Raw genomic sequence first — 108126 nt, 5'->3', positions numbered from 1 at the left:
ATAGTCTTGAGCCGTGTCCTAGGTGTAACCAGGAGATGCCGTTCGCCTGCTCTGGTCCGGGTGGAGGTGTGTGGGGAAAGGAGATCAGTGAGGTATGTGGGGGCCGCACCGTGCAGACAGTGGTGGGTGTGCAAGAGGATCTTGTATTCTATACGTAGGTGAACAGGGAGCCAGTGAAGGGATTTTAGAATAGGGGTAATGTGCTCATGTTTCCGCACCCTCATTAGGACCCTGGCAGCACTATTCTGCACAAACTGGAGCCTTTGGAGGCTCCTGCCAGGGATTCCCAACAGCAGTGCGTTACAATAGTCCAGTCTGGAGGAGACAAAGGTGTGGACGAGATTCTCTGCAGCTGAAAGGGAAAGAGAGGAACGCAGTTTGGAAATATTACGAAGGTGAAAAAACGAGGTTTTACAAATTGAGGTGACATGATTCTCAAAAGAAAGGTAGGGGTCAAACTTGACCCCAAGGTTAGTAACGGAGGGAGAGAGGGAAATAGTATTGCCAAAAAATGAAACAAATGTAATGGGAGAGGAACGTAGTTGGTGAGGCGTTCCAATTTGGATGGCTTCTGTTTTAGAGTCATTCAGCTGCAGAAAATTTTTATTCATCCACGCCCCGATCTCCTCCAGGCAGGAGTCAAGGCGGGAAATGGTGGCAGAGGGAGAGCCGGAGGGAGTGATATGAAGATAGAGTTGTGTGTCGTCAGCATAGCAGTGTCAATGAATTCCATGCCTGCTGACGACAGGACCAAGGGGAAGCGTGTAAATTGTGAAAAGGGTCGGACCGAGTACGGAGCCCTGGGGGACCCCACAGGTAACAATGTGAGGCTACACACTCGTTCCTATCTGTGAGGTAGGAGTGAAACCATTTTAGGGAAGTGTCGGAGACACCAATATAGTGTTGCAGTCTGTGAAGGAGGATGCCATGATCAACTGTAAGATCAACCAAAATCATGATCAACCCAAAATCAACCATGATCAACCAAAGCGACCAATTGTAAGTCGCTTTGGATAAAAGCGTCTGCTAAATGAATAAATGTAAATGTAAATGCATGAACTGCATTGTGGCCAGCATATGGCACACCTGTGCAATAATCATGCTTTCTAATCAGCTTCCTAATATGCCACACCTGTGAGGTAGATGGATTGTCTCAGCAAAGGAGAAGTGCTCACTAACACAGATTAATACAGATTTGTAAACAATAGTCGACAGAAATAGGCTTTTTGTGTATGTAAAAAAAGGTCTTAGATCTTTGAGTTCAACTCATAAAAAGTGGGGGCAAAACCAAAGTGTGCATTTATAATTTTGGTCAGTGTATGTAACCTCGGTTCTCTGAATAGGAAACGAGACGCTGCATCACAACAGGAATATGTCATGCCTCAAAAATTAATTACATGTTTCAATTCAAGTTTATTTGTGTAGCGCTTTTCACAATACATCCGTTGCAAAGCAGCTGTACAGAAATGTAGGCTCATTAGCCAATGATGTACCATTACAAAAGAAAAAAAGAAAGCACTGTCGAAAAGTAGAAAAATGGGCAACAATGCCACGTTGTGTTCCTTATTCAGGCAACCAAGGTTACATACGTAACCAAGACATGAGTAGTAAGTCTGAGGTCGGATGTTGCAAGCACACCCCTATGAGGCATACATGATGGCTAGGCGCCATCGGCTTGGTGTGATTGTGCAAGGGCTTCAGACAATAGTCACGCAGGGTTTTTCATAGCTACAGCGACGTAGTGTGGAAATGAACCAAAAAAGGGAACCATTTGAAAGGAAAGGAAACGTGAGGCCAAGTATGGTGATGTGTTGATATTTACAAGATAAATACAAAGCAACACCTCTTAATTCTGCACTGGCACACTCAGTTGGCCAGATTAAAATAGGTGAACAACCACAGGAAGAGCTGATACTATTTAAAGACAGAGTTTTGAGAATATAATGAAGAGGAAAACTGACAGAAATAGAAATAGGGCTGATAAGTGTCTCTTCCCATACAGAAATGTAATATATGTGCTTATATGAAATACCCATGTATTAAATACATGTCTTGTATATGCCATATCCATATATGATTCCTATTAGAAAATGGAACAATTTCATATATTGACATATAAGTCTACCCCATACAAAAATATATGTTTATGTATGTATAATACATGTATTGCCATATATGGAATATATATAATTATTAATATATGTGAGATATATGCATTTTTTTATTATGTTATATACAAATTGGACATATATGAAACCATATATTTCATGCATATTTAATATTTTAATATGTGATCTTTGATCTTTCAATACAGGACACATGTGAGACACTACACTCTACAAAGTTGCAGTGCATTGCACATTTCACACCTTGAGCCTTAAATGTTAAATGGTACACAAAGAAACATCTTTATTTAAACAGAATTTATTTAAATAGGAAAAAAAATGTTACTGACATGCACAATCAAACAGAAAAAAAGAAACAATTACATATATAACTGATCAAAACACTGAACAGGCATAAGAAACAAAACATCAATTGTAGTGGTCCAGCTAAAGTTCTGCAGGTTTGTATTCCCACAGCTTGGTTAGTTTTTGGTTTATTGCCATCCCCAGAAGGCCCCAGGTGAAGAAATGTCTTGATTCCAGCATCTGTATAAAAAAAGAAAAGATAAAAGTTAGATTTTGATAAGATAATTACAAAACATTTTCTGAACCATATACTTAAGACTTGCAATCCAACATTGTACCAAAGTGATAAACTACTATAAGATGACAAATATACTGAATATTAAACAGTTGGTAAAGTTAAAGATTCTTTTAAAACTGCAGAATCCTAATTATGTATATATGTTTGTAAGTTGTAGTTGTAAAATATTCCCAGATACCACAAGGACATGGCAGAACAACAGAGCACAGCCTGCATGGCCCCTCAAATAATATGTCTCTATATACATGAAGAACTAAAATATAGTAGCCCAAATGCTCAATGACAGAGTTCACAGCTAAGGGTACAATTTAATTTGCTATTTAACATCAATTAAAGGTTGTATCAGCGATTTCTAGCCTAAAACATAAAGTGTCAAATTGAGCTGACCTTTATTCACGATCCACTTTTTTCACAGACAATTTATGGGGCAGGCAGCAAGCGGATCGTGAATAAAGATCAGCTGAATTTTACAGTTTATGTTTCAGGCTAGAAATCGCTGATACAACCTTTAAATAAAGTGTTGACATTCATAATACCTAATATGTGCATTGTTTTGGCCTGGAGAAAACAGGGTGGAACTATTACATGGATTTTTGAATGACAATTTTGATTAAATCCCCTAAAATAAGGTCCGCCGTTCACACAAACTCATAATCCTTTCACATTTTATTCTATGACATAAAAAAACACCAGTTAAACCCCACTTTTGATTCGTATTTTAATTTTTAAACTCTTATGTTTCTTAAAAAAGATGGTTGCTAACATGCTGCTAAATGGGACTACAGGGCCTGTTGGAGGCATTAAACATCATCACGCCGAACAGTTTATCAATTTACTGTGTTTTGCATTGTAGTTTAATTTATAGTGCAATTAATTGTAGAATTATCAATTAATAGTTTCCCGGACCACATTTACTGCCTTTGTCACAGTGAAAGTGAAACTTTAATAATCTATAGTGCTTAAAGCCACGTTTAAGATAAATGGTTACGGCCATAGGAAGCTGTTAGAAAGCATATAGATTGAGGATTTTCTTGAAGCAAGGATAAAATAATATTTTGTGTACCCACCCTAACAACATGATAGCTAAAATGTGGTACTTCATTCACTAAAATAAGTTTAATCTTACCATATCCAAAACCTCTACAGTTATTTATAGATTAAATGCACTAGAATTTTATTAAATAGTACATGGAGACACATATTTTGTTGATTTGATTTGTCTACATATTTAACCTTTTCTGTGTAGACGCTCCATCATTCACATCACTGCCATCCACATCTGCAGGTTCGGCCTCCATTTCTGTTTTCTGAGAATTTCGGGACTCATTACCTATTCATGGGACACAAACGAGAATAGCACAATTATCAGCAAAGATATGAACAAAATTTACTACTATAGATTAACCATATTTTTAAAACCCCATAATCACATAGTGTACTGTTACCTTTATGCAATGTACACAACATGCATGTTCTTATGCACCCACTCTAGGCATGTCACTGACATGCCAATGCACTTGGTGCAATATAACCAAGTACTGCAATTTACTATATGAATTCAAGGTGCTTTTATTTAAATAATTCCATTTTTTTGCAGTTTTATAGTTCTAGTCTAGACTACATCTCAGAGATAAACGTTATGGTTTTCATCCGTTATTTTTGTCAGACAGCTTAAAATAATTTCCAGATGTGGCATTGCTTATCCAGTGAAGACAATGAGCTTACAGTATCTCCATACAGATCGTTCATTAACCTACCCAGTAGCTAAAATTAACTTTAATGCAAGCAAATTGCAAAACACATCAATGCAGCAGTAAACATAACATCATATATAAAACAATGCAAGGGAATATTTAAAAAAAACTTATCTGCTCTATATAGAGACAGAGGCTCTTGCAGACCAAAACAATCATATAACACTTAGTTTCTATGAAATATAAGCGTAGGAATAAAGCGTTGAGTAACGTTAAATTAGCATACATTACCTGCACCGCTGCCACATTCAAAGGCGTTTCATCGTTTCCTCTCATTGATGTCGGTCTGTCTTCGTGCCCGTCTATAAAATCATTGTCGTTTATTATGTGAATGTATTGGCCCATTTGTTATCCTTCCACTTACTAAGAAAAACATCTTACCGCAGATGACTTGTTTAGCCCCAGCCATTGCTCAGACTCTGCCGTTGGCGCGAGTGAGTTTGAATTTTGGCGCATGCGCAGTAGCGGTGATGTGACATACGCACTCGATCGCTCATGTATTTTAATGAAATGCGTTTTAGTTCATTGATGATGACAGCACATATGGACAAACAGTTACATGTAGTGTTTTCCCCCTCAATAACTCTATATTACATTCGTTTTACTACAAGTAGCTAGTACATTGGTATTTTTTGAACAGGTTATATATTCATCTGTATTTTTTCCCCAGAAAACTGAATTGAAACAATAAAGTTAAGCAAAAAAATATTTTGTTATGTGATTTACAATAAGCAGTATCTTTTAGGCATAAATGGTTAATAAACTTGCATAAATTCAATATATACATTGGTAATTTTGATATATATTGTTAACATATATGGTCTTATCATATAATACAATATACAATTTTAATATATATTGTAAACATATATGGTCATAACATGCAATACCATATAAAAGTTGACCATATATATACTTTCAATATATGTTTATATACAAATTGTACTATGGGAAATTCATATATGTTATAAACATATATCTACATATATCCAGAAGATGTATATATGTGATAATAATATATTGCCCTATATTTAACATATATGAGAGTAGCACTTCTGATATAGGGACATATATGTCATATATTACATTTCGGTATGGGTTGTAATGATTTGATTAATTCTGGGGGAATTCAGCTGTTCTGGTTGAATCAAACTGATGTTAAACTGACAATATCAGACTCCAGATATCAGATATTATTCTCATCAGCACACTGTATCAATACTCTGAATATAACTCTCCTGAATGAAGATGACAACAGAGAGTGGGGATGTCAGCTTACTCAGAGAAATCAAGTCAAGGCCACAGCTACATATACTGTCAAGAAACCAGGTGAGACAACAATCTCATCAATCAGATGAGGAAGAGTCTCTGTTAGATGTACTAATGTAATTATAATGCTAAAGAGTTATCTTGTGTACTAACTATTTAAAATATGATTGCCATATTCAACAGCAGAGGTCTCCAACTCAATTCCCGCAGGGCCGCAGCTCTGCAGAGTTTAGCTCCAACAAGCTCCAGCTCACTCCTGCTTGGAGTTTCTAGTATTCCTGAAGACCTTGATTATCTGGATCGGGTGTGTTTGATTAGGGTTGAAGTGAAAATGTGCAGAGCTGTGGCCTTTCAGGAATTGAGTTTGAGACCAGTGTTCTACAGTATGATTGACCTTAGTTAACATTTGTCCTTTACAGCTCAAAGTACAACGACGACAGCAGTCCAGTCCACATCACAAACTCTCAGGACGTTTAAAACATTTAAAAAAAAAAAGTAGAAAACCGAAGAAAATCTATTTATTGTCCAGACCAGCTGGCATTAGAAACCAGTAAACCAAAATTAACAAAGCTCTCAGTGCACGTAAACTTGACTGTCATCGCACATTTGTCTTTTAGCCCTCAATATTGTTATGTGTATAAACAGGTTAAAAAGCACATGTTATTTGTATTATTATAACGATACGAACCTTATTCATCCAAATATTACGGAGTGTGTGTGGCCTCCACCTCCACCTCGAATTCAGTCAGCCGGTACGTGAGCCTCCGCCTGAGTTGATTTGACCCAAGGAGCTGGTTTGATGCGTCCGGGTCGGGGAGGGGGTGCATTGATTCAACTGAAAATTAACCAGAAAAATAACCCAGTGGTTGGGTTACGTAGAACTACTCAAAAACTACCCAAAACTGAGAAAATAACCCAAATCTATTACCCAAATGGCTTTACCCAACATTTAGGTAGAAGAAAAAACTCAGGATTTTTTTAGAGTGTGAAGACTCTAGTCAAATTCCTGACCTGAATCCTGTTGAGATGCTGTGGCATGACCTAAAAAAAGCTATTCATGCTGGAAAACTCTACCCTGGAAATCCAGAGATCCCGTGAGAGCTCAATTTGAATTGTCTCTGCAAGACACTCTGGCCTCGAGCAATGATGCTATACTGCAATACGTAAGCAATTCTGGGAACCAATCAAATCGGTTTATCTGATGTAGGCGGGCAGAGGCGAGCTAAACTGATGACGACCGCGCTGCGACGTACGGAATCATTTAGTAAACATTGAAAGGAGATCTCTTCTATAGATGAAAATCAGTTGTTTGAAACGGCTTTGGCCGCTACAAAAGAGGAACAGAAAGCTGCGCTCGAATCGTTCCTTTGCAAGAAGGACGTTTTTGCTGTTTTGCCGACTGGATACGGCAAGAGTATAATCTATCAGTTAGCTCCGCTGGTAGTTAAGCGTATAAGGGGAACAGATCAGAACGGTGGTTGAGGTCCATCTCATTTACAAATGGTAAGAGTCACTTGGTCGCTTTTTTTGTAACGAAAAATGGAACTATTCAATAGTAATACAGTAGCCTAACTTGAATAGGACGATATGTCTCGCTGCTGAATGAAACGCTAGCGTCCATCCACATATTAGTTGATAGTTAATGAATAGTTTGATCGGACCTAATTGTTTTAATGAGATTGATTCAGCTGTTGTAATTAATAGTTATTAATCTTGTCACATTGTTTATGTAATAACATTGAAATCCACTCTCATATGTTCACCATCACTCTGGGTACGTCACACCATGTATTGTTGTGATTGGTCTGGAGTTATCCAATTCGTGCAGTGAGAATTTCAAATGCATGCATGGTGCCGCCCCTCGAGTTAGGTCCTTTTGATTGCTTGAGGCCAGACCCATAATCTTAATAGATTAGGGTCTGGATTTTTCCAGGCTAGGAAAACTCTTCAATGTGGCTGAATTGCAACAACTTTGCCAAGATAAGGGGGCCAAAACAGACTCATTGCAAGTTATCGCAAACGCTTGATTGCCGTTGTTGCTGCTAAGGTTGGCCCACACAGTTATTAAGTTAACTTTTTCAGACAACTGTATACATAGCCCTTTTATTTCTAATTTACTCATCTGAACATTAAACTCTTTCTATAAAAAAAATAAATAAAAAAATCTCACTATTTGACCCACCACTTCATTTCCTTCTATTCCTATATGTGCAGGCATCCATACAAAAGAGATAATGGTTTTTGTTTGCATTCTGAACTAACTTTGTAAGATGTCTGATAAAATGTCTAGCCGAAGATTAACCAATCTTTAAACTCGATAATGATGAAAAACAATCTGAACATATGATGACTTCATGTATAGTAATCACTTCAACCCACTGACGAGCTAATAATAATAGTGCAATCATTTCTGTAGCATACACTGATAGATGATCTTTGGATTCGTGTCTGTTTTAATCGTTTATACCCACTAGAAGCTGAATATCAACTACAGACATTGGGAATAACCACAGCACATTTACTTAATCCAGTTTGAAGAGCCTCATTATTTGCTTTCATCCGAAACTATTCAGATTTACACTCATGATCCCAGCAGTTTTCTAATACTCTTTTAACTGGGTGTATTTCTGAATGCCTTCTTACAGGAGCCCAATACACCAGTTTCAACTTCAACCTAAGAAATCTACATACCTAATAATACAATGTCAAAACCCATTTTTGCAAATTAATTTCGTTCCATAAGATTAGATGGAGAGGGTGGGGTTTATGACCTATACTGATTTCATCCTCCTGGGAGCGATCGAGATGCTCTTTCTTCACTCTTCAGAGCTCTTGAGGATCACTCAATGTGCGCATGCGCGAGTTAGAGAGCGGAGCAGGTGTGTGTGAGAGAGATGTCCGGTGAGTCCTCTTTTCTTCTCTATTTCTTGCTTTTTTCCTTCCTGCCTAACTTCATTTGCGTAAATAGGTTTGAGTGTAGCAGGAATTTGAGCTATGCATGAATTTGAACGTCAGCTTCACGTGTGAATATCTGTGTAATTTAATTTAAAATGTATATTCAGTGCAGAAAGGAGACTTTTACTTGAAAAAAGGTCCATTCAACCGGCAAAAACAATCGTTGTGTCTAATGATTAGTTGATTACGGAGTTGTTTAGGAGCAATAGTTTCACAAATGAAGTCTTTCTGTGAACTGGGTACTTTTTTCTTTAAACAAAATGTATGTCGAGTCACCTTCATTTATAGAGGGCTATTAACAATACAGATTGTCAATCCTGCTAAAAAAAAAAAAAACAGGACATGTTGGTTAGGTATGTTTTGATGCTGGTTTATGCCAGTGCTTTGCTGGTTTATGCCGGTGGTTTGCTGGTTTATGCTGGTGTTTTGCTGGTTTATGTTGGTCATTTGCTGGTTTATGCAGCTTTGCGGTAATAAATGGGAAAATGGTGAGCCAATAATGCAGAAAGTGTGTAAGAAAATATTGTAGTTGATTAAACATATTTAAGAGTCCAATTTGAAGATCAAACTTTTGAATGACAAGTGTCTACTTTCTGCTGTTACATCAAGTTCACGGTTCTCTCATTTCTTTCTTTAACAAGTTTCTGAAAATGAACTGTTTTTACTTTTATTTCAGAGTTTACTGAAGAAAATGAGGAGAATGAAGAATTGAGTGAAGCTGATGATAGAAATCATGTCAAAATGAGTCGCTCTCAAACCAAACAGAACGATTTTAAAAAATGCAGATCCAAGAAATCTGTCACCTGCACTCAGTGTGGAAAGAGTTTGGCAAACAAATATAGTCTTGAGCTTCATATGAGAGTTCACACTGGAGAAAAACCATACACATGTGATCAGTGCGGGAAGAGTTTCTCACTATAGTCAACTCTTAAGGACCACATGAACATCCACACTAGAGAGAAACTGTAAGCATGTGATCAATGTGATAAAACATTTTTGTGTGCTTCAAACCTGACAAAGCACCTGAGAGTTCATACAAAGGAGAAGCCATATTCATGCCATTTGTGTGGAAAGAGTTTCTCACGTCTACAACATTTGAAAGTACATCAGAAAATACACACTGGTGTGCAAGACTACATGTGCTTTGAGTGTGAAAAGACTTTTATGAGAGCAAGCCACTTCAGAAAGCACCAGATGATTCACACTGGAGAAAAACCTTATGTGTGTTCACACTGCGATCAGAGATTCAGCCGGCCAGAAAAACCTGAAAAGACATGAGAGGATCCACGTTGGCGAGAAACCATATTACTGTCATACAAGATCATCAGTAGATCATCTTCAGATCCAGCACTTTCAGATCTGATGCTGCACACAGTAATGAATCAAGCAATAAAATATCATCTGGATCAATCAAGGGCCATGGCAAAGAAACATCATCTAAAGTTTTCACAGTCAATAGAGTTCATCTTCATCTTCAAAACCAGCAGATTTAATTTATAACCACTTGAAAATAAAGTTCCTCTCTAAAGAACAGTTTTAAAAATGGTATGATGTTGTCGCATGATATCATTTTGTGTTTTCATATTATGTTCAATTGTCTTATAATACGTGTCACTTGTAGTTTTCTTTCTCTTTCTCGAAGTTAAGTAGGATTTTACAAACTGTTCTTGTTCAGAAAGATGAAGAAGAGGCTGTGGCACTTTAACGATTTCCTTCACAGTTTTTTTTTTTTAAACAACTAGTTATGATACATTTAAGAAAAGCAGATGCAAGATGTTTAGAACTGATATTTATTTGCTACTCAACCATTTATATTTGTTACCTTTTTAGTAAAACAATCATTTTTAATATAGCATCAACGACTTCTATTGTCTGCTGCTTGTATTTGCATTAGGGGAAAAAGTCATTTTATAGTTTTAATTATAATATTAGAAAGCCATGTATTGTTATGTTTTCTTTTTGGGCTTTCTGTTTTAAATTTCTCAATAAAGCTATTGAATTGATTTGAATTGAAAGCCTTTATTGTCATTGTCTTTTTCTGAAAACTGAAATTAGTCGTTGAATAGCCCTCACCACAATCCATTTTCCCTGCCATAGAAATGACATACTTAATCTATATTGGTGAATTTTGAACATGCTCTGTAGGATATCTCATAATATGTCTTTATAGACTTGCCACTTATTAAACTTACTAAGAAAGATAGAGTAAGAGTCTGAGCAAATAGCTGTTCTTAATTGCTAAATTTCCTCGACCCAATTAAGATGCTTCTTCTTCTTTGACATTTTATGGCGTCTGGCAAGGAACAGCTTTAGGTGCATATACTATATGAATGAGATATCATACCATTTGGATTTTATTGCAATATGCTCTACTGTTTCAGGAAGATCATATTTAACACAAAGTCCAGACTCATGTTTTCCTGTTGTAAATAATTATTGACAAAGTGCAGTGTGTCCAATTCAAAGACCAGATATAATGCTGTCTTCCTTTCTATTCCCCCAAATTTTCCTTTTCATTACCAACATTTTTTTTTGAATATTATATAAATGTTGTCCTTTTTCTCATCATCCAATTTACATTGCCACACATACATAGCCCTTCTATTTATAATTTACTCATTGGGACATTAAACTCTCTGGATGTTTTAATGTTTTGTTTGTTTTTCTCACAAATGCCAAATGCCAATACACTAGTTTCAGCTTCATCCTAAGAAAACTACATACCTAATAAAAACGTCATACACTGTCAAAACATATCTTTGAAAAAAAAAAAGGAAAAAAAAAAGAAGTGTTAATAAATTAGTTTTGTCTTTCGTTTATTAGAAATAGATGGAGAGGTTGGTGTTTATTACCTATACTGATTCCAGCCTCCTGGGGGCGGTCGAGACGCTCTTTCTTCACTCTTCAGCGCTCTTGAGGATCACTCGATGTGCGCATGCGCGAGTTAGAGAGCGGCGCACTTGTGTGTGAGAGAGATGTCCGGTGAGTCCTCTTTTTCTTCTCTATTATTTGCTTTTTGCTGTACTGCATATATTCATTTGCGTAAATGGTTTGAGTGTAGCAGGAATTTGAGGTAGCCTAAATGTCAGCTTCACGTATGAATACTGTGTAATTATTTATAACGTGTATTCAGTGTTGAAAGGAGACTTTTACTTGAACAAATGTCCTCCATTCAACCGGCAAAAACAATCGTTGGCTGCGTTCGAAACCGCATACTTCCATACTATATAGTATAGGCAAAAAGCAGTAGTCCAGTGCACTAATTCTCGTGAGGTTCGGACGAATGTGTACTTAATTTGCGTTCGAATATGCCTACTTACATACTAGTAGGAAAAATGAGAAAGAAGTAACGTTACGTTCGAAACCTCAGTATTCATAAAAGAGTAGGCGAGAAATCCCCGGATGTTCTACTGCTTCAGCCCAGATTCTGAAGTGTTCATCTGATGGACACTCTTCAATCCCAAGAGGCCAATACGTCATCATCGAACGTGATTGAGAACAGCGACGAGAGCGTTTACAAATGTGAGTATTACAAACCAAAACGCGGTTCCCTGTCTTAAAGTCGTATTTGTTGAGCTACTGTATCGTAAACTGCTGATCTGAATAAGGTGTAAACACATAAGTATATTTGTGATTTCGCTGTAAAACACGTTTTATTAGGTATAGCGAACAGGTAGCACACGTCTTCAAAAGCGGATTTACATAAAACATCTTAAAGATGATTATTAAATGTCTATTTAACAACTGATAGGAAAATGTTCTAAGATAATTATTTGTTAATTAAATAAATTATTATTTATTACAATGCTATTTCAGTTAACTCAATTGTTCCAAATTACCATATGTTGTATATGTTCTCTATTCTTATGTATGCTTTGGCAATGCAAAATGTGCTTTTGTCATGCCAATAAAGCTGTTTGAATTGAATTGAATTGAATTGAATTAGATGAGCACATCACAACACCAAACAGACATCTGAGCGTGTGCTTATGTAGAATTCACTGTGGTCAACATTGCTTTAGATGAATGCTATGTAAATAAACACATGTACATATAGTAACTAAACATGAGTTATCTGTTTCGCTTGTCTTTTAGTACTGTTGATAAATTCAGGAGCATTTGTATTGGATAAAAAGCCAATCAACACAACAGCTACCTGGTAAATGTAGCCTAGTATTGAGCACATGAATCAGAGATAACTGAATCTTGTCTGGATGACATCAATTTAAACCTTAAGTTGCAGTTTATTAATAATATTTAATAATAAAAAAAAAATATTTCAAATGGAGCTATTACAGCACTTTTCTGATTCTTGATGTCTGTGCCTTTGTTGCAGATCTTTTGTGGTGGAGCAGGATCTGAAAGGAAAGGTGACAGCAGCATTTATGGGGAAAAAAAACTTAATATAAAGTAAGATAATTTTGTAACTTCTCATGCAGAGATCCATTTACATTGTATCGTTAAAATGACAGCTTTTGTATTGTATTTGTGCATCTTTGTATGATCTGAAATGTCTGATCACACTGGTGTGTGCAGTAAGAAAAGAGAAATCCTCAGCAGCATCCTGGAAATGGTCTAGTGCCATGGATGAGACGCTCCATCACTCCACCTGCCGTTTGTCTCATCTGGACCAGATGTTGCTGCAGTCTCTTCATCCTCAAACACCAAAGAGCCAGCGAGAGCATCTAGAGAAAGACTAAAATACCAATATGTCTGAATAAAGCTTTTATCCATCTGTCTTTATTTATGTTCATGTTTACTTTAATTTATTATTTTACTCATTTATCCATGTTGTTGTCAGTGAATAAAATATAAGTTTCATTAACATATGCATTAATTATTTACACGATTGGAAAAAAAAATATGCTTGTTTAACTAAAAAATATAATTAATTGTATGTCAGCATTTATCATTTTTATTGATCAGTGCATTCTGAAGTAATCTTAATTTCTAAGTAGTAAAATCAACAGTCCTCTCCAAACACAAGATCTTCGAGAAGCGGATCCACGTCTCCTTTGTGCAGATATTGCAACCATGGAGGAAGATGTACTAGGTAGGGTTGTTGTGTTACTGATGCTATGAGGTGTTTGAGCACCTGTTGTGCTTTTTTTCTTATAATTACTGCATAACTAATTATTACAGGCTCAGGGAAATATGGTATTTATCTTTAACAACGAACAATCATAATGAGAAAAGTTAAAAACAGAATTATTAGGCTTGCTTACATCATAGTATGTAATTATATACACAGGAAAATGATTAAATATCTTTGAATATTCATAGCATTCATATAATCATAGTTCATCAAAAAATTGCATTTGTTGTTTTTTCTTATTTATAAGCCTCAGGGGTGAAACGAGAGAAATTCAACAAGAAAAAGGAAAACAAGGGATTTAATCCAGTTTTGTGTGTGGATAAACAATTTTTTAACACGAAACAAAGAAATAACTTCTTCAAGAAATAAATCATTTGGGTTTTCGTAACAAAAATATTTCTTCAAGAATTAAAAAATACAAAAACTTAAATGAACCCAAAAATGTATTTGTATTTTTAACGATACAGATTGTGTCAAAGCCGCTTTACAGTATTAAATAGGAAAATAGTCAATAATAATAAGAGTCAATAATACAAAAAGTATGTTAGTAATCGTGTCCAATTTGTAGATCAAACTTTGTATGGCAATTGCCTACTTTCTGCTGTTAACATCAAGTTCATGGTTCTCTTTTAAAAAAAATGTAACGAGTTTCTGAAAATGAACTGTTTTTACTTTTATTTCAGAGTTGATTGAAGAAAAGTAGGAGAATGGTGAATTGAGTGAAGCTGATGAGAGAAATCATGTCAAAATGAGTCGCTCTCAAACCGAACAGAAAGATTTAAAGAAATGCAGAGCCAAGAAATCTGTCACCTGCACTCTGTGTGGAAAGAGTTTGGCAAACAAACAAAGCCTTGCGCTTCACATGACAATTCACACTGGAGAGAAACTGTTCACTTGTGATCAGTGTGGGAAGAGTTTCTCACAATCGTCAACTCTTAAGCAACACATGAACATCCACACTAGAGAGAAACTGCATTCATGTGATCAATGTGATAAAACATTTTTGTGGGCTTCAAGCCTGACGAAGCACCTGAGAGTTCATACAAAGGAGAAGCCATATTCATGCCATTTGTGTGGAAAGAGTTTCTCACGTCTACATCATTTGAAAGTACATCAGAAAATACACACTGGTGTGAGAGAGTACATGTGCTTTGAGTGTGAAAAGACTTTTACTAGAGAAAGCCACTTAAGAAAGCACCAGATGATTCACACTGGAGAAAAACCGTATGTGTGTTCACATTGTGACAAGAGATTCAGCCGGTCAGAAAACCTGAGAAGACATGAGAGGATCCACACTGGAGAGAAACCGTATCACTGCACTGAATGTGGGATCTGTTTCAGACAATTATCTTCTCTACGCAGTCATACAAAAAATAATCACAGTGAGATCATCTTCAGATCCAGCACTTTCAGGTCTGATGCTGCACACAATAATGAATCAAGCAATAAAATATCATCTGGATCAATCAAGAGCCATGACAAAGAAACATCATCTAAAGTTTTCACAGTCAATAAAGTTAATCTTCATCTTCAAAACCAGCAGATTTAATTTAGAACAACTTGAAAATAAAGTTCCTCTCTAAAGAACAATTTCAAAAAGTTTTATTATTATATATGATTTTTCTTCATGATATAAATCATATTGTGTTTTCAAATTATGTTCTCTAACAGTACAAACTGTTCTTGTTCAGGAAGCTGAATGTCAGGATTGTGCTCTGTTCTGATCTTTTTTTCCTAATGTTTCCCCCCCCTGTGTTTCTATTGTAATTGGTTTGTTCCTTTGTCTCCCCCTTTTGGTTAGCGTTTTTGGCTTCTCCTATGCCCATATTTGTTCTTCCCCTTATTAGCTTGTTTGTTTACCACTCCCCTGTCTCAATATATTTATAGTCCTTAGTTCCACACTCCCCTTGTCCGTGATTAATGTTACTTGTGTCATTTCATTCTGGTTTATGTTTCATGTTTTCTTCATTAAATATCCGTTTTATAATTATTACAGTTTCCTGTCAGTTTCCTCCTTTCTCCAATTTACGACAGAGTGACAGAATCACGGACCTACAAAGATGATCTGGGCTGAGGACCAACTCATGAACCTGCAGCAAGGTGAGCGTTCGCTGGAGGAGTATGTGGAGGAGTTCCTGAGTGTTTACCCTCTGGTGAGATGGAGCAATCAGATGATTAACACATGCCTCCAGATGGGACTCTAAGGTGATTGTTTATTCCAATTGATTACTCCACATGATTGCTACCGTCCCGTAGCAGATTTTGTCAATTTTGTTCTCGACCTGTGTTATTCCCATTCCAAAGTTGAGGTGGAGGATGGTAATCCTCCTCCCACCTGGGAGCATGCAGTCACCCCATCTCACCAAAAGCCAGTATCCTCCACATATCACTCCAGCCAGCTCGATCCCCCCATGGCCCCACGTGTTCCCAAGTCCTCCATAGCTCCACGATGGTCCTCAGCCCAGTACCTCAGGCTGCCATGTCAGAGTCAGCTCACAAGATGGCCGCCCTTCCAGAGTCTGCACCCAAGATGGCTGCCATGCCTCGGCCAAGTTCCCGGCCAAGATGGCTGCTGTTCCTGAATCCCCAGTCAAGATGGCCATCAATCCTGAGTCCCCAGCCAAGATGGTGGCCAAGCCTGAGCCCCCGGCCTAGAAGGCCGCCAAGCTTGAGTCCCCGGACAAGATGGCGGTCTCTCCCGAGCCCCCAGAAAAAAGATGACGGTCTCTCCTGAGTCCCCGGACAAGATGGCCACCACACCAAAGTCTCCGCTTGTTCTGCCCAGCCCTCCAGAGTCTCCGCTGGTTCCGCACAGCCTTCAAGAGTCTCTGCTGGTTCCGCCCAGCCCTCTGTCTCGTCTCCCGAGCACCCTCAAGTGTCTGTTGTTCCACCCAGCCCTCTGTCTCGTCTCCCGAGCCCCCTCAAGTGTCCGCGCTTCCCGAGCACCCTCAAGTATCTGCACCTCCCGAGCACCCTCAAGTGTCTGTGGTTCCACCCAGCCCTCTGTCTCATCTCCCGAGCACCCTCAAGTGTCCGCGCGTCCCGAGCACCCTCAAGTGTTTGTGGCCCCCTGAATGGTCTGCTCCGCCCATGGCCTCCTGAGCTCTCTGACCCGCCATGGCCTCCTGAACTATCTGCCCCCCCAAGGCCTCCTGAGCTCTCTGACCCGCCATGGCCTCCTGAACTATCTGCCCCGCCATGGCCTCCTGAGCTCTCTGACCCGCCATGGCCTCCTGAACTGTCTGCCCCGCCATGGCCTCCTGAGCTCTCAAAATCGGAATGGCCCTTTGAACTGTTTGCTCCGCCATGGCCTTCTGAGCTCTTTAAAAATCCGCCATGTCCTCCTGAACTGTGTGCTCCGCCATGGCCTCCTGAGCTCTCTGACCCGCCATGGCCTCCCGAGCTCTCCAAATCGGAATAGCCCGTTGAACTGTCTGACCCGCCATGGTTTTACTAAATACAATTTAATCCTCATTATTTGCTTTCAATCCAAAAATATTCAGATTTACATTCATGTTCCCAGCAGTTTTCTAATTCTCTTTTAACTGGTAGTTTTTCTGAATGCCTTATTACAGTATAACCCAATACTTATAAACACTATAAACAGTAAACTACATACCCAATAAAACGACATACAATGTCAAAACACATATTTGAAAATAAAATAAAATAATTAAGTGTGAATAAATTAGTTTTGTCTTTCGTTCCATTAGATTAGATGGAGAGGGTGAGGTTTACGACCTATAATGATTCCAGGCTCCTGGAGGCGATCGAGACGCTCTTTCTTCATCTTCAGCGCTCTTGACGATCACTCGATTTAACAGTAATTTCACATAATATGGCGCGAAATAGTAGATGGGACATTGATAACAGTAATTTGATGGGAAGTGATCATTTTCCAATCGAAATTAGAATTGGATTTGAGCTAGAAGAATCTAACATTGAAATGAATCCTAGATGGAAATTTAAAACAGCAGATTGGAATAAATTTAAAGAACGTTGTGAGCAAAGCTTTATGAAATTAAACTGTTCAACAGAGGATATAGATTTTTATAATGACAGCGTATGTGAAATCTTATGTGACGTATCTGAAAAAATCACAGGGAAATAGTTGGAAGAACACAAAAGGAAAAGGAAAGCTCAATTGAATAAAGAAATGTCCATAGGAGTGTTTCCGATATTGAAGAAAGCCTACGACACGAAGGCTCACATTTGGAGAACACATACAAAAGGTTGTGGAGATGTTTAGCAGGAGGGGAATGGAGAGCTTCAAATCAATCTCTTAAGAGAATATACTTTGCAGTAGATCTACAATAGACTATGGTAGAATAATATATCAGCAGCAAAAAGTCTAATATCCAAAATAGATGCTATTCAAAATCAAGCACTCAGAATTTGCTGTGGAGCTGTCAGATAATCTCCTGTGGCGGCAATACAAGTGGAGGTGGGAGAAATGCCTCTTGATATTCGTGAACTCCAGCTTAAACTGGTATACTGGACGAGTCTTAGGGGGCATTCTCCAAATCATCCAGTCAAAAATGTGTTGAGAACCTGTTGGGAATATGAGAGAGCCCAAATGAAAAGTTTTGGATGGGAGATAGGGAAGCTTACCCAGACTATAGGGATAGATAAGCAGGCGGCAGATCATTTTCTTATCTAGCGCCTAGACTCAGGAACAATCTCCCTAACACTGTTCTCTTTGACCTGGCTTACACATAAAAACATTAACACATTCCTATAACTCAAATCCGTTAACCCTCATGTGGTGTTCAAAATCCTATTACACCTATGGTGTTCCCGGTCAAAAATGACAGGCCTATAAAAAAATAGCTTATAAATCACTCATTTAACCACATTTTCACCCAATCTTGGATTCAATTTCTATTTGCATCTAATTAATTGTGGGCCTCATTTATCTGAGAGTAGGCATCTCATTTTTTAAGTAAAAAAAATCATTATTTTTGAATAATTTTGGAAATATAAAAAAAAAAAATATGAACAAATATTGGTTCTGTTGATCACACTAGTCTACTTTAATGGTTCACCAGGAAGTTTGTTTTGAAAAACTTTTATTTTGTAAAAAATGGCACATAGTCACACTTGTGGTGTTCCCGGTCAAAAATGACAGGCCTATAAAAAATAGCTTATAAATCACTCATTTAACCACATTTTCACCCAATCTTGGATTCAATCTTTGTATCAACTTGTTTTCTTTCATTAGCCGCTTTTCCACTGTCGGGCCAGTGCGAGCCAGTGCTAAGAGCGTGCCGGGCGGGGCCAATGGCCTCGAGTCGCAAGCACCAAGACCAAAAGTAAGCTGCGTTTCCACTATCGAGCCAGTAGCCTCGCTGCGCAAACTTAAAGCCCGCCCTGTACACGCCTCTTTGAATCAAACATCACGAAACCTCTTCCCTTTCAGCGGGGAGATTGAAAGTAAGTCACCGTAGTTTGATTATCGAAGGAAGAGAGCCGAAGCGGCTGTGTGCTCCTTTCGGTGTTTTCTTGGTGGAAGATGAGGCAGCGAAAACAAGATGCGAAGACGGAGGCTCAGCAGCGTTTAAGGCGAAAGCTTATATTAGCTGCAAGGCGAAAAAGAACAATAAAGCGACGTGAAAGCCGGATACAGCGAATGCAGAAAGGTCTAATGTTGGTGAAGTCTGTTCTGATGCAAGTAGTGCTCTGCAACAGTTGTTTATGCAGCAGCAATATTTGTAATATATTACATTAATAAATCACTTGAAAAGAAGCTTTGTTTTTATGATCGACACACAAGTCTTTCGTCTAACTTGTATTACATTCAACTAAATGTTGCATATTATCTACACACTGCAAAAAATAACTACACAGTTGTACTTCTAGTATAATTTTGTATGCTTTTATTTAGGTACAGATACAGGTACAGTGTATGTTAACAATTTATCAAGGTGTGTTGGTGAGTTTCTGTGGGGTTTTTTGGACGATGTAAATAAACTTATTCATCAGATCTCATTTTTATAGGATCTTATTTGCATTTTTCCAAATTATATACGAGTAGATACTAATCAGACATGCATTTAAATGTTTTCATCACATAGTTGTCTGTAACAACAGTTAATAGTGTAACGATTACTGAATAGGACCTGATTTACACAGGACACAAAAGGTGCCCCATCAGATAACCATTTAAGTAATGTACCCATCAAAACGGCATTTCCATATAATATCTGCGTAATGTAAATTTCTTCTCTGGGCACCGCTTTGTCCATTGTGCGTTTTTATGGCTTTGTACTGCGCCGTGCGCCTGCAATTTCTTCAACTTGTCTCGAACTTGCACTGTGGTGCGCTGGATATTTAGCTTTGCGAGTCCAGCAACGATGTATTTTATCACGTCTTTGTTTCTGCAGACGCCGTCGAACTGGCGTTGTATATTGTCATCGGCCCAAATACACGAGCCCTGTATTAGTAATACAGCGAAATGCGCATACCGCAGACACGCTCCGCCTTTCACTTTGACCACGCCTCAAGCCCCGGCTGGCCCGCTTTGGCCCAAGGTTTTCGTCGGGCCGAAAAACCCGGGCCATTGGCCCTGAGGAAGCACCGACGAGGCACGATCAGGCCCCGGAAGTGACAGTGGAAACGCGACTGGCTCTGGCACGCACTAGCACGCCCGCTTTTGGCCCGACAGTGGAAACACGGCTATTTAGGACTGGTCTTATATTTAATTTGTGTTCCTGCTAAAAAATGACCAGCCATTAAAAAGTTAATGTAGAAGATCACAAAACACAGCACTTATATTTTGCAATGCTTTTATTTTGAGGAAAGGGGTGCACAGTAACACTTGTGCTGTTCCTTGACAAATCTAACCATTGTGACATACACGAAAGAACACATTAACACTGTCATATAGAGAACACAAATCAAACACTTCTTTCAGTTTTCCAAATTATGAACTAACCAAAATGACAAACACCATGTCTCTGTGTAAACTCATGCAAATGACTAACAAAAGCATTTAAAAAAAAAAAAAAAATTATCACTGTGAAAAAGAATGTTTCTTTCAGAAAGTAGTTTGTGTGTGTGTGTGGCATACATGTATCCATGCATGCACATGTCCAATGGCTCTATGTCTGCAAGCACACATATACATATGTGAACATGATAAACATGCTCCTGACAACTACATTTTTCTCTAATTTTCAGTCTCCCCCATTCACTTTCAATGACCAGGAGCTCGGATAAATGACTCCTACAATTAAACCGTTTGAAAATGAAATACAAAACCAGTCCTAATTGAAAGAAAACAAGTTGATAAAAAGATTGAATCCAATTTTTGGTGATAATATAGCATAACAAGTGATTTATAAGCTATTTTGTGTAGGCTGGTCATTTTTTACCGGGAACACCACAAGTGTGACTCTGTGTCATTTTGTACAAAATAAAAGCATTTCAAAATTTAACCATTTCATGGTTAAATATTAAAGTAGACTAGTGTGATCAACAGTGCAATTTATTTTCATATTTTTCTCAATATTGCCAAAATTATTAACAAATAATGCTTTTTTCACTCAAAAACTGAGGTGCATTAAGCTCAGATAAATGACTCCTACAATTAAACTGTTTGAAAATTGAATACAAAACCAGTCCTAATTGAAAGAAAACATGTTGATAAAAAGATTGAATCCAATTTTTGGGGATAATATAGCATAACGAGGGATTTATAAGCTATTTTGTGTAGGCCTGTCATTTTTGACCGGGAACACCATAGGTGTAACAAGGTGAAAAAAACAACACAAAAAAAGTAAAAAAAAAAGTTGTTATAGTCTCTGTGAAGTCACTACGTTTCAGTTCAATGCGATAACACTAACTAGTATTTTCAGGAAAAAGAAAATCTTCTCCAGTCAAAAATGACATGAACACCACATGAGGGTTAAAGGATCGTTAGGCTTCATTAATTAGGTCACTCGGAACCGAAAACACCTCCCATAACACCTGATGCACTTGTTGCATCATAAAAAGAATGGCATCTACGCTAATATTAGTCCGTTTCATTCATTCCGAGGTCACCATAGCCACCAGACCCAGCCTGTATCCAGATCAGATGGTCACTGCAGAGAGATGACTTCTATAGCCCTGAATGTCAACCAGATAGGCTCCAGAGACGGATCATCAATAAAGACCTCGCCAACCTAGACGGCCATCGGTGCTACACCACAGGAACCTGATGAGTTCTCTACAATCGGACATTGGTACAAACTGCTGGTTTGGTCTGGCCAGAGGAGAACTGGTCCCTCGACTGAGCCTGGTTTCTCCCAAGGTTTTTTTCTCCATCTCTGTCGCCTGTGGAGTTTTGGTTCCTTGCTGCTGTTCCTTGCTGCTGTCTGGCTTGCTTGGTTGGGGACACTTGCCAGCGATATTGTATACTATTTGAACTGAACTGACGATGATATCACTGAATTCATTGAACTACCTTTAACTGAAAATTGATTATTTACAATAATGCGTAACTTACACACTATGGTGCTGTTTAAATACTGTGCAGTTTCTTTGACACAATATGTATTGTTAAAAGCGCTATATAAATAAAGGTGACTTGACTTGACTTGACTAAGTGTAATGTATTAAAAAGGGTTAAATGAAGCGCTAGAGCGCCCCCCGGGGGAATGCTTTGTTTTTGCTGTGAGCTAATTGAAGACGAGAAGTGTTGGTGGTTCAGTCTGTTAATAAATGTCGTCTTCTGGATATTACAATGTTTCTGCAAGTCCTTAAAATTGTTTCTTCCTCCTTCCATGGTGATGCTGCAGCCGCTCGCACACAACAATTTGGCGACGAGGATGGGATATGAGAGAGGAAGTAGCTCAAAGTGAGTCGGACTAGAGGCTGGTGTAATACAAGAAGATGGCGGTGTTTAGCTCAGATGCAGGCCTGTGTTTCATAGAAGATAACGAGAGCTTCACAGACTATGAGGAGCATTTTGCACAATTTGTGGAAGCCAACGGAATTGATGAAAGCAATGTCTGTAGTAGGTGCAAAAACCTTTTCATTGCTTACGGATTTACTGGCACCGAAAAGACCATCTCAGACACCACTAACCGACATTTTGAAAGCGCTCAGAGACTTCTATGTGCCCAAGAAAAACGTCTTGAGCAAAAGATACAGTTTCCGAGCACGGAAGCAGCTGAATGGGGAATCCTTAGCCGAATATGTGGCCTCGTTAAAGGGATTAGCCTCCACCTGTGAGTTCGGCACTTCGTTGGAGGAACAGTTACGGGATCAGTTCGTGTACGGAATATGCAGTAAGGATTTACGAGCCCGGCTTCTGAGTGCAGCTAACAGTGAACAGTTGACCTGGTCTAAAGTATTGGACATTGTGAATAATTTTGAATGTACTATTTCAAGTTTAAAAGCCTTTCAGCATGCACCAATGAGAACCGACAGCGTAATTTACACTAAGCCAGAGAGAGAGCCCCCGGGAGCGGAGGAGAGAACGCCAGGGAAGAGCAGACGCGATAAGAGCGAATTAACCCCCTGTTACCGTTGTCTGGGAAAGGGACATGCTGCGTCGAACTGCAAGTATAAGGATTTTCAATGTAGAGCCTGCCACAAAAAGGGACATTTAGAACGTGCCTGCCGAAATGCCACGTCTAAAAAAAACAACAGAAAAAAAAGCGGCTTCACTAAATCACGAGCCGCAAATAAGCCAGCTTGGGAACGCGAGACGAAATACATCTCCACTGAAGGGGGCAGCGAGGGAGAGATTGCGCCACGGACAACAAAGGGAGTGCTGTTCCGTTCTTGAAAGGCAAATTGGAGTGCCGATCAGCTATCTCGACCACCAGACTCAGATGCAAAGGATGATCTGAACCAGCCCACTGTGGAAGCTGAGCTGCAACAATCAGAGACTAATAAGGACTATGGACTGTTTGCGTTAAAGGGGAACAGTGAGTATGTAAAACCCTACATGGTGATGATCAGATGTAATGGTGTTAAGGTAAAGATGGAGGTTGATACAGGTGCAGCCATGTCCATCATTTCAGAGACATTGTACAGAAAGAGGTTCAAAAGATGTAAACTTCAGCCATGTGAAGTAACTTTGAGGACATACTCTTCAGAGCAAATTCCACTGTTGGGTCAGTTTCAGGTAACTGTGAAATGCAAAGAACAGACAAAAACCCTGTTTTTAATGGTGTCTAAGGGTAAGGGGCCTAGCCTCATGGGTAGAAACTTGATTCAGCACTTACATCTAGACTGGTCTAGAGTGAACCATGTAGCTAACCCAGTAAGTGAGCTTACAGAGAAATACTCCAACGTGTTTAATTCAGAAAAAGGGGTAATTTCAGGTGTACGGGCCAAATTGCAAGTCGCTGAAAATGCCGTTCCAAAGTTTTGCAAGAGTAGAACGGTGCCATATGCCAAGAGAGAAGCTGTTGATAAACAGTTACAACTGTTAGAGAAGCAGGGTGTAATTACACCTGTGGAGTGCAGTGAATGGGCGGCACCAATCGTGTGTATACCAAAAAAAATGGAGAGGTGCGCATTTGTGGCGATTACAAGGTCATGGTCAACCCGTGGTTAGCTGCTGACAAATATCCCTTGCCAAAACCTCAAGATCTGTTTGCATCGTTGGCTGGAGGTAAACACTTTACCAAGCTAGACTTAACTCAGGCTTACCAGCAGGTAGAGTTAGACCCAGAATCTAAGCCTTATCTGACTATTAACACTCAAAAAGGATTATATCACATGAATCGGTTGCCCTATGGTGTGTCTAGCGCACCTGCAATCTTTCAACGTATAATGGATCAGACGTTACAAGGTCTGTTATTTGGATGACATTCTGATCACTGTAAAAAACGAAAGTGAACATTGGGACAATGATGGACAGGTATTTCGAAGGTTACAAGAAAGAGGGATTAGAGTGAACAGGGACAAATTTGTGTTCTGTCAGCCTCATGTAACCTATTTGTGGCACCGAATTGATCAGGAAGGTGTGCACCCAGCCCCGGAAAAGGTTGAGGCTGTTGAAAACGCCCCCGCACCCAAAAACGTGACGGAGCTTAGAGCTTTTTAAGCTTTACTCTCGTATTATGGAAAATTCTTGGAAAAACTTGTCGACTGTATTTAAACCGATGAGGGAACTATTACACAAGGATCGGTCTTGGCAGTGGTCGGAGGCATGTCAAGCATCGTTTGAAGAAGCTAAAAAGCTTTTGTCTTCTTCAAAGGTGCTGACACATTTTGACCCTCAGTTACCCATATTGCTAGCGTGCGATGCATCTGCATATGGAGTAGGGGCAGTGATTTCTCATCAAATGTCTGATGGTTCGGAAAAACCCATTGCTTATGCTTCTCACACTTTAAGCAAGTCGGAAATTGAACTATTCCCAAATTGAAAAAGAAGCCTTGGGCATCATTTTTGGAGTGCAAAAGTTTAGAGACTATTTATACGGCTGAAAATTTTTGCTCATTACGGATCATCAGCCTTTGGTTACGATTTTGGGACCAAAAACGGGAGTGCCAGCTTTAGCAGCTGCGCGGTTACAAAGATGGGCATTGCTTTTGGCGGCATACCAATATGACATTAGATATAAATCTTCTGCATTACACGCAAATGCTGACGGGCTTTCGCGATTGCCCGTACGAAAGACTGGACAAAAGTGTAATACAGAATTTAAAGTCTCATTTATCGAGGCAATTCCTAAAGCTGAAAAAGACATTAAAATTGAAACTGAAAAAGATGAAGTTCTGAGAAAAGTGACACTGTTCACATTGAATGGTTGGCCAAAATTAATGGCAGATGATAAACTGAAACCATATTGGTATAGACGTCAAGAGCTCACAATTGAGAATGATTGTCTACTGTGGGGTTTAAGAGTAATTGTACCAGACTCACTATGACCACAACTCTTGAAAGAACTACATGAGTCACATCTAGGGATGGTCAAGAGTAAGGCAGTAGCCCGTAGTCATTTTTGGTGGCCTAAATTAGACGAAGACATCGAAAACATGATTAACCAATGCAGAGTATGTGCATTAAACCAAAAACAGCCTAATGTTGTGTCTGTACATCCCTGGAAATGGCCGGAACATCCATGGGAGAGAGTTCATGTTGATTTTTGTGAAAAGGGAAAGAACCAATTTCTCTTAGCTATGGATGCCTATTCTCGTTGGCCAGAAATCAAGCTGATGACCACTACCACTGCTAAAGCAACTGTTGAGGTTATGCGCAGTATGTTTTCTAGCTATGGATTACCTAAAGTAATCGTTTCTGATAATGGACCTCAATTTGTGTCCAGGGAGTTTGAAACCTTTTTGGAAAATAATGGAGTAAAACATGTCAAATCGGCATTGGACAAACAGAAGGATTTGGACATTACACTTCAGTGTTGCATTGACAGATTTTTGTTCAGTTACAGAAATGCTCTTTTGACAGTGACAGAAAAAACTCTTTCTGAATTGTTTCTCAAAAGAAAGATTAGAACGAGGCTATCTCAGATACAGCCACGGTTCTCTTCTCAAATGCAAGAAAAGCAGCAAGTGCAGACAACAAGTTCTGCTCGTGTGAGGGCATTTTACCCACAGCAGAAGGTACTTGTGAAGCAATTCAGGGGAGAGGAAGAAAAGTGGAAGTTAGGAGAAATTGAGAGACCGTTAGGTCCGGTTACGTACCTGGTCTGGGTAGAAGGCAAGGCCTACAAAAAGCATGTAGATCAGATGAGAGCAACACAATTAAAGGTGGCCGAGCAGGAGGTGGAAGCACTTTCGGCTAAAAACTTGTGTGACACTTCTGAAAAGGGGTTAAGTGTGAATGAAAATTCAGCAGAGGTACCGGAAGTATCTCAAGGTTCTGATTATACTCGGCCTTTCAGGGTAAGAAGGGCTCCACAGAGATTAAATCTGTAAAACACTGTTCGATAAAGTGTAAAGGTGTTGCGATTGTGATTTTTGGTTTTTGGTTGAATAATTGAACAAAGTGTATTTTCTAAATGGTTGGATTTTGAGTGATTTGGAGGAAGCGTTAATTTTCAGGGGAGGAAAATGTAATGTATTAAAAAGGGTTAAATGAAGCGCTAGAGCGCCCCCCGGGGGAATGCTTTGGTTTTGCTGTGAGCTAATTAAAGGTGAGAACTGATGGTGGTTCAGTCTGTTAATAAATGTCGTCTTCTGGATATTACAATGTTTCTGCGAGTCCTTAAAATTGTTTCTTCCTCATTCCATGATGATGCTGCAGCCGCTCGCACACAACACTAAGCTCAATATTAGTCCATTGCAATGGATTGAAGAGACAAAACAAACATGCACAATAATTTGTTCAGATTCTCTATCAGCCCTTAATAGTCTAATGAAGGGAAAATCAGATACTAGACAAGACATTTTAACAGAAATATTACAGACCTGTACAGAATCAATCAAATGAACATAATAGTAGCATTTATGTGGGTTCCGGCACATGTAGGAATATAAAGTAATGGAGAAGTGGATAAACTGGCAAAGAGGGCTCTGAGGCATGATAACATAGAAATAGATTTCCCTCTGGGGAAATCTGAAGTCAAGAGAATAATAAAAACAGCTGTAAATCAAATTTGGCAAGGAAAGTGGGATAAAGGACATAAAGGGCGACATATGCACAACATACAAAATTAAGTAGGTTTAATTAGAACAAGCTTTGGCCATAGAAAGGAAGATACAATAATTTCTCGCCTGAGAATTGGACATACAGGACTAAATAAATCACTACAGTTGATAGGGAAACACGACAATGGACAATGTAGCAAATGTGGTCAGCCGGAGACTATAGAACATGTTATATTTCATTGTGGAGCATACAAAAGAGAAAAATTACAATTTAAAAATGACTTGATGCAAATAGGAATCAACACAATATATATGGAAAATGTTCCAAGTTGTAAATATAAAGGATATGAAGTATTGATACACTTTTTAAAATCAATAGATCCCTTTAAGAGAATTTAGTTTTTTTTTCAGTTCTTTTTTCTCTCCTCATCTCCCCCCATTCTGTCCATTCATAAACATCCAATCCCCACTTCCTGCGTTACCTCGTGAAAACAGAGCTCATACTCCAAACCCCCAGTAGATGGCGACATGTACCAAAGTTGGATGCCAGCCGCCATGACTGAAGAAGACGATCACTCGATGTGCGCATGCGCGAGTTATAGAGCGGAGCTGCCTGAGAGAGAGAGAGAGAGAGATGTCCGGTGAGTCCTATTTTTCTTCTCTATAATTAGATTTTTGGCGTCCTGCATATCTTCATTTGCATGATTAGGATTGAGTGTAGCATGAATGTGAGGTAAATGTCAGCTTCAGTTATGAATAAATGTGTAATTTTATTTATAACAGTGAAGAGAGGAGACTTTTACTTGAACAAATGACCTCCATTCATCCAGCAAAAACAATCGTTGTGTCTAATGATTATTTGATTACGGAGTGGTTTAGGACCACAATGAATGACTTCACAAATGAAGTCTTTTTATGAACTGGGTAGCCTACTTTTTTCTTAAACTTCTTTTGTAATAATGAACCAGCAAATAATAAGAGACTTTCTATGAACTGGGCACTTTTTTCTTTTTACAAAATGTATGTCAAGTCAAGTCAACTTTATTTATAGCGCTTTTAACAACACAGATTGTGTCAAAGCAGAATTACAGTATTAAATAGGAAAATAGTTTGTCAATAATACAAAAAGTATGTTAGATAATTGTGTAGTTGGTTAAACGTATTTAATAGTCTCATTTTAAGATCAATCTTTTGTATGGCAATTGCCTACTTTCTGCTGTAACATCAAGTTCACAGTTCTCTCTTTTATTTATTAACAAGTTTCTGAAAATGAAATGTTTTTCTTTTAATTTCAGAGTTTATTGATGAAAATGTGGAGAATGAAGAATTGAGTGACGCTTATTGGAAAAATCATGTCAAAATGAGTCGCTCTCGAAAAAAAAAAAAAGATTTAAAGAAAAGGAGAGCCAAGAATTCTTTCACCTGCACTCAGTGTGGAAAGAGTTTGTCAACCAAACAAAATCTGGAGTTTCACATGAGAGTTCACACTGGAGAGAAACCGTTCACTTGTGATCAATGCGGGAAGAGTTTCTCACAATCGTCAAGCCTTAAGGTCCACATGAACATCCACACCAGAGAGAAACTGTACGCATGTGATCAATGTGATAAAACATTTTTGTGTGCTTCAAACCTAAAGACACACATGAGAGTTCATACAAAGGAGAAGCCATATTCATGTCATTTGTGTGGAAAGAGTTTTTCATTTCTACAATATTTGAAAGTACATCAGAAAAGACATACCGGTGTGAGAGATTACATGTGCTTTGAGTGTGAAAAGACTTTTATAACAGCTGAACAATTAAAACTGCATGAGAGGATTCACACTGGAGAAAAACCTTATATGTGTTCACACTGCGACCAGAGATTCATAAATTCTGGAGTCCTGAAAAGACATGAGAGAATCCACACTGGAGAGAAACCTTATACGTGTGATCAATGCGGAAAGAGCTTTGCACAAAAAGTACACCTTAACGCACACATGATCATCCACACTGAAGAGAATCCGCACGCATGTGATCAATGTGGCAAAGCATTTTTGTGGGCTTCAAGCCTGAAGACACACCTGATAGTTCATACAAAGGAGAAGCCACATTCATGCCATTTGTGTGGAAAGAGTTTTACACATCTACGCAGTTTGAAAGTACATCAGAAAATACATACTGGTGTGAGAGACTACATGTGCTTTGAGTGTGGAAAGACTTTTACTACAGCTAAACAATTAAAACAGCACCAGTGGATTCACACTGGAGAAAAACCCTACAAGTGTTCACACTGCGACCAGAGATTCATACAGTCAGGAAGCCTGAAAAGTCATGAGAGAATCCACACTGGAGAGAAACCTTATACATGTGATCAATGCGGAAAGAGTTTTGCACAAAAAGGACAACTTAAGAGACACATGAGCATCCACACTGGAGAGAAACCTCATGTGTGTTCACACTGCGTCAAGAGATTCAGACTTTTACAAATGCTAAAAAGACATGAGAGGATCCACACTGAAGAGAAATCGTGAGGCCAGCAGAGGGTGCTCACCCTGTGGTCTGTGTGGGTCCTAGCACCCCATTATAGTGACGGGGACAATATACTGCCAAAAAGCACCGTCCTTTAGATGAGACGTTAAACCGAGGTCCTGACTCTCTGTGGTCATTAAAAATCCCAGGATGTCCTTCGAAAAGTGTGGAGGTGTGACCTCAGCATCCTGGTAAATTTGCCCATTGGCCTCTGACCATCATGGCCTCCGAATCATCCCCATATTCTGATTGGCTTCATCTGATTGGCTGTCTCCTCTCCACCAGTAAGCTGATGTGTGATGGGCGTTCTGGGGCACTCTGGCTGCCGTCGCATCATCTAACGTTAGATTGATGTGCGCATCCAGTAGCCAGAGCTGTATCCCTTCTAGCATAAACCGCAGGCGACGTCGCTCCCGCAAGCTCCACTCGCTGAATTATCTAGATTCTAGAAGACGGCTACAAACAAAGTTAAGTCTGACACGGATAAAGGGACCAATGGCCGGCCAGATAGGGTTCATCTTTGGGGGAAAAAAAGAAGGAAGAAAACATACATTTTTTTTCTACTTTTTAGTAGTGATGGAAAAATGAAGCTTTTCGACGCACCAAAGGGTTCCCCTCAACTGTTAATAAAAGGTTCATTACTCGAAGCTTTCCAACACGTTGTACACTAATGACATCTTGTGGTCAAAGGTGGAAAACGTTTAATTCGCATCCCAGATGTCCAAGCGATTTTTGGACAATTTCATAAATTAAATAAATTTGTGCTACGAAAACCATAAGAAATATTTTACTTACACGAGGTTTACATAATTTAATCTGTAAATAAACTTAAAAAACAAAAGTACAAGCATGATTCGTGTATGCATAGATGATCAAGTTAATTAGGAATATTGTTGCGTTGATTAATATTAATATTCAAAGCTTCTGTGTCGAACCTCACATTATTATTTTTTAGTAAATTGTAGCTTGACCATTCAAACCTTGTTTCTCTGTTTGTTTGTTTTTCTGGCATGTGATGCTATTTTATTTATTGTTTTTATTTAATTATTTTCATTGTATGTGTGTGTGCTTCTAACATGTTTGGTGGGTAAAATAAATGTTGCAAATTCAAATTAGAGCATTTTTCCGCAATGGATGCATTTTCAGCCTATAAGGTAACAATAATATAATAAGATAACCTTGTTTGAAATGGGTTTGGCTAAAAGAAAACGTTGGTTTTGTCTATAGTACTAGGTACTTCAATATTGACTGGGTTAAATTAAATTGCATTACTAAAAATAGAGTAAATGTAATCAGTTTTCGTCGACTAAAACTAGACTAAAATAGTCGTGGGTAATTCTAACTAAAATAAGACTAAAATACTCAGACTTTTAGTCGACTAAAACTTGACTAGACTAAAAGGAGTATGAACTTGACTAAAACTAATAAAAACTAAAATGTCAGGTTCACACAAAGACTAGATTAAAACTGAAATTAAAATCGGCCGCCAAAAACAACACTAGTGTCTAGAAAAGCGGTACATAAATGTAATGAATTATTATTATTATTATGACAAAGAAACATCATCTAAAGTTTTCACAGTCTGTAAAGTTCATCTTCATCTTCAAAACCTGCAGATTTAACTTGGATCCACTCAAAAATAAAGGTCCTCTCTAAAGAACAATTTCAAAAAGTTTTATTCTTGTATGATTTTGCTTCATGATATTGTGTTTTCTTATTATGTTCAATTGTCTTTTGATATTTTTGATATTTTATCAACGACTTTTATTGTCTGCTGGTTGTATTTGCTTTAGGGGAAAAAGTCATTTTATAGTTTTAGTTATAATATTAGAAAGCCATGTAGTGTTTGCTTTTTGGGCTTTCTGTTTTAAATTTCTCAATAAAGCTCTTTAATTTATTTGAATTGAAAGTCTTTATTGTCTTTGTCTTTTTTTCTGAATACAGTGAAATTATTCGTTGAATAGCCCTCACCACAATCTGTTGTCCATGTCATAAAACTGATATATTAATCTATATTGGTGAAGTTTGAATATGCTTTGTAGGATATCATATAATATGTCTTGTCTAGATGTAGACTTGCCACTTAATAAGACAAAGCACAAATAACTGTTCTCAATAGCTGTATTTCCTCGACCCAATTAAGCTTCTTCTTAGACATTTTATAGCGGTTGGCAAACCAGTTTTAGGTGCATAAACTATATGAAGTATACAATTTAATACTGTGAAGTTGCTTTAACACAATCTGTATTGTATAAATCGCTATATAAATAAAGGTGACTTGACTTGAAGTTCTTCTGTAAGTTGTAATCTTTCGATTTCATTTAGATTTTATTGCAACCTGTTCAACTGTTTCAGGAAGATCATATTTAACACAAAGTCCAGACTCATGTTTTCCTGTTGTATATAATGATTGATTAAGTGCAGTGTGTCCAATTCTAAGACCAGATATAATGCTGTCTTCCTTTTTATTCCCAAAAATTCTCCTTTCATTTCCAACTATTTTTGAATATTATATAAAGGTTGTCTTTTTTTCTTATCATCCAATTTACATTGCCACACATACATAGCCCTTTTATTTCTAATTTACTCATTGGGACATTAAACTGTCTGGATGTTTTAGTGTTTTGTTTGATTTTTTGATCCACCACTTCATTTCCTTCTATTCCAATATACACAGGTATCCATACAAAAGAGATAATGGCTTTTGTTTGCATACTGAACAAACTTTGTAAGATGTCTGATAAAATGTCTCGTCTAGTTAAAGATGTAAAACACTTTCTGAACATATGAGGACTACAGTTATATTATTCAACCCACTGACGAGCCAATAATAGTGCAGTCGTTTCTGTAGCATACACTGATAGATGATCTTTAGATTCTTGTCTGTTTTTATCATTTATACTCACTAGAAGCTGAAAATCAGCGACAGACATCAGGAATAACCACAGCACATTTACTTAATACAATTTGATGAGCCTCATTATTTGCTTTCCATCCAAAACTATTCAGATTTACATTCATGTTCCCAGCAGTTTTCTAATACTCTTTTAACTGGGTGTATTTCTGAGTGCCTTTAACAGTAGCCCAATACAACAATTTCAGCTTCAACCTAAGAAAACTAGGGAACACTAGAGTTGTCCGGTGAGTCCTCTTTTTCTTCTCTATTATTTTCTTTTTGCTGTCTAGCATATCTTCATTTGCTTAATTAGGTTTGAGTGTAGCAGGAATTTGAGGTAAATGTCTGCGTCACATAAATATAAATAAATAAATAACTGTAATTTTATTGATAACGTGTATTCAGTGAAGAGAGGAGACTTTTACTTGAACAAATGTCCTCCATTCATCCGGCAAAAACAATTGTTGTGTCTAATGGTTATTTGATTAAGGAGTTGTTTAGGACCAATAATTTCACAAATGAAGTCCTTCTATGAACTGGGTAGCCTACTTTTTTCTTTAAATTTCTTTTGTAATAGGAAACATCTTGAGAGTTGTTGAATAATCTCAATGAAGCGGCAAATAATAAGAGACTTTCTATGAACTGGGTACTTTTTTCTTTAAACAAAATGTATGTCAAGTCACCTTTATTTATATAGCGCTTTTAACAATACAGATTGTCTCAAAGCAGCTTTACAGTATTAAATAAGAAAATAGTGAGTTAATAATACAAAAAAAGGATTCTCTCATTTATTTTTATTTTCATTGTTTTTTTCTGAATACAGTGAAATTAGTGGTTGAATAGCCTTCACCACAATCCGCTGTCCATTATCTATATTGGTGAATTTTGAACATGCTCTGTAGCATATCACATAATATGTCTTGTCTATATGTAGACTTGCCACTTAATAAATTTACTAAGACTTTTCTCAATTCTTGTCCGTTTTTATCATTTATACTCACTAGAAGCTGAAAATCAGCGACAGACATCAGGAATAACCACAGCACATTTACTTAATCAACTTTGATGAGCCTCATTATTTGCTTTCCATCCAAAACTATACAGATTTACATTCATGTTCCCAGCAGTTTTCTGATACTCTTTTAACTGGGTGTATTTCTGAATGCCTTTAACAGTAGCCCAATACACCAGTTTCAGCTTCAACCTGAGAAAACTACATACCTAATAAAACATATATACAATGTCAAAACCCATCTTCTGAAACCCTTTTTCAAATGTTGAAATGTAAATAAATTAGTTTTGTCTTTCGTTCCATTAGATTAGATGGAGAGGGTGGGGTTTATGACCTATACTGATTCCAGCCTCCTGGGGGCGATCGAGACTCTTTCTTCATCTTCAGCGCTCTTGAGGATCACTGATGTGCGCATGCGCGAGTTAGAGAGCGGAGCTGCGTGAGAGAGAGAGTTGTCCTGTGAGTCCTCTTTTTCTTCTCTATTATTTGCTTTTTGCTGTCCTGCGCATGTTATTTTGCGTGATTAGGTTTAGTGTAGCAGGAATTTGAGGTAAATGTCAGCCTCACGCATGAATAACTGTGTCATTTTATTTATTGCATGTGTATTCAGTTCAGAAAGTGGACTTTAGCTTCGTTCATCTGGCAAAAACGACCATTGTGTCTAACTTTCCTTCGTTTATGAAATATGAGTTGAATACGGAGTTGTTTAGGACAAATAATTTCACAAATGAGGAAAGTCCCGTTATGCTGTAAATCTTAGTTAGACACTGCCTTGTTTTCAACCGAGGGTTTGCTGAATAACTGTTACTGAATGCGGGAAAGAACCCAAATCAAGTTTAGCTGCACATTTTTATACCATTATTTCTCTAATGAAGTTTATTTTTGGCTGATCAAATGTGTTACAGTCACTGTTATAACGTGAAAAATTGAGTTTTTATTTTGATATTCATGATAGACAATCATTTATTCAAATTATTTTTACATTGTTGTAGCTAATTCTTACGCAGATTTTACCTTTAATGCAATTGGTGGACCTGTCAGACGGTCCCTTAAGCATGATGTTGCTACATAGTAATATAATATATGAATGTAATGGTTCACAAAGAGACAACACTTACTGCATCTTTGATTTGTTGCTGATTTTGGAAAAATCGTCTTTTCCATACAGAAGTTCATGGTCAGTGAAGCTCCTTCCTCAATAATCACATATTCAGCAATTCTCCAATAAATGCTTGAATACTTTATCAAATCATCAGGAAAAGCTGAAATCTGCGAATCTGAGTTTATTAAAGAGGACAGAGAGAAGATGAGAGATTCAAAACCCTGCAGAATCAAACACATTGAAGAACAAACAGGTTGGTGTTTACTAGTGAAACTATGAGAGACAGCATTGATGGAGGGTATAATTCACTGGTGAGAAAACATTACAGTACAAAGAGCAAATTAATCTATACAAAAATTACCAAAATAACAAAATACGAACAAGAGGTAGAATATAAATGATAAATAAAAGCGGGCCAAGGACTGACCCCTGTGGAACACCATGAGTAACTGAGACAGGATCTGATCTGTTTTCTTAATCTGCACAAACAGTTTATTAATCGAGTTACCCACCATATTTATTTTAATTCCCACTTGAATGGTGGCATGATGAGGATTAATATAAGAAGCATAAACCAATAAATCATGAATATATAAATATCAAAATCAAGGAAGATATAGCAGCATTGATTATTTGGATACACCACTGATGGTTATGCATCTTTAAAGCTGTTGAATAATCAGTGAAGCAGCAAATAATAAGAGACTTATTTTGAACTGGGTATTTTTTTCTTTTAACAAAATGTATGTCAAGTCACCTTTATTTATATAGGGCTATTATCCATGCAGATTGCCTACTTTCTGCTGTTATATCAAGGTCTTTTTTTAGCTTTTTTTTTAAATGGGTTTCTGAAAATGAACTGTTTTTCCTTTTATTTCAGAGCTGACTAAAGATAATGAGGAAAATGAGGAATTGAGTTAAGCTGATAAGAGAAATCATGTCAAAATGAGTCGCTCTCAAACCAAACAGAAAGATTCAAAGAAAAAAAGAGCCAATAAATCTGTCACCTGCACTCAGTGTGGAAAGACTTTGATAAACAAACAAAGCCTTGAGCGTCACATGAGCATTCACACTGGAGAGAAATCGTTCACTTGTGATCAGTGCGGGAAGAGTTTCTCACAATCGTCAAGCCTGAAGGACCACATGAACTTCCACACTAGAGAGAAACTGTATGCATGTGATCAATGTGCTAAAACATTTTTGTGGGCTTCAAGCTTGAATATACACCTGAGAGTTCATTCAAAGGAGAAGCCATATTCATGTCATTTGTGTGGAAAGAGTTTTTCATTTCTACAAAGTTTGAAGGTACATCAGAAAATACACACTGGTGTCAGAGATTACATGTGTTTTGAGTGTGAAAAGACTTTTATTACAGCTGAACATTTGAAACGGCACCAGAGGACTCACACTGGAGAAACATCGTACAAGTGTTCACACTGCGACCAGAGATTCATACAGTCAGGAGTCCTGAAAAGACATGAGAGAATCCACACTGGAGAGAAACCTTACACATGTGATCAATGCAGGAAGAGTTTTGCACAAAAAGGACAACTTAAGAGTCACATGAGCATCCACACTGGACAGAAACCTTATATATGTTCACACTGTGACAAGGGCTTCAGCCGGTCAGAAACCCTGAAAAGACATGAGAGAATCCACACTGGAGAGAAACCTTATACATGTGATCAATGCAGGAAGAGTTTTGCACAAAAAGGACAACTTAAGAGTCACATGAGCATCCACACTGGACAGAAACCTTATATATGTTCACACTGTGACAAGGGCTTCAGCCGGTCAGAAACCCTGAAAAGACATGAGAGGATCCACACTGGAGAGAAACCTTATACATGTGATCAATGCGGGAATAATTTTGCACAAAAAGGAAACCTTAAGAGTCACATGAGCATCCACACTGGAGATCTGATGCTGCATCCAAATTTGACACAATAATGAATCAAGCAATAAAATATCATCTGTAGGGCTGTAACGTCCCAGTCGATTAGTCGATTAATTGGTCGATATGGTCTGGTTCGACAAATTCTGATTGGTCGATTTTTTGCCGCGCTCATTTCATCAGTTTGGCCGCGCTCATTTCATCAGGTGGAAAGAAACTAATTGCTAATGGGGGTGTTTTCAGTGCACCCCTGTTTCACAGGTAACAGTCTGTTTTCAGAACACCCCCATTGTTTTCACTTTTTTTGGATTAGCCCAACCCAATGCAGAAGCAGTTTTAAACACTCAGCGGTTTTAAACACATCATCATTATACAGTCCCAACATGTCAACAAAAAAATCGACAGTGTGGCAACATTTTGTCAAAATTCACAACGGGAAAAAGGTTGAATGCAAAATTTGTAAGCAACAGTTTGCCTTTCACAGCTCGACGACAAACATGACTTATCATCTGAAAGCGGTAAGCTAACTTGTCTGCGTTAGGTTGCCCTGTCTGTTTTTGAGTAGGCTACATGAACATATCAGAATAGGCATATTTCAATATTTTAGTGTAATAATAGTTTTATAACTGCAGGCGCACACATCCGTAATGACGACAGAATCCCCGAGACAAACCCAGACCACGCTGGATTTTAAGCCTCCTTTATCATCCAAACGGAAAAATAATATCACGGAAGGAATTGTTAACTTTATTGCTCAGGATATGAGGCCCATTGCTGTTGTGGAGGGACAAGGTTTTAAGAACTTGTTAAAAGTTTTAGAACCTGGATAAACAGTGCCAGCACGCCACACAATCATGCATGCAGTAACCGCGAAATATGAGGGACTCAAAGAGAAAGTCTCCGAGTTAATACAACACAGCGAGGCACTGAGCTTGACCACAGATATGTGGACATCTCTTAGAATGGAGTCCTATATGACAGTGACTGCCCATTTCATTGATGGAGACTGGAAAGCACAAAGTCTTGTGCTTGAGACAAAACAAATAGAAGAGGCGCACACGGGAATAAACATTGCTGCGCGACTATCTGAAGTCGCTGATACCTTTAGAATTCAAGAACAAAAGAGAGTTGCTGTTGTATGTGACAATGCGGCTAATATGGCACTCTGTGTGGAAACACTAAAGGAATCACATAAATGGCCAGAGATGCAGGGTGTCAGGTGTGCCGGGCACACTTTGCAGCTCTGCATTAACTCTGCACTCAAACAAGATCCAATTTGTCGTGCCGTGGCTGCATCACGTCATCTGGTGGGACATTTCAAAAAGGGGCACAAAGCAAAAACTGGGCTAAAACAGAAGCAGGAACAGCAAAATGTACCTCAGCATGAACTAATTCAGGATGTGTCTACACGTTGGAACTCAACATTTTCGATGTTGGAGCGACTGCTGGAGCAACGCTGGCCCATTACCGCAGTGCTGTCTGACCCAAACTTTACTAAGAAGAGCGACAGCAGTACACTGGACCTTACCACAGCACACTGGAATGCGATAGAGGACATTAAAAATGTGCTGAAACCGATGACAACCCTGACTGAGCTGCTGTCTGAAGAGGACAACGCGTCCCTGTCTGCAACAGTACCCATGCTGGCAAACTTGAAGAAACATCACCTGGCCATCGCGGATGATGATAGCCCCATTGCCAAAAAAATGAAAAGCAAGCTGGTCGAAGAAATTGACAGTAGGTAGGGCTGGGCGGTATATCGAGTTCTGGGGATATATCGATATGATTCCCCAACGCGATACGGGATTATCCAATATCGTTCATATCGATATGGCACATGCGCGTGCGCGTTCTGCGTGAAAACGAGGGTTTTAAATCGCCGCTAAAAAGCATTGACCCATGATACGAGCTACCCAATCACAAGTACTTTGCATCAGAACCTCTGCCGCAAATGTACAGTGAGGTCAGAGGAAAGCTTTCCTAACGGCTCGCAAAAGTGGCTCAGTTCGTACTAACAGCCGATTTATGGTCTAGCCCCGGGGTCGTAAACTGTGAGAGAAAAACGTTGATGGAAAACGCATTATGTTGGGGTTACGTCGCAAAATATTGTAAATATATCTCTTTATACTGTATTTTTATACATATTTATGTTTTAAACCATGAAGGTGAGCCAATGGATATCACACAAGCAACGTGAAAACTGCACAATGTTAAAGCGAAAGTAAAAACAGCGCTTCCAGCATCTGATGTGCACATACTCTCAGAGACCATGATAGACGAATATACTTCATATGCTGATATTACACAATAATTTACTTCCCTAATATTTCTCTTGTGCGCCGAACACAGTGGGGAAAATATTAAAAGAAACGTATTTTGTGTAGGCTAAGGTGGGTTGTTTTTGAAAGTCGATGTTTAAATTAAAGCTCTCAATTTCATTGATGACTGCAGTATTATAAGGGTTAAGAAAGTCTTAATTATGATTTCAGGTCGTCTTAAATTGGGGACTAAAAGGCAAGAATTGCGATGAAACTTTATAAGGCTATGCATTATATAAATATGAGCGTTGCACGTTTCAAAGTCAGCTGCGGAGCTGCTCAGTGAACCAGACCAGTCTGATAGCGCCTCCTGCTGGAAGAGAATCATCTGACATTTTTAATCAGCTCATAAGTCGGCTGTTGTCAAAAAGATTAATGTAAAAAAAAAAAAATCAATCCATGGTTTTAAGCTGCAAACACGTAGAGTTGTAAATGTGATGGATCGTCAAGATAATGTGTAATTTAAACAACTAAGGCAGTAAAATATATGTATATGTTAATTAATATAATACTTGATTGACAATATTTGTTTAAATTTATATAAGAATTGATACTTTTGACTCTTGAAGGCTGGAATGTGAATTTTATCATTTAAGAATTTTTTTTTTGTTTTGTGAAACCTGCATCTGAATTGTAAATCATGCTTTTTACAGTCATTTTATTTATTTATTTATTTATTTATTCTTGTTCAGGTCTTTAAAAAGCTATTCAAATGTCTAGAATTTAAGATTTAATATGCTGCAGATAACCTGGTCTCGTAAAAAACATAAATTTTTAAAATTTTAGTTTTTTAATTTATAATTGTCCGGACCTCGGCTGGTGAGCAGGGTTCATTACTGGACCACGAGCCATTTTAGTTGAAGACCCCTGGTCTATTTTTTTTTTTCATGTAAATTTTTTTCATAATTTGAAATATGTTGTGCAGCTTGTAGTGTTAAGCAGGAGAAACAACCTGTACTGTATTTTATTTATCAAAGATTTTGTGCAGCTGTTTATTTGTAAACAGGGAGGGAAACCCCTGTGTTTTAATTATATTTTGCTCATAAACTGTTTAATAAAGTTTTAATAAAGGCTTTGACTCTTAAGTAACCATTTATGGAAAAATACCGGATATATATCGTATACCGTCATTCCTCCTAAAAATACCGAGATATGAATTTTTGCCCATATCGCCCAGCCCTAACAGTAGGTGGGAGTTTAAAAACCGAATGATGATGACTAACAGTGTATACATCACAGCTGCAGTGGTAGACCCTCGTTTTAAGCTGCTGTCTTTTCTGGATGATGCCAAACGAGACGAGGCCTATACAGTAGTTGCACAGCTGGCAGAACGACTGAGCGCACTCAGCACAGGTGAACCTGGAAGTGAGGAGCAACATGTGTCAAAAAAGCAGAAAAACGACAAAGAGAAGGAGATTGCTATGCTGTTGTGCGAAGATGAGGGCGATCTGATTTCTAGAGAATCAAGTGGGAGAAGCGCAGTGACAGAAGAAATGAAAAACTATCTTCAGGACAGAACCAAAATCGACTCCGGACCATTGGGGTGGTGGAAAAAAAACCAAGACAGATACCCGAACCTGGCCCGAGTTGCAAAGCGACTGCTCTGTATCCCTGCAACATCCACGCCTTCTGAACGCATTTTCTCCAAGGCAGGATTTATTGTCAATAAAGCAAGAAGCTGTCTCCTTCCAAAGAACGTGGATATGCTTGTGTTTCTCGCACACAACACAAAAAAGTGTGGAATAGAGACTGATTGTACTCCCTGTGAGTGAGTAGCCATTTGTTTATTTAATTGTTTTTACATTATTTCGTTTTGGACATTAATCAAATGTTATAATTTTTCACATTTATTTAAAGTATTATTGGATTTGGGCACTTTATTTTTATTTGTTGTAGCCTAACACGCAATTGCGCTGTGCACACTGTTTTAGTTTTGAGCCTATGCTTTATTTATTTTTTGCACTTTATTTCATTTTGGACATTAATAACATTTTATAATTTTGCACATTTATTAATTTTAAATACTTGTGGATTTGGGCAGTTGATTTATTTATTTTTGTATTTGTTCTTAGTGCAGCTGCCTTGTTGTTGTATTCACTTCGTTTAAAATTTGGATGATTAACATGTTGTAGTAGCCTACTTTACTTTTATGGTTCCCTTTTATTATTGTGCAAACTGCAAATTTATTTCTAGTATTATTTATTGGATTTGGGCACTTTTTTATTTTTTTTTTTTGGAATGCGCAATCGCGCTGTGCCCACTGTTTGAGTTAGTTTTGAGCCTAAGATGCTTTATTTTTCAGTTATGCACTTTATTTGGTTTCTGCTCTTGTTTGTTTAATAAATATTCCTTTTTTATTAAAGTGGACGGGCCTTTTGTGTTTATTAAGAGTAAAAGCTTTAAGTCTATTCGTGTCTCAGCCGTTAAGCTGAGCTCTATATTCAGCCTCGCTCTGTGCGAGCTGCGCAGAGCGGCTGAAATGATAGTGTCTGACAGTTATACTTATAATATATGACAAAAATAATTTTCTAAATTATGTTGCACATTCCTCAAAAGTTCTTATGATATCACTAGTTGACAACATAGTACTGTTTTCAGAAATCACAGGCTATATTGCGCAGGTGCACGTGATGCACCGCTGTCAGAGACGACAGACTCGTGTGTCAGACTCACTTCTGTGCAAAATAATTAGGTCAAAAACGATTTAATATACTGCAAATAGCCTATTAGTTTTTTATGTTTATTTATAATTAATTTAGGCAGACAACAAGGCTACAAAGTACTGAGCATAGTGCGTATCTAATTAATGTAACGTACGTTTTTTTTTTTTTCTCCACAACGTCATTTTTAGTCGATTTTTAGTCGAAAGTTTCAGGACTTCAGTCAACCAGGATTTTCTTTGGTTGATTACAGCCCTAATCATCTGGATAAATCTATCATTACAAGTGACATGACAAAAATCGTTATCAAAATTTTTCACAGTGAATAAAGTGAGATTCAGATCGATTTAGATGTGATTTTGCTTCATGATATAAATTATATCATTGTGTTTTCTCATGAGTGTCATATTGTGCTCAATTGTTTTATAATGAAGAATAAAGAAACTGAAGAAACACACTGAGTAAAATATTCAAAATATTTTGTTTATTTATAACACGATGTAGTCAGAGCCGGATTAAATAAATGGACTACACTAGGCAGGCTGCATTTTTTGGGCCCCCCTCCGTCGATGTTATTTATGAATTGAAATCTGAAACTTACCAAAGTAACTAATAAAAGTTAATTCACATTTTACATAGCCTAGTCTTTGGTTAAAAATTGGTTGTTGTATGCCAAAATAAGTCATGTGTTGTATATAAAACAGTCTATCAGACTATTTTTTGATATTCATTATTTATACATTACACGGCTCTATTAAATGCTATTAAATTATCCTCATCTTATCCATTGGGAGTGTCATTGTTAAGGCAGTAGTACCAGTAAATAACCAATAGGTGTCAGTAAACTATGTAAACAGAGCAAATAAGTTTATAAAACGGAGCCCCTTACGTCACCTGTAGAAGAAAAATAATTAATCCGTGGGAGTGGGACGCTTTTGCAATTCGTTCCCTCAGTTTAAACTGTACTCACGAGTTCTTAAACTGTTCCCTCGGTTAAATAAATAAATATAAATCGTGCCCATGGATTATCAAACCGTACCCACGAATTTCCAATCCGTGAGCTCAGATTTTGTAAACCGTACCCTCAGATTTTGAATCCTTACCGACAAATTTATAATCTGTGCGCACGCTTTAGCAATCCGTTCCCACGGGTTTGTAAACTGTACTCACGGATTTGTGATGCATTGTATTGCATTTATTAAACTTTATTTCTCATAGTAGGCTATGAGACCATGGAACACTGACAAAACAGAGTTTTAGCTTTATTTTATTTATATTAATCACCAATAGATTAGCTGCCAAAACACCACACCTATCCTATTGGTTATTATTGTAAAATAAACGCTAAAAAGAAGACTGTTTTGTAAGTGCGGGTCATGGTACCAAAATAAAATAATAAGTGAAGAGCGCTGTTCAAACGGCTTTGCTTTATTTAATTTTTTTAAAATATAAAATTGCCTGAATTTAAAAAAAAAAACGAGTTTTGGAGGGAAGGTAAAAAGCAATACAAATCAAATAATGTACAGGTTATGTTGTCATTCCTTTGCTCTCAAACTAAATGCAATGTAATAATAGGCCTTATTTAATAATAACATTAAATGTGCAGCATGCATCTAATGCTACGCGTTCCAGGCAGGTTTTTGAGCTGGTAGAACACGACTTAAAATCACAACTCACGACTTTGTAGCGTTCCAGGCAAGTCACGCCAAACTGCCAGGGCACATTTATGAATTATTATTATTTTTATATTATTATTAATTTGATTGCAACGTTATATTGTCCTATGCTCTATTTTTCCACCGTGTACCACTTGCATAAACACTGCACGCATTAGGGCTGATATTGTATGTTACGTCAGAACTCGTAACTGGGAGTCCAGTACGAGTTCACGAGTGGGAAGTCACGGGTTTGACTGCCGTTCCAGTGCACTTTCACGGGTAGAAGGTTGGAAAAACACGGGTTACGGGTTGCCTGGAACACGGCATAACTCTGGGTGAAAAGCTTATCGCAAATCGCTCTGTATGGCTCTGACTGGCTGGCGCCGCTCTATACAGTCATGGGCTGGCGTTAATATGACAATGTAACAGTCTATGGTTAAGATAAACATTGTCACTATTTTTAGTTAATTAATAAATATTGAAATAGATTGTAGATAGGACATTTGTACATTTAAAAAAAAAAAAAAAAAAGTGTCCCTCTGTCTGGGCCCCCTCCCGCCAATCGGGCCCTAGGCACGTGCCTAGTTTGCCTTTGCGTTAATCCGGCTCTGGATGTAGTCCAGTAACATACAAGGGGAGCTATTTTGCTGAATAGCACTGTTACACTAGGTGCGTTTCCATTACAGATTTGCACAAAACTTTGGCGATGTTATGCGACTAAAACATAATTTTTCCTCTGCCGATAAGTCATGCCAACACATTTTTGTGGGATTTTGTCTATATTTAATCGAACATTTTCGAAAACGTTTCCATTGCTGTTTTTCAAAATGTTCAGATTTCGAATTGCCTGAAAAACTATCCCATGCGAGTGTAAAACATTTCCCTTTCGAGGAAACTCCCACTGCGTCCTCTAGACACTATGGGGAACGCCGCAGTGTGACTCGTGTCTGAAGAATACATATAAAAACTACATGAAATGGCCGGCGACAGCATATGACGTCACGCAGCGCGACCGTCGCTGCCGCTGAGTCACTACCGGGCGACCAACGCATAAAAGGGGCGCCACTGCAACCTAACGCATCTTTTTCGTCTTCAGCTCTCTTTGTCTCGGAATGCATACTCTCACACCGGAGGCACATGTGACGTGTGTGGTATTCTGAGGAATACCTGCACTTTCACACTGCCGCGAGTTGTGAGGGAATAACATGGTTGTAACGAGAGGCACGCTCTCATACCTACTTGCACGAATCTCTGCTACGTGGGTATGGTAAATTACAGCACGTCCGGCTCCCGAGGGAACTAATGTGCTCATCGCGAGAACGTATTCGCAAAGGAGTGAGGTGAGTTTCTCTGTTCCTCATTTTGCATGAGTGTGTTTGCCTCTCGCGGCATTAACAAACGCATTCGCGGCGTCGCCAACGGCTCCTTGCTTGCTTTTTTCCTGAGGGAATTTGGCGCCTGGGCCGAGTATATTTAGCTCCCGCGGGAGCCGGATATGTGCTGCGCGTCGCGATTGTGGAGTTAATTAACCGCTATAAGAAGGGGATTTCCTAAGACTAATTCAGCCATGATTATGGTAGAAACAGTCTTATTAAACTGCAGCTGTCCGAGGCTAGCTGTGTGTTAATTCTTCCCCCTTTAGGGTCTGGAGGCTTTTGGTCAGTTTTTACCTCGGTTGGTCCTTCCTACACACAGATATCTGAGGATGTCTGTGTATTGTTTTTTAAGCATTTCTCTTGTAGCTCTTGCCTAGATGGTGCTGTCTCCCCTGCTAGGGTTTAAGTAGACAGCCCACTCTGTTGGTTTGGGCTGCATTTTAAAGGACTAACCAGAGGTCTTTTACTGATCTGTTAGTTTTCCCAGGCTCAATGGCCTTTCTGGATTTATGTGGCTATGGTCTAGGTAGACCACTGCATTTAAGTCCTTCATCCATGAAGGCCCAGGTCTGAGCCCCAACAACATGAGCTCCCTGCATGCTACCTGCTGGATTTTAACTGTTTAAGTTAGAGTTAAATGCAGATCACTTATGGGTGAGTACGATTCATTTTTCTTTTAATAAAAGAAAAAGGAACTTCATACGGTCTCAGGCCTGTGTTTTGTGTTTACTTCTCAGAGAAGAAAAATTATGAACGAGACCTATGGCGGATACTCCACCTCTGATCCTATGGACTACGGTTATGGCAGTGTTCGTCTTCTCCACATCACAGGTCGGATGGTTAACCACCCTTACAGCATATGTTAGACTTGGGACTTTTTTGTCCTCTTTTAAGGTAAGCTCCCTAAGTTTCTTTCTTAGGATCACCCTTAACATGTCTAACGCTGTCTTTTGCAGGCCTGTTCCGAGAATCCCTAAGTCCACCCGGGCTGCTAAGCAATACTTCCCCTTTTTTTGGAAGAAGTATTGCCATAGGTAAAAGGTATGTCCCTCGTGTCTAGGTTGATTCTCACCTCTACAGGCCTCGTGGCGAGCTGGGCTCTCCCCTTTTGGAGGAAAGGGTCCCTAAGGGTCTCTAGGCCCTAATCGTCTCTAGGCCGGAGAACGAAAAATGCTCCCTTTTTCTGAGGAAAAGGTTTATTTGAGCACACTTTAGTGCATAAACATTGGGTTTGGACTCCAAAGGTCTCTTATGTGAATGCTCCCCTTTCTGAGGTAAGGGTGCTTTATAAATTGAGCATCACTTTGTGACTCCTCCATTCTTACCCTAGTCTGAGGGCTGGGGTAGGGCCTGAATGTTCTCCTTTTTTTTTGAGAAAAGGATTTGAGCACTCCCTTTTGGAGATGTTAAAGTCTTATCCTAGTCTGAGGGCTGGGGTAAGGCTTGATGCAGAGTCTGCACCCAGGTTAAGGATGCTCTCCTTTCTGTTTCTGAGGAAAGGATTTGAGCCTTTTTTGACACCAAAAAATTATTGCTCCTCATTATTTCACTTCCCTTTCTGAGGAAAGGTTTTATGAAGTGTCAAACCAATAGGACGGGTTTTCCTCCCTAATCAGGGCTTGGAAGCCAGCCTCATAATGGTAATTCTGGAGAATCTAATAAGGCACCTACCGCTCCCCTTTCCGAGGAAAGGTTTCCTAGAGCAATAGAGATGTGTTTCTCCCTGTGCGCAGGGGTTTGGGACCGATTGAACTGACTTCTATGAAGTTTCCGCTCTCAGAAAGCTCTGCATCTCTCCAAAGCGTGAAGGTAGCAGATCTCCCCTCATTAGAGGGTTAATTCTCGAGACCTCTACTCCTAAGAGCCTTCAGCCTTAACTCCCATTATCTAAGGTTCCAAACCTTAGACCTGAGAGTAACTAACCTTTTATAAGGACTTTGGTTGCCCCCTTTTTCAAGGGTCACTAATAAGAGCACCACTCCTTGGTGGCCGAGTTTCCTCCCTGTCCTTCAGGGCAGGAGCTTGATTGTCATACCCAGGTTTTTACTCTCCAGCCTTGTATTTTGGATAAATGCAATATATAACCCCTCTACGAAGGTAACAGTAGAGCTTTCGCTCCTGTCAGGTTACATCTAGGCTCCCCTTCCGCGGAAGGGTCCTCCAAGAAGCCAACCCACCTTCGTGGGATTGCCATGATCCTTTACAGGCTGTATGGACATGGGTCGTGCAAGCTCCTCCCTTCTCATAGGGTCCCTGAGAGCAGTGCCCCCCTTATGAAGAAGACTATCCTCCCTGTGGACCAGGGTTAAGGATTTGTCCTCTATTATCGTCCACTATTACAGGGTGGATTCAGCCAACCATGCTTATCTCTGTTGACAGATGGTTTGCGAGCCTCTGTCCGGATTTTTTCGATATTGAAAAAAGCCTATGACATGCTATGGAAAGAAGGATTGCTAATTAAATTAAATCAGATGGGCATAGACGGAAGAATGTTTAACTGGATAATGGATTTCCTAAAAGAACAGAGAATTCAAGTGAGAGTGGAAAATGAATACTCAGACATATACAAGATAGATAAAGGAACCCCGCAAGGTAGTGTATGCAGCCCAATATTATTTAGTATCATGATTAATGGCATCTTTGAGAAAATAGGTCCAGTAATAGGCAGGTCACTTTATGCAGATGATGGAGCTTTATTGGATAAGAGGGAAGAACCTAAAATTTTTGCAAGGAAAAATGCAGAAAGCAATTGAGGCTGTGGAAAAGTGGACCAAACAATGGGGATTCCGGTTGTCGGTGGAAAAAAACCCAGCTTAAACTGGTATACTGGACGAGTCTTAGGGGGCATTCTCCGAATCATCCAGTCAAAAATGTGTTGAGAAACTGTTGGGAATATGAGAAAGCCCAAATTAAAAATGTTTTGGATGGGGGATAGGGAAGCTTACCCAGACTATAGGGATAGATAAGCTCAACATTAGTTCAACAGTAGTATTTCCTGCTTCCAGAATTACAGAACCTGTACAGTATCAATCAAATGAACATTATAGTAGCGTTTATGTGGGTTCCGGCACATGTAGGAGTAGAAACTTATGAAGTGGATAAACTGGCAAAGACATGATGACATAGAAATAGATCTCCCTCTGGGGAAATCTGAAGTCAAGAGAATAATAAAAACAGCTCTGAATCAAATTTGGCAAGAAAAGTGGGATAAAGGACATAAAGGACGACATATGCACAACGTACAAAATAAAGTAGGATTAATTAGAACAAGCTTTGGCCATAGAAAGGAAGATACAATAATTTCTCGCCTGAGAATTGGACATACAGCACTAAATAAATCACTACAGTTGATAGGGAAACACGACAATGGACAATGTAGCAAATGTGGTCAGCCGGAGACTATAGAACATGTTATATTTCATTGTGGAGCATACAAAAGAGAAAAAATACTATTTAAAAATGACTTGATGCAAATAGGAATCAACACAATATGGAAAATGTTCCAAGTTGTTAATATAAAGGATATGAAGTATTGATACACTTTTTAAAATCAATAGATCCCTTTAAGAGAATTTAGTTCTTTTTCCTCATCTCCCCCCATTCTGTCCATTCATAAACATCCAATCCCCACTTCCTGCGTTACCTCGTGAAAACAGAGCTCATACTCCAAACCCCCAATAGATGGCGATATGCACCAAAGTTGGATGCCAGCCGCCATGACTGAAGAAGACGATCACTCGATGTGCGCATGTGCGATTTTGAGAGCGGAGCTGCCTGAGAGAGAGAGAGATGTCCGGTAAGGCCGGTGACACACTGGATGCGTGGCGTGAGCGTGGCGTTTCTGATGCGTGTCAGCTGCGTGGCGGCTGCATCGCTTTTTCTGTGTCTTTACACACCAGAACCGTGCCTGACGCGGCGCTGGCGCGCTGCGGCTGCTGTAGGTGACATAGGGAGGCCTCCGACAGACCAGGCTCTTGTCTTCACGACAACATTTTCAACTTCAATATAAAGCCTACTGATAAAGGACACCGTCAACAGTATTTACGGCAAAATAGACTGTTTGACAGGTGCAATATTTGAAAATCGATAATTATTTGTATTTTTTTTATTTTTAAATTACATATATATCTGAATTTATGTCTACCTATAAACTTTCCAACATCAAAATATAATTAATTAATATGTATTTGTGTACAAAATTACTTATAAACATATTTTCCTATTCTATTTTGCCTGGAAACGCTTCCAACACGCTTGCGTGTCGCGTGAAAAATAGGCGTCGGTTCTATTTCTAGCAAGCACGCGTTTTCCGCGCGTCTCACGCAGGCAGTGTGCAAGCTCTAACCTGTTAACATGGGAGCCGAAATAAAAACGGACACGCCACGCAGCTGAGACGCTTACGCCACGCATCCAGTGTGTCATAGGCCTATGTCCTATTTTTCTTCTCTATTATTTGCTTTTTGGCTTCCTGCATATCTTCATTTTGCATAATAAGGATTGAGTGTAGCATGAATTTGAGGTAAATGTCAGCTTCATGTATGAATAAATGTGTAATTTTATTTATAACAGTGAAGAGAGGAGACTTTTACTTGAACAAATGACCTCCATTCATCCAGCAAAAACAATCGTTGTGTTTAATGATTATTTGATTACGGAGTGGTTTAGGACCAATAGTTTCACAAATGAAGTCTTTTTAAAATGAGGTTTTTCTTTTGTAATAATGAACCATCAAATAATAAGAGACTTTCTATGAACTGGGCACTTTTTTCTTTTTACAAAATGTATATCAAGTGAAGTCACCTTTATTTATTTATAGCGCTTTTAACAATACAGATTGTGTCAAAGCAGAATTACAGTATTAAATAGGAAAATAGTGAGTCAATAATACAAAAAGTATGTTAGCTAATTGTGTAGTTGATTAAACGTATTTAATAGTCTAATTTGAAGATCAATCTTTTGTATGGCAATTGGCTACTTTCTGCTGTTACATCAAGTTCACGGTTCTCTCTCTTTTTTTTAACGGGTTACTGAAAATAAAATGTTTTTCTTTTTATTTCAGAGTTTATTGATGAAAATGTGGAAAATGAAGAATTGAGTGAAGCTTTTTGGAGAAATCATGTCAAAATGAGTCGCTCTCGAAAAAAAAAAAAGATTTAAAGGAACCGTATGTAAGAAATTTATGTCAGTTAATCATAAAATGGCCCTGACATGTCACTAGACATTAAGAAATCATGTTCATTTCAAATACTTATATCACTGACAACAGTGGTCCGGCCAGGATATTGTCATTTAAAAGTGAGAGTTGCAGCCCTCAACTGATGTTATTGTTGTCATTTTGTGTTTTGGTCTGAGGCGCCACCCTCCAGCTATCTACCAATCACGAAGTCAGTAGAGTTTTGTGAGACGGGTTGCCAGCTCTGTCTGCTCTAGTTACAGCTACGAACGGTGTCGGATAAAACATGTATAACGTTACAAACCTAAAAGACCTCGTTATGAATCCAAAATACGTTGTGACAAAGTCCGAAATAAAACAAGGATTGGTACAGGAGATGCCTTTGAAAGATGGAGACGGCTGAAAACGGAGAAGAATTTGAAGATTGACGCCAACGTTGCTGATTTTCTCCTGGACAAGTAAGATTCATCTATGTTTGGCTAACTTTGCTTCCGTACACAGGGGATTTTCCACGGTCGGCAGTACTAAATGCGTTCATAAAAAGCTTTATATCGCACCACTAGCAGGGTATGAAAACAATCTATGTTCCGACTGAAATGTGGTATTACAGTACATCTTAGCGAAATATTTGGCTAATCGCCAACTGTAAATTTTTGCGATACATAATTACTTCGCAAAACATCTCTTGTGAAGCATAAACATAATTAACAGAAGAAAAACAAATTACTGTGTAGGACTCGTCACTTGAAGGTCCTTGTTGCAGCCTACTCCTGCAGCTTAGCTGGCAACCTCGAGTCAGGGGGGAGCGGGAGGGGATACACCGTTCTACAGTATTTTGAAAGTGATTGCAGTACCAGTTTTGGCCACAATCCTACATACGGTTCCTTTAAAGAAAAGGAGAGCCAAGAAATTTGTCACCTGCACTTAGTGTGGAAAGAGTTTGACAAACAAACAAAATCTGGAGTTTCACATGAGAGTTCACACTGGAGAGAAACCGTTCACTTGTGATCAATGCGGGAAGAGTTTCTCACAATCGTCAAGCCTTAAGGGCCACATGAACATCCACACCAGAGAGAAACTGTACGCATGTGATCAATGTGGCAAAGCATTTTTGTGGGCTTCAAGCCTGAAGACACACCTGAGAGTTCATACTAAGGAGAAGCCACATTTATGCCATTTGTGTGGAAAGAGTTTTACACATCTACGCAGTTTGAAAGTACATCAGAAAATACATACTGGTGTGAGAGACTACATGTGCTTTGAGTGTGGAAAGAGTTTTACTACAGCTAAACAATTAAAACAGCACCAGAGGATCCACACTGGAGAAAAACCCTACAAGTGTTCACACTGCGACCAGAGATTCATACAGTCAGGAAGCCTGAAAAGTCATGAGAGAATCCACACTGGAGAGAAACCTTATACATGTGATCAATGCGGGAAGAGTTTTGCACAAAAAGGACAACTTAAGAGACACATGAGCATCCACACTGGAGAGAAACCTCATGTGTGTTCACACTGCATCAAGAGATTCAGACTTTTAGAAATGCTAAAAAGACATGAGAGGATCCACACTGGAGAGAAATCATGAGGCCAGCAGAGGGTGCTCACCCTGTGGTCTGTGTGGGTCCTAGCACCCCATTATAGTGACGGGGACAATATACTGCCAAAAAGCACCGTCCTTCGGATGAGACGTTAAACCGAGGTCCTGACTCTCTGTGGTCATTAAAAATCCCAGGATGTCCTTCGAAAAGTGTAGAGGTGTGACCTCAGCATCCTGGTAAATTTGCCCATTGGCCTCTGACCATCATGGCCTCCGAATCATCCCCATATTCTGATTGGCTTCATCTGATTGGCTGTCTCCTCTCCACCAGTAAGCTGATGTGTGATGGGCGTTCTGGGGCACTCTGGCTGCCGTCGCATCATCTAACGTTAGATTGATGTGCGCATCCAGTAGCCAGAGCTGTATCCCTTCTAGCATAAACCGCAGTCGCTCCCTCAAGCTCCACTCGCTGAATTATCTTGATTCTAGAAGACGGCTACAAACAAAGTTAAGTCTGACACGGATAAAGGGACCAATGGCCGGCCAGATAGGGTTCATCTTTGGGGAAAAAAAGAAGGAAGAACACATATTTTTTTTCTACTTTTTAGTAGTGATGGAAAAATGAAGCTTTTCGACGCACCAAAGGGTTCCCCTCAACTGTTAATAAAAGGTTCATTACTCGAAGCTTTCCAACACGTTGTACACTAATGACATCTTGTGGTCAAAGGTGGAAAATGTTTAATTCGCATCCCAGATGTCCAAGCGATTTTTGGACAATTTCATGAAATAAATAAATTTGTGCTACGAAAACCATAGAAATATTTTACTTACACGAGGTATACATAATTTTATCTGTAAATAAACTTAAAAAACAAAAGTACAAGCATGATTCGTCTGTGCATAGATGATCAAGTTAATTAGGAATATTGTTGCGTTGATTAATATTAATATTCAAAGCTTCTGTGTCGAACCTCACATCATAATTTTTTTGTAAATTGTAGCTTGACCATTCAAACCTTGTTTCTCTGTTTGTTTGTTTTTCTGGCATGTGATGCTATTTTATTTATTGTTTTTATTTAATTATTTTCAATGTATGTGTGTGTACTTCTAACATGTTTGGTGGGTAAAATAAATGTTGTAAATTCAAATTAGAGCATTTTCCGCAATGGATGCATTTTCAGCCTATAAGGTAACAATAATATAATAAGATAACCTTGTTTGAAAGGGGTTTGGCTAAAAGAAAACTTTGGTTTTGTCTATACTACTAGGTACTTATACTATATTGACTGGGTTAAATTAAATTGCATTACTAAAAATAGAGTAAATGTAATCAGTTTACGTCGACTAAAACTAGACTAAAATAGTCGTGGGTAATTCTAACTAAAATAAGACTAAAATGCTCAGACTTTTAGTCGACTAAAACTTGACTAGACTAAAAGGAGTATGAACTTGACTAAAACTATTAAAAACTAAAATGTCAGGTTCACACAAAGACTAGATTAAAACTAAAATTAAAATCGACCTCCAAAAACAAAACTAGTGTCTAGAAAAGCGCTATATAAATTTAACGAATTATTATTATTAATATGACAAAGAAACATCTAAAGTTTTCACAGTCAGTAAAGTTCATCTTCATCTTCAAAACCTGCAGATTTAACTTGGATCCACTCAAAAAAAAAAGGTCCTCTCTAAAGAACAGTTTCAATAAGTTTTATTCTTGTATATGATTTTGCTTCATGATATTGTGTTTTCTTATTATGTTCAATTGTTTTCTAATGCACATCTGTCACTTGTAGTTTAATTTGTCTTTCATGAAGTAGCTGTTTACAAACTGTTCTTGTTCAGGAAGCTCAAGAAGAGTCTGGGACACTTTAATAATATTCTTCACTGTTTTTCTTTTTTAAAGAACTAGTTATGATATATTTATAAAAAGCAGATGCAAGACATACTGTTGTGTAGCTTTGAAACTGATCTTTATTTGCTACTCCTCCATTTAATTTTGCTTTGAGGAATTATTGATTGAATGTTTTTTAGTACTTATTAGTTTTAATATTGTATAAATGACTTTGTCTGCTGGTTGTATTTGCTTTAGGGGAAAAAGTCAGTGTATAGTTTTAATTATAATATTAGAAAGCCACATAGTGTTATGTTTGATTTTTGGGGCTTTCTGTTTTAAATTTTCTCAATACAGCTTTTGAATTGATTTGAATTGAAAGCCTTTATTGTCATTGTCTTTTTCTGAATACAGTGAAATTAGTCGTTGAATAGCCCTCACCACAATCTGCTTTCCATGCCATAAACATGATATATTTAATATATACAAGTGAATTTTGAACATGCTTTGTTGGATATCATATAATATGTCTTGTGTTTGAATATATAGATGTTGTCCTTTATTCTCACCATCCCTTTTACTTTGCCACATATCTTTAGTCGAAGATTAACCAAACTTTAAACCTGATAATGCTGAAAAACAGTCTGAACATATGAGGATTTCAGGTATATTAATCTCTTCAACCCACTGACGAGCCAATAATAGTGCAGTCATTTCTGTAGCATACACTGATAGATGATCTTTACATTCTTGTCTGTTTTTATCATTTATACTCACTAGAAGCTGAAAATCAGCTACAGACATTGGGAATAACCACAGCACATTTACTTAATACAATTTAATACTCATTATTTGCTTTCAGTCCAAAACTATTCAGATTTACATTCATGTTCCCAGCAGTTTTCTAATTCTCTTTTAACTGGGTGTTTTTCTGAATGCCTTATTACAGTATTACCCAATACTTATAAACACTATAAACAGTAAACTACATACCCAATAAAACGACATACAATGTCACACATATTTGAAGAAAAAAAAGTGTAAATAAATTAGTTTAGTCTTTCGTTCCATTAGATTAGATGGAGAGGGTGGGGGTTGTGACCTATACTGATTTCAGCCTCCTGGGGGGCGATCGAGACGCTCTTTCTTCATCTTCAGTGCTCTTGACAATCACTCGATTTAAGAGTAATGTCAGACAATATGGCACGAAATAGCAGATGGGAAATTGATAACAGTAATTTGATGGGAAGTGATAATTTTCCAACCAAAATTATAATTGGATTTGAATTACCGCTCGAGGGCTACACATTAATGTTCCAACTAGTAGCTCACACCACCAGCTATATAACTTCCGACCAGGTGCGAGAGCCGGCCACTACATCTGCGACGGTGGAGTGCTTCGTGGAGCAAGAGAGGGCTGTAGAGAGCCCTGCACTGTTAGACATTTCTGTAATTTCTACAGTTTTTTACTGTATATCACCCAGTATAAAACAGCAAATTCCCTTTAAAGTAAATAACTGTAATTCCCATTGCATCATGGGAATTTTCTGTGACGTCAAACACCACATACAGAGACTAACTGTATTTTTAAAAATTGAGGTATACTACTGTATTTGTGGTAACGACCTCTTTGGCGCCACTCCATTGAGATAATTCTTTTCCTCATTTCTTACATTTGGACTGACAGGATTTTACGCCACGGGAGTTTATCCTTCGTTTTAGAAACAGTGCGAGTGGAACAGCGTATTTAGAGTACTACAGAACTTCAGAAATATACTGGGGCATCAGTTTACTGTCCTGCATCTATTGTGGATCGTTTCACGGATTATAATGGTTTCTATACTGTCTTTTGTCGCGTTGCGCCGCTCGCGTCTGAGGACACGGAACCAGCGAGGCAGCGCCAGGGGTTTTCCCCGGGGATGGAACCCGCGAGCGGGAGAGTTCCGGAGAGCATCTGCGCTGTGAATTGACGCACCTTACAAGTAAGCAAGGTAGAATATATATATATATATATATATATATATATATATATATATATATATATTTGTTATTTGTAAGTCTGTTTGTGTGTGGTTTGTCAGATTTTTGCCCAACAGTTTAACCTAGTAACATTTACCCGTCAACATTATGGTACATAAACTTAACCACGGTAAACTGCGCTGTACTTTCACTTAACAAACGACGCTGTCAGCTTATTAAATTACCAAATTAAATTTTAACGCGCAAAGCATAATCTTATTTTAACAGTAAGTTAGCTAATGTGAAATTTTGTTCAGGTGTTATGTAATGTTCAGCAGTAGCCTATAGTTGAGAATACAAAATCGTATGTTAACTATAACGTTATGTTAAACAAATGTTTTATGACTAGCTGTCTTTTTAAATTGAATTTAATATTTAATGCATTTTGTGTGTGTTGAAAGGCAACTCAAATGAAGCATCACAGAGGACAAGAGCAGGTCAGCCACGCTGGGACTAATAATTCATGGTAAGATAACTTCTGTCACGTATCTGGTCTTCCCTGTCATCATAAACTCTTGCACCACACTTCATGGACTTCATTCCCCATAAGCCACTGCACTAATCACTGCATTCACCTGGCCCTTGTTTCTCACTGCTCTTATTAGTTCTCACAGCTGCACCTCATCACTCTGACTGCATTTAAGCCACTCACACACACAGCCACCTTGCGAAGTCTTATTGTTCCTATGGTCGTAATTCTAAGCATTTATCTCTGTGTTGGATTCTCTGTGTATGACTCTGGACTGTGTACCCCGTTGACGATTCCTGCTACCTGCCATTGCGACCATTGCCTGTCTATTGAACTGTTTCCCGGATTACCTACGTTGTTCCTGTTTTCTGGTGATTATTCCTGCATGTTGACACTTCTCAATAAAGCCTTGCAAATGGATCCGAACGTCTCTGACTCCTCCTTGTGACAACTTCACTATGATTTTGAGAGGTTTGTGTATTCCATATGGGGGTTTGTCTTTTACAAATGTGTAATTTCTTTTTTTCCTTTTTTTTTTCAGGGAACAAATTTCTCTGTGTAACAAAGTGGACGGTGAGCAAAGGTGACCTATGTTTTGGAGCATCACCTGGAGTGCCATTTGATGGGAGAAAGAGTGAAGATGCAGTGTTCCAGCATTGGAATATTTTTTTTCTGTGTTTCAGAACACCTGATGCACTCGTTGCTGCCTAAAACGAATGGCATCTACGCTAATATTAGTCTGTTTCATTCTTATTCCGAGTTCATCGTAGCCACCAGACCCAGCCTGTATCCCGATCAGATGGTCACTGCAGTCCCCCGGATCCAGTCCGTACCCAGTTTAGATCATGGATCACCACCTGGAGATGACTTCAAAAGCCGGATGAGCTCAAGAGACGGATCTTCGGCCACAATCTAGTTCTCTACAATCAGACATTGGTACAAACTGCTGGTTTGGTCTGGCCAGAGGAGAACTGGTCCCTCGACTGAGCCTGGTTTCTCCCAAGGTCTTTTTCTCCATTTCTGTCACCTCTGCCTTGCTTGGTTGGGGACACTTGCCAGCGATATCGTATACTATTTGAACTGAACTGAACTGGATGATGATATCACTGAATTCATTGAACTGCCTTTAACTGAAAATTGACTATGTACAATAATGCGTTACTTACACACTATGGTGCTGTTTAAATACTGTACAGTTGCTTTGACACAATATGTATTGTTAAAAGCGCTATATAAATAAAGCTGACTTGACTTGACTTGACTAAGCTCAATATTAGTCCATTGCAATGGATTGAAGAAACAAAATAAACATGCGCAATAATTTGTTCAGATTCTCTATCAGCCCTTAATAGTCTAATGAAGGGAAAATCAGATACTAGAGAAGACATTTTAACAGAAATATTACAGAACCTGTACAGAATCAATCAAATGCATGGCTGGACTGGCCATCGGGCATACCGGGCATTTTCCCGGTGGGCCGATGGTGATTTTGTGGGCCGATGTTTTTTTTTTTTTTAAACGGTATAAACCAGGGCTATTCAATTGGCGGCCCGCCGATCATCTTCGTCCGGCCCGAGGGAGAAGAACGCGCAGGTGGCTTGAATTGTTTTTGGATTAATTAGTTTGTCCACTAGGCGGCAACACTGGCCCGGGCCAGCCAAAAAAGAAAAGCAAGAGAGCTAAAAACATCAACAATCTACCGGAGACAGCAACATCAATAGACGGGAGATTTGACAAGCGCTTGTAATGGTGCGTTCACACCGGACGCGACTTGCGCGGAAAAAACGCGCTATTCGCGCGTAGTTGAACGCTTGAACATTTGAGTTTACTCGCGCCATTCGCGCGGTAAAATTCGCGTCATTCGCGCGTGACATTTTCTTCACAACAGACGCGAATTTGCGTCAAGGGAGGGGCTTCTGCCACTCGTCAGCGGGAAAGTAGTTGTAAAATAGGTGAATGAGCTCAATTTGCCAGCTTTAGCTTGCTTGTAGTCTCAATATGTATGTATATGTAGGTTAAATTGAGTAAAGAGCGTTTTTTAAAACTAACCAGATTGTCCGACCTCTTCACTCACTTTATTCCTAGCAAGATCCCTTTTATTCCTGTTTCTACAAAAGTCCAAAGATGTATCGTACAGCTCCGAGGAACCACAGACAGCAACGGTGATTTTGTCCGCCATTGTTGTTTCGGATTTCTGCCTCCGTCACTACTAGAGCAAGCTCCTGATTGGTTACCGCGGCGCGGAATTCCGCCGAAGTTCAGATTTTTGAACTCGCGCGAATGGCGCGGCAATCGCTTGAACGCTCAATGCGCGCCGCGCCATTCGCGCTATTCGCGCGTTTCGCGCCGCCTCATTCGCGCGTTTCGCGCCGCAGGATGGCTATTCGCGTCTTTGCATTGACTTAACATGTAAATCACTCGCGCTTGCCGCTTCATTCGCGTCCGGTGTGAACGCACCTTAAGGCTCCAGACTGTGACCAAATGGTCGCATTTTTTCTGCCGGTGCGACTAAATTTTGTGAGCGGTTGCACTGGCGCGACCACTGAGTTACTCAACTCATAAGCGCTGTTATTTCTATTTCATATGAGAAAAATAAAACAGCAAACAAAACGAAAGAGAAACCAAACGTTTATCAGCTCGGAGCGCAATGCAAACACACTTGTCCGAGCTCAGAACAGCCATTACTCGGGAACCAAAGTTAATTTCGTGACACTATTACTGCACAGTGCTTCGAGATCCAGTGAGAAGTGTTTAAATTCGCACAGAATGAATTAAGGTTGCTGCGAGATCCAGTGAGAATCATTCACCTCAATTCTGCTCAGAAGTCTGTTATAAACCGCATTGAGATAGGCTATGTCAGACGCCAACGCCAACTTAATACAGTATTCATTTCAGGGTTTGTACAACCTTTTGAGAGAGAAATTCAAGCACTTTTCAATGATATTCAAGCATTTTGCACAAACATTTCTAGCACTTTAAAGCTCTTATAATCCAATTTGAATGTTATTTTGATGGCCAAAATATACTTTGTGGTAAACAAAGACTTGTGTAAAATTAAAAATACATCAAATCACAATTATAATCAGTGTATGGCAATCATAATCTATATAGTTTATGCATATACAATTTGTAGTTTATGTGAAGATTGTTTTAAAATCACCTAAATCAAAAGTTGTTATATATTTCAGAGCCTATTAAAATGGTGAAAATATTGGCTTTCAATAGTACTATAATGTTGAATTGACATAATATGTCAAACTGAGAAAATTCATTTAATAGAGACACTAGTATCAGTATTGATATCAATATTTTATTAATAATAGGTTACTTGGTAAAAAAAAAAAAAAAGGTGACATATTTAAAATATACTTTGTTGTTATTACCTTAATTTGGAGGTTCAGTGTGAAATTATGACAATCTGTATATGTAAATATGCGTTTAATCATGATTAATTACGGAAAAATGTGTGATTTTTTTTCAAAAAAAATTTTTTAATTGATTGACAGACAGCACCAATGTTAACCTTTTCTAGATGTTGGTGTTGGTAATATTAGTTCATTTTAGTGAATATGCATTTCAATTTAATTGTATAGGCTCCCCCAGAAAGAGATCGGGACGGCCCCCACCCCCTTGGCCCCCTTCAAATTTTCAGTTCGATCCGGCCGTCAAATGAATCTAATTGAATAGCCCTGGTATAAAATATTAAAAGGTGGTGGATTGGCCAATTGGTCATGATCGACTCTGGGCTGGACCAATTACAGCCGAGGAGGTCGGATGACCCCGCCCCCTTGCTTGGGCAACAATACCTAGTGGGCCGGTCTCTAGTCAAAATGCCCGGCCCGATTTTTTGTCCCAGTCCAGCCCTGATCAAATGAACATAATAGTAGCATTTATGTGGGTTCTGAAGAAGTTGATAAACTGGCAAAGAGGGCTCTGAGGCGTGATAACAGAAATAGATCTCCCTCTGGGGAAATCTGAAGTCAAGAGAATAATAAAAACAGCTGTAAATCAAATTTGGCAAGAAAAGTGGGATAAAGGACATAAACGACGACATATGCACAACACACAAAATTAAGTGGGTTTAATTAGAACAAGCTTTGGCCATAGAAAGGAAGATACAATAATTTCTCACCTGAGAATTGGACATACAGCACTAAACAAATCACTACAGTTGATAGGGAAACACGACAATGGACAATGTAGCAAATGTGGTCAGCCAGAGACTATAGAACATGTTATATTTCATTGTGGAGCATACAAAAGAGAAAAATTACAATTTAAAAATGACTAGATGCAAATAGGAATCAACACAATATATATGGAAAATGTTCCAAGTTGTTAATATAAAGGATATGAAGTATTGATACACTTTTTAAAATCAATAGATCCCTTTAAGAGAATTTAGTTTTTTTTCCGTTCTTTTTTTCTTTTCATCATCTCCCCCATTCTGTCCATTCATAAACATCCAATCCCCACTTCCTGCGTTACCTCGTGAAATTAGAGCTCATACTCCAAACCCCCAGTAGATGGCGATATGCACCAAAGTTGGATGCCAGCCTCCATGACTGAAGAAGACGATCACTCGATGTGCGCATGCGCGAGTTATAGAGCAGAGCTGCCTGAGAGAGAGAGAGAGAGAGAGAGAGAGAGCGATGTCCGGTGAGTCCTCTTTTTCTTCTCTATTATTTGCTTCTTGGTGTCCTGCATATCTTCATTTGCATGATTAGGATTGAGTGTAGCATGAATTTGAGGTAAATGTCAGCTTCAGTTATGAATAAATGTGTATTTTTATTAATAACAGTGAAGAGAGGAGACTTTTACTTGAACAAATGTCCTCCATTCATTCGGCAAAAACAATCGTTGTGTTTAATGATTATTTGATTACGGAGTTGTTTAGGACCAATAGTTTCACAAATGAAGTCTTTCTATGAACTGGGTAGCCTTAAACGTCTTTGGTAATAATGAACCAGCAAATAATAAGAGACTTTCTATGAACTGGGTACTTTTTTCTTTTAACAAAATGTATGTCAAGTCAAGTCACCTTTATTTATATATAGCGCTTTTAACAACACAGATTGTGTCAAAGCAGAATTACAGTATTAAATAGGAAAATAGTGAGTCAATAATACAAAAAGTATGTTAGATAATTGTGTAGTTGATTAAACGTATTTAATAGTCTCATTTGAAGATCAATCTTTTGTATGGCAATTGGCTACTTTCTGCTGTAACATCATGTTCATGGTTGTCTCTTTTATTTATTAACGAGTTTCTGAAAATGAAATGTTTTTCTTTTAATTTCAGAGTTTATTGATGAAAAAGTGGAGAATGAAGAAATGAGTGAAGCTTATTGGAGAAATCATGTCAAAATGAGTCGCTCTCGAAAAAAAAAAAAAGATTTAAAGAAAAGGAGAGCCAAGAATTCTTTCACCTGCACTCAGTGTGGAAAGAGTTTGTCAACCAAACAAAATCTGGAGTTTCACATGAGAGTTCACACTGGAGAGAAACCCTTCACTTGTGATCAATGCGGGAAGAGTTTCTCACAACCATCAAGCCTTAAGGTCCACATGAACATCCACACCAGAGAGAAACTGTACGCATGTGATCAATGTGATAAAACATTTTTGTGGGCTTCAAACCTAAAGACACACCTGAGAGTTCATACAAAGGAGAAGCCATATTCATGCCATTTGTGTGGAAGGAGTTTTTCAATTCTACAACATTTGAAAATACATCAGAAAAGACATACCGGTGTGAAAGATTACATGTGCTTTAAGTGTGAAAAGACTTTTATAACAGCTGAACAATTAAAACTGCATGAGAGGATTCACACTGGAGAAAAACCCTACAAGTGTTCACACTGCGACAAGAGATTCGCAAATTCTGGAGACCTGAAGACACATGAGAGGATTCACACTGGAGAAAAACCCTACAAGTGTTCACACTGCGACCAGAGATTCATAAATTCTGGAGTCCTGAAGACACACCTGACAGTTCATACAAAGGAGAAGCCACATTCATGTCATTTGTGTGGAAAGAGTTTTAGACATCCACGCAGTTTGAAAGTTCATCAGAAAATACATACTGGTGTGAGAGACTACATGTGCTTTGAGTGTGAAAAGACTTTTGCTACAGCTAAACAATTAAAACAGCACCAGAGGATTCACACTGGAGAGAAACCCTACAAGTGTTCACACTGCGACCAGAGATTCGTACAGTTAGGAAACCAGAAGACACATGAGAGAATCCACACTGGAGAGAAACCTTATACATGTGATCAATGCGGAATCAGTTTTGCACAAAAAGGACAACTTAAGTGTCACATGAGCATCCACACTGGAGAGAAACCTCATGTGTGTTCACACTGCGTCAAGAGATTCAGACTTTTACAAATGCTAAAAAGACATGAGAGGATCCACACTGAAGAGAAATCGTGAGGCCAGCAGAGGGTGCTCACCCTGTGGTCTGTGTGGGTCCTAGCACCCCATTATAGTGACGGGGACAATATACTGCCAAAAAGCACCGTCCTTTAGATGAGACGTTAAACCGAGGTCCTGACTCTCTGTGGTCATTAAAAATCCCAGGATGTCCTTCGAAAAGTGTAGAGGTGTGACCTCAGCATCCTGGTAAATTTGCCCATTGGCCTCTGACCATCATGGCCTCCGAATCATCCCCATATTCTGATTGGCTTCATCTGATTGGCTGTCTCCTCTCCACCAGTAAGCTCATGTGTGATGGGCGTTCTGGGGCACTCTGGCTGCCGTCGCATCATCTAACGTTAGATTGATGTGCGCATCCAGTAGCCAGAGCTGTATCCCTTCTAGCATAAACCGCAGGCGACGTCGCTCCCTCAAGCTCCACTCGCTGCATTATCTAGATTCTAGAAGACGGCTACAAACAAAGTTAAGTCTGACACGGATAAAGGGACCAATGGCCGGCCAGATAGGGTTTATCTTTGGGGGGAATAAAGAAGGAAGAACACATACATTTTTTTCCTACTCTTTAGTAGTGATGGAAAAATGAAGCTTTTCGAAGCACCAAAGGGTTCCCCTCAACTCTATCTAATAGGGCTCATTACTCGAAGCTTTCCAACACGTTGTACACTAATGACATCTTGTGGTCAAAGGTGGAAAACGTTTCTTTCGCATCCCAGATGTCCAAGCGATTTTTGGACAATTTCATGAAATAAATAAATTTGTGCTACGAAAGCCATAAGAAATATTTTACTTACACAAGGTATAAATAATTGAATCTGTAAATAAACTTAAAAAACAAAAGTACAAGCATGATTCGTGTATGCATAGATGATCAAGTTAATTAGGAATATTGTTGCGTTGATTAATATTAATATTCGAAGCTTCTGTGTCAAACGTCACATCATTATTTTTTAGTAAATTGTAGCTTGACCATTCAAACCTTGTTTCTCAGTTTGTTTGTTTTCTGGCATTGTCATGTGATGTGATGCTATTTTATTTGTTGTTTTTATTTAATTATTTTCAATGTATGTGTGTGTATTTCTAACATGTTTGGTGGGTAAAATAAATGTTGTAAATTCAAATTAGAGCATTTTCCGCAATGGATGCATTTTCAGCCTATAAGGTAACAATAATATAATAAGATAACCTTGTTTGACATGGGTTTGGCTAAAAGAAAACTTTGGTTTTGTCTATACTACTAGGTACTTCAATATTGACTGGGTTAAATTAAATTGCATTACTAAAAATAGAGTAAATGTAATCAGTTTTCGTCGACTAAAACTAGACTAGACTAAAAGGAGTATGAACTTGACTAAAACTAATAAAAACTAAAATGTCAGGTTCACACAAAGACTAGATTTAAACAAAAATTTAAATTGACCTCCAAAAACAAAACTATAGTGTCTAGAAAAGCGCTATATAAATGTAACTAATTATTATCATTAATATGACAAATAAACATCATCTAGTCAAGTTTTCACAGTCAGTAAAGTTCATCTTCATCTTCAAAACCTGCAGATTTAACTTGGATCCACTCAAAAAAAAAAAAGAACAGTTTCAAAAAGTTTTATTTTTCTATATGATTTTGCTTCATGATATTGTGTAGCTGTTTACAAACTGTTCTTGTTCAGGAAACTAAAGAAGAGTCTGTGACACTTTAATAATATTCTTCACTGTTTTTCTTTTTTTAAGAACTAGTTATGATTTATTTATAAAAAGCAGATGCAAGACATACTGTTGTGTAGCTTTGAAACTGATCTTTATTTGCTACTCATCCATTTACTTTTGCTTTGAGGAATTATTGATTGAATGTTTTTTTAGCACTTATTAGTTTTAATATTGTATCAATGACTTTGTCTGCTGGTTGTATTTGCTTTAGGGGGAAAAGTCAGTGTATAGTTTTAGTTATAATAAAGCCACATAGTGTTATGTTTGATTTTTGGGGCTTTCTGTTTTTAATTTTCTCAGTACAGCTTTTGAATTGATTTGAATTGAAAGCCTTTATTGTCATTGTCTTTTTCTGAATACAGTGTTGAATAGCCCTCACCACAATCTGCTTTCCATGCCATAAACATGATTATTTAATATATACAAGTGAATTTTGAACATGCTTTGTTGGATATCATACAATATGTCTTGTGTTTGAATATATAGATGCTGTCCTTTTTCTCACCATCCTTTTTACTTTGCCACATATCTTTAGTCAAAGATTAACCAAACTTTAAACCTGATAATGCTGAAAAACAGTCTGAACATATGAGGATTTCAGGTATATTAATCTCTTCAACCCACTGACGAGCCAATAATAGTGCAATCATTTCTGTAGCATACACTGATAGATGATCTTTACATTGTTGTCTATACTACTATACTCACTAGAAGCTAAAAATCATCTACAGACATTGGGAATAATCACAGCACATTTACTTAATTTGAATTACCGCTCGAGGGCTACACATTAATGTTCCAACACTCTTAAAAAGGACGTGTTAAAAACAACACAGCCTGTGTTGTTTCTTAACACACCTTTGTGTCTAGTTAAGGACAACACATTTTGTGTTAGTTTTAACTCAACTAGTGTGTTACTACACAATTTGTGTCAATTATGTGTTATTTTTTTACAAAGTTTTTGTATGCAATAAAGACATTGCAAACTAATGTATAGTTTAAACACAATTTATTAAACCTGCTACTAACAATTACAAACAATCAATTCAGTCATTTCAACATATAATTGTTCCTTGAGTGAAAAGTTGTTAATGGTTTATAAAGTTTGTACTTTAAAAAAAAAGTGGTATTGACAACCTCTTAAGCATTAATCGTTTTATTTACATATTTTTATCAGCATACAAGTGATGGTGAGGGTTGTGAGATGAAGTCTCTCGTTTGTCTCTGTCATGTCAGTAACTGCCACAAGCGCTTCAGGAGTGTCTTCCAGTCATAGCTGCAAGAGTAAAATTAAGATACTTTTGTTATTTATAGGCTACACATAGCGGATATTGTGAAATAGCGATAGCTAAAAAGGCAAGAAAAGCTTTAGCATTAGAGATTATGTTAGCGTCTTAGGGCAATTTGCACAATACATGTCACAACGAAGCTATTCATTTTCAAAGAGAAAGACGCGACGAACGAATGTATTTTCTCATTAGCACTACAATGTGTCAATGATGAATTAAAAGTGATTCTGTCCACAATTAATCCGACAAAAGAAACTATAAAGCTTGTTAAAATAAGCTCCACCATCGTGATGTGCCGCAGGCGCAGCTCGCATCGGCATTCGTGAGGCAATTTTACCATATGTGCCAAATGCCCCTCGACTGTCTCCAAACGATCACTAAATAATAATAATAATAATAATAATAATAATAATTCATTACATTTATATAGCGCTTTTCAAGACACTCAAAGCGCTTTACAGTGTCAGGGGTATCTCCTCATCCACCACCAGTGTGCAGCATCCACCTGGATGATGCGACGGCAGCCATAGTGCGCCAGAACGCCCATCACACACCAGCTTACTGGTGGAGAGGAGACAGAGTGATGAAGCCAATCGGAATATAGGGATGATTCGGAGGCCATGATGGTCAGAGGGCAATGGGCAAATTTGGCCAGGATGCCGAGGTTACACCTCTACTCTTTTCGAAAGACATCCTGGGATTTTTAATGACCACAGAGAGTCAGGACCTCGGTTTAACGTCTCATCCGAAAGACGGTGCTTTTTTTTTTTGGCAGTATAGTGTCCCCGTCACTATACTGGGGTGCTAGGACCCACACAGACCACAGGGTGAGCACCCCCTGCTGGCCTCACTAGCACCTCTTCCGGCAGCAACCTAGTTTTCCCAGGAGGTCTCCCATCCAGGTACTGACCAGGCTCAACCCTGCTTAGCTTCAGTGGGCGACCAAGCTTGGGCTACAGGGTGATATGGCTGCCAATAAAGACATTTTAAAAACGTTTAATGGCAAATACAAACATTTCTTACCTTCACACATCGAAGTTAAGTCCTGACGATGAAAACTTGCAGCACGAGGAAATTAGCTTGTCTCAGTAGAATAACGGCTCATGAAGTGAGGCAAGCAGCAATGTGATTGGCTGATATTTAACACATATCGTGTTGGACACACTGTGTTGGACATTTTCTTTTTTCTTTTTCGTTTTTAACACACATTTAACACAAAGTAACACAAAATGTGCTAAAATAGACATAACACAAACAATGTGTAAAAAATTAACACATCCTTTTTGAGAGTAGCTCACACCACCAGCTTTATAACTTCCGACCAGGTGCGAGAGCCGGCCACTACATCTGCGACGGTGGAGTGCTTCGTGGAGCACGAGAGGGCGGTTCCGGTTGACGGTGGAAAAAACCAAGGTCATCTGCTTCTCTAAAAAAATTTAATCAAAACTATATGGAGAAACACTAGAACAAGAGTCTACTATCAGATACCTGGGAATGTGGATGGATGCAAGGCTCACATTTGGAGAACACATAGTCTAATACTAGATGGCTGCTCTGTAAATTTGTCGTCATCAGTTAGGAACCTAGGCGTCCTATTCGATAGCAATCTCTCCTTTGAAAGCCACATTTCTAGCATTTGCAAAACGGCATTTTTCCATCTTAAAAATATATCGAAATTACGACCTATGCTATCAATGTCAAATGCTGAAACATTAATTCATGCGTTCATGACCTCAAGGGTAGATTATTGTAATGCTTTATTGGGTGGTTGTTCTGCACGCTTAATAAACAAACTCCAGCTGGTCCAAAATACAGCAGCTAGAGTTCTTACTAGAACTAGAAAGTATGAGCATATTAGCCCGGTTCTGTCAGCACTGCATTGGCTCCCTATAAAACATCGTATAGATTTTAAAATCTTGCTAATTACTTATAAAGCCCTCAATGGTTTAGCTCCTCAGTACTTGAGTGAGCTTCTATCGCATTATAGTCCTTCACGTCCGCTGCGTTCTCAAAATTCTGGCAATTTGTTAATACCTAGAATATCAAAATCAACTGCCGGCGGCAGATCATTTTCTTATCTAGCGCCTAAACTCTGGAACAATCTACCAAACACTGTTCGGGAGGCAGACACACTCTGTCAGTTTAAATCTAGATTAAAGACACATCTCTTTAACCTGGCTTACACATAAAACATTAACACATTCCTATAATTCAAATCCGTTAAAGGATTGTTAGGCTGCATTAATTACAGTAGGTTAACCGGAACCGAAAACACCTCCCATAACACCTGATGCACTCGTTGCATCGTGAAAAGAATGGCATATACGCTAATTTTAGTCTGTTTCATTCTTATTCCGAGTTCACCGTAGCCACCAGACCCAGCCTGTATCCAGATCAGATGGTCACTGCAGTCCCCCCGATCCAGTCTGTACCCAGTTTAGATCATGGATCACCACCTGGAGATGACTTCAATAGCCGGATGAGCTCAAGAGAGGGATCTTCGGCCATAGGTACTACACCACAGGATCCTGATGAGTTCTCTACAATCAGACATTGGTACAAACTGCTGGTTTGGTCTGGCCAGAGGAGAACTGGTCCCTCGACTGAGCCTGGTTTCTCCCAAGGTCTTTTTCTCCATTTCTGTCACCTCTGGCTTGCTTAGTTGGGGACACTTTCCAGCGATATCGTATACTATTTGAACTGAACTGGATGATGATATCACTGAATTCATTGATGAACTGCCTTTAACTGAAAATTGATTATTTACAGTAATGCGTAACTTACACGCAGTGTTGGGCAGTAGCGTCGCTACAAGTAGTGACGCTACTAGCTTAACTACATTTCTCAGTAGCGTGGTGGTAGCGTCGCTGTTTTCTGAATCAAATAGCTTTTCAGTAGCTAAGCTATTATTTTGATCAAGTAACGCGGTAGCGTCAACAAAAGCTACAAGCTATATATTGTTCTATACTTTAAGCTCAAATCGGAAATATAACTGCTACGGATCACTGATCCTGGGTCAGTAAGCGACGCCACCGCCACTAAACCTCGTGACGCCATTGGCTCATTAAACTGTCAGTCAAACCGTATTATTCCTCCCGCCTCTCTCGTGAATGAAGTGCGGCGCGCAGTTTGAAGCATCTCAGCGTGTTTGCAGACTTGAGGTAAATAAAGAAGTGTTGATTGAAAGTACATGTTTTCTGTATTTATAATACAGCACTGTATTTATAAAGGGTAATGTTTTTTTTGCATTCGAGGAGATGAGAAAAGTGTGTCTTAGTCTAACACTTGTTGTCGAGACTGTTGTTGTCGATATTTTAGCTAAATGTCAGAAAAAAACTGAGCGCCCACATAGCAACAGAAAACTGTATAATCTGCAATGCAAAACGTAGTATTATAACTAGTGATGGGCGCCTTGATTTTAGTCTTTGAAGCAGGCTAGTGCTCTGGGAAGATCTCAAACTCAGAAGTACGAGATGGGCAGAGGGTGGGTGTCAAATTCGTGGCGAAAGGCAAAATGTTTCGGTTCGTTAGTAAAAACAAACAAACATAAAACGACCAGGTTCCATAGCAAAAGAATGAAACCGTGTTCTAGTCTAAACGAATTATAATAATCTTTGCTAATATTCTTAATACTTCAAACTGATTTGGACTTTGCAGTAGTGAATTATGCCTTTACTATGACCAACATGACAGAATATGATATTCAGCTGTTTGATCGCGCTGGTGTCTTACGCGCACACATTTGAAAAATAAAACAGTCACCCAAAAGTTACATTAGTCAATTTAAATAGTGTGTATTACGTGCAGTTCAACATGACCACCGGTCCCGTGGCACATTTTTGCTCATCATGATATTTTCCATCGACGTGCATGAAGTACAAAGCTTACCCAATGCATAATAATTTTGCTTCAAATACATTGCAGATATGGAAACATTTGTATTTGTGGCAAGAGAGGTAGTCTACATAAGCCCAACTACTTTCAGTTTCACATTTAATTTAGTTTGGATTGTTTAGGCAAATTTATTTATTTATTTATTTCATCATTGTTCTGTTCTGAATAAGATTAAAGTTAAAGGATTTGTTGTGGAGTGAGGGAAATAATGTCATAACATTACGCTGTAGGCCTGTTTATTTCAGAATATAATAAAATGTGACTTATAGGCCTAGCCGCTGTGACCTGTCGGTTTAATTTTTTCTCTCAAAGACTTACAATTTACGTTAATGTGTTTTACCTTCTGCAAACGAAAATAGCCGCTTGACTCGGTTATATATTCTTACTGTCAGTTTACAAATTTACAATAGAATTTAGCTTTGCTTCCCAGATAGTAACAGAGTCTGGGCCAAATCTGGCTTACATTCCACACTTCTAGACTTCAAGACTTTTATTCACAGTCTTGACTGCAAAAGTTTGTGATTTGTTTTTATTTTTGTATTTGTTATGTACTATAGATTCTGACAATTAAAACAGGCTCCTGTATTCATGAAATCAGTCACTAACTTTGTTCAAACACGGCAGTAAATTAAAGTGCTGTTTTTGTGCGGTCTGTCATATTTTAGTAGCTATATACAACAAATCTACATCGCTTCCATTAGGCTATTTTTTACGAAGCTGTCAACACTGTAAACTCTGACGACATGCAATCAGTTGACGAACACCCATTCATATATAGACTATGTTATTCAATAATATGTATACAATTATTTTATTTACAAATTTTGTGTTTTCCTTGTTTTATTCGTTTAATATTGTGAAACTGGTGCCATTGCTTTTTTTGTTTTTATTTTTTTCAAGAAAGAATTCAACCCCCCAAAATATGAGATAAATCCAGGCGTGTACATGATACAGATTTTTTTTGCCAAATTGGTTTGGAAGAGTGGTTAAATAAACAATTAAACTGAACGTGTATGCCTGTATGACTGACAATTTAATTGATCACTGAGAGAGCATTGACTTGGTATGATGTTGGTTCAATAGAAAAATGAAATTTTAAAAAATAGCTTAGATGTAGTGAACTACTTTTGCCATGATGCTGTAGCTTAGCTTGCTACATTACCCAAGGCTGTAGCTTTAGTGTAGTTAAGCTTCATTTAATGAAGAGTAACTGTTAGCTTAGCTCACTACATTTTCCAAGTAGCTTGCCCATCACTGCTTACACGCTATGGTGCTGTTTAAATACTGTGCAGTTGCTTTGACACAATCTGTATTGTTAAAAGCGCTATATAAATAAAGCTGACTTGACTTGACTTGACTAAGCTCAACATTAGTCCAACATTAGCATTACCTGCAATGCAATGCATTGCAATGGATTGAAGAAACAAAACAAACATGCACAATAATTTGTTTAGATTCTCTATCAGCCCTTAATAGTCTAATGAAGGGAAAATCAGAGACTAGAGAAGACATTTTAACAGAAATATTACAGAACCTGTACAGAATCAATCATATAAACATAATAGAAGCATTTATGTGGGTTCCGGCACATGTAGGAATAGAAAGTAATGGAGAAGTGGATAAACTGGCAAAGAGGGCTCTGAGGCATGATAACCAGAGCCGGATTAACGCAAAGGCAAACTAGGCACGTGCCTAGGGCCAGATTGGCGGGATGGGGCCCAGACAGAGGGGACACAAATAAAAAAATAAATAAAAAATAAAAATAAAATAAAATGTACAAATGTCCTATCTACAATTTATTTCAATATTTATTAATTAACTAAAAATAGTGACAATGTTTATCTTAACCATAGACTGTTACATTACCTCACATTAACGCCAGCCCATGACTGTATAGGATATATCAGTGATGCGCGGGTTGATCCAAAATGAGCAGGTGCCTGCGGTCACGCGCGGTTACGAATAAAAAAATATTTTTAATGATATTCGGGTCGCTGTCGGTCGGGTCGTTTGAAATAAAGATGCCAATTAAACCTTTGTAATTTATATAGTACTAGACACGATTTTCTATGAAATACATATACTTATTGGCTGAATAATATTTACCTTTTGAATGTTAAGCGTTATTAACTGTAGAATAAATGCTGAGGTGGGACAAAATGCCCGATTTCCCAACACGTTGAACTGAGCATGCCATTGTACCATTTTTATAGGCTACTATATATATAGAATTATTAGACACATTTCACTATGTCTTTTCAAATGACTAGGTCTGTTTAATTTCCTTAATATTAAAATTTCTAGCACAATTTTTAAAAGTTTATTCAAGCAATAATATATAAATTATCTCATATATGCTTGTTTAAGGGGATTAATAACGAAATCCTTGTAAAAACAATACGTTTTCTTTACATTTCCAGAGAGCGAAACGAACGAAATGAAACATTACTTAATAATTTCAAAGCACTATAAGTTCCTTATTAATATATATAAAATAATATTATTTTGTCATTTGTGATTCCTGAATTTCTATATGAAAACTTTTTTGAAGTGCATTCGTTATGTTGGTATAAGAAAATTCGTTAAGCTAGCCTATTAAGTTGATTTAAATATTATTGATCATTTTTAGAAAAAGTTAAAAGTTAAGAAAAAAGGAATTAGATTGTAGTCTATATATATTTAGGGCTACAGGCTAATATTTTTCTTAACTTTTATTACACTGTAGATCGAAATAAAATTATTATCTATCATATTTAACATCGCAGAATCACTGACATAATTTAAAATATTTCGAAAACGAAACTAATCTGTATAAAGGAAAGACAAAATAAATCACAACAAGTACAATCTGTATTTTTCTTCTAATCATGAACATTTCTTTTGACAAAATTACCTAATAAATGCAGAATGATGTTTGACAGGGAACGCATCTCCACCGCATAGCCGCATATAATCGCTGGTGTCAGTCGCAAATATTAAACATGCGGGTCATGAAGTGGGAATTTAATCCGGCTCTGATGATAACACAGAAATGGATCTCCCTCTGGGGAAATCTGAAGTCAAGAGAATAATAAAAACAGCTCTAAATCAAATCTGGCAAGAAAGGTGGGATAAAGGACATAAAGGACGACATATGCACACCATACACCATAAATAAAGGTGACTTGACCATACAAAATAAAGTAGGTTTAATTAGAACAAGCTTTGGCCATAGAAAGGAAGATACAATCATTTCTCTCCTGAGAATTGGACATACAGGACTAAATAAATCACTACAGTTGATAGGGAAACACGACAATGGACAATGTAGCAAATGTGGTCAGCCGGAGACTATAGAACATGTTATATTTCATTGTGGAGCATACAAAAGAGAAAGATTACTATTTAAAAATGACTTGATGAAAATAGGAATCAACACAATATATATGGAAAATGGTCCAAGTAGTTAATATAAAGGATATGAAATATTGATACACTTTATATACAATTTAGCTTTTTTTCTGTTCTTTTTATCTCTCCTCATCTCCCCCCATTCTGTCCATTCATAAACATCCAATCCCCACTTCCTGCGTTACCTCGTGAAATTAGAGCTCATACTCCAAACCCCCAGTAGATGGCGATATGCACCAAAGTTGGATACCAGCCTCCATGCCTGAAGAAGACGATCACTCGATGTGCGCATGCGCGAGTTAGAGAGCGGAGCAGCGTGAGAGAGAGAGAGAGAGAGAGAGAGAGATGTCCGGTGAGTCCTCTTTTTCTGCTCTATTATTTGCTTTTTGCTGTCCAGCATATATTTATTTGCATAATAATGTTTGAGTGTAGCATGAATTTGAGGTAAATGTCAGCTTCATGTATGAATAAATGTGTAATTTTATGAATAACTTGTATTCAGTGAGAGAGGAGACTTTTACTTAAACAAATCTCCTCCATTCATTCGGCAAAAACAATTGTTGTGTTTAATGATTATTTGATTACGGAGTGGTTTAGGACCAATAGTTTCACAAATGAAGTCTTTCTATGAACTGGGTAGCCTACTGTTTTCTTTATATTTCGTTTGTAATAATTAACCAGCAAATAATAAGAGAACTGGGTACTTTTTTTCTTTTAACAAAATGTATGTCAAGTCAAGTCACCTTTATTTATAGCGCTTTTAACAACACAGATTGTGTCAAAGCAGCTTTACAGTATTAAATAGGAAAATAGTGAGTCAATAATACAAAAAGTATGTTAGATAGTTGTGTAGTTGATTAAACATATTTAATAGTCTAATTTGAAGATCAATCTTTTGTATGGCAATTGGCTACTTTCTGCTGTTACATCAAGTTCACGGTTCTCTCTTTTATTTTTTTTTTAACGAGTTTCTGAAAATGAAATGTTTTTACTTTCATTTCAGAGTTGATTGAAGAAAAAGTGGAGAATGAAGAATTGAGTGAAGCTGATGAGAGAAATCATGTCAAAATGAGTCGCTCTCAAACCAAGCAGAAAGATTTAAAGAAAAGGAGAGCCAAGAAATTTGTCACCTGCACTCAGTGTGGAAAGAGTTTGGCAAACAAACAAAGTCTGGAGTATCACATGAGGATTCACACTGGAGAGAAACCGTTCACTTGTGATCAGTGCGGGAAGAGTTTCTCACAATCAGCAACTCTTAAGCATCACATGAACATCCACACCAGAGAGAAACTGTACGCATGTGATCAATGTGATAAAACATTTTTGTGGGCTTCAACCCTGAAGACACACCTGACAGTTCATAGAAAGGAGAAGCCATATTCATGCCATTTGTGTGGAAAGAGCTTTTTACATCTACAAAGTTTGAAAGTACATCAGAAAATACATACTGGTGTGAAAGATTACATGTGTTTTAAGTGTGAAAAGACTTTTATAACAGCTGAACAATTAAAACTGCATGAGAGGATTCACACTGGAGAAAAACCGTACAAGTGTTCACACTGCGACCAGAGATTTATTAGTTCAGGAGTCCTGAAAAGACATGAGAGAATCCACACTGGAGAGAAACCTTACACATGTGATCAATGCGGGAATCATTTTGCACGAAAAGGACAACTTAACGCACACATGATCATCCACACTGAAGAGAATCCGCACACATGTGATCAATGTGGCAAAGCATTTTTGTGGGCTTCAAGACTGAAGACACACCTGACAGTTCATACAAAGGAGAAGCCACATTCATGCCATTTGTGTGAAAAGAGTTTTTCACATCTACACAGTTTGAAATTACATCAGAAAAGACATACTGGTGTGAGAGACTACATGTGCACTGAGTGTAAAAATGCTTTTACTACAGCTGAACAATTAAAACAGCACCAGTGGATTCACACTGGAGAAAAACCCTACAAGTGTTCACACTGCGACCAGAGATTCAGACAGTCAGGAAGCCTGAAGAGACATGAGAGAATCCACACTGGAGAGAAACCTTATACATGTGATCAATGCGGAAATCATTTTGCACAAAAAGGACAACTTAAGAGTCACATGAGCATCCACACAGGAGAGAAACCCTATACGTGTTCACACTGCGACAAGAGATTCAGACTCTCAGAAATGCTAAAAAAACATGAGAGGATCCACACTGAAGAGAAATCGTTCACATGTGATCAGTGCGGCAAGAGTTTCTCACGATCATCATATCTTAAGGTCCACATGAACATCCACACCAGAGAGAAACTGTACGCATGTGATCAATGTGATAAAACATTTTTGTGGGCTTCAACCCTGAAGACACACTTGACAGTTCATACAAACGAGAAGCCATATTCATGTCATTTGTGTGGAAAGAGCTTTTTACATCTACAAAGTTTTAAATTACATCAGAAAATACATACCGGTGTGAAAGAGTACATGTGTTTTAAGCGTGAAAAGACTTTCACTACAGCTGAACAATTAAAACTGCATGAGAGGATTCACACTGGAGAGAAACCTTACACGTGTGATCAATGCGGAAAGAGCTTTGCACAAAAAGTACACCTTAACGCACACATGATCATCCACACTGGAGAGAATCTGCACACATGTGATCAATGTGGCAAAGCATTTTTGTGGGCTTCAAGCCTGAAGACACACCTGAGAGTTCATACAAAGGAGAAGCCATATTCATGCCATTTATGTGGAAAGAGTTTTTCACATCTACACCATTTGAAAGTACATCAGAAAATACATACTGGTGTGAGAGACTACATGTGCGCTGAGTGTAAAAAAACTTTTACTACAGCTGAACAATTAAAACTGCACCAGAGGATCCACACTGGAGAAAAACCCTACAAGTGTTCACACTGCGACCAGAGATTCAGACTGACAGGAGCCCTGAAGAGACATGAGAGAATCCACACTGGAGAGAAACCTTATACATGTGATCAATGCGGAATCAGTTTTGCACAAAAAGGACCACTTAAGTGCCACATGAGCATCCACACTGGAGAGAAACCTTATGTGTGTTCACACTGCGACAAGAGATTCAGACTATCAAAAATCCTAAAAAGACATGAGAGGATCCACACTGGAGAGAAATCGTGAGGCCAGCAGAGGGTGCTCACCCTGTGGTCTGTGTGGGTCCTAGCACCCCATTATAGTGACGGGGACACTATACTGCCAAAAAGCACCGTCCTTTAGATGATACGTTAAACTGAGGTCCTGACTCTCTGTGTTCATTTAAAATCACAGGATGTCTTTGAAAAAGTGTAGAGCTGTGTCGCCGGCATCCTGGCCAAATTTGCCCATTGGCCTCTGACCATCATGGCCTCCGAATCATCCCCATATTCTGATTGGCTTCATCACACTGTCTCCTCTCCATCAGTAAGCTGATGTGTGATGGGTGTTCTGGGGCACTCTGGCTGCCGTCACATCATCCAGGTGGATGCTGCACACTGGTGGTGGATGAGGAGATACCCCTGACACTGTAAAACGCTTTGAGTGTCTAGTGGTGTTGCTTTCGTCAACAAAAATTCTGACTAAATATTGTCGTCAACGAACCTTTTTCATGTGATGAAAATGAGACGAGACGAAAATGCTGGTCATGTGACAATGACTATATAAAATGTATTGTGAAATATCGTTGATGAATAAAAAAACAAGACTAAACGGTGTCTACAAAATAAAAACTATGCTTAAATGTCTCTTTATTTTTCATTGACGAAAACGAGACGAAATGAAATGTCATAGGCCTAATGTTAGATTGATGTGCGCATCCAGTAGCCAGAGCTGTATCCCTTCTAGCATAAACCGCAGTCGCTCCCTCAAGCTCCACTCGCTGCAATATCTAGATTCTAGACTACAACAAAGTTAAGTCTACAAACAAGTTAAGTCTGACACGGATAAAGGGACCAATGGCCGGCCAGATAGGGTTCATCTTTGGGGGAAAAAAGAAGGAAGAACACATAATTTTTTGTTTTCTACTTTTTAGTAGTAATGGGAAAATGAAGCTTTTCGAAGCACCAAAGGGTTCCCCTCAACTGTATCTAATAGGGCTCATTGCTCAAAGCTTTCCAACACGTTGTACACTAATGACATCTTGTGGTCAAAGGTGGAAAACGTTTCTTTCGCATCCCAGATGTCCAAGCGATTTTCGGACAATTTCATAAAATAAATTAATTTGTGCTACGAAAACTTAAAAAACAAAAGTACAAGCATGATTCATGTATGCATAGATGATCAAGTTAGTTAAGAATATTGTTAAGTTGATTAATATTATTATTCGAAGCTTCTGTGTCAAACGTCACATCACCATTTTTAGTAAATTGTAGCTTGACCATTCAAACCTTGTTTCTCTGTTTTTCTGGCATCGTCATGTGATGCTATTTTATTTAGTGTTTTTATTTATTTTATTTCAATTTATGTGTGTGTGCTTCTAACATGTTTGGTGGGTAAAATAAATGTTGTAAATGTAAATTAGAGCATCTTCTGCAATGGATGCATTATTCTACGGAAGAGGATTAGGGCAACGCAATAAAAAAAATGTAAAACCATCTCGAGATTAAAGTGGTTAAATTGTGAGAAAAAAAGTCGAGATTAAATGTTGAGATTAAAGTCGTTAAATTGCGAGAAAAAAAGTTGTTAATTTGCGAGAAAAATAGTTAATTTGCCAGAAAAAAGTCCTTAAATTGCGATTTTAAAGTCATTAATTTGCGAGAAAAAAGTTGTTAAATTGGGAGAAAAAAGTCGTTAATTTGTGCGAAAAAAGTCGTTAATTTGTAAGCAAAAAATTGTTAATTTGCAAGAAAAAAAAAGTTAATTTGCGAGAAAAAAGTCGTTAATTTGCCAGAAAAAAATCCTTAAATTGCGAGATTAAAGTCATTATAATACGAGATTAAAGTCATTAATTTGCGAGAAAAAAGTTGTTAAATTGCGAGAAAAAAGTCGTTAATTTGTGAGAAAAAAGTCGTTAATTTGCAAGAAAAAAGTTGTTAATTAGCGAGAAAAAAAGTCGTTAATTTGCTAGAAAAAAAATTTTAATTTGCGAGAAAAAAGTCGTTAATTTGTGAGAAAAAAGTCGTTAATTTGCAAGAAAAAAATTGTTAATTTGTGAGAAAAAGGTCGTTAATTTGCATGAAAAAAAGTTGTTAATTTGCGAGAAAAAAGTCGTTAATTTGCGAGAAAAAAGGTTGTTAAATTGGCAGAAAAAAAAGTAGTTAAATTGTGAGAATGAACACACTTGTGTCATGTTTATTTCATCTGGTCGGACAGAGTCAAGCAGTGTCTGCAGTGGCGTAGTTTGTAGAGAATTGCACACAGTTGTAGCACATGATACGATCAACTGGGGTTCAAACCTGACTTTAGCAGAACTCTCTTCCTTTTCTCATCACATCACGTCAGAAAAGTGGGAATCAACTGCTTAACCAGCGTTTATTAATAATGTAGGCATCAGGTATACGGCGTAGGCTTGTACACACTTCTTTATCAGTCAGCTTTGTCTATAGCCACTTCTAAGTCCCCTCTGATGCGCATCATTCAGTAGTAGGCTACCCTGCATTAGCCAAAATCATGAGAGTCCACGACATCCAGTGGGATAAAGGACATAAAGGACGACATATGCACACCATACACCATAAATAAAGGTGACTTGACCATACAACATAAAGTAAGTTTAATTAGAACAAGCTTTGACCATAGAAAGGAAGATACAATCATTTCTCTCCTGAGAATTGGACATACAGGACTAAATAAATCACTACAGTTTATAGGGAAACACGACAATGGACAATGTAGCAAATGTGGTCAGCCGGAGACTATAGAACATGTTATATTTCATTGTGGAGCATACAAAAGAGAAAGTTTACAATTTAAAAATGACTTGATGAAAATAGGAATCAACACAATATATATGGAAAATGTTCCAAGTTGTTAATATAAAGGATATGAAGTATTGATACACTTTACATACAATTTAGCTTTTTTTCAGTTCTTTTTTCTTTCTCCTCATCTCCCCCCATTCTGTCCATTCCTAAACATCCAATCCCCACTTCCTGCGTTACCTCGTGAAAACAGAGCTCATACTCCAAACCCCCAGTAGATGGCGATATGCACCAAAGTTGGATGCCAGCCTCCATGACTGAAGAAGACGATCACTCGATGTGCGCATGCGCGAGTTATAGAGCGGAGCAGCGTGAGAGAGAGAGAGATGTCCGGTGAGTCCTCTTTTTCTGCTCTATTATTTGCTTTTTGCTGTCCAGCATATATTTATTTGCATAATAATGTTTGAGTGTAGCATGAATTTGAGGTAAATGTCAGCTTCAGTTATGAATAAATGTGTAATTTTACGAATAACTTGTATTCAGTGAGAGAGGAGACTTTTACTTGAACAAATCTCCTCCATTCATCCGGCAAAAACAATTGTTGTGTTTAATGATTATTTGATTACGTTTAGTTGTTTAGGACCATTAGTTTCACAAATGAAGTTATTCTATGAACTGGGTAGCCTACTTTTTTCTTTATATTTCTTTTGTAATAATGAACCAGCAAATAATAAGAGACTTTCTATGAACTGGGTACTTTTTTCTTTTTACAAAATGTATGTCAAGTCAAGTCACCTTTATTTATATATAGCGCTTTTAACAACACAGATTGTGTCAAAGCAGCTTTACAGTATTAAATAGGAAAATAGTGAGTCAATAATACAAAAAGTATGTTAGATAGTTGTGTAGTTGATTAAACGTATTTAATAGTCTAATTTAAAGATCAATCTTTTGTATGGCAATTGCCTACTTTCTGCTGTTACATCAAGTTCACGGTTCTCTTTTATTTATTTTTTTAACGAGTTTCTGAAAATGAAATGTTTTTACTTTCATTTCAGAGTTGATTGAAGAAAAAGTGGAGAATGAAGAATTGAGTGAAGCTGATGAGAGAAATCATGTCAAAATGAGTCGCTCTCAAACCAAGCAGAAAGATTTAAAGAAAAGGAGAGCCAAGAAATTTGTCACCTGCACTCAGTGTGGAAAGAGTTTGGCAAACAAACAAAGTCTGGAGTATCACATGAGGATTCACACTGGAGAGAAACCATTCACTTGTGATAAATGCGGGAAGAGTTTCTCACAATCAGCAACTCTTAAGCATCACATGAACATCCACACCAGAGAGAAACTGTACGCTTGTGATCAATGTGATAAAACATTTTTGTGGGCTTCAACCCTGACAAAGCACCTGACAGTTCATAGAAAGGAGAAGCCATATTCATGCCATTTGTGTGGAAAGAGCTTTTTACATCTACAAAGTTGGAAAGTACATCAGAAAATACATACCGGTGTGAGAGATTACATGTGCTTTAAGTGTGAAAAGACTTTTATAACAGCTGAACAATTAAAACTGCATGAGAGGATTCACACTGGAGAAAAACCCTACAAGTGTTCACACTGCGACCAGAGATTTATTAGTTCAGGAGTCCTGAAAAGACATGAGAGAATCCACACTGGAGAGAAACCTTACACATGTGATCAATGCGGGAATCATTTTGCACGAAAAGGACAACTTAACGCACACATGATCATCCACACTGGAGAGAATCCGCACACATGTGATCAATGTGGCAAAGCATTTTTGTGGGCTTCAAGACTGAAGACACACCTGATAGTTCATACAAAGGAGAAGCCATATTCATGTCATTTGTGTGGAAAGAGTTTTTCACGTATACACCATTTGAAAGTACACGAGAAAATACATACTGGTGTGAGAGACTACATGTGCTTTGAGTGTGGAAAGACTTTTACTACAGCTAAACAATTAAAACAGCACCAGTGGATTCACACTGGAGAGAAACCCTACAAGTGTTCACACTGCGACCAGAGATTCAGACAGTCAGGAAGCCTGAAGAGACATGAGAGAATCCACACTGGAGAGAAACCTCATACATGTGATCAATGCGGGAATCATTTTGCACGAAAAGGACAACTTAAGTGTCACATGCGCATCCACACTGGAGAGAAACCCTATACGTGTTCACACTGCGACAAGAGATTCAGACTCTCAGAAATGCTAAAACAACATGAGAGGATCCACACTGAAGAGAAATCGTTCACATGTGATCAGTGCGGCAAGAGTTTCTCACGATCATCATATCTTAAGGTCCACATGAACATCCACACCAGAGAGAAACTGTACGCATGCGATCAATGTGATAAAACATTTTTGTCGGCTTCAACCCTGAAGACACACCTGACAGTTCATACAAAGGAGAAGCCATATTCATGTCATTTGTGTGGAAAGAGCTTTTTACATCTACAAAGTTTTAAATTACATCAAAAAATACATACCGGTGTGAAAGATTACATGTGTTTTAAGTGTGAAAAGACTTTGACTACAGCTGAACAATTAAAACTGCATGAGAGGATTCACACTGGAGAGAAACCTTATACGTGTGATCAATGCGGAAAGAGCTTTGCACAAAAAGTACACCTTAACGCACACATGATCATCCACACTGAAGAGAATCTGCACACATGTGATCAATGTGGCAAAGCATTTTTGTGGGCTTCAACCCTGAAGACACACCTGAGAGTTCATACTAAGGAGAACCCATATTCATGCCATTTATGTGGAAAGAGTTTTTCACATCTACACCATTTGAAAGTACATCAGAAAATACATACTGGTGTGAGAGACTACATGTGCGCTGAGTGTAAAAAAACTTTTACTACAGCTGAACAATTAAAACTGCACCAGAGGATCCACACTGGAGAAAAACCCTACAAGTGTTCACACTGCGACAAGAGATTCAGACTGACAGGAGCCCTGAAGAGACATGAGAGAATCCACACTGGAGAGAAACCTTATACATGTGATCAATGCGGAATCAGTTTTGTACAAAAAGGACCACTTAAGTGCCACATGAGCATCCACACTGGAGAGAAACCTTATGTGTGTTCACACTGCGACAAGAGATTCAGACTCTCAAAAATCCTAAAAAGACATGAGAGGATCCACACTGGAGAGAAATCGTGAGGCCAGCAGAGGGTGCTCACCCTGTGGTCTGTGTGGGTCCTAGCACCCCATTATAATGACGGGGACACTATACTGCCAAAAAGCACCGTCCTTTAGATGATACGTTAAACTGAGGTCCTGACTCTCTGTGTTCATTTAAAATCACAGGATGTCTTTGAAAAAGTGTAGAGCTGTGTCGCCGGCATCCTGGCCAAATTTGCCCATTGGCCTCTGACCATCATGGCCTCCTAATCATCCCCATATTCTGATTGGCTTCATCACACTGTCTCCTCTCCATCAGTAAGCTGATGTGTGATGGGCGTTCTGGGGCACTCTGGCTGCCGTCACATCATCCAGGTGGATGCTGCACACTGGTGGTGGATGAGGAGATACCCCTGACACTGTAAAGCGCTTTGAGTGTCTAGTAGTGTTGCTTTCGTCAACAAAAATTCTGACTAAATATTGTCGTCAACGAACCTTTATCATGTGATGAAAACGAGGCGAGACAAAAATGCTGGTCATGTGGCAATGACTATATAAAATGTATTGTGAAATATCGTTGATGAATAAAAAACAAGACTAAACGGTGTCTACAAAATAAAAACTATGCTTAAATGTCTCTTTATTTTTCATTGACGAAAACGAGACGAAATGTAATGTCATAGGCCTAATGTTAGATTGATGTGCGCATCCAGTAGCCAGAGCTGTATCCCTTCTAGCATAAACCGCAATCGCTCCCTCAAGCTCCACTCGCTGCAATATCTAGATTCTAGACTACAACAAAGTTAAGTCTACAAACAAAGTTAAGTCTGACACGGATAAAGGGACCAATGGCCGGCCAGATAGGGTTCATCTTTGGGGAAAAAAAGAAGGAAGAACACATACATTTTTTTTCTTCTTTTTAGTAGTGATGGGAAAATGAAGCTTTTTTAAAGCACCAAAGGGTTCCCCTCAACTGTATCTAATAGGGCTCATTACTCAAAGCTTTTCAACATGTTGTGCACTTATGACATCTTGTTGTCAAAGGTGGAAAACGTTTCTTTCGCATCCCAGATTTCCAAGCGATTTTTGGACAATTTCATAAAATAAATTAATTTGTGCTACGAAAACTTAAAAAACAAAAGTACAAGCATGATTCGTGTATGCATAGATGATAGGGGTGGAACGGTTCACAGAAGTCACGGTTCGGTTCGTACCTCGGTTCAGACGTCACGGTTCGGTATGATTTCGGTACAGTGGAGGGAAAAGCAAAACAAAAATGCAGAAGGCAATTAGATGTATTTCCACTCACATACCCAACAACCGCTGAACAACGGCAACACACAGTCCTCGTCTTTTCCACCACTCTCTCGCCTGTACTACTGTAACTGACTGGAAAAGCGAAGTTTTCCCAAACTTGCGATCTAAGGGGCCGTTCACATGTCGCGCCTAAAAACGCGTGAAAACGCGCCGCTTTCTTCCTGATCAACAAAGCGCTCGGGAGCTTGCGCTCCGGAAGCGTCTGCCGTTTCTAAGCAACCATCAGCTGCGCTCTAGCTCCAAGTCTATGCGTCTCCATGCATTGTTTCTTCTATTAGCGTCAAAATAATGGGGGCTTGACAAATCATAAAGTTCAGGAAATCCCTGGACCACAATGATGGACCGTCGAGCTGACAAAAAATTGCAGAGTGCCAGAGAATGTAGACGGGCTCTGATAGACCGCATACATAGGCGGAGCTCGGCTGCTAAAGCGGGGCTAAATATTAGCTGTCCCTAAAGAACCCGCGTATCTAACAGTAGTTCCGCATTACATTAATTATTTTGCAGGCAAGTTTTTTTTTTTTTTTTTTCATACCGTGTATTCTCCGTTTAAATTCGTGCACCGAACTGTGACCCCCGTACCGATTCGGTTCGAAACAAATACATGTACCGTTCCACCCCTAATAGATGATCAAGTTAATTAAGAATATTGTTAATTTGATTAATATTATTATTCGAAGCTTCTGTGTCAAACGTCACATCACCATTTTTAGTAAATTGTAGCTTGACCATTCAAACCTTGTTTCTCTGTTTGTTTTTCTGGCATCGTCATGTGATGCTATTTTATTTAGTGTTTTTATTTATTTTATTTCAATTTATGTGTGTGCTTCTAACATGTTTGGTGGGTAAAATAAATGTTGTAAATGCAAATTAGAGCATCTTCTGCAATGGATGCATTATTCTACGGAAGAGGATTAGGGCAACGCAATAAAAAAAATGTAAAACCATCTCGAGATTAAAGTGGTTAAATTGTGAGAAAAAAAGTCGAGATTAAATGTTGAGATTAAAGTCGTTAAATTGCGAGAAAAAAAGTTGTTAATTTGCGAGAAAAATAGTTAATTTGCCAGAAAAAAGTCCTTAAATTGCGAGATTAAAGTCATTAATTTGCGAGAAAAAAGTTGTTAAATTGGGAGAAAAAAGTCGTTAATTTGTGAGAAAAAAGTCGTTAATTTGTAAGCAAAAAATTGTTAATTTGCAAGAAAAAAAAAAAGTTAATTTGCGAGAAAAAAGTCGTTAATTTGCCAGAAAAAAGTCCTTAAATTGCGAGATTAAAGTCATTATAATACGAGATTAAAGTCATTAATTTGCGAGAAAAAAGTCGTTAATTTGTGAGAAAAAAGTCGTTAATTTGCAAGAAAAAAGTTGTTAATTAGCGAGAAAAATTTTTTTAATTTGCGAGAAAAAAGTCGTTAATTTGTGAGAAAAAAGTCGTTAATTTGCAATAAAAAAATTGTTAATTTGTGAGAAAAAGGTCGTTAATTTGCATGAAAAAAAGTTGTTAATTTGCGAGAAAAAAGTCGTTAATTTGCGAGAAAAAAGGTTGTTAAATTGGCAGAAAAAAAAAGTCGTTAAATTGTGAGAATGAACACACTTGTGTCATGTTCATTTCATCTGGTCGGACAGAGTCAAGCAGTGTCTGCAGTGGCGTAGTTTGTAGAGAATTGCACACAGTTGTAGCACATGATACGATCAACTGGGGTTCAAACCTGACTTTAGCAGAACTCTCTTCCTTTTCTCATCACATCACGTCAGAAAAGTGGGAATCAACTGCTTAACCAGCGTTTATTAATAATGTAGGCATCAGGTATACGGCGTAGGCTTGTACACACTTCTTTATCAGTCAGCTTTGTCTATAGCCACTTCTAAGTCCCCTCTGATGCGCATCATTCAGTAGTAGGCTACCCTGCATTAGCCAAAATCATGAGAGTCCACCACATCCAGTCATATGTGAATAAATAAAACCCAGTAAAGACAGCGATGATGCGGTCAGGACCGTGGCGCCGGCTTCTTTTGAAATATGTTTGCCTGATGTGCCGCAGTCCAGATATTAATAAAATAATAATTATTATTGATTAGCCTACTGATTTGAATCAGTAAATATTAACGAAAACAATACCGTACAAATACAACTTTGGTTGGCGAACATGACGAAGGAGCACGCACAGTATTTTTCTGCAGCAGAGCAAGAACTCTTGATTGAGGGATTTCAGGAGTTTCAGAGTTTAATTAAAACGCAAGGGAACACTGCAAAGACTGGAAAAGCAAGGAGAGAGGGCTGGCAAAAAGTAGTGAACAAATTAAATGCGTTAATGCTGCCCATGTTACATGTTTTTTCTTGATATGTTATTTTATTATACACTACCGTTCAAAAGTTTGGGGTCAGTAAGACTTGTAATAGTTGTGCTGCCAAATATTTTTTGGAACCTATGATTCCATATATATTCCCCACCTTATATATATATAAAACAATGTAAATTATTTATATAAAGGGTGACCCTGAGGTGACGTAGGCACTGGAAACGTGCTTTCAACAGACCTATAGTCATTTCCACCCTGCCTCTAGTTTTACTGTGTGCCACATTATATCGCTGCTGTGGACCTTGTTCAGGTTCTGGGTAAGGGGTTAGCAGTGTAGGCTGGCATGGGTAACCCCTATCCCCCAGCAAAAAGTTGTCAATCCCTCCTGTAAAAAAAAAATAATAATAATAAGAAAGTTCACATTGGTTTAGTGTGGAATTGAAGTGCTCAACTGAGTAGTGACTAAGGCTAAGGCAAGAAATACCGCTTCATCTTTAAAAAAGGGGAGGAGACAGGCAGAAACTCAGAGTTTAGAGAATAAAACCTGCTCCTGACCAGGTTAGGTTCACAGAGTAAGTTACCACGGTAACTGACTCTGAGTAAAAGTTACCTCTCTTTCAGAAACAGGCTTGACTTACCCTGCTTTCTCAGGTTTGATAAACCTTCCATTCTGAAACGGAAAACCCAGTTTCCCTCATTCCAGGGTTCACATACTCAGAGTTTTCACTTAACCTCCTTTCTGAAACGGGCCCCAGATGTCAGTTTTATGGCACATTTCTAAACATCCTGTTGTCGTCAATTAGTGTAGCCTATACATATCACTATTTTCACTGTAAATAGCATCTGTGGCGGGTGCAAATCTGGACGTGAACCAAATAGGCTACGGCTCGTTGCTGAATGTCAAACGGACCGCATCTTGTCTTGGAATGTAGCAATTATAAGTGACCACGGTCATAATATACAAATCATGAAGTTTCAGGATGTCAACACAAGGTGACAGCCAGTAAAACCCGAGTGACAACAATTTACTAACTCACGAGCTACTGTCAGGACTTAAGCGCACAGCAGAAAAGCGCTACTTGTGTGAAGCGCTGCACGGACCGTTATATTCTTAGCTCTGCCTAAAGACTCGATCAGACGACCACTGAACAGCACTGTGAGATGCAAATTAAAGCCTTTTTTCTCGCAAATTAACAACTTTTTTCTCGCAAATTAACAACTTTTTTCTCGCTAAATTAACAACTTTTTTCTCGCAAATTAAACACTTTTTTCTCGCAAATTAACAACTTTTTTCACGCAAATTAATAACTTTTTTCTTGCAAATTAAAGACTTTTTTCTTGCAAATTGAAAACATTTTTTACGCAAATTAACGACATTTTTCTTGCAAATTAAAGACTTTTTTCTCGCAAATTAACAACTTTTTTCTCGCAAATTAACAACTTTTTTCTTGCAAATGAACAACTTTTTTCTTCAAATTAAAGACTTTTTTCTCGCAAATTAACGACTTTTTTCTTGCAAATTAACGACTTTTTTCTTGCAAATTAACGACTTTTTTCTCGCAAATTAAAGACTTTTTTCTCGCAAATTAACGACTTTTTTCTTGCAAATTAACGACTTTTTTCTTGCAAATTAACGACTTTTTTCTCGCGAATTAAAGACTTTTTTCTCGCAAATTAAAGACTTTTTTCTTGCAAATTAAAGCCTTTTTTCTTGCAAATTGAAGACTTTTTTCTCGCAAATTAAAGACTTTTTCTTGCAAAATTAACAACTTTTTTCTTGCAAATTGAAGACTTTTTTCTCGCAAATTAACAACTTTTTTCTTGCAAATTAAAGACTTTTTTCTCGCAAATTAACGACTTTTTTCTCGCAAATTAACAACTTTTTTCTCGCAAATTAACAACTTTTTTCTTGCAAATTAACAACTTTTTTCTTGCAAATTAACAACTTTTTTCTCGCAAATTAAAGACTTTTCTCGCAAAATTAACAACTTTTTTCTTGCAAATTAACAACTTTTTTCTTGCAAATTAACAACTTTTTTCTCGCAAATTAAAGCCTTTTTTCTCGCAAATTAAAGACTTTTTTCTCGCAAATTAACAACTTTTTTCTTGCAAATTAAAGACTTTTTTCTCGCAAATTAACGACTTTTTTCTCGCAAATTAAAGACTTTTTTCTCGCAAATTAACAACTTTTTTCTCGCAAATTAACAACTATTTTCTTGCAAATTAACAACTTTTTTCTTGCAAATTAAAGACTTTTCTCGCAAAATTAACAACTTTTTTCTTGCAAATTAACAACTTTTTTCTTGCAAATTAACAACTTTTTTCTCGCAAATTAAAGCCTTTTTTCTCGCAAATTAACAACTTTTTTCTCGCAAATTAACAACTTTTTTCTTGCAAATTAACAACTTTTTTCTTGCAAATTAACAACTTTTTTCTCGCAAATTAAAGACTTTTCTCGCAAAATTAACAACTTTTTTCTTGCAAATTAACAACTTTTTTCTTGCAAATTAACAACTTTTTTCTCGCAAATTAAAGCCTTTTTTCTCGCAAATTAAAGACTTTTTTCTCGCAAATTAACAACTTTTTTCTTGCAAATTAAAGACTTTTTTCTCGCAAATTAACGACTTTTTTCTCGCAAATTAAAGACTTTTTTCTCGCAAATTAACAACTTTTTTCTCGCAAATTAACAACTATTTTCTTGCAAATTAACAACTTTTTTCTTGCAAATTAAAGACTTTTCTCGCAAAATTAACAACTTTTTTCTTGCAAATTAACAACTTTTTTCTTGCAAATTAAAGACTTTTCTCGCAAAATTAACAACTTTTTTCTTGCAAATTAACAACTTTTTTCTTGCAAATTAAAGCCTTTTTTCTCGCAAATTAACAACTTTTTTCTCGCAAATTAACAACTTTTTTCTTGCAAATTAAAGCCTTTTTTCTCGCAAATTAACAACTTTTTTCTCGCAAATTAACAACTTTTTTCTTGCAAATTAAAGCCTTTTTTCTCGCAAATTAACAACTTTTTTCTCGCAAAATTTGCAACTTTTTTCTTGCAAATTAAAGACTTTTCTCGCAAAATTAACACCTTTTTTTTGCAAATTAACAACTTTTTTCTTGCAAATTAACAACTTTTTTCTCGCAAATTAACAACTTTTTTCTCGCAAATTAAAGACTTTTTCCTCGCAAATTAACAACTTTTTTCTCGCAAATTAACAACTTTTTTCTTGCAAATTAAAGCCTTTTTTCTCGCAAATTAACAACTTTTTTCTCGCAAATTAACAACTTTTTTCTTGCAAATTAAAGCCTTTTTTCTCGCAAATTAACAACTTTTTTTCTCGCAAATTAACTACGTTTTTTCGCAAATTAAAGACTTTTTTCTCGCAAAGTTAACAAATTTTTTCTTGCAAATTAACAACTTTTTTCTTGCAAATTAAAGACTTTTTTCTCGCAAATTAACAACTTTTTTCTCGCAAATTAAAGACTTTTTTCTCGCAAATTAAAGACTTTTTACTCACAAATTAAAGACTTTTCTCGCTAAATTAACAACTTTTTTCTTGCAAATTAATGACTTTTTTCTTGCAAATTAAAGACTTTTTTCTCGCAAATTGAAGACTTTTTACTCGCAAATTAAAGACTTTTTTCTCGCAAATTAAAGACTTTTCTTGCTAAATTAACAACTTTTTTCTTGCAAATTATTGACTTTTTTCTTGCAAATTAACAACTTTTTTCTTCAAATTAAAGACTTTTTTCTCGCAAATTAACGACTTTTTTCTTGCAAATTAACGACTTTTTTCTTGCAAATTAACGACTTTTTTCTCGCGAATTAAAGACTTTTTTCTCGCAAATTAACGACTTTTTTCTTGCAAATTAAAGCCTTTTTTCTCGCAAATTGAAGACTTTTTTCTCGCAAATTAAAGACTTTTTCTCGCAAAATTAACAACTTTTTTCTTGCAAATTGAAGACTTTTTTCTCGCAAATTAACAACTTTTTTCTTGCAAATTAAAGACCTTTTTCTCGCAAATTAACGACTTTTTTCTTGCAAATTAACAACTTTTTTCTTGCAAATTAACGACTTTTTTCTTGCAAATTAACGACTTTTTTCTCGCGAATTAAAGACTTTTTTCTCGCAAATTAACGACTTTTTTCTTGCAAATTAAAGCCTTTTTTCTCGCAAATTGAAGACTTTTTTCTCGCAAATTAAAGACTTTTTCTCGCAAAATTAACAACTTTTTTCTTGCAAATTAACAACTTTACGACTTTAATCACAAACTTTTATTCTCTACTTTTTTTCTCGCAATTTAATGACTTTAATCTCAAGATGGTTTGAATTTTTTTTTTTTTTTAAATGCGGAAACAAAAGACTGAATAAATACGCAAAACAAAACGGGGAAAGTACGCAAAAAAACAGTGTAGGTCAGACGTTCTGTCACAATCTAGGCAGGAACACACGAACAACGACGTAATTAAAAGACATACATTTAATAAATCCATTGGGAAACAGGCAGACACAGGAACACGGAGAGGTAAAATCAGGGGATAACATCAACGTTCGACAAGACATGATGGTAAGCACATACATTAAATAGACAGGGTGATTGACAAACACAGGTGCTGGCAATGATGGAAAAAAACAAGTAACAGAAAACAGCAGGGGGATGGATGGGAGAAACCAACTCAAAGTCCAGGGGTGTGACAGTTATGTTTGATTTTTGGGGCTTTCTGTTTTAAATTTCTCAATACAGCTTTTGAATTCATTTGAATTGAAAGCCTTTATTGTCATTGTATTTTTCTGAATACAGTGAAACTAGTCGTTGAATAGCCATCACCACAATCCGCTGTCCATGCCATAAAACTGATACATTTATCTGTATTGGTGAATTTTGAACATGCTTCGTAGAATATTATATAATATGTCTTGTCTAGACGTAGACTTGGCACTTAATAAGACAAAGCACAAATAACTGTTCTCAATAATTGTATTTCCTCAACCCAATTAATCTTCTTTGACATTTTATAGCGGTTGGCAAACCAGCTTTAGATGCATAAACTATATGAAGTATATAATTCAATACTGTGAAGTTGCTTTGACACAATCTGTATAGTATAAAGCGCTATATAAATAAAGGTGACTTGACTTGAAGTTCTTCTGTAAGATGTAATCTTTCGATTTCATTTAGATTTTGTTACAATATTTAACATAAAGGATATTAAGTATTGATACACTTTTTAAAACCAATAGATCCCTTTAAGATAATTTAGTTTTTTCCGTTCTTTTTTTCTTTCTCCTCATCTCCCCCATTCTGTCCATTCCTAAACGTCCAATCCCCACTTCCTGCGTTACCTCGTGAAATTAGAGCTCATACTCCAAACCCCCAGTAGATGGCGATATGCACCAAAGTTGGATTCCAGCCTCCATGACTGAAGAAGACGATCACTCGATGTGCGCATGCGCGAGTTAGAGAGCGGAGCTGTGTGTGTGAGAGAGAGAGAGAGATGTCCGGTGAGTCCTCTTTTTCTTCTCTATTATTTGCTTTTTGCTGTCCAGCATATATTTATTTGCATAATTATGTTTGAGTGTAGCATGAATTTGAGGTAAATGTCAGCTTCATGTATGAATAAATATGTAATTTTATTTATAACAGTGAAGAGAGAGGACTTTTACTTGAACAAATGACCTCCATTCATCCGGAAAAAAAAAACAATCGTTGTGTTTAATGATTATTTGATTACGTTTAGTTGTTTAGGACCAATAGTTTCACAAATGAAGTTATTCTATGAACTGGGTAGCCTACTTTTTTCTTTATATTTCTTTTGTAATAATGAACCAGCAAATAATAAGAGACTTTCTATGAACTGGGTACTTTTTATTTTAACAAAATGTATGTCAAGTCAAGTCAACTTTATTTATTTATAGTGCTTTTAGCAACACAGATTGTGTCAAAGCAGCTTTACAGTATTAAATAGGAAAATAGTTTGTCAATAATACAAAAAGTATGTTAGATAGTTGTGTAGTTGATTAAACGTATTTAATAGTCTAATTTGAAGATCAATCTTTTGTATGGCAATTGGCTACTTTCTGCTGTTACATCAAGTTCACGGTTCTCTCTTTTATTTTTTTAACGAGTTTCTGAAAATGATTTTTTTTTTCTTTTTACTCCAGAGTTTATTGACGAAAAAGTGGAGAATGAAGAAATGAGTGAAGCTGATTGGAGAAATCATGCCAAAATGAGTCGCTCTCGAAAAAGAAAAAAAGATTTAAAGAAAAGGAGAGCCAAGAAATCTTTCACCTGCACTCAGTGTGGAAAGAGTTTGACAAACAAACAAAATCTGGAGTATCACATGAGGATTCACACTGGAGAGAAACCGTTCACTTGTGATCAGTGCGGGAAGAGTTTCTCACAATCAGCAACTCTTAAGGTCCACATGAACATCCACACCAGAGAGAAACTGTACGCATGTGATCAATGTGATAAAACATTTTTGTGTGCTTCAAACCTAAAGACACACCTGAGAGTTCATACAAAGGAGAAACCATATTCATGCCATTTGTGTGGAAAGAGTTTTTCAATTCTACAACATTTGAAAGAACATCAGAAAAGCCATACGGGTGTGAGAGATTACATGTGCTTTGAGTGTGAAAAGACTTTTACTAGAGCTGAACAATTAAAACGGCATGCGAGAATCCACACTGGAGAGAAACCTTATACATGTGATCAATGCGGAAAGAGTTTTGCACAAAAGGTACAACTTAACGCACACATGATCATCCACACTGAAGAGAATCCGCACGCATGTGATCAATGTGGCAAAGCATTTTTGTGGGCTTCAAGCCTGAAGACACACCTGACAGTTCATACAAAGGAGAAGCCACATTCATGTCATTTGTGTGGAAAGAGTTTTACACATCTACGCAGTTTGAAAGTACATCAGACAATACACAGTGGTGTGAGAGACTACATGTGCTTTGAGTGTGGAAAGACTTTTGCTACAGCTAGACAATTAAAACAGCACCAGAGGATCCACACTGGAGAGAAACCCTACAAGTGTTCACACTGCGACCAGAGATTCGTACAGTTAGGAAACCAGAAGACACATGAGAGAATCCACACTGGAGAGAAACCTTATACATGTGATCAATGCAGGAAGAGATTTGCACAAAAAGGACAACTTAAGTGTCACATGAGCATCCACACTGGAGAGAAACCTCATGTGTGTTCACACTGCGTCAAGAGATTCAGACTTTTAGAAATGCTGAAAAGACATGAGAGGATCCACACTGGAGAGAAATCGTGAGGCCAGCAGAGGGTGCTCACTCGCATGAACGAGAACCGGTTTGCCTGTGATTTCGGGCATTTGCCTGCGATTTCTCAAAACCTCTCTGCAAGTCAAAATCGGGGCTAAAATCATGCAGTCTGAATTCGGCTTAAGCTGGTGTGTGCTCTGGCTCACTATGGCTGGTTTTCACAGTCAATAAAGTTCACCTTCATCTTCAAAATCAGCAGATATAACTTGGATCCACTCAAAAATAAAGTTCCTCTCTAAAGAACAACTTCAAAAAGTGGTATTTTTGTATATGATTTTGCTTCATGATATTGTGTTTTGATATGTGACCCGGGACCACAAAACCAGTCACAAGGATAAATTTTACAAAACTGAGATGTATACATCATATGAAAGCTCAATAAATAAACTTTCTATTGATGTATGGTTTGTTAGTAGAAGACAATATTTGGCCGAGATACATCTATTTGAAAATCTGGAATCTGAGGGTGCAAAAAAATCAAAAAGACTGAGAAAATCACCTTTAAAGTTGTCCAAATTAAGTTCTTAACAATGCATATTACTAATCAAAAATTGCATTTTGATATGTTTACAGTAGGAAGTTTACAAAAATTCTTCATGGAACATGATCTTTACTTAATTTCCTAATGATTTTTGGCATAAAAGAAAAATCAATAATTTTGTGCTCCAGGGTCACATATGTTCAATTGTCTTCTAATGCATATCTATCACTTGAAGTAGCTGTTTACAAACTGTTTCTTGTTCAGAAAGCTGAAGAAGAGTCTTGTGACACTTTAATAATATTATTCAATATATATATTTTTTTTAAATTTAAATAATTAGTTATAATATATTTAGAAAAAGCATATGCAAATATACTAGGGCTTGGCGATTAATCGAAAAGTAATCGACATTCAGAACCTATAATCGATAAAATTTTTCCGGGTAGATTATTTCAATTACTTTCCCTTTAAAAACATTACTGTGTGTGGAGTCACGTGACCCCGCTCCGTTACGTTACGTTATTCCGCCGACATGTCAATGGAGAGTATTTACAGGAAAGAGATACTGCTTATTTTCTACTTTTAATATGAAAAACATTAAAAATAATTTATTTTGCTTCCAAAAGTGCAAGTTATTTATTTTCACAAATTTAAGAAAAAATGTGACTTTTTGTTTTAAGCAATGTGTGCTTTAATTTCAGTTGTTCAACACTGACGTTCAATAAATAATCATAGATAGTGTGTGTTTCCTTCAATTATTTTAAAATCAAGTAATGCACCCTTCATTCTCTCACTTGTAATATGTGCGCACATTTACTGTACAAAACTTGTCAGTGAACCATGAGGGCAGAAAATAAATATTATATAAATATAATTTTATTAATAAATAAAATAATCAGTCATTAATCGTAATCATGTTAAAATGTTCAATTTAACGAGATTTTAGGCCAAATCGCCAAGCCCTAATATATACTGTTGTGTAGCTTTGAAACTGATCTTTATTTGCTACTCATCCATTTACTTTTGCTTTGAGGAATTATTGATTGAATGTTTTTTAGTAATTATTATTTTTGATATTGAATCAATGACTTCTGTCTGCTGGTTGTATTTGCTTTAGGGGAAAAAGTCATTGTATAGTTTTAGTTATAATATTAGAAAGCCATGTGGTGTTGTTTGCTTTTGGGGCTTTCTGTTTTAAATTTCTCAATAAAGCTCTTGAATTAATTTGAAATGAAAGCCTTTATTGTCATTGTCTTTTTCTGAATACAGTGAAATTAGTCTTTGAATAGCCCTCACCACAATCCGCTGTCCATGCCATAAAACTGATATATTTATCTATATTGGTGAATTTTGAATATGCTTTTTAGGATATTATATAATATGTCTTGTCTAGATGTAGACTTGCCGCTTCATAAACTTACTAAGACAAAGCAAAAATAACTGTTCTCAATAGCTGTATTTCCTCGACCCAATTAAGCTTCTTCTTAGACATTTTATAGCGGTTGGCAAATCAGCTTTAGGTGCATAAACTATATGAAGTACACAATTTAATACTGTGAAGTTGCTTTGACACAATATGTATAAAGTGCTATATAAATAAAGGTGACTTGACAAAGATCTTCTGTAAATTGTAATCTTTCGATTTAATTCTGATTTTATTACAATAAGTTCAACTGTTTCAGGAAGATCATATTTAACACAAAGCCAAGACTCATGTTTTCCTGTTGTAAATAATGATTGATTAAGTGCAATGTGTCCAATTCTAAGACCAGATATAATGCTGTCTTCCTTTCTATTCACAAAAATTCTCCCTTAAGTTCCAACTTTTTTTATATATTATATACATGTTGTCCTTTATTCTGACCATCCAAATTACTTTGCCACACAAATATAGCCCTTTTATTTCTTATGTACTCATCTGAACATTAAACTCTATTTCTGGCTATTTTAAAGTTGTTGTTTTTTCTTCTCTCTCTCTCACTATTTGATCTACCACTTAATTTCCTTCTAAGATGTCTGATAAAATGTCTAGTTGAAGATTTAAAACTAGAAGCTGAATATTAACTACAGACATTGGGACTAACCACAGCACATTTACTTAATCCAGTTTGATGAGCCTCATTATTTGCTTTCCATCCAAAACTATTTAGATTTACATTCATGTTCGAATCAGTTTTTTTTTTTTTTTTATACTTTTTTAACTGGGTGTATTTCTGGATGCCATTTTACAGAAGCCCAATACACCAGTTTCAGCTTTAACCTAAAAAATTTCTAAACCTATTTTTAAATTTTGAAGTGTAAATAAATTAGTTTTGTTTTTCGTTCCATTAGATGGAGGGGGTGGGGTTTATGACCTATACTGATTACAGCCCCCTGGGTGCGATCGTAACTCTTTCTTCATCTTCGGGGGATCACTAGATGTGCGCATGCGCGAGTTAGAGAGCGGAGCTGCGTGAGAGAGAGTGTTGTCCGGTGAGAGTGAGTCCTCTTTTTCTTCTCTATTATTTGCTTTTTGTCGTCCTGCGTATGCTATTTTGCGCGATTAGGTTTGAATGTAGCAGGAATTAGTCATTTTATTTATTGCATGCGTATTCAGTTCAGAAAGTGGACTTTAGCGTCGTTCATCCGGCAAAAACGATCATTGTGTCTAACTTTCCTTTGTTTATAAAATATGAGTTGAATACGGAGTTGTTCAGGACAGTTAGTTTCACAAATGAGGAAAGTCCTGTTATGCTGTGACTCTCAGTTAGACACTGCCTTGTTTTCATCGGATTTTCATCATTGTTTTCAACCGCGTGTTTGCTGAATAACTGTTACTGAATGCGGGAAAGAACCCTTAATAAGTTTAGCCGCAAATGTTTATACCATTATTTCTCTGTTGACATTTATTTTTGGCGGATCAAATGTGTTATAGTCCGTTATACCGTGAAAAAGTTAGTTTTCATTTGGTTATTCCTTTGATAATCGTGATGGACAATCATTAATTCAAATGATTTTTACAATGTTGTTGGGACAGCTAGTGGCCAGACTGACTTACTGAATGCTACAAGATTTTGGATTGTGCTATAGAACAAAACAAAAAAAAAAACTTTGGTGAATTGCAGCTTTTTTTTTTTTTTTTGAGTAATGCACTTATAAAAAAAAAAAAAGAGGTAATTTGTGTTCTGTGCACATATGAAGAGAGGTGTTGGAAAATGTGATCTGTAAGTCATTCTGGACACTAGCATTGTACTACAAACATCTGAATGGAAAAATATGTTGATGTTGTAATCTTTTTTTTCTCACCTGTAGTAAATCATTTTTGTCACTAGGAACCTACTGCAAGCTTGTGGATTTTTTTAAATAATTTTTGTATATTATTTTTGCACATAAAAATTATGAAGGCTAATTCTTAAGCAGATTTTACCTTTAATGCAATTGGTGGAACTGTCAGACGGTCCCTTAAGCATGATGTTGCTACATAGTGATATAATATATTAATGTAATGGTTCACAAAGAGACAGCACTCACAGGAAAATCGTCTTTTCCACACAGAAATTCATGTTCAGTGAAGCTCCTTCTGCTCCTTCAGCAATTCTCCGATAAATGCTGGAATATTTCATCAAATCATCAAGAAGAGCTGAAATCTGCGATTGAGTTTATTAAAGAGGACAGAGAGAAGATGAGAGATTCAAAACCCTGCAGAATCAAACACACTGAAGAACAAACAGGTTGGTGTTTACTAGTGAAACTATGAGAGACAGCGTTGATGGAGGATATAATTCACTGGTGAGAAAACATTACAGTACAAAGAGCAAATTAATCAATACAAAAATTACCATAATAACAAAAAATACGAAGGTAGAATATAAATGATAAATAAAAGTGGGCCAAGGACTGACCCCTGTGGAACACCGTGAGTAACTGAGACAGGATCTGATCTGTTTTCTTAATCTGCACAAACTGTTTATTAATCGAGTTACCCACCATATTTATTTTAATTCCCACTTGAATGGTGGCCCTTCTGTGTCCAAAATTGCTCATAAACATCTTGTGACAAGGTTTTCAAACTGCCAGCTGACATTGTGAAACAGTGAGCAATGCAGATGACATAAAATAATATTACATGACAATACATCAAACTAAATAAAAAGATAAACATAAATGAGTAACATTAAATACTGGGATATGAGTATATGATGAGGATTAATATAAGAAGCATAAACCAATAAATCATGAATATATTAATATCAAAATCAAGGAAGATATAGCAGCATTGATTATTTGGATACACATATTTGGTTATGCATCTTTAAAGCTGTTGAATAATCAGTGAAACAGCAAATAATAAGAGACTTATTTTGAACTGGGTATTTTTTTTCTTTTAACAAAATGTATGTCAAGTCACCTTTATTTATATAGGGCTATTATCCATACAGATTGCCTACTTTCTGCTGTTATATCAAGGTCTTTTTTTTTTAGCTTTTTTTTTAAATGGGTTTCTGAAAATGAACTTATTTTTACTGTTATTTCAGAGCTGACCCAGGATAATGAGGAGAATGAGGAATTGCGTGAAGCTAATGAGAGAAACCATGTCAAAATGAGTCGCTCTCAAACCAAAAACAAAGATTTAAAGAAGAAAAGAGCCAAGAAATCTTTCACCTGCACTCAGTGTGGAAAGAGTTTGATAAACAAACAAAGTCTTGAGTTTCACATGAGAATTCACACTGGAGAGAAACCGTTCACTTGTGATCAGTGCGGGAAGAGTTTCTCACGATCAGGAACTTTTAAGCAACACATGAACATCCACACTAGAGAAAAACAGTACGCATGTGATCAATGTGATAAAACATTTTTGTGGGCTTCAGCCCTGAGGACACACCTGACAGTTCATACAAATGAGAAGCCATATTCATGCCATCTGTGTGGAAAGAGCTTTTTACATCTACAAAGTTTGAAAGTACATCAGAAAATACACGCCGGTGTGAAAGATTACATGTGCTTTGAATGTGAAAAGACTTTTACTGCAGTTAAATATTTGAAACAGCACCAGAGGATTCACACTGGAGAAAAACCTTATATGTGTTCACACTGCGACCAGAGATTCACCTGGCTAGAAACCCTGAAAAGACATGAGATAATCCACACTGGAGAGAAACCTTATACATGTGATCAATGCAGGAAGAGTTTTGCACTAAAAGGACAACTTAAGAGACACATGAGCATCCACACTGGAGAGAAACCTTATGTGTGTTCACACTGCGACAAGGGCTTCAGACTGCCAGAAACCCTGAAAAGACATGAGAAGATCCACACTGGAGAGAAACCGTATCACTGAAATGAGATTTTTTTTAAGTAACGCAATAGTTACTTTGCCTGGTAATTAGTTATTCTTATAATGATGCAACTCAGTTACTATTTGTGGGAAGTAACTAGTGACTATAACTAATTACTTTTCTAAAGGTCCGTGCCCAACACTGGTCATGTGTCACTTGCTTATTCTTTCTTAGATGTTTTTACAAGCTGTTCTTGTTCAGGAAGCTGAAAAAGAGGCTGTAACACTTTAACTGTTTTCTTAAAGGACTAGTTATTCTTCCACTTATGATGTATTTAGAAAAAAGCAGATGCAAGATATAATGCCATGTAGCTTTGCAATTGATCTGTTTTGCTTGTCTTGTAAGAAGGGAAGGGGGAAAAGTATTAAATGAACCCTTTTATTTTTTGTTTAAAACAAGGGGTGGAAATAGAATACTATTTTAAAGAAGCAGACGGATGTGCAGTATTGTCAGAATAGTAATATGATTAAAACCTTAATGATACTCATCCATTCAGTAATGCTTTTTCATGTATAAATTGTATCAACAACTTTTGCTGTCTGCTGGTTTTATTGCTTCAGGGAAAGAGTCATTTTATAGTTTAGTTATAATATCTGAAAGCCACGTAGTGCTTTGTGTTTGCTTTTTTGGCTTTTTTATATGTCTCAAATAAGAAATGTATTTATTTATTAATGGCACAGCGAACATGTATGTTTCTGTTATCAATGTCAGATTCTAGAGAGACTGCGAGTAATTATCAAGTGCTCCTTCAGGTCCTAATTGACCATATGCACGGAGTGTTCTTTAGAACTTCCTTTGAAACTCATTTTATATGTGCTATATATACATATAGGTGGACACTCTTGAGACTCATCTACTGCCTCGTTCTTATCAGAAACTGAGAAAAATAATAATTGCAACATCATAAATAAACTAAAATATTGTAATATTTTAAAGCCTTTATTATTTTTCAACTCTACAGCTGTGAAATAAAAATCACTTCAAAGATTCACTTTTTATTCAAAAAGACAGAAAACATGTCTTGTCATGGAATATGTCAATTCTTAAAAATGCACACACTAGTTAAATATACCAACAACATATATAATCCGCAACACGCTTTAAATTAAACCATATATTCAGAGTCCACACGCGATTTCTCCCGATGGGGACCTCATCAAAGTCACTACTGCAAACTCCAAAGCAGTTTGAAGTTTCAAGAATATTAGCAAAGATTATAAGAATTATTTTAGGCTATTCAAACACTCTGTTCTTATTTCACTCTGGAACCTAAACAAACAAAAATGCTAAGAACGAACCTTTATTAGCGATCCTTAGCAGTTATTTTTCTGATTTGAGCTTAAAGTATATTTAAAAAAATGCTTTTGTTGACGCTACCGCGCTACTTGATCAAAAAAAGTGCTTCGCATTTGATTTTTAAAAATAGCAACGCTATTCCATTGTATTGAGTCTCATCATTTGCTTTCCATCCAAAACTATTTAGTTTTACATTCAGGTTCCCGGCAGTTTTCTAATGCTCTTTTAACTGGGTGTATTTCTGAATGCCCTTTTACAGTAGCACAATACACCAGTTTCAGCTTCAACTTAAGAAAACTATGTACCCAATAAAAACTTCGGAAAATTTTGAAGTGTATCTCAAATCCCATTAGATTAGATGGAGAGGGTGGGGTTTGTGACCTATACTGATTCCAGCCTCCTGGGGGCGATCGAGACGCTCTTTCTTCATCTTCAGCGCTCCTGAGGATCACTCGATGTGCGCATGCGCGAGTTAGAGACAGAGCTGCGTGAGAGAGAGAGAGAGAGAGAGAGAGAGAGAGAGAGAGAGAGAGAGAGAGAGAGAGAGTTGTCCCGTGAGAGTGAGTACTCTTATTTTCATTTTCAGCTCTATTATTTGATTTTTGCTGTCCTGCATATCTTATTTTACATAATTAGGTTTCCCGTATGAATAACTTTGTAGTAGTTTTATTTATAACATGTATTCAGTGCAGAATTATATATATATATTTTTTTTCTCAAAAACTGTCCTTCGTTCATCTGGCAAAAACGATCATTGTGTCTAACTTTCCTCCGTTTATAAAATATGAGTTGAATACAGAGTTGTTCAGAACAAATAGTTTCACAAATGAGGAAAGTCCTGTTAGGCTGTAAATCTCAGTTAGAATGTTTGCTGAATAACGTTAAAATAACGATTTTTATTCAATTTGCAAAGACTGAGTTTATAAAAGAGGACAGAGAGAAGATGAGAGATCCAGAACCCTGCAGAATCAAACACACTGGAGAACAAGCAGGTTGGTGTTTGTCCTTCATTAATTCATTGATAATGCTGTGTGGAAGAAAATATTTTACTTATCTTGTGTGCTTATGAAACATTGTGCAGTGTTTGTTTGCTAGAACTGCTGTGAAAGCAGAATGACATAAAAGGTAATGTAGGCCTAAATTAGGATGAGGGGAACAGCTGAGGGACCTAAAGGAATCTACCCCTGACCTGAAAGGTCACCTAGTGTTCATCTATGGGGATGAGAAGGGCTAACTGTTTTTACTTTTATTTCAGAGCTGATTGAAGATAATGAGGAGAATGGAGAATTGAATGAAGCTGATGAGAGAAATCATGTCAAAATGAGTCGCCCTCAAACCAAACAGAAAGATTTAAAGAAAAAAAGAGCCAAGAAATCTGTCACCTGCACTCAGTGTGGAAAGAGTTTGACAAACAAACATCGCCTTGAGCTACACATGAGAGTTCACACTGGAGAGAAACCGTTCACTTGTGATCAGTGCGGGAAGAGTTTCTCACAATCAGCACATCTTAAGGTCCACATGAACATCCACACCAGAGAGAAACTGTACGCATGTGATCAATGTGATAAAACATTTTTGTGGACTTTAAGCTTGAAGACACACCTGAGAGCTCATGCAAAGGAGAAACCATATTCATGTCATTTATGTGGAAAGAGTTTCTTACATCTACAAAGTTTTAAAGTACATCAGAAAATGCATGCTGGTGTGAAAGATTACATGTGCTTTGAGTGTGAAAAGACTTTTACTACAGCTGAAAAATTAAAACTTCACCAGAGGATTCACACTGGAGAAAAACCTTATATGTGTTCACACTGTGACAAGAGATTCAGACAGTCAGGACTCCTGAAAACACATGAGAGAATCCACACTGGAGAGAAACCTTATACATGTGACCAATGCGGGAAGAGTTTTGCACAAAAAGGACAACTTAAGAGTCACATGAGGATCCACACTGGAGAGAAACCTTATATGTGTTCACAATGCGACAAGGGCTTCAGACTGCCAGGAACCCTGAAAAGACATGAGAGGATCCACACTGGAGAGCAACCGTATCACTGCACTGAATGTGGGAGGCGTTTCAATCGTTTATCTGCTTTACGCAGTCACACAAAGAAAATTCACTGTAAGTAGATCATCTTCAGATCGGATGCTGCATCCAAATGTGACACAATAATACATCAAGCAATAAAATATCATCTGGATAAATCTTTCATTGCAAGTGACATGACAAAGAATCATTATCAAAAGTTTTCACAGTGAATAAAGTGAGATTCAGATCAACTTAAAGATGGAGTTCCTCCCCAAAGAACAATGGAAAAAAAAAAAAAAAAAAAGTTTCCATTGCTGTTTTGCGAAAAATTCAAAATTCGAATTGCCTGAAAAACCACCTCATGCGAGCGTTAAACCATTTTTGTGATATGTGGAAGTTTTTGCACAATTGATGCATTTCCATTAGGCGTATTTTCAATTCGCAGTTTCATTTTCTCAGTTTAAGGGGTAATTAAAATTCAGCGATTGGTTTTAGTTCAGTAAGCAAGTGGTTAAAGTAGTTATTAAGTTACTTACATTTTAAACAAAATATTTACTAAATTCACCAATGAAAATAGTTCCAAACAAGGATCACAGCAGAATTATAACACATTTTCCAAGCAATACTCAACGTGTTTTATTCACCACATCTTCTGCGTTGTTTCCTACACTTCCTCTTAACTCTATTGAATAGAAGTTTATACATTGCTGCTGCTGTGTGTCCTGTTACAGGATCTTTTGATCCATTTATACGAGTTACTGATATATAAATCTATTTTATCTTTACATTCTTCTCTGTTTTTATCATTTATACTCACTAGAACCTGAATATCAATGAAAGACATTGGGAATAACCACAGCACATTTACTTATTCCAGTTTGATGAGCCTCGTTATTTGCCTTCCATCCAAAACTATTCGGATGTACATTCTAAGACTGTTTTAACTGGGTATTTCTGAATGCCTTTTTACAGTAGCCCCGATACTCCAGCTTCAGCTTCAACCTAAGAAAATCTACATACAATGTCAAAACCGATCTTTGGAAATTTTTGAAGTGTAAATAAATTAGTTTTATCTCAAGTCCCATTAGATTAGATGGAGAGGGTGGGGTTTGTGACCTATACTGATTCCAGCCTCCTGGGGGCGATCGAGACGCTAACTTCGGCGCTTTTTGAGGATCACTCGATGTGCGCATGCGCGAGAAAGAGAACGGAGCTGCGTGTGAGTTACAGAGAGTTGTCCGGTGAAAGTGAGTCCTCTTTTTCTTTGTGAGCTTCACGTATGAATAACGTTCTAGTACGTTTATTTAACGTTTGTATTCACTGCAGAAAAGATAATTTTACTCAAAAACTGTCCTTCGTTTATCCGGCAAAAACGATCATTGTGTCTAATGTTACTCCGTTTATAAAAGATGAGTTGAATACGGAGTTGTTCAGGACAATCAGTTTCACAAATGAGGGAAGTCCCGTTATGCTGTAAATCTCAGTTAGACACTGCCTTGTTTTCATCGGATACTGAGTGTTTGCTGAATAAAGTTAAAATAAAGATTTTTATATCCAAACATTTCGGATATAAAACCTTTTGGTGAATTAAAGCATTTTTTTTAATGAGTAATGTAAAATAGATAATTGAGGTAGAGTGATTTAACATTGCATTTGTGCCCATGTGAAAAGAGGTATTAGAAAGTCAGTCTGGACACTAGGAATGTACTACAAACTTAAGAACGGGGACATATTTTTGGTTAATTCTAATATATATTTTATAATATATTATATATTCTAAAATATTTATAATTTTCTAATGACAAGAATGATTTACTACAGGTGAGACTTATATATTATACATCTCATCTGTAGTAAACACAAGTCTCATCTGTAGTAAATCATTCTTGTCATTAGACCCTACTACAAACTTGTGTGTTTTTAAATTATTTTTGTATTTTAAAAATAATGAAGTCTAATTCTTATTCTTGACCATTTAACACAATTGCTGGAACTGTCAGACCGTCCCTTAAGCACAATATTGCTGTAATTAGCTTAAGTTGTGATGCTAAATATAGTAATATAATATAGTAGGGTAATGATTCACAAAGAAACAACACTTAATGCCTTTTTAATTTATTGTTGATTTTGGCTAATCTGCTTTTCCGCACAGAAATTCATGTTCAGTAAATCTCCTCAACAATCACACATTCAGCAATAAATGCTGAAATATTCCCATCAAATCATCAGGAAGAGTTGAACTTTGCAAAGAGTGAGTTTATTAAAGAGGACAGAGAGAAGATGAGAGATCCTAAACCCTGCAGAATCAAACACACTGAAGAACAAGCAGGTTGGTGTTTGTTCTTCATTAATTCATTGATAATGCTGTGTGGCAGAAAAATATTTTACTTATCTTGTGTGCTTATGAAACATTGTGCAGTGCTTGTTTGCTAGAACTGCTGTGAAAGCAGAATGACAAAAGGTTATGTAGGCCTAAATTAGGATGAGGGGAACAGCTGAGGGACCCGAAGGCATCTACCCCTGACCTGAAAGGTCACCTAGTGTTCATCTATGGGGATGAAAAGGGCTAACTATTTTTTACTTTTATTTCAGAGCTGATTGAAGATAATGAGGAGAATGGAGAATTGAATGAAGCTGATGAGAGAAATCATGTCAAAATGAGTCGCCCTCAAACCAAACAGAAAGATTTAAAGAAAAAAAGAGCCAAGAAATCTGTCACCTGCACTCAGTGTGGAAAGAGTTTGACAAACAAACATCGCCTTGAGCTACACATGAGAGTTCACACTGGAGAGAAATCGTTCACTTGTGATCAGTGCGGGAAGAGTTTCTCACAATCAGCACATCTTAAGGTCCACATGAACATCCACACCAGAGAGAAACTGCACACATGTGATCAATGTGATAAAACATTTTTGTGGGCTTTAAGCCTGAAGACACACCTGAGAGTTCATGCAAAGGAGAAGCCATATTCATGTAATTTGTGTGGAAAGAGTTTCTTACATCTACACAGTTTTAAAGAACATCAGAAAATGCATGCTGGTGTGAAAGATTATATGTGCTTTGAATGTGAAAAGACTTTTACTACGGCTGAACAATTAAAACAGCACCAGAGGATTCACACTGGAGAAAAACCTTATACGTGTTCACACTGCGACCAGAGATTCAGACAGCCTGGACATCTGAAAGCTCATGAGAGGATCCACACTGGAGAGAAACCTTATTCATGTGATCAATGCGGGAAGAGTTTTGCTCAAAAAGGACATCTTAAGAGTCACATGAGGATCCACACTGGACAGAAACCTTATATATGTTCACAATGCGACAAGGGCTTCAGCCGGCTAGAACACCTGAAAACACATGAGAGGATCCACACTGGAGAGAAACCGTATCACTGCACTGAATGTGGGAGGCGTTTCAATCATTTATCTGCTTTACGCAGACATACAAAGAAAATTCACAAGAAGTAGATCATCTTCAGATCTGATGCTGCATCCAAATGTGACACAATAATACATCAAGCAATAAAATATCATCTGGATAAATCTGTAAAATCTGTAATCATTATCAAAAGTTTTCACAGTGAATAAAGTGAGATTCAGATCAACTTAAAGATGGAGTTCCTCCCCAAAGAACAATGGAATTTCGAATTGCCTGAAAAACCACCTCATGCGAGCGTTAAACCATTTTTGTGATATGTGGAAGTTTTTGCACAATTGATGCATTTCCATTAGGCGTATTTTCAATTCGCTGTTTAATTTTGCTCAGTTTAAGGGGTAATTAAAATTCAGATCTCTGGTGGCCCCTAAAAGGCGTGGGCCCTTAGAATTGTCCTAACTTACCCCCGCTTAGCGGCACCCCTGGTAAATACTATAATTTACTACGGGTACCATAGTAAATTCTAATGTTTACTATAGTTAATGAACTCAATACTGTAGTATAAGTTAACAAAGTGTAGTAAATACTATCATTTACTTCAGTTACTATAGTAAATTCTAAAGTTTACTATAGTTAATGAACTCAATACTGTAGTATAAGTTAACAAAGTGTAGTAAATACTATCATTTACTTCAGTTACTATAGTAAATTCTAAAGTTTACTATAGTTAATGAACTCAATACTGTAGTATAAGTTAACAAAGTGTAGTAAATACTATCATTTACTTCAGTTACTATAGTAAATTCTAAAGTTTATTATAGTTAATGAACTCAATACTGTAGTATAAGTTAACAAAGTGTAGTAAATACTATCATTTACTTCAGTTACTATAGTAAATTCTGAAGTTTACTATAGTTAATGAACTCAATACTGTAGTATAAGTTAACAAAGTGTAGTAAATACTATAATTTACTTCAGTTACTATAGTATATTCTAAAGTTTACTATAGTTAATGAACTCAATACTGTAGTATAAGTTAACAAAGTGTAGTAAATACTATCATTTACTTCAGTTACTATAGTAAATTCTAAAGTTTACTATAGTTAATGAACTCAATACTGTAGTATAAGTTAATATAGTGTAGTAAATACTATCATTTACTTCAGTTACTATAGTAAATTCTGAAGTTTACTATAGTTAATGAACTCAATACTGTAGTATAATTTAAAGTGTAGTAAATAGTGCAATTTACTTCAGTTACTATAGTAAATTCTAAAGTTTACTATAGTTAATGAACTCAATACTGTAGTATAAGTTAATATAGTGTAGTAAATACTATCATTTACTTCAGTTACTATAGTAAATTCTGAAGTTTACTATAGTTAATGAACTCAATACTGTAGTATAATTTAAAGTGTAGTAAATAGTGCAATTTACTTCAGTTACTATAGTAAATTCTAAAGTTTACTATAGTTAATGAACTCAATACTGTAGTATAAGTTAATATAGTGTAGTAAATACTACAATTTACTTCAGTTACTATAGTAAATTCTGAAGTTTACTGTAGTTAATGAAATAAATACTGCAGTATAAGTTAACAAAGTGTTTTGACTAGAGTAAGTTGATTAACTATGTGTCACAGTCTGGCTGGTTGAGGAGTGAAGAATCTTGGTTAAAGTACTAAAATGATAATAGTGGCTACGTCAACATCATATCTTAGGAAGAATGTCACTTTTTGGCTATTGCTCATGTTAAGCGTTTAGGTTTGCTGTCCTTTACTGCTATAACCATTACTGTTTAAATGTTTAGTAAACACTTAAACATTAGATTTTTATTTTCAGCATTGAAGCATGAATAGCATCACAGTGTCATGCTCAGAGATTCAGACTCCAATGGGTTTTGTGTGTCAGATTCTGCCTGTTATAATGAATCTAACTAATAATTCAGACTGTGATCAGAGCTGGTATTCTCAGGTCAGTGTGTTTCTGTCCTTAAACTACACCATTATTCACTCAGATACATTAGTTGATTCTCTATTGTTTGGTTTGGAGCAGGATAAGCATCTGTTTGCAGATCCATCAGATCCTCAGAAACTGATGTATCCTGCTATTTCCGTCTCATCTGATCGTCTCGTCACGTCTCACTGTGTGGATGAACTTCATCATGAGATCATCTGTCATTCTGATGAAGTAAATCAACTCAATCTCTCTCAACACTCATCAGTTTTCATATTTAATCACACAGATGCGATGATGATGGTGTTCAGGATATTAAACGTATAAACAACTTATAAACAATAGAAATGATCCTAACACTTCTTTTCTTTATTTCAGTTAAAATCGTGAGACTATGTTCAGAGGTGAGGGCAACACTTCAGCTTTTAATGTTTCTAACGATCTTTAAAGAGACAGCTCACACAGAAATCTCATTTATGTCCCAAATATGACTTTATTTTTCCTCTGTTAAAACACAAAACAGATTATTCGAAGGAAACCTCACACTGTGAGGAACCTTTTACCAGATTCAACTTAAAAACCAAAGTTCAGCAGCTGCCTTAAACTTTTAAGTTAAATCAGCTTAAAACTACTACTTAGTTTAACTTAGTACAATAAAAATTAATTGTTTTTTCTTGTGAGTTGAAATGTCTTAAAATTAAAATTGTAAGGCAGCTGCTAAACTTAAGCTTTTAAGTTGAAACTGGTGAGTTTTATTGATTTATTTATTTTTATTTTCAAGTGCAGTGTTTTTGGTCCATGTGATTAAATTCTTAGACATTTGAGTGACATGAAGTAGAGTAAATTATGTCTGAGCTTAATTTCTGGATATTTTCAGATCATAAACATCAAATACATTCATATTAGAATCATTGACGAAACTGTTCATTAAGAAAATGTGTTTATTCAGCTTTTAACGCCACAGAATCCATCAGTAAATCGACTCCAGAATCAAGTGAGTTCAGCTGATGATTGACAGAATGATGTATAGATCAGTAATTCAGTCCATCAGATTATATTATTGTGGTGTTGTTTGAATAGATCAGTTGTGGTGGATTTCCATCTTAATCCTCATTGTTCTTCTGGCTTTGATCTGTTTCTTGCTGCGGAAAAGGATCCCTAGGTGAGTCCTGAGTTTATAATTGTGTCAGAGAGACACAATAAACTGAATCATTTCACATGTCTGTCTGTTGTAT

At 37.3% G+C, this 108126-nt stretch overlaps 6 protein-coding genes and 1 pseudogene across 8 annotated transcripts; all 7 read left to right on the top strand.

Moving 5' to 3' along the window:
* Positions 1 to 11609: 11609 nt before the first annotated feature.
* Positions 11610 to 15753, top strand: LOC141328501 (uncharacterized). 3 transcript variants are annotated; one of them, XM_073835399.1, is made up of 4 exons: positions 11610 to 11669; positions 13024 to 13110; positions 13224 to 13740; positions 14466 to 15753. In XM_073835399.1, the coding sequence occupies exon 4, from the start codon at positions 14531 to 14533 to the stop codon at positions 15329 to 15331; it is 801 nt and encodes a 266-aa protein (XP_073691500.1). In that variant the 5' UTR covers positions 11610 to 11669; positions 13024 to 13110; positions 13224 to 13740; positions 14466 to 14530; the 3' UTR covers positions 15332 to 15753. The 3 variants fall into 3 exon arrangements, with proteins under 3 accessions (XP_073691500.1, XP_073691503.1, XP_073691502.1); XM_073835401.1 differs by lacking the exon at positions 11610 to 11669 and adding an exon at positions 11678 to 12209; XM_073835402.1 differs by having other exon boundaries at positions 13224 to 15753.
* A 12186-nt stretch (positions 15754 to 27939) lies between these two features.
* On the top strand, positions 27940 to 31820 carry LOC141328452 (uncharacterized). The gene is made up of 2 exons (XM_073835396.1): positions 27940 to 27971; positions 28626 to 31820. Exons 1-2 carry the CDS (start codon positions 27965 to 27967, stop codon positions 29840 to 29842), a joined length of 1224 nt encoding a protein of 407 aa, XP_073691497.1. The 5' UTR covers positions 27940 to 27964; the 3' UTR covers positions 29843 to 31820.
* A 3004-nt stretch (positions 31821 to 34824) lies between these two features.
* Positions 34825 to 62750, top strand: LOC141334745 (uncharacterized; annotated as a pseudogene).
* Positions 36796 to 40994, top strand: LOC141328420 (E3 SUMO-protein ligase ZBED1-like). The gene is made up of 2 exons (XM_073835394.1): positions 36796 to 38485; positions 40252 to 40994. The coding sequence occupies exons 1-2, from the start codon at positions 37599 to 37601 to the stop codon at positions 40832 to 40834; spliced, it is 1470 nt and encodes a 489-aa protein (XP_073691495.1). The 5' UTR covers positions 36796 to 37598; the 3' UTR covers positions 40835 to 40994.
* A 9977-nt stretch (positions 62751 to 72727) lies between the features above and the next one.
* On the top strand, positions 72728 to 76212 carry LOC141328387 (uncharacterized). Its single transcript, XM_073835392.1, has 2 exons — positions 72728 to 72857; positions 73509 to 76212. The coding sequence occupies exons 1-2, from the start codon at positions 72851 to 72853 to the stop codon at positions 75647 to 75649; spliced, it is 2148 nt and encodes a 715-aa protein (XP_073691493.1). The 5' UTR covers positions 72728 to 72850; the 3' UTR covers positions 75650 to 76212.
* A 3215-nt stretch (positions 76213 to 79427) lies between these two features.
* On the top strand, positions 79428 to 94455 carry LOC141334663 (uncharacterized). Its single transcript, XM_073839889.1, has 4 exons — positions 79428 to 81553; positions 90562 to 90637; positions 91298 to 92058; positions 92146 to 94455. Exons 1-4 carry the CDS (start codon positions 79487 to 79489, stop codon positions 92428 to 92430), a joined length of 3189 nt encoding a protein of 1062 aa, XP_073695990.1. The 5' UTR covers positions 79428 to 79486; the 3' UTR covers positions 92431 to 94455.
* Positions 94456 to 96369: 1914 nt separating this feature from the next.
* On the top strand, positions 96370 to 105171 carry LOC141328403 (uncharacterized). Its single transcript, XM_073835393.1, has 7 exons — positions 96370 to 96631; positions 97436 to 97852; positions 98018 to 98148; positions 100904 to 101627; positions 104322 to 104410; positions 104495 to 104602; positions 104672 to 105171. The coding sequence occupies exons 1-7, from the start codon at positions 96406 to 96408 to the stop codon at positions 105026 to 105028; spliced, it is 2052 nt and encodes a 683-aa protein (XP_073691494.1). The 5' UTR covers positions 96370 to 96405; the 3' UTR covers positions 105029 to 105171.
* Positions 105172 to 108126: the final 2955 nt, after the last annotated feature.

The sequence above is a fragment of the Garra rufa genome, chromosome 1, assembly GCF_049309525.1.
Source record: "Garra rufa chromosome 1, GarRuf1.0, whole genome shotgun sequence".
Lineage (NCBI taxonomy): Eukaryota > Metazoa > Chordata > Actinopteri > Cypriniformes > Cyprinidae > Garra > Garra rufa.
Note: the sequence above shows the minus strand (reverse complement) of the source record. Positions and strands in the feature narration are given on the sequence as shown.

Excerpts from the sequence above, each read along its gene's own strand:
- LOC141334663 (XM_073839889.1), top strand. The coding sequence starts at position 79,487 with ATGAGTCGCTCTCAAACCAAGCAGAAAGATTTAAAGAAAAGGAGAGCC. Across the intron at positions 81,554-90,561 it reads AGAGGATCCACACTGGAGAG|AAGACGATCACTCGATGTGC; the intron begins AAATCGTGAGGC and ends CCATGACTGAAG. Across the intron at positions 92,059-92,145 it reads CACATCTACGCAGTTTGAAA|CACCAGAGGATCCACACTGG; the intron begins GTACATCAGACA and ends CAATTAAAACAG.
- LOC141328501 (XM_073835399.1), top strand. The coding sequence starts at position 14,531 with ATGAGTCGCTCTCAAACCGAACAGAAAGATTTAAAGAAATGCAGAGCC.
- LOC141328420 (XM_073835394.1), top strand. The coding sequence starts at position 37,599 with ATGCATGCAGTAACCGCGAAATATGAGGGACTCAAAGAGAAAGTCTCC. Across the intron at positions 38,486-40,251 it reads GTCGAAGAAATTGACAGTAG|GTGGGAGTTTAAAAACCGAA; the intron begins GTAGGGCTGGGC and ends CCCTAACAGTAG.
- LOC141328403 (XM_073835393.1), top strand. The coding sequence starts at position 96,406 with ATGGTTCACAAAGAGACAGCACTCACAGGAAAATCGTCTTTTCCACAC. Across the intron at positions 104,411-104,494 it reads CACAATCAGCACATCTTAAG|ACACACCTGAGAGTTCATGC; the intron begins GTCCACATGAAC and ends TTAAGCCTGAAG. Across the intron at positions 104,603-104,671 it reads ATCAGAAAATGCATGCTGGT|AGGATTCACACTGGAGAAAA; the intron begins GTGAAAGATTAT and ends AAACAGCACCAG.